The 104405-nt window shown below is 49.1% G+C and overlaps 3 protein-coding genes across 16 annotated transcripts in view; all 3 read right to left on the bottom strand.

Moving 5' to 3' along the window:
• Window positions 1–2325: 2325 nt before the first annotated feature.
• On the bottom strand, window positions 2326–39541 carry CTCF (CCCTC-binding factor). Of its 6 annotated transcripts, none has more exons than XM_062586508.1 (13): window positions 18885–19040; window positions 18590–18700; window positions 17868–18215; window positions 15366–16158; window positions 14494–14664; window positions 13470–13603; window positions 11094–11214; window positions 10150–10299; window positions 8346–8506; window positions 7715–7897; window positions 7158–7293; window positions 4987–5154; window positions 2326–3889 (listed from the first exon to the last, which is right to left on the bottom strand). In XM_062586508.1, the coding sequence occupies exons 3-13, from the start codon at window positions 17949–17951 to the stop codon at window positions 3708–3710; spliced, it is 2283 nt and encodes a 760-aa protein (XP_062442492.1). In that variant the 5' UTR covers window positions 17952–18215; window positions 18590–18700; window positions 18885–19040; the 3' UTR covers window positions 2326–3707. The 6 variants fall into 6 exon arrangements, with proteins under 6 accessions (XP_062442492.1, XP_062442490.1, XP_062442493.1 ...); XM_062586506.1 differs by having other exon boundaries at window positions 18590–18687; XM_062586509.1 differs by lacking the exons at window positions 18590–18700; window positions 18885–19040 and adding an exon at window positions 18327–18544.
• Window positions 39542–49826: 10285 nt separating this feature from the next.
• Window positions 49827–87345, bottom strand: RIPOR1 (RHO family interacting cell polarization regulator 1). Of its 9 annotated transcripts, none has more exons than XM_062586890.1 (23): window positions 80828–80960; window positions 64041–64167; window positions 61172–61321; window positions 60575–60653; window positions 60185–60208; window positions 59565–59618; window positions 59023–59175; window positions 58873–58936; window positions 58740–58783; window positions 58385–58510; window positions 57818–57966; window positions 57440–57629; window positions 55235–56053; window positions 54871–55010; window positions 54270–54444; window positions 53920–54055; window positions 53582–53743; window positions 53275–53433; window positions 52623–52819; window positions 52429–52512; window positions 51911–52001; window positions 51592–51655; window positions 49827–50434 (listed from the first exon to the last, which is right to left on the bottom strand). In XM_062586890.1, exons 1-22 carry the CDS (start codon window positions 80904–80906, stop codon window positions 51633–51635), a joined length of 3225 nt encoding a protein of 1074 aa, XP_062442874.1. In that variant the 5' UTR covers window positions 80907–80960; the 3' UTR covers window positions 49827–50434; window positions 51592–51632. The 9 variants fall into 9 exon arrangements, with proteins under 9 accessions (XP_062442874.1, XP_062442877.1, XP_062442872.1 ...); XM_062586891.1 differs by lacking the exon at window positions 49827–50434 and adding an exon at window positions 50719–50803; XM_062586893.1 differs by lacking the exons at window positions 51592–51655; window positions 80828–80960 and adding an exon at window positions 87301–87345 and having other exon boundaries at window positions 49827–50803.
• A 12349-nt stretch (window positions 87346–99694) lies between these two features.
• Window positions 99695–104405, bottom strand: part of LOC134146099 (C-signal-like) — a 7854-nt gene continuing 3143 nt past the window's right edge. Inside the window, exons 2-6 of the mRNA XM_062586298.1 lie at window positions 103662–103713; window positions 101974–102161; window positions 101244–101402; window positions 100804–100914; window positions 99695–99994 (exon numbers count right to left, since the gene is read on the bottom strand). Of these exons, the coding sequence (XP_062442282.1) occupies window positions 99881–99994; window positions 100804–100914; window positions 101244–101402; window positions 101974–102161; window positions 103662–103713 (624 nt within the window). The 3' untranslated portion in view covers window positions 99695–99880. The remainder of the gene's footprint in view (window positions 99995–100803; window positions 100915–101243; window positions 101403–101973; window positions 102162–103661; window positions 103714–104405) is intronic.

The following is a 104405-nucleotide window of genomic DNA, read 5'->3' as shown; positions in this document are numbered from 1 at the left end:
TCATGCGCTGTCCAGGACACAGCTTTTCCAGTGAGGATAATAATGGTGGGAGCAGACTGTGCTTTTTATACTTTTCTAGGGCAGAGATGTGCTGCCTGCATTCAGACTTGGCTACATCACTTGGAGATGCTGGCACTTACCACCCTGGCCACCCATATTCAAGGGCTTGCTGGAACATTGCATTGGATTTCTCCAGAGCGGCTCAACCAAGGGCAAACCAGAAGCCTGTGGGAGGAACATAAATGGAGACACCTGCTCCTTATAAAAGCCAGAGCTCAAGTCACATCAAAAATGGGCTGCATAACAGTACTATTTACTGAGCAAGTATGCAGAAACCAGGTCAGCTGATTTATCAAGTGAAAGAGTAGTGACAGACCTGTCTGAGCAAAAAGGAAAATGGCCACAGGGCGACTGCTCCCATCCCTACTAAACCCTTGTATGGGCTTCTGGGAGAATCAAAAAGCAGCCTACAATACACGTAGAGTGAATCTGATAATTTAAGAATACTATGCATATCTATTTTGTTAAGTAATGTTGCTTAGAAATCATTTCCCCAGAAAAGCACAATAGGAGTTGAGTCCCTGATAAATGAGCTTCATCTTCCCACGTGCTGCTGCAGTGGGTTGTGACTAGCAGGGCAAGAACTGCCAAGAAACATGACAGCCTGCCAGTAGATAGAAGACAAAGACAATTTGGAAGCAGTCATTTCTGTACTTTTTAGACAGATACACCTCGCAGCTTCTCCTCTTCCAGCCTACCAGCAAGCTATTTACACAGCAAGCAATTTCTCCTAGTTCCTCTGAACACTGGGGCAGCTGGCAGCATATGCCTTGGGCTTTGCTGTCACCTGGGAACAGCACAAACTACTGCTTATGGGAGCTTGTACAGTAGTGCTGGTGTGGACCAAGGCAGGTCTCTGCTAGAACGCATGTAAGACCTCTTCGGGGCACCATTACAGACCACTACTTAAAACAAAGCAGCATTGCAACATTTTTCATGCTCCCCTTTTCAGTAGTGGGTTAAATCACAGGTTTTAAGAGATCACGGTACTCCTCTTTTCCCATATTTGTAACATGAGGACATAGGGACAGCGCTCACTGCAACCCACCTGGCACATGGTGGTGCTACAGCACAAGTCCTGGACTGTGCACAGACAGGAGGGGACCGAGACAGTCATTGCAACAGCAGTTGTTACCACACTTTTTATTCCATCAGTACTGACACATACTGTAGAAAAGCACAGTGCCTGAAGACAGCTTAGTTCCCTTCCACAAAGCCTCTCTTGCTCTAGGCTCATGCAAATGGTGTTTCCTTCAGAGCAGTGTCTCCATCTGAAGCATCTCTTACGATTTCTGATGACACAAACTCCTTGTCCAGCTGAGAAACCACCCTCCTCTGCAGCCAGATCTGGCTCATCCTTGCCAGAAAGGCCTTGTATTTTCATCTTCCACCTGCTGAAGCAACCTTCCATCCTGCTCAGGATTTCACAAACTGACCTCTAGACATATTTTTTTTTCTCCCCTCTCCAAGTTCAAAGGAACCAGAGACACCTAGCCAACCTAACATACTGATAATTATGTCTAGCAACTGATTTTTTGTGCTTTTAAGGAATTTCTTTCTAATGAGTAGTATTATGTCATTTGCAGTGACTTCCATTCCGAAGTTAGTAAATAACCAGAACTTACACAGTTTGAAATTATCCAACTGCTTTACTCTATCAGCTCTTTAGCTTCTTTCTGAAGCTACTTTCAGAATTCATTCTAAGTAGAGGAACATACACTATGGCAAGTCCAAGTTTTATCTTCATTGTATTCTGAGAGATGAGACTAATATTCTCACTGTTTAGATGACGAAGTCACAGACAATGTCAACAAAAGCAACTGCTACTCCCACTTCTTGCTCAAGCAAGAAAACACTTATTTAAACAAGTGAGTGGCTAGTCAAGCACACTTTATGTCATTATCTCATCTGGGCATGTTCCTCCGTTCAGGCCCAGCTGAGCAAGCAGCTTAGATCCATGGCATACAAAAAAAGCTGCTAGAAGACAAGTCAGATTGTACTAGCAGTGTATTGGCTTGACCACAGTAACCACATTTGATTATGTGCCTATATTCACCTGTGCCTGGCAAAACCAGTACACCATGATTTAATATGTAGGTACCTTGCATTTAGCACAGGTAGAGGAAAAGACCCACCATGAGAGGCACAGACACACTAAGTTCAGGCCTGAAGCATCCTTCTATAAGGAGGAGAGACTACAGTCTGGAAATCACTGCCAGGACAAACAGTTAATAAATACAAAGAATCAGCCAGTGAGCACACATGTTAATCCATTATTATTTATTAGCTGTACAGCAGTATATTCTCCTTCCCAGCTTTCAAACCCCATTACATATTTTATAACAGTTTTTCCCATGTTGGCTTCCTAAAATAATGAAAAATATCACACAGTACAGCTAAGTACAAAAATGCATCAACCTAGGGTCTGATAGCTAAACTGATAGCTCTCTTAAAAGCGATACATAGAAGAAAAATTTGTTTGAAATCAGCAAGACTGAGGCTCTATAAAAAGCTTACATATTTTAACATGTGACAGTTCATATACAGGCATCATTTGTATTTCACATTATTCCTTTTGTCTCTATTAGAAATCCAAAATTGTGTAATTACTGACCTATTAATATTTCCTGGCCCAGGTTTTGAGGGCTGCAGTGACCCACTTATAAATCACCACTTCTGCCTTAACATAGGATTCATAAACACAAAATACAACTACAAGATAGAGCAAAGAAAATGTAGTCGTAAAATTATAACTCAAAAAGAAGGTTAATCATACATGTTTCAAATGCCAGTTGTGTGCTTCAAAACCAGATTTCACATGTGGGTATCTGTTGATCTTCAAGGAGTAGTCTGGGTACCTTTCTCTACATGATTGGTTATCAACAGCTTTTCCAACATTTACACTCTATAAAAGTCTCTTGTCACTTGGTTTGAAAGGAATTAAAATACCAGGGTTTATTTAAACTGTGTTTTTGCATACCTCTTAATTAATGGAAAAAGATTAAAATGTAAAAAAAAAAAAAAAAAAAAAAAGTTATTTACAAGCTTGACCATTACAGAAATGCTTTGCAGAAAACAAAGCATATTAAGGACAGAAACCAGTTGGAGCATGCCAAAACTACCGTGTGCAGCCGACTCGGAGAACCAGAACTAGTCGGTGGGGAAAAGCAAAAACATTTTAAAAGTCTAGAACCCTCTCAAGTCTGCATTTACAGTTAAAAACACTACTGAGAAAAGGAGGCTCAAAGACTCTGGGAACTGGAAGGGCAAGTCCGGAGTGGTTTACCATGTACTCTAGTCAAGGCTTCCACTTTTGTATATTAAAACTTGTTGCATGTAAACACTGTCCTTGGACCAGCTTTACAATGCAGCTCAGAGCAAAACTAATCAAGCATCTCATAGGAAACCCTGAAGGACTCCAAAATATTTCCTAATGTTCCATGATCCTGTAATGCTAACATAAAACAGCAAGTTCTAGTTAAATCACATTCTAACATCATTTTAAGTTTTATTTCCCAGTAAGTTTGGTAAAATGGTCTAAAATGATGCATTTCCCAAAGCCAAGAAAAAAGGTAAAAGGAAAAATAGATTTGAGCCGCTTAAACACAGCCCAGGCCAGTTCAGTCAGCCAGTATAGTCGTCTTCCATCACCGGTCCATCATGCTGAGTATCATCTCAGGAGTGAGGTCTCCATTGGGAGCTTCCACTACAGCAGGTTGAGCTTCTTCTTCTTCCTCTACTGTTTCTGCATCAGGTTCTTTCTTTACTTCAACTATAATATTTTCAATTTCACCTGTGTTCTGGTCTTCAACCTGAATGATTGCTGCAGCTAGAAGGGCAGAAAAAAAAGGGGATGGGGAGGAGGAGGAAAATGACAGATTTTTACTGGTTCCAGGGCTGGCCTGCACCTCCCTCAGATGCCTTTTTCAGTAGATACTTAGACTTTTGCATAGAAAGGAAAGGAGGGGCTCCCAATAAGGACACATTCCCACCTCAGGGCAGAATAATTCAGCCTGCCTCTCATTCATCCAAATATCAAGCCCCTACCTCCCTGGCTCCTGTGTGAAGATGTTTTAGCAGCAAATTTCAAAAGATATATAGGAATATATGAGACAGTATTTAAGCAATTTTTACAGAGTAATCAAGTAAGACTATCAATATACAGGTGCACCTCAAATCAGCTCCTCTGCACTTAGAGTAAGGCAAAGTTTCAGTCAGATTCAGAATCCACAGTGACATTAGTGAATGTAGTCAATGTAAAATGCTTCTGCAGGCTGTAAGCCTAGGAAGGACACGTGCTGTATTTGGAGCACTGATCAAACAGCCAAGCCGCCAGGCAGCATTCACCCCTTGAAGGAAGAACTGCTTCCTGCACTTTCTAAAATTTTACTTAGACTTTGTATAGCTATTGATTTCTATGCTTAAGAAGAAACCTCTGTGGAGTTGCAACTACGCAATATTTATGCTATGCTCCAAACTACAGGTCTGAAGCATGTTTGCTTGTAGTAATATTTGCAAAAGTCTACATGCATAAAATACTATGGTGGTTCTTGTAACAGTTTCTTTAACAGCAAGTGCAACATGAGCAGACACCCAGCAACTGGGACAAAAAAAAAAAAAAAAAAAAAAAAAAAAAAAAAGAAAGTTTGCACACACACTTATTAACTGGAATGTTATCAAAGAAAAAAATAAATCCTGTCATCTCCTTTTTGCATGATCTGAAACAGGCACGTTCCCTAACAACCAGGAAATGCTTGCAACAAGCATCATGCACAAGGAAGATCATAGCAAGCTAGAGAAAAGTGCAGCTATTTACTTTTTAAATAAGCTCACTTGAGGGGAGGAGTTCTCTTACGAGAGCTGCCAAATCCAAGGAAGATGCAGTTCTAACAAGCATTGTAACGTAAGCTTCAAGTAGTGACTTACGCTGGGATTGTTTTGGTTGGGTGGCAGCTTTGCCTGGTGGTCTTCCTCTTCGTTTCTTACTAGGAGGTGGTGCAGGAGCCTCTTGCTCAACTTCTGGTTCAGCCTCAATTTCTACTGCAGTCTCCTCTTCATCTTCATTATCATCCAAATCTGGTTCAGCATTTTCCTCTAGAAAAAAAAAACAAACAAAAAAATCCTCGAAGAAGTGCATTAAGCAAGTCTTTAGTTTAAAGAGGTTAAACATATTCACCTACAAAGAGCCATTACTTAATCCTCAACTGAAGGGAGCTGGCTCTGGTAACAGAGAAAGCAAATGAGGCCTTTGCTAAGAACCTAGTGGCACAGACTCAGTTTGTTACTCCTACATTAAAGGGAACAAACTGCCATTCAGAAATAGAAAGAAAACATGATTTCACTTGGTGACAGTGACTTCAATACCTCTATGAAACACTCCAGAAGTCAAGAGTGATCCAATAGTAAGTCTCCTAGCCCTCAAGAAACAGCAGCACTGTACTTATCTTTTTCTGTAACGTAGATCAGCAACTGGGGTAGCAGTTCCTGAACACCGCAACTAGTGTTCAGGACCTCAATGTCAAGTTGAAAATAGTAAAGTCACATGGAACTGGGGACGTCTTAAGCATCACAGTTGAACACAGCTTTGCAGACACCTTGCCATGCTTTCTAGGATCATCAACATACCATAGATCAATCAGTGACCAAGAGCATCTTTTCCAAGACCTCTCTTTATGAGGTAGAACAGCCTATTTTATGAGGCCCTGTCCACCAACTGATTTATGATAGTACCTCCCCTCCATGCCAACTAACTGCATTTCTTAGAAACTGATTCCAGTCCAATGGTGCTCATGACAAGTTTTAACTTCTTGCAATTTTTTTGTGGTTTACTGAGCTAATGGCTCAAAATTTTATACTTCAGGACATCCCTGAAATTACCAGTTAGTACCATCAATGTGCCCAGAATACTCCATGCAAAACCAAATCAGACAAAAAGCAATAAAAGATGTCAAGGGGAACAGACTGTCAGAAGGGTAAAATGACTGCCCCAGAACGTCTAAGCATGTCCACTGCACAGAAGAGTAGCTTATCTTCCTAATGAAGAGTTGAGCCATTGCATGAGGCATACTTCTGGCATGAACTGTAGAAATTTCATTTTCTTAGAAGCAGCAATAATGGATCTAATACTTATCAGTTAAGAGAGACACCCAAAAAGTATCCAAACTACACAACTGTTGACCAGGGTGTGATAAAAATGATTACTATCAAGTGAAAAATACCTTCAAAAAGGTGGCCATTGGTCTTTGGGATTCCACAAAGATGAGGCGTCATAACACATACCAGGCCTCAACTTCAAATCTCACAAGTAAATTAAAACAGAAAACAGAAAGCAGCCAAACATACCAGGGTTAAATATACACTGTCATCTTATGGGTGCATTTCTGGCTTGAAAAAAGATCAGTTCAACATCCCAGAAAGACTGTAAATACTCTGGATATGATGTGCTTTCATCCCCCTCAGTCAGATTATGCTGAATGGATTGATGTTACTGCCACAAGATCTCACATTAGCATCTATTTGTTCTGTGCATTACTGCTTTCCAGACATTTCCTCATGTCTGTAAGCACCTACTTTCTTATGTACAAGGAGGTATGCATGTGCTGCGCTATTGTACACAGTCATTCAAAGACAAATTTCTTTTATTGCATTTTTCAGGTCCTACCTTTTTAGAGCTTCTTCATATTTTCCTCAAATCTCAATTTTTATCAACTAACAGTCTGTCTACTTCAGCAGCTGACAGGCCAAAGCAGGGGACAACATGACTTTAGTACTGGAAAAATGTATCAGACAGTGTACTAACACACAGAAGAGCATGCAAGACAGACAACTGCAGTCTAGGCAAAGGGTAATAGACACAGCACTTTTTTCCCCAACTACTGAGTCTCGGAAGAGGTCCAGGACAGCCGAATTCACACCATCCTTCCTAAACACACACAGTCCTCCATGTACATACATACACGATCATTTTTTTCCCCCCTTATCGAGTACATAAAAGCCTTTCAGGTACCAAACCAAACCTGCAGAACTGGCAAACAGCTAACAAAGAAATAATGAATCACAAGCCTGTAATGCTAAGAAGGTACTGAGCTGTATCTTACCACTATCAGAGGAATCTTCTTTCTTAGAGCGCATTTTTCTCTTTCTGCCACGTTTGCCCTTCTTTGTCTCTCCTCCATTCTCTCCTTCCCCACCATCTGGGCCAGAACAATTATCAGCATGTCTGGCCATTGTGTTCTGTTCAGAATGGGGAAAAAAAAACAAAACAAAAAAAAACCAACACACATTGAAATCAAGATCAGATATTCTGGCCCTGTGTTTACACAGACATTTCTGACTGCTTGTCTCTTTTTCCTCTTTGTAATGGAAAAATATTTACCAAATATAGGTAAATTTCACTAACTTCTACTTATAAAGTTGAGTTTTCCTACTGCTCATTATGCCACTGCTAGCTCATGCCAGTATCAGTATCAATACCAGAGCCTCCTCTCAGAGAGCAGCAAGTGCCACCTTTCAAAAGATCAGTGTTGTGCCTTGTGCCCCAGCCACCCTTTTCTGTGAGTAACAGGGTTCCTCCTTTCCAAAACCCCCATTCAACCAAAAAGCACAACTCAAAATGTATTTACACACACACACACACACACACACACACCCTTACCCTGCGAGTGAAAGTTTTACCACACTTGGAACAGACAAATGCAGCAGGGACAAAGTTGGGATCATGGTATCGTTTGAAGTGCATATCAAGGAGCTGTTTTTGACGGAAGGTTTTATCACAATGGCTACAGGCATAAGGCTTTTCTCCAGTATGGGTCCGTTTATGCATGATCATGTGCCGCTCCTGGTAGGGACAAACCAAAGAGAAAGAATAACTTGAAAACTTTCAGATGTAGACACTGAGAAATTTATTTCTGCAGGCCAGACGAGGTCAAACGCTTTAGCCCAAGAAAAACACCCAGGAGAAGATGGTCCTGCCTGAGTGCAACCACACTCTGACTGATGGTATATTCGGTCCTACCTACTTCCATCCTGCAAGCAACTCTAGCTCTTTGTCAACAGATATGTCAAGGTTGTGACTTAACTCCCTTAAAAGATACTCTCCACAGGGGAGCACTTCAGCAGAAAGCAAAAGCCACTGAACTCTCCCATGCCCTTAAAATAAATAAATAAAAATCAGAGAGCTAACACTGATTTTGAAAGTTGGTCAAACTTAACAGATAAGATTTCTTAGCTTACGTGTTTAGCTCCTGTTCTAATGCTCTTAAGGGGTCTCAGTCCCACCAGCTTACCTGCCTGCATGCATAATCACACTGGTCACACTTGAAGCGCTTCTCATTCTTGTGAGACTTTTGATGCTGTATGAGGGCATATCGCTCATGAAACACAGCATCACAGTATCGACACTTCTTGCCTTGCTCAATGTAGGAATGCTGCTTTCGCAAATGGACACCTAGGAATGCAAGAACCAGAGCCTTTAATCACATCATGGCTATCCAAGGGTGAAAGCGCCTGGTATACAATCTCTCAGTGTCTTTCCCTCTGTATACTCTTGAGTTCAGATGAGAAAAGTAAATTGTTAATTTGAGATTCTATCAAAAAATTAATAGGCTTATAATTAACAGCAATCAGCATAATTTCTTGACAGAACTGTCTAGTCAAAAGCTTAGTAAGGTTTTTTAAAGGATTCTAGATTTGGTTAGTATCAGCAATCTGTGCTGATACACTTGCATTTGATAAAGTGTTTGATGATATACCACATAACTTATATTCAAAATTCACTACCTGCAAAATACAGCAGGATTCTTAGACTGTTAGTGTGTAGACTATTTCAAAAATCCATCTCAAAAACATAGCAGCCAGATCACTGATGCCCAGGACTGCTTCAGACAATCTGTAAGGATTCTCTTGGAAGACAGAGCAACATAAATTTTTGCTATTGAAGTTCATGCAACAGATGAAGTAAAGTCAAGGTAAAACACAGCACTGTCCTCAAGACACTTAAGACCACTCTGAATTGCCTGAATACAGTCAAAAGCCAGGTAATACATTGGGAAACAGGATTTTTTGCAGGATTAGAAGTCAAAGTGACAGGACTAGAGGGTAACAGGGGTACCAACAGCTAATCCCTCTCAGAGGTTTTAATCACTTTTAAATCCTCCAAATATGAGCATATTGCACCTGCACAAGGCAGCCTGCTGTAGCTTGAACAATCATTATGAAAAAAATCTTCACAGCTATTCTGTTTTTTCCTGTTATAGATCAGTACTTGTTTGCTTCATAGACCCTTGGTGTCATCGTCTCAACGCGTCCTTCATTGTAGCACTTTACATCTGTTTATTATGAAGGAGAACCTACCTTCCCATTATTTGGTTGATATTTTGCTTATAGACAGATTTATGCCAAATCTCAGCCTTTTCTTCACTGAGAAAGATTATCTTCAATTGCTCTGGGAGTAGCACTATTTTTCACCTTCTTGTATATCATAAAAGAGAGCTTGCCTGCTAGAATCATGGGGAACTGCTCACCAGGTCAACACTCTCCTACTGCAAGGACTCAAGGCTTTTGTGACAACTCAGTCTCTCCTATTCTGTCTGTGGCACACAGCTCCACTTCCTGAAAAATGAAATTGTTTAGGCTAATTCAAGCCTTTCAGCTTGATGAAGATATATCTGGGTGATAATTAATGGCCTCCAATACATAGGAGGTCACGCCAAATGACCTTCCGATTTCTCGGACCTTAAGTCATACAGAGTTAAAATATTAGTCTAAGTTCAATAAATGCCTCGCACCTATGGACATGAAAATAACTTGCCTTGGATGCTTGAAAAACATGCTGCATTTTCAAATAATGAAAAGAAATTGAAAGTTCTGTTCCCATAGCATGCAGCAGTTACTGTAAGCTAAAAGGCTAGAAGTATGTATTACCAGCCACACATCTAAGCCTGTGCTTCATTTTGTGCAGTTACTGGATTTACTAGGTTAAAGCGGGGGGAAGACAGCTGATGGGTTACATGAACTCTAATTTTGGGAAGGCATGTTTTGTGTAGCCTATTGCAGTAACTTTGCTAATGGCCACGTTGCCAAGATACATACCCAAGTCACTCTTTCTTGCTATAACAGTATCACAGTGAGGACAGTGAAATTTGGCCACATTCTCCGTATGTTTCTGTAAAATGTGCATCTTCATGGTACCACTCTGAGTGAAGCGAGCATGGCAGATGTAACATTCATATGGCTTCTCTCCTACAGTAACAGAAGGAAAAAGAGTAGCACAAGCACTTTTATTAACAAGAAATCTAATCAAAAAGCCCTAAAATAAAATGACTCCCCAGAAACCAGCAAACAGCTCAACGATGTTTCTTTTTCTAGAAGTTTTAGTTCCTGTAAATATCCTTCTACAACACAAAGACAAAACAAATTCACTCTTGAGCAAATGAGTTAATTATTAGTCCTTACAATGAGAAACACATTCAAGACTTACATGCAAGATGCTGGAACACTGTGAACATCAAATTTGAGATTCTTTTGAATGCTCATACATACAAGCACATTTCTGTCATTAAATTTTAGCAACCTCATTAGTTTAGCACTCCAGCAGTGTTCCATGTTAGAAAAAAAAAAGTCCTATTTCTATCACAGAAAAGACTAAGGATCTTCACAAACCGCATCCAGACACTGTTGCGATTACACTCAAGAATGAAACTAAAAATGGCTATAACCTTCAGTGGGAAGTAAAACATCAATAAAGAAGAAATTGCTCATCTTCATACTAAAAAAGGGCCTGTATTTTGTCACCTCACAGTGAAGGCAAAAATCAGAATCCTCCAGCACATTTCTCAGTGCAATTACTAGTGTCAATTTATGAATTTATTAATGTTGATAAACAGTGCATTCTCTTCAGCTACAGACTTCATGATAATTTTACATTAAACTTGAATACTTCATTTTGCTGACTCCGAGCATGAGCACCATTACGCACTGTCCCAGCACTCAGACACCAGCACACAGACAGCGTGCTAAAAGCATGACATCAGTACCAGAGTGGGTCCTCATGTGCCTCTTCAGCTTGTAAGTATCCCTGCTGGCATAGCTGCACAAGCTGCACTGGAACGGACGCTCTCCAGTGTGAGAGCGAATGTGGCGTTTCAATTTGCTAACCTGAAAGCCAAGAGCAAGACTAGAGTTAGTGAGCATGAATAGGTAAGATTTCCAAAGTAAAAGAAATTAGTCAAAAATTTTGTTACAGTAACATTTTGTTTCAGTAGCAAGGTTAAAAATAATACAACCAACCAACCTGTTTCAGTGCCAGTCTTGCACTGCCATGTAACCACTCATACTCCCTTCCCGACTCTGTTCCACCTCCCAGCTTTATTCCCAGTCTTGCTCCTACATTCAAAGTAGCCAGATTTTGTCTTTTGCGCTCACCTTACTGGCATTAACCATCTCAACGTCCGAGGATAAGCTAAAATTTGAAAGCATCCTGGACAGACACAGAGAAAAAGCATTCCAGGAAAGCATGCACCCAGGAACACTGCAGATGTTCTTCCACAGGGTGCCTCCTGGGATGCCCTCCAGTTACTTTGAGGAAGAAGATTAATCAGTAACTCAGTAAAAAAGCCCTAGTCCTACAATCAAGGTGACTTAATCCCTTTACGCTCCTGCCATTACCTAGGAGGCATGAACATAGCTTAAGAATTAGCAGACATGAACGGAAAGCATTTTCTGCTTCGGTAAGAGCAAGCTGCACCAACTGCTGTCTATAAAACCCTGCAACCACCTCATATAGGACCAACTTGCTTATTCTTTCCTAATTCGTGCACTGCAACACAATGCATTCAGCACTTCAAACCTCAGGGCCTGGAATTACAACACCGCAGTCACAGCTCAAAGTTTTGTTTGTTCATTTGTTTTTTTAATAAATAAATAAATAAATAGATAAAACTTAGAAGACCCACAAAACCCCCCAGCATTCCCTCCCCACAAAAAACCCCAAAACATACACACACAAACTGAAACACCCACGCCCAGAAAACCCAATAAATAAATAAATAAATAGAAGATTAAGCACCCAATTCAACATCTCCACTGTAACCTTCCTCCACTGCACAGATCAGTTTTTAAAAATTTTGTTCATGACCTTGCTCAGATTTCCTATCCCCATCTTGCAATGTAGTTTTTATTACATTTTAAAAGCTGTCCTGCAGCACAAGCAACAGTGCTGCTTAGGACACAGGGTAGAACATTCAAGTAAGCTTTATTTGCTCAAGCAAATTAGATAACCTCTTAGAATTAGCAAAGTTGTTTTTCACTAATTTGGGAAAGCACCATTCATTTTGGCAACAGTCACTTTATCAACAGATATGTAAGATGCAAAGTGCACATTTTAAAATTGGAGAGCATCTCTAGTCTTAAAGTACATTCTACTCAGCAGATACCTGCCTCCTTCAACTCCTTTACTCATCTTAAAGGACTGCTGTTTTTAAAAACAATGAAAACTACAGTCTCCAAAGAGGAAATGGAAATGATCTAGGGTTTTGGTGCACAAACATCCCCAAATAGGTTTCTCATCAACTGAGGAAACCCTATCACTTGCTTCCAAACAGACCTAATTCATTTAGAAAGCAGCTGTGCAGACAATCTCGGAGTGCTAGTGGACAAGTTGACCATGAGCCAACGTGCCCTGGTGGCCAGGAAGGCCAGTGGTCTCCTGGGGTGCATTAGAAACAGTGTTGCCAGCAGGTCAAGGGAGGTGATTTTGGCCCTCTGCTCAGCCCTGGTGAGGCCTCCTCTCGAGTACTGCGTCCAGTTCTGGGCTCCCCAGTACAGGAGAGACATGGAGCTACTGGAGAGAGTGCAGTGTAGGGCTATGAGGATGATCAGAGGGCTGGAGCACCTGCTCTCTGAGGAAGGGCTGTGAGAGCTGGGCCTGTTTAGCCTGGGGAAGAGAAGCCTGAGAGGGGATCTTATCAATGTGTGTAAGTACCTGAAGGGAGGGTGTCAAGGGGATGGGGACAAACTCTTCTCAGTTGTCCCATGCGACAGGACAAGAGGCAATGGGCAAAAACTGAACCACAGGAAGTTCTGCCTGAACGTGAGGAGGAATTTCTTCACTGTGACAGTGATGGCGCAGTGGAAGAGGTTACCCAGAGAGGTTGTGGAGTCTCCTTCTCTGGAGATATTCAAAGCCCTCCTGGATGCAATCCTGTCTAACATGCTTTAGGTGACCCTGCTTGAGCAGGGGGGTTGGACTAGATGATCTCCAGAGGTCCCTTCCAACCTTACTGATTCTGTAATTCATAACCTGTTTACTCAGAGGCCTTTTCAAAAATGGTCAAGGAGGAAAGTTTGTAACAGATGATGAGTAAGTCTTGAAGCATACAAGCATGTACTTGGTACTGTGACAATTAACATACCTCCACACTAGCATAATCACACATTGAACATTTGAATGGTTTCTCATGGGTGTGTTTGTAGCGGCGATGCCGAACCAACTCTCCACTGGTCACAAAGGCCATGTCGCAATCTGGGCACTTGTGAGGGCGAGTACCTAATCATTTGCAGGAAAACAGGAAGATGGTGACATTCAGATTTAGTGGCAAAAAATATGACACAGCTTCTCCCTCTCCACCCCCCCCCACCATAAATTAGCAATGTTCCTTTTGTTCTGAAAGATTAGATTACAGCAGCAAATGGCACACAGGAGTCATAGCCTTTGTATAAACAGCCAATGGACAGAAGATACTGCTAGAGAGTGTACATCCCCTCAATGAGAGAAACAAACTCCCTTATTTTCTTATCACTTGGCTATTTGCAAATTTCAAACCATTCAGTTAGATAATACAGAGGTATGAAAAGAAAGCTAAGAACATGAATTACACTTTTTTGGCAGAAGGGTCGGAAGAACATTGTTTTAAGTTGATGACAGTTCCAAAATTACTCCTACATTAAGTTTTATAACAGAAACTTAAGTGAGGAGCAATGGAAACATGCTTTCATTCCTACATGTTTTACTGGTCCAGTTTATAACCTATTCCCTGTTTTGTTTTTCTCCATCTGCCTTCTGTTTAGCTCCAGTCTCACCTTATTTTTCCATAGGAAGCAATGGCAGCACAAATCTCAGAACACAGCAAACTGAGGGCCCTAATAACACCCAAGACAAACAGAATGTTTTCTACAGCTTTAAGTAACTTCGAATCAACCCCAGAGTTAGTTTTTGTATCTTTGTACAGAATGAGCTTTGCACCTAACATGGTCAGGTGAAAAATTCCTCTCACAGAGGAAGAAAAAGAAAGAAAGAAAGAGAGCAACATTGCATAGTTTCTTCCTTTCCAGTTTGTCCCATAGAGGAAATCTGACAGATTCCGATAGACCCAACCTGCCTATAGAATAAAGACAGAGTAGATTCTACTAGAAGAATGTACACAAAGGTCCGAGTACCTGTGTGAGTGTTGAGGTGGTTCCTCAGTAATGTGACTGTCCGAAAAGCCCTGCCACAGAGATGGCACTTATGTGGTCGTTCATCAGTGTGGCTTTTCATATGGCGGTCCAAGTTAGAACGACGTGGACAAGTGTAACTGCACAGCTCGCACTGGAATGTCTTCTTTACACCTAGCCATGAAGGAAGTCACTTTTATTTTTGGCAGTACCATGGTCCACTGTATTACATTAGAGGTCAGCAGGGAAAAAGAAAAATTCCTGGAGGTTAAACTACTACAAGGAACCCCTTTTTTTTTTTTTTTTTTTTAATATATCATTAAATACAACTGTATTTCCTGTTAGGAATACAGGCAGTCATTAGCTTGTCTTGAATTTTCATTAGTATGCCAGCAATTAATGTTCTTGTTCCACTCCACTCTAGAAAGGGTTTCTTAATTTACAGTTTTAAGTTTCTGGAAAGGAAGAGTCAAACATACACATTGTTGGATTTTGTGCTATCCACTCTACCCAATACTTAGCTAGGAACTCCGCCCCCCAAAAACTAATTATACCACTGGTTCCTGATGTAAAACTTTATTGTATACAATAATCTCTTGAATATGCATTACAGCAAAAAGCAGAACCTTTTCAACTGTAGTGATATGGGAATACTAATACCACAGCATCACACAAGGCAAATGAGCTCCTTTGCAAGCCTATAGACAGGGGAGAGTAGGTTTGCCCAGAAAACAGAGCTAAGAGCTCTTATATAAAACGGTAAGTGACACTGAGCATGCCTGCTTTACTCCCATTTGCATCTACTCAATCACTTCAACTGTATTGCAAGGTGCAGTCATAACCAGTGCAGTTTAGAAATCCACTTACAAACCTACCTTTCTTTTTGATTTTTGTTGGTTTAGGTGGCTTCATGTTACCCACTACTTTTTCTGCATTGACCTCAGACAACAAACCCTCCTGTTGCTCCTCTTCAAAGTCATACACAGAGACATCCACATCTTTGCCTTCCTCAGTGTAGCGTAGCTTACTCTTTTTGTTTTTCTTTGTTTTTTTGGCTGGTGGCTGGTAGTCTGGATCTTTTTGCCAATTAGGATCTTCTTGGGGCTGAAGTTCACCTTGTTCCAGCGTCTCCACCTCACCATTTGCACCCACTTTCACTACCTGGAAGCCTTCTGGTAAAGGGAGAGTGTGACAGATCATGGGCTCTCCCTCTTGCAGGCCTCCTTTGGAAACCTCATTTTCATATGCTCCCTGAAGTTCTTCCACAGAAGTGGTGGCAACAGGTACAGTCACTGGAACTGGTACTTGGACCAGCTGAAGCTCACCAAGATTTATAGGCTGCTCTTCCATATTAACAACCTGAAGTGTTATGATCTGTGTGTCATCCACTGTAGCCTCCGTTTCTTGAGGCACTGCACCTTCCATTACTTCAGTCTTCATCTGAAGAAGTGTTGGATCCAACTGTTCCATCATAACCATCTGCACACCACTGTTGACATCCTGAACTACTTCACCCCCATCTGCTTGGTTTGGTGGTATATGACAAGCATCGTCCTCCTGCCCAGCTTCACGGCGTCTTTGATAGGTTTTTCTCTCTTTTCCCTTAATAAAAGTTTCTGATTCTTCCACAATAGCTTCAACTGCCTCACCTTCCATTTCACCTTCTTGCTGTTAAAAAAAAGGAAAAAAAAAGCAAAAGAGAGAATATTGCACATCATCTAATGTAATAATGTGCCATAATAATGGCACACACCCCACAGAGGGACAAGTGGCCTAACCGAAAACCATCAGCTCAACAGCAGCAGCATATTGTAGCCAGTTTTAAGAAAACAAATCCAAAACTGTAAGTATTAGTCTCTGTTATCATATTGTTGCTGTAAATCAAGGTGATCACAGAATCCTGCCTGGAGTGAAACAGCCGCTGTACCAGTTTCATGGAAAGGAAGGAAAGCAAGGAAGAGAGATTAAGAGATATGTATGTTTCTCTTTCTCAAGGACTGCAAATCGCTAAGGCAAGTGATACGGCACGATTACTCCTTATTACTAATCTATGTAAAATAAATAAGCTGAATATCAGAAGCAGTCCTGTGCTATAATCACATTATTTTTATGTCATTAGAAATCTTACATGTAAAAAAGCTGATTTTGTAAAGCACAATATAAATCTGGACCCCCCCCCCAAAAAAAACAACCTCCCCCAACAACTGCACTCAAACAAAAAAAACCCTTAGTCTGAGAATAGTGATTTTTTCCCCCCTAAGAAAAAGCTTTGAGAATGCAAAGCAAGAATTTAAGTCTTCAAAGTTACTCTAAATTAAGTTCATATTTCATGTAAAACTCCAGCTCCAAACAACTATTTCCTCTATGTTTAGACTTCTCTGAACAACACTTTATTGGCATCTTCTCTTAAAAAAAAATAAAAAAAGAAGAAAAAAAAAGAAAAGAAAGAAAAAAGAAAGAAAAAAACCAAGGATAAGTAAATTTCTTGGGAGTATCCTGAGCTTCATTCCTGTTTCCATTTATGGGCACTGCCTTGCCTCAGAAGGCAGAACACAGGATGAACTTGAGCACAGTGCCCTCTTTGGGTCGAAGGAGCCCCAGGATGCAGACAAGGCTCAGTTAAAATTTTAGTTCAATCTAAATGGTCTGGACTCAGAGCTACATGACTCTAGTGATTTCTCATGAAAACTAGGCTAAATCTAGCCAGGTCATCAACAGCATGTAATCATTCTAAAGCTCCATATTTTAGCAGGTAGGTCTTAATTTTAACTCTCAGAACTTTTGTATAAAAGCATTATTTCCTTTTTGACAAATTTCTCCTCTCTTCTCTCTTGCCCCAACAACCCAGCATTATTCTCTACACAGGATTGTTTCAAAACCCCTCAAAACACTCCAAGACACCCCCAAACACCTACCACCTTCAAAAAAAAAAAACCCATTCCTACCCCCCCCCCAAAAAAATCACACAGAACTAACTCCACCCAATCATCTTATGAAGCTTGTGATCAAATTCTAATTCCAATCCCAGGTTTGATAGGAGACATCCACATTTTCTGATTTTATCTGTTGACCTCTCAGACCAACTAATAGAACCTCTTAAAGCTATCTTTCAAACTCTGTACATCTTGTATCATGTCACTATCAGCTGTCTAAACATAGCCTTGCGTATTCGTTTCTGAAATACATGGGCATATATACATAACATGAAACGTAGCTATCAGTCTTTATTAGACTTCAGAAATACAAGACATGTAATTATTATTATTTTAGAGAATACTCGCTTTTACTGTTACGGCCTTTTCTAGTATCCTGCACTACTTCTTTGAGAAAAAGATGTTCTTCTCTTTTTTCAGTCTGCTTGGACTAGGGTCACTTACTAATGTGCAGCCTTGATATTCTCTATGTTTCTTGTGGGCAGCAGCAGTCTCCAGGGGGCACCAGATACCCAGAAATACTGACATACGGCTTCATGTGCACTCCCTGCAGGGATCCTGCTTCTCCTTTTTCTTAACACTTATCAGCTTTTCAAGCCACAGCAAATCCATATGGACAAACAGCTGAAGAACACGAGATGATGCAAGTACTTTACACTAGCCAGCAGGCGATCAGAACGGAGCTTTGGTCTTTAGCCTGCAGCAATTGTGAAACAATCAGAGCAAACTGTCTTCCGATTATCTCAAATATTTGTAGGGAAAGAGAAGAAGCCTTTTTAGGTGACCGGAAGCCTATGAACAAGGAAAGAAAGGACAGACATAAACAAAGTAACAGTGTGACAAATGACTAGAGATCAAACAACAAAAATTTAAGATGGAGGAAAAAGAATGGTAAAAGTCCACCTGCAGGGCTAACACCATTTCATTTTGGTGCCCTGTAATGGGACAGGGCAGCAATCAGCAACCTTGATTCATTTACACATAGCTCCAAGCAATTCAGGTGGTCCTCTCCTAAGGGCCTTCACATTAGTTGTCAACATCAAACAAGACAGCAGGCCTGCTGAGCCACCTGAAAGCAAGCCAACAGGCAAGATTTGCCAGGGTGCTCTGATATCTGCAGAAGCAGGTTATCCAGTGAAGTGGTAGAAAGGTATCATCTCTCTTACTTGCACACTAGGAAAACCTTGTATATGCCAAGGAACACATCATTCACATCCGTGATGATTTTGGCATGCAGCTTATGGGGTCAAGAAGGTCAGCCAGCCTAGGAACACAGACTTGCATTAAGATCAGGTAAATGTATGCAAGCAATATATTGCTCAATAGGATCTTACAAATAGAAAGATTCTGCCTATAACCATTCAGTAAAGAAATTAAAACCTTCCTGTTGTTTTTGTTTGGTTGGTTGGTTCCCCCTCCCTTCCCCCAGCTCCTTGTCTTATCATAGGACATTAGAGTTACCTGACTACCTACAGCATCCTTCTGCAAAAGCCAGACCCTGAAGCAGCATGCCTGGCAGGGCAGGCAGGGAACCACAAAGCACGACTGTCCTCCAGCGGTGAGCCACATGCACTGCAACAGCACAGCCAGTAAGATCTCCTCCTGCCACCTCCTCATCGCCTCACCTTCAGTAAAAATATATTAATCCAAAAACCATTGTTTTTAAGCCAGGCTCTTGCTGTCAGGGAAAAATATTCTGAAAAAAAATACAGTATACAATATTGTATATACTATACAAAATACTACAGTATTTTAAAGAAAATTATGAACTACTCCAGGTTATAGTGATAGCATACCACCAAAATACAGAATTGCACAGAAAAAAAAAGTACCAGATGATGCCTTGGTCAGCTCAAAAAAACCTTGCTAAGCTGCCAAGATTTGTTCCCAGAAAGGCATGAATTTTACAAGTACTTCTCCAGTTTGGGGAAGATGGAGAGAAAAACTACTGCTGAACATGAGAGAAAAGGAGGCTAGCCAAAACATAGGCGCTCTCTCCTATATCTGGGGAGACTCTGTCTCTGAGGTCTTTGTGGTGAGCTTTGTACTGCCTGTCCAGTTTTGCTTTTCAGTCAGTTGTTTCTTCAAGTGTTTGCTGGGGGACTGAGCATGAGATTGAGATTTATTTTCAAATGAGTTCTCCTTTTCACAAAGGGGATTTTGGATGAAAGTTTTGAACTAATGGGAAGAGTTACTAGAAAATACTGGTTCACTGGACATGATCCTGCAACTTGCTGAGGATTTTCCATTTCTATTAAAAGACACTGATTTTCCTTAAAAGAATAAAAAAACCCCACGACACATTTACTCTCCTAAAAATACTGTTTGTTCGTCATCCCCAAATTCTGAGCAAAAACCAAAAGTTCCAAATAGTTCAGAGAATGTGTGTAATATGCTACAAATGAGTCTGTTACGAGGAAACGATAGGAACAAACATTACTAAGTGTATTTCTTATCATTTCTGGCTTTTATCCTAAGCTCTGTTCCTATCAGTTACTGTACATTAGTACCACTAATATAGTTGGCTTTTTAAATTTGGTCAATCCTGAAACAAAACCCAAGTGATTCAGTGAGTCAAGATGGAAAAGACTGAAAGAGGAGAACTTCTATAGAAGGGTAGTGATCAAAGAGCAAAGAACATCTGAAAATCAACAAATAAAGCAATTTCCATGTAAGAGCACAAGGTAGTCTTCCCACACAGGCTCATGCTACAGATTCTAAGAACTCAAACGAAGAGATGCAGCATCACTAAGTAGTTCAATCCACTGTCAGAATTGAATTAACCAGATAAAAGACTAGGATATTTGAACAACAGACCTAAGATTATTCATATAATTGACAGGCAGCTAATCTGAAAAGGCATTTGCCTGCCTCCCAATAAGCCTTAAAAACAAACAAATAACACCCCCTGGACTGCATCAAGATCCAGGACTGAAAAAATCGCAAAGCATGTGCCAAACAAGGCACAGTCTCATTAAAAACATACAAAGCAATTGAGAAGCAGTTTTAAAGCTGTAATACACAGTTCATTTAAGAAAAGCTCAAAAAAGAAAACTTAATAGAAACAACAAAACGAAGCGTTAGTTGCTAAGAAGAATCTTCAGTATTTATACAAATAATGAAAATCTCTGAAATTACATTAGTGTAATGAAAAAAAAGAATGACACATTCAGACACTGATGTCAATTCACACACACATCTCAAACTTGTCACAGCTCTGACACTGACATATTAGCCACTTACAAAAACTGATATGGGAGTGGAAATAAGCAGCATGCTGAAGCATAGAACCCCTGTGTTTCTCCTATATATCCTATAAACTTCTGAAGCAGAAGGGGAAGAATAAACAAAATCTACACCTAGTATCCCACACCTGCATCGTATTTTTGCTATCTAAAAACAAGAAAAGTATTAAGTGTATGCATCCAGTGAAGTTTATGGTCAAACCTAATTTTTCTTCCCCCCCCACCCTTGTTCGTGCCTGCAGTCAATATATATATATCCTTGTAAGCAAAGACATTATCAGATGCAAAATAACCGTAGAAGTATTCAGCCACTCTCCTTCCCCATCATGAAGTTTCCATGGCTCTCCTCCATCTTCTGAAAAGCCTTCCACTAAGCATAGTCAAAAATAATACAACTAAATAGAAAGGATGCCTTCACATTTGCTCCAACAGGGTACTCCTGATAACGAGATGAACATGACACGAATGTAACTTTCTTTTAAAAACAAATTTGTAGAATACAAAGCATTAAGTTCAGGCCTTTCTAGCATTGCTTTTACACGACGATATTTAAGCTGACATTAACTGTGCTTCTATCAATCATTGTTCACTACAATTGATTTCAGTCTCCTGGACATACCAGTAGTACCTCTACATGGACAACAAAACTGAAATATAAACTTCATGTCCATGCAAACTTTTCTCAAAGTTGTGCTCCAACTTAGAGACACAGCAATTCTTTTTCTCCACACATTGCTGCAGTAAAAGCAAGAAAACCTCTACAAAGATACCTGGAGAGCTTTGTACAGGGCCACACACATCCAAGCAAATCTTGTTAGCTTGTGCTCAGCACTTTACAAAAATGGCTATAGAACTTTTCAACCCAAGACTGATCTAGAAGCAGTTCTGCCCTATCTGCAGGGTACTACACTCAAACTGAGTGCCTCAGCTTAGCCCAAACAGGCTGCACATAAAACTAAAGACTAAGAGTTTATCCAGAACTTGGATTATACATGTAAAGACTGAAATTTGGCAATAGACTCTTGTTCATGTCTGTTGCTAATTGCACGCAGAAATAAGTTAACAAGGGTGGAGTTGCTTAAGCATTCAATTATAAGTACAAGCTATATAAAAGCTTAAAAATCTTGTGTTCAGCTCCCTAGGAAAAAGGAGAAAAGGGGAACCAAGTTTTTCTTTTAAGGTAGGCTTGCCCTACCTGACAAGGCTCACAAAGCTTTAAGCAAAAAGTAACATCACACAAACAACTTGGAATAGTTGCATAGTGCTACCACAGGCAAAAACATGCCAGATGTACTATCAACAAAATAAACTAAGAAAGCAAATTAATCGATTTTCTTCCAACTGATGTTCTTTTCTTACTGTAATGGACAAATTTTCAAACAAAGTATTACATGAAAATAAAACTCAGACTATCCTGTTACAATGCAAGGCCTAGTAACTGCAGGCTTCAACCTGTTACCTGGTTAAAAATTGCAATTGCACATTTTTGCAATTTTTTTGCAAAGATACAATCAAAAAAAAAAAAAAAAAAAAAAGCAGTAGTCATAAGGCCAACTTAACAGAAAAGCCTTAAGAAAGCATCACCATTTGCAATGTTACAACAACCAGCCTGTTAACTGTAGGGCGTTCTAAGAGTAGTATTTGTCAATATATAAATATTAAGAGAGTGCTGTTACAATTAAATCAAACTCTTGGAAAGCCAAGGCTGCACACTGAAAAAGGGAGCACAGTCCAGCTGCAGTTTCCCTGAGTGATGATGCCTATTCTGCAACCTGAGAAATCCACCAGTCTGAACACACTGCAAAAGCTCCAAGAATGTATTGTAGTAACAGCTAACTAGAAAGCAAGGGTTGTTTCACATTGGAAACTTGAAGCTTTTGTTTAACTACTGCATTCAATTCTATATCCAGTGGTTAGGACTGCTACTCCCATCTCCTCTCCCTAGCTGCTTTCTTGTTACTTGTTTCTTGCTTTCTCCTTCACTTATGACACTAAGTGCAGAAGTGCACGCACACTCACACAGAAAATCAAATATACTACTTGACAAACACTGATTTCAGCTTTTTATGTAATACATACCTAAATATCTTAAAGGTAGTCTCATTAATTCACTGACTAGTAAAAAAATTTCAAGAGCTAGGTGGACCAAGCTAGGGTAAACATTTAAAGGTCCTCAGTTTTAAAATCAATCAACATTCAACTATTTAACTGGTAGTTATTTAAGCAGTTAAATAGTTAACATTTAACTATTCAACAATTTCTTGCTAATCAGTAGGTACCAAGAAACTGACAGTACTATCAGCATTTTGTTTTGACCTGTTTCACCCTGCAATTGCATGTTATCAGCTTATGAAGGTAGCGTGTACTTCCCACAGGTGCATTAATAGAAGATGCAGCACTGCCTGGTCTCTTTTTTATCCGCACATCGCCCTATCAAACTAAATATGTCTTCTAGAGTCTCTTCCAGCATCTTCCATTAGAAGAGCAGCACGTGGAAGTCACCAGTGCATAGACGGCTACTTTCATTTTACATAAAGCTAACCCAGCCACCAGACAGGCACCCCCCGTTCTGCTGTTGCCAGTCCACTTAAGAGCAAGTCATCTGCCCAGAACTAATCTCTTATAAAGAAGGTGCTGCCTTACATGAAATTAATGAGAGAAATAGTTTACCATCTCAGATGGAGTCAGAGAACAAAAACTGCAATCTGCATCTATTTTTGGCAGAAGCTGAGTGGCTAACACTGAGCTGTGCTGCTCTAGGTTGTCCCATCCTGCCACCTACAGAGGACATACAACAATGAAACTGATTTTACTCAAGCATCACATAACCCTTTCGGTTACAGTACCCACTAGTCTGCGGTCACCTTCCTGTTTAAGGCCGATATTATTTATGATCAAAAACACGCTATGCCATTCAGTTAGTTTTTAAATTGAGAAACAAGATTACCTGTTACTTATGCTTACATGCAGGTAGCACGTTTTAGGTCAGATGGTATCAAAATTGATTTGGTTAGAATCATCTCAAAATCTATTTACCCCTTCCCCTTCATTGTGAACTCTTCGAGAGTACTGCCAATTCATTTCCCTGGCTAAAGGGCATTCATTACCCACAGCTGCCTTCGTGCTGAAGCAGAATTATGGTGCATCCCAATGAACAGGAACAAGATAATTCAGTGATGAGAAACTTTAGCCAACACTGATACATATTTTTCAGTCATGAGTAGCACATACCAGTTATTTTCTGCCATTACTTAGAAAAATCTGACCTGCTCATCTGAACCAAGAACTTGGGGGGGGAAAGGCTTTGTAAGACATAGAGTATATATTGGATCTCCCAGTAAGACAGAAATTTTAATTCCACATCTTTCCTCAGCAATTTGTAGAAGCCGCCTTCTTTTATTCTGTTCAACCGGAGGCAAAAGAACCCAGAATCACAGGCCTTCCAGAAAAGATACTGGCAATTCTGCTGTAATAAGCACTAGCATACAACTGACAAGAAAGCATAACACAGTAAGGTGAATCGCTTGAAACCCCTGTTCCAAAAACTTGCTGCAGTTATTGGTAACAAATCTCACATACTTAATATATGTATAGAAGAACTTTGGGGGGAAAAAAAAAGTAAATTTAAATTATACCAAAAAAGGTAAATTTAAGTTATATAAGAATGTTAAGTAGACAGAAAAGGAATGAAAAATTAAGGTAGAACTGAACCAGCTTTAAGAACAGAAATGTTTACTAAAATTCTATTTCTTTCAACAATTGATACTGCAGTCTCCTTATACCAAATTAGTTCTTCAGTAATACACATGTATCTGTAATGAGGATGAGGAAATAGGAGCTAAACATTTCCCTATCACCTATTTTTAGGATTTCTCCCCACTTTTTAATGTATTAAGAATATCTTTCAAAAATGAACTGCAAGGTTGGGAAAATAAATATGGAACTTTAATGCAGGAAATATAGAAGGCTTTTAAATTTTAAAAGTAGTAGGCAGAGAGGAATTCATTTTCAGTTGATTAATAACAAAAGCTAGAACATAAACCTGCTCAAAGCCTCTTTATGATAAGCCTCCATAATATAAGAGTGACAGGGGAAGCTCACAGAAGACCACTGGAAATCTGGCCTGTGAAAGCCATTGCCACAAAAGGCCAAGCCTAATGTTGCACACAGATTGTGAAAAAGGCTAATAGCTTTATGAACAAGTACTTGTGCTCATTGTTCCTTGCACGTTAATTCAGACTTGCATTCAGGACATTAGCAAACTGTTAAAAGCAAATAAAAAAAATCCTCATCTTCAAAATAAATGTGATAGAGTAGGATTCACTGGCCATCTGATGCAGCAATGCATGATATGAAAATGGCAGACATTACCACACTTGGAGAAAAGAAAAAAAGTGTAGCAAGTTTCATGGCATTCTGTAAACTCCGTAATAGGATAAAAGTATGTGGATTTTTTTCCTCTAAGGTTTCATCTAGATGAACAAATACTCTAGTATAAACTGTTCGGGAACAACTATTCCTTTTATCTTTGCACAGACACTTATTTAGTAATGATACTTCATCTTAACGAGGAATTTCAGGCTTCCAATCACAGAGCAGGAAGTGCTAATCCCTGGGATGGTAGCATGGATCCTGCCCCTAGCTGCTCATACAGTAACTACTAATTATCCCACAAATTATACCTTGATGCAATAAGGGAAACCAAATTCAGTGTCAGTTGATTTAATGTTAGGCTGCCAACTGCAGAGATGTAGTTTACTGTCCTTGGAGCAGGGGCAGGAAATTCCAGGAGAGTTTTGGAAATACCTATGGCAGGAGGGTGATGGACAAAATGGAAACTCCTGAAGTCTAAGTCATCCTTGCTCTCGAGTCATAGATCTCAGGAAACTCAATCTGAATTCCACATGAATCCTGCATCGTAGCACTCATGCTGAAGTTTTAAGTGCATAAAATGGATTCAACTACCTAATCCATTTGGACTCACGTTCCAAATATTCTTCTAAAACCAAGCCCTAGGAGTGCCATTACAATCAACCTTCAAAACTTATGAAGTAAAAGTTGCACAAAGACACTCAACTTGGAAGAAAACCCTTTCTACCAGGAATGAGGCCTTACTTTCAAAGGCACTGAACTTAGTCTGGCAAAGAAGTCATCCTCTGCCTTTGCACTGCTCACTTGTTCCCACTTGTACCGCCCCAACTATTCTTTATATTAACAGAAATATGTATAACACTGCAGCTAACTGGTCAGGAAACTAATCCAGGTCAGAACTCACCCAGCCAAAAGACATTTATTTCCATCCAGATCAAGTCTCCTGTGTGGCCACTTAGGCCAGTCAAAAGAAAGGCAAGGCAGGGCAGCTTCTTCCAGCCCAGTGCTAGCCTTAAGTGTCTGCAAAACTGCTGCCTCAGCATAGAACGTACATCACACTTTAAAACCCCTTAATTTACATTTGTGTTCCTGAAGCTTCTGCACTTCTGCCTGGACTGATTTGTTCTCTTCATGCTGGCTAGTCTTCATACAGCTCGATGTCAGAACACACTCTGGAACAAAACAGATAAGTAGTACTAGTAAAACTATATTAAAAAGAGAGAGAGAGAGAAAAGAGGAAGAAAAAAAGGTTTGAACATTTAATTGAAAATGTGCAGTTCCAGATCTCTAGGATGATTATCATAGCAATTGCTTGAGGGGTCCTTCAATTATTAAACGAGCCTTAAATCAAAATTGATGCGTATTTTAAGTTAGCTTTCATGCTTTTTACCAGGAAGAATGAACTCAAGTGTTGCAAACTCCTCTACTTTTTTTCAAAGTCTTCAGCACCTACAGCTCTTGGGACCCTGAATTCTCTACGCCTAATGCCAAGTCAAGATTGTAATGCGACTTCTTAGAGATGGTTATGCCTATTTCGGGTGTCCCTTTTCTCCTATGCCATTGAATATCAAATCACAACAAAGTAGTTTTTATTCTCAAGGAGCATAAATTAAAGCAAGTATAACCTGTCACACACTGCCAGTGTAAGCAAGTAATAACACTAAAGTAACAAAATAATCTCTAACACACTTCTAACCTTGTTACTGGGAGGAGAAACCACCTCAGCTAATTGAAGAGTTGCAAAGTTAACTTCAATTGCTTCCAGTAATGAAGACTTAAAATATTCAGATGTACAGAACTAAATTACTTACAAAGCAGCCCATTATTTCTCATCATTAATCCTGCTCAGTCCTCAGTGTGCATACACACTAAAAACCCCGAGAACATTAAGCAGCTTGACAGGATTAATTCTGAAGTGAGGCACGTATTCTTGCTCCACTCAGCAAAGCCGGTCAAACAGCATGGAATTTCACACTTGCTCTATGCTGTTTGAATGCAAGTATATTTTCCCTGGTTCTTCTGTCCTTTGTTTAACTTTATTTAACACAAAGCACTTAAGTCTGGGTTCTGGCTGCAATTTTTCATTGTCAAATCTATTTTTAATTGATCATCTGTTTCAAAGTGCACTACTGAAATCAAACTTGGTAGAGCTGCAAATGCTGAGTGCTAATGTAGTAGTAATGCTTAAAAAAAATTTCTGACATTGATCTCTCTTTAGTCAACACTTGCACAGTAAAAATCGCATGTGCTATATGTATTCAGTCACCACGAAAGGAGACACTTAGGATATGTGGAAAGCTCAACTGCTATTAGCACAGTACAAATACTATGCAGAGCTGCATCCTTGCCAGGTTCTGTGCTCAAAAGCCTGCAGGCAGTGACAGGCATATAAAAGTTACTGTTACTAGCTGAGTTTTTATTTCTGAACCTTAACCCTGGCAAAAATCATTTCCTAAAACTTAAAAGTCTGAAAATTAACACAGGAAAGGCTCATACCGAGCGACTTACCCATTCAGAAGACAGGTGAGACAAAGCTACCACCTCCTGCATAGACTGTGTTGTCTTAAAGCTTTCATCAACAGGTTTACTGCCAGGACTCTCTTAAATAGAATACATTTAACTGACTACAAGCATCCTTATATCTATCATTATTCTTTTATCCTAAATTTTATTTTTCTTAAAATTTTCAATTAAAAATTTTGTTTAAAATTTTTTAAAACCAAACCTTCAGCTTGGCTTGACTTAATAGTGGAGAAATCTCTATTTTGAATAAATACGGTATCCACTGTAGCCTCTCAGTAGGAGGAAAGAATAAAAACAGTTCATTGTAGTTACTTTCTACACTGTAGACATTACAAATTTGGAACAGCATTTTACAGGGATATTTGCACATATAGGACTGTTTACTAGATGCAAAACAATCACCACCCTTCTCCTTCCACAACGGACACACTCTCCTTAAGGAGACTGGAGTTTTTGAGAGAAATATTTGCACTAAGCAGCTCAGATGCCACTCTCAGAACCTCGAACTACTAAAGCACAATCTGAGGATCAACATTTCCCAGAAGTATAAAGGTACGCATTTTAAAAATGCAAGGCATACTTGCTTTCATCTGCTTCATGATAATATCCAAGGAGGAGGTGAACCTCACAAACCTCTCTTACTCTTCTTTACCCGAAAGTAAGCCTACTTCCATCACAGCAACCAGTATTCCCACACACACCCCCATAGAATACTTTCCATAAATTTAATTTTCCCATTCAGATTTTTCATGAATCAGGTATAAGCCTGCATGCAAATAGGGATAAGTTGGAAATAAAACTGTTCCATGTGCCCACTTTTGGGCTCCTTAGTACAAGACAGACATTGACATACACTGGACAGAACCCAGCAGAGGGTTCTAAGACGAAAGGGAGCTAAAGCACATGATGTACAAGAGGGCATTGGCATGTTAACTTTAAGAAGGCTGAGGGGAAGATCTTACCACTGCCTTCAGCTAGCTAATGGAAAGATACAGAGAAGATGAAATCAGACTCTTGGAGATGTACAGTGAAAGAAAAAGATGCAACAGGCAAGTTACATCAAGCGAAATTCTGATTAGCTATCAGGAAAAAACATTTCTTTTCCACAGAGAGTGGTCAAACATTGGAAGAGGTTGCTTAGAGAGGCAGTAGGAACTCTAGTCTTGTAGATGTTAAAAAAAAAAAAAAAAAAAAAAAAAAAAAAGGCTGCATACAACCCCTAAACAATCTTACCTAATTTCAACGCTGGCCCTGCCTTGAACTCAAGGCTGAAACTGAAGTACCACAAGAGGTCTCTCGCAACACAAATTATTATACGATCTCCGGCATGAGACTTCACAAAATTAAGGATATACTTCAAACATATGATTATTTAAACAAATAAAGATCTGTTGTTCTAACTACTACACTCTCAAGGCAGACAAATTTCTTTGTCTCAACACTTACTCCCAAACAAGTTCAGAGGACCTGGAACGCTTCTGCAGGATCTCAAACACTGATCAGTTCTTTACTGTGTTGTTAATGTACATATGGACAGTCACCCTTGGCAATTTACGTAGTGCCTTGCACTTTCAGAAAGATGAATGTAAGCCTTCTGGTATTTAACCTAAGAGAGCAGTACTACAAGACCAGAGGCTTAGTATGTCACTGCTTATAAGATACAAAACCATGTGTGATATGAGGTCAAAGAAAGGCTGCCCAAAGATCAACACCAGACAAAAACCTCCCATACGAACTAAAGATAGAAGTGGCAGAAGCAATATCGACCAGTGACCTCACTTTGTTTAGATATGGAGAAAACCACCAAAAACTACAATAATTCCAAGTTGATATAAAGAAAAATTTGTTTAAAGAACCAAATACTAAGGTGTGCTCTTTTCTTCAAAACCATATTACGAACTGACATCTTGAAAGCCAGCAGGCAGCTGAAAATACTACTGGTACATTGGCAAAAGGTAGCTTTTTTTGAAGGGTCATCTTAGATTAGAACGTAGGTAACACATCATGCCAATCAACAACTTCACTGGATCAAGTACCTCTAACCAAGGAGAACTACACAAATATCACCACATGACAACATCTTTTAACCCAGTGGAGTTTGAGAAGAAAATACGTTCTGTGATGATTTGTTTGCATAAGCCACTCAGAGTAGACGTGGCCAAAAGCATTGTAAGTGTCATCTCAGGCATGTCAGCCACCTTAATATTTGATAGTCTGTTCCATCATACTGTCACTGAAGCTGCCAAATTCCTTTTCTCATAGGTTAAGACACTGACAAAGCAGACAGAGAAAAAACTGCTTCAGGAGGACAAACAATTATTTAAATACACACAATAGACCAGAGAATAAACTACGCTGGGCTCATACACGCTCTAATAGCTCAAAGAGCTAACAGAGCAGAAAGGAGTCAATTTTAGCTATTCTTGAGCAGGAAGGAGAGGAGAACATTAATGTGGAAGGTAGAGAAGGATCAAATAATCAAGGAGTATCTTTTGAATATTCAGTATTACTACAGGAAGCTGTAAGTCTCTCTTCAGAGACCACTAATTGTAGTAAGTTGGCAGGAACGTTGGACAACACTAACTTTTCATCCTTCAAAAAAGGATGTTTTAATGATCTGATAAACTTTGACTCAAACTACAGCCTTCAAAAAACTGATCCTTTTCCAACCTGTTATCTGAAAACTCCTTGAGTACCTATAACAGGTTCCTGTGTAATAATTAGGGAAGGTAGATCTAAAGTTTGTATTCATATTTGCACCTCCACAAAGAGGTGCAAAAAAAGTTAAAAGCTACTGTTTCAAAGTGTAGAATTATCACACTTAAGTACATAATGCAAAAGAGCAAATATTTTAATACAGTAATATTTACTGTTCTCATTTTTAAATCCCTGGATGTTAGAAGTGGCTACAAGGAGTCAGCTTTGCAAACTGAACACAACAAGATAGGGAAACTAGACATGAAGGTTAAGTTATTTGCCCCAAATCACTAAAGGTCCATAGCAATACAAAGCACTTATAGAAAACAGGCCAGGGCCCTTTTTATTGGACTGCAACATCATCCAAAAAACCAAAGATCTTTCTTTCAAGAAAAAAAAAATACAAACTGAAGAAATGGAAGAATTTAATTCATTTGAAGATTGACACAGTCAAATTCATTGCTTTATTTCAAATACGATAACACACATACAAATACTCAAAACACTGACTAGCATTTGTAGTGTAACTACCTTCTCAGAGTCTCTACATCACCCAAAATTATTTGCGGCACAGCTCCACAAAAGATTCAACTACATACTCAGAGCTGCTATATTTCCACTCCCCACTTGCATTATATGGGGGGATAGGGTTAGGGGGACAGGGAAGGTGGAGGTGGAGCAGACAGCAAAGTGAGGACCCTGACCCAGCTCTTGGCATGGCTATGTAAGTGTCAGTGCCAGCAGTGGAAGGAGATGGGGTTACAACAGTCCCAAAGTCAGTCAACCTAATTTACCATGGAAACCAGGACTTTCACTTCCCTAAATGCATGACTATTATTCCTGATACAGCAAGTACCTTAAGTTCATTCCTATAACCTTCATCAATAGGTTGCAAAATTCCTTCTCCAACAAGAAGGTAAAAAAAAAAGTTATGTTCTTGGATTAGCCGCCCATCCAGTCCAAATAGACCGTCTCCAACAGCAGGAGTAGGAAATGCTATGAGGGGAGGGCAATCAGGACTGTAAGTTCTACAGTCTACTGCCCTCATCCCAGCATCCACAGTAATGGGATGTTAGACAGGATATCTCTACCTATTCCCTTTAGTCTCTCTGGGCCTTCAAGTCTCCACAATCTCTTGCAGAAAGTGGTTTGCCATTAATTGTGATAGAGAACTCTGTTTCTTCCTCCCACAAGCTACAGGTTCACCACATAATTCACTGCATCTATCTAAAAAGTTGGTCTGGTATAAGTGCTAGCAACTACAGTGTAAAATAGCAGTCACGCTGGACACAAACTAAGTTTCTCCAAAGAACACAAGTGGAGGCAACAGAGCCATCCTATTTGCCCTCTTCGAACAGCCAGGAGAAACTAGAATTGCCAAACTTAAAGACACTTGTGTTGAAAAAAATTCAATTTGAAAGAGCATTTGGGTTACACAGAAGTTCTCTACAGCTTAGGCTTTCCCATTCCCATCTTTTTGACATATGCAGTTCTTGGAAAGTACTTTTAGGTTTCAGCAATCTCCACCTAGAGCTGCTTAGTCCTCTGTCAGGCTGCTAGTCTCGCTGTAAAATTCTGGAAAATTCAGAAGTGTCAAAAACCTAGTCAGACCTTGAGGCACAGTGTATTATCACAACCTGGTGTTAAGTGTTGTTTACTCCACAGATACTCTCCCTAGTTTCACTCTTCAGTATTCAGTATTTTACCAAATATGCACTTTAATACAAAGAGTCATGATACATAAAATAAAAGACTTTACAAAGCTACATTTTCTGAATTACATTCAATTAAAAACAAAAAGAAAAAAAAAACCACACTTTGTATTGTTGGAAATGCTCAGGCTAAGTAAAGCATTCTGGAAAGAACCCCTGCAACAATACAGCCTTGAGATTGACTGGCTGTGCAGCAGCTCTGCTGAAAAGGCCACAGGGTTACTGGGAGACAGCAAGCTGAATGTGAGCCTCATGTTCACAAGGTCAGACTGGCTTGATCACATTCTAGATTTCCAATGAAAAGTCCTAAACCTATCTCTGCTCAAAAAGATGGGAGGTGCTAGAAGGACATGAGGAGCTCCTCCACAATTTTTTTTCTTTCCTTTTCTTTTTAGCATGATCATCCTCCATCTGACCACCTAGTCTGATCTCTTGGGAGCGACAGCTCTCAAAATGACAGCAAAGCATACCAAGTATACAAAGCATAAGCAGTCAGTCCAGCACCTTCCAACTGCCTGAAGCAATTTTCTGAAGTGTTGGCACACTCTTGATTCAAAAGATATTAAGAAATAGAAAAATCCACCACTGCTCATCATATCACATTCCATTGGTTAATTATCTTCACTGTTGAAAAACTGAGGTCTTCATTTGAAATTGTCTAGCTACAAATTCTTGTTATGTCTGTCACCAAAATTAAAACCTCTTTAATATCCAGTTTTATCTTGCCAAAGAGATATCCAAGGATGCTCACCAAATCATCCCTCAATTTTGCTGCTAAATTGCATAGCAAACTCCTAAAATTTCATTGCATGACATTATCTCTAGCTCTTTGATCATTTTAGAGGTTAGGCAGTCTTGCTGCTGGCATTTCTCTCTTCCCCCACCCTTTTGAGCGCTGACACCAGAACTTGCATAATATTTTGGTAATGACTTCATCCCATACCACAGAAGTAAGAACACTATCTCTACTCATTCCATTAATGAGTCTGAGAATCACATTAGCTTCTTTGTCACAGTATCACCTTGGAAACCCAAGTTTAAACCATTTATCCACTCTGACTCCATAATATTCTTCAGTCACTGCTTCCTAGGGTACCATTTGCCATGATTTACTTTCAAGTGAATTTCCTTGTCCCCAGATGTACAGATTGACATTTGGCAGCCTTAACACACATGAGTGGATCTACTTCACCTCACAATCATGACAGCTGTCTTATTTCCCATTCCATGAATCACAATTTTATCATCTAGAAGGTTTAAATCAGAGATTTTGCACTATAATGAAAACACATTATGACAAGTACCAGTTTCTGCTTAACATCCTTGAAACTATTCAGTCCTGTACTTCCATGGACTATTCATGAACCAATCAACTGGATGGCATTTGCTGATTTTGTGCACTAATTTTTATTTCTGTAAAGGTATCTCACTTTATAAGTTGAGTTTGATAAAGTCTTCAATATAAAGGTTACAAGATCTAGTTTCCTTAAAGCCATGTGGAGTAGGATTAACTATGTACTTTTATCTTCTTGTTAACTAAATCCTGTACTAAGTCTAACGAGAGCTGGTATCAACCTCAACTACATACACATGTAGTAACATCATATAACACTAGTCAGATACCCAAGGTAGCTCAAGTGTCTTTCTCTGCACAGCACTACATCACTGACTGTTCACCCATCTCTAATACCGATACAACACTTCTCCCATTTCCTGGGATTTCCTTAGTATTCCAAATAGTGTTCATATTAAATACATGCTACTACTTTCTACACACTGGAACATGCCTAGCTATGGTAAGAAGTAAAAAAAGAAACACACCAACCCACTAGCAAATGCAAACATATCTTCTCCCTCCCAACAAAAATGAAGTACTTTTTAGAGAAACAGGAATTTCAGAGGCTTTCAGTGCTAAAGTCTAATTCTAAATACCTGCAGAGGGAATATAATATAGTATCTAATTACAGTGAACAATAGTCTTTACATGATTAGAAAAAAGCTACTTTCCCCTTCTCTATTTTATGGATGGTTACTTTACCTGCTGATGTTTGAGAGATATACAAGATCCTTATGATGATTCATATTAATACAGACAAAGGTATATTTCATGCTCCAAAACCATGTGTTTTGGGTTCAGTTTTGTTGACAAGTTCAATGAGGTCAACACAAATTTTTAGACTTCAGGGAAAAAGAAAATAAGATTTTCAGTATAAACAGAATTTAGTTCACACAGTCTCCCTAACCTGCCTCTACATTATAACAGTTCTAGAAACTTCATAGGTTTGATTTTATGGAAGACAAATAAGATTATGTTGTAAGGAGCAAATGCAGATAGCTGAATGACAGAACAATAGGTGTCTGGGCATAGTACCTGCACTACAGGTTGCAAAGAAAACACCACAGTGTGTTGAATTGCTACCAGTAAGGCAGCCTTTGACTGCATTACCCAGTCAGCACATCCTACCTGATCATTGTACCTCTTGTGCTTTTAAGCACATCTGGCCTCTTAATATCAATGACATATAATTATAATACAGTATACTGAAATCCTCAGTTGTTCGACAGTGAGAATTTGGACAGCTGAAACTGAAGGGATCATAAAAACAGAACTTAGCTAAGAAGTACAATTGTAAAGACCTATGAACCACAACTTTTTAATCACATGTTCACCTGTACAGAAAGAACAGAACAATTCTTCAGAAATCTGTTCTATCACAGATATCACTGTGACACATTTACTGCACTATTTTGAGAACAGCCACTTTGTTATTTCTATGTTGTCATCAGTTAAGGACCATACTAGAAAAACATTCCAAAACGTGATTGTTTCCAAGTTTATAATAAATAAATTGAAGGAAACATCAACTTTGCTTTCTGCTAGGCACTGAAACCGAGTTGTTCAGTGTACAATTACTTAAAGGTTAACACAACCTGAAAAATAAAAATCCTTACACCAGTTTGTGAGTCTTCTACTCTTCTTTTGGAGTTTGTTTTGTTAAGTCAAAAATACCAGGATCAATCAGCTAAGCATCTATTTAATTTTCCACATTAAGTATGTGGCTAGAATACATCTGCTGTATTTAATTTCTGATGAATAATGGATTAAGACAGAGAAGTGGGAGAAGCAGCAGAACTATTTCAAATGAAATTCAAACAACCCTCAGTACAAAAAAGAGCAACATTTTGAGTTACAGTCAAAGTACAGGAAAAGGTTTCCCTCTATTTTTCATCAAAAAGTCTGGAAAACATAAGGCAACATTCTGAAACAACTTTATGAATGGTAAATATGATCTTAAAAAAAAGGGGGGGGAGGGATCTGTGTGTTTCTCCAGGATCATGTAGTACTGTGGTACAGGAGAGTGAAATTTCATTGAACCAGTTCAACAAAGACTGAACTGGGTATCTGAACTAGAGCCAAATGGATGAACAGAGCTTTAAAGTCAAGCAAACAAGTCAGTGTAGTTCAGTAAGTTAATACAAACAAAATAACCACTAAGTCAAACCTTTAGTTTTTTAGCTCCACTATGGAAGCTGGAGACCAGCAGCAATTCAGGCAGCATATGAGATCCTGTGCGCAGATAGCACTGGTGGCTGTTCTTTATTAGATATATTTCTAAAGCACATATAATCATAGGAAGAAGAAAGCATTATGATCTAAAGCTCAACTACTCCCTCAAACATTCTCTCTCTGATGGAAAAGAGGTAGTAGAAGCAGGAGTTACCAGGAAAAGAAGTTTTAACGTGAATTTTCTGCAAATACAATCAATGGGTAGGAGAAAACCCCTGAAACCAACAGTGAGGTAGTGCCAAAGTCAGAATTTTTACTTCCGCAGCTTTGACTTCTTTACCATCTGCAAATTTGATTTCTAAGATGCCTTAAATGCTGGAGACGTCATCTTACACGACATCCTGCATCTTTCCTACAGCCAATCCCCAGTTGTAGCAAGCTATAAAACACACACTTGTGTTCTCAGTTGCCAGCAGGCTCCTGGTTACACCAAATGTCACATCTAAGGCCATGGAAGAATTTCCCCATTGGCACATGGATGGGAACTGTGACATCAGGTAAGGAATTTGTTTTTCTTTCCTCTACAGAAGGGGACAAGACTCACTTTGTGATACCTGCTTGTGACATGCCATGTCCCTGCAACAACAACTTTAGTCTTGGTTCTTCTCTCCCCAAACAAAAATTTTTTTTAAGCTATAGCTTTTACCTTGATTATAAGTTGCTCAAAAGCATTTCCAAGCCTCAAGTAGTTATAAGACTGGCTTACAGAATGGATGCTATATAGACCCTTTAGGCTAAAGCATCTGTGTGCCTGCCTGCAAGACAGGAGCCAGAAAAGGTTCTCTCTAGAACCAGAAGGGATCTATGGACACACTTATGAGCTAGGCTGCTAGGAATCAGAAAGAGCACAAGACATCCAAAACCCTACATAAACAACAAAACCAAAAACCATTATATAATTCTCTGTGTAGGTCTTGCCCTTTTTGCTCTATCCTCTATGCCCCAGTGTTGTGAACATCAGTAGCTTTTTCTAGATAGGGTGTGCCAGCATGGATGGTCTAAAAGGCATCAGTCCAACTTTACAGCATCATACGTTCAGAGGAGATCAACATAGTTAGGACAATGATGGCAAGCAGTAGCAGATCACCTACATTAGGGTTCCTGACACACATCTGCGCCTCACCAGATTTTCTTCACAAGATAAACCTTCAGAAATGTCAAAAGATGCTACATATAGAATGTGCATGGATTAAAACACAGAACAGCCTGCAGTTTGAAATATCACTATATCTTTCTGGAAAGTAAGCCTGTACAAGCAATACACACACTTACAAAATTCTCTGAAATAGCTAGTGTACAGAACACTGTTTAGACAGAGCAGGAAGTACTACTAAAAGATCAGAGCTCAAGAACACTTACTATTATAGGTGATGAAAGACCTGCCTAAGCATGAATCTTAAGGGCAAGGAATACTCTGGCTCTTGTCAGAGAGCAAATAAGCTTAATGTTCAACCAGACTTCAAAAAAATCTTATTATATCCAAGAACTCTTGCTTCTCTAAAGTACTAAAGGGAAGAGAAGAAAGCAAAGTTAAGTTCTGGAACAGACTCTATGCAGAAGAAATTCCATAGCACCTAGATTTTTAGGCAAATGCAGAACAAATACAAAAACAGTGTGTCAGCTTCTGGCATTTCCAAGAAAGTTATAACGGTACTATCAGGCAGACATCAAGCTGCAGCGACAAAAACTGGTAACCATACACATAACCCAACCATCATTCTGATTCAAGATACGCCTGCTAATACTAAAAGCAGTTCTTGAAGTAGTCCTTTCCCTCAATAACACTGTAAGCATGAGTTGCCAATAAACCTGCATTGCAACGACAACTCTCCAAGCTCTCTCCAAAATACTACAGCCAGTTTTGTCCAATTCTATTGTACAGTCACTTGAGGGTGTAAGGAACTCACATTTTGAGGAACAGTGTCCGAGTAAAAGGCACAGAAACATCCCACAAAGTTCTGTAAGTGTTAATGAAACCGTTCTGTGCATCCTAACAACCTTTCTCAGGTACGTTTTAAGTACAGACTATGCAGAAATTTGAAACAGAACAGAAAATTGAATTAGTTCCATATACCCAGAAAATAAAAAGGCAAAGCAAAAATAAAAAAATCCAGAATCACCTTTAGAAAAAGCACTGTTTTGCCCTTATGCTTAAATCACTCCTTTCTTCATTCCTAATGGTATCTTCTGTACTTAAGTAAAAGGTTAGGAACATTTAAAATAAGAACCTCAGCTTAAATACAATTTGGAGCTATTTCTGACACTCAAAGTACTTCTGTGAGTTGAACAGGCTCTGCACAAGCAGAATAAATTGCAGAATTTGAGAAAATGTTTACAGTTCCTACACTGAAACAAAAAACACACATGTATTGGAAGTGGTAGATACAGTATTTCAGGTATTTTTAGTAACATCTCTGAAGTTCATTAATAGAATATAATAACCATGGCATGAGGTGAAGCACAGCCATGCATGAAAAAGACTTTTTTTTTTTTTTTTTTTTTAAAGGAAGTCAATCAGGAAAGCCAGCTGGTTTTCACCAGCAAACAAGTCCTAAGAAAGGATTACATTGACTAGAAAAGGATGCATACAACATGGCAAAACCCCGTATCAAAGCAATTTAACAGAGCCAAGAATAAATCAGATACTGTACTAATATATTTACCGAAAACATTAAAAATTGACGTAAAGAACAAAAAGCATACGGTGTCTAAGCAAAACACGTGTGATATACTCCTTTGCATCACAAAAAGAATTAGGTTGTGTGCCAGCTCCCCACCCCCAAACAACCTCGTGTTAAGATATGCAATAAAAACGTATTTAGCAACGTGCGCTAAGATCTTCATCTCCACAAAAGCAGTCTCTTAAAAAGGCACGAAAGCAAAAGCCAAGTTGTGGAGGGGAAACGGCTTGGAAATGTATCTTTGCAGGCCTGCAGCTCGGCCAAGTTTAAGCAAGCGACAAAACTTAACGCGAGGCCGGCGGCAGCCCAGGTGCGCCGCACCACCGCGTGTTGCCGGTCCCAGGCGAGCCCCGCGCGAGCCGGTCCCGTGGGACTGCGTGAGCCCTCCCCCCCCCCGGCGGCATGAAGCCCCGCGGGCGCCCCGGGCCCCGAGCGCCACGCGGGGACGGGGACGGCGGCCCTGTGGCAGGGCACTCGCTCGCCTGGAGCGACGGGAGGGCGGCGGCGGGGCAGCGCGGCGAGAGCGGGCGCCCCCCAGCCGCACCCGCGTCCCGGTGCTGCATGGCGCTGCTCAGCCTGCCTTGCAGAGGGAGCTCGAGTCCCGCTCTGCGCCTTGCAGCGCCTCTCACTCCGCAGCACACGCCAGCGCAGCAAGGCGGCGGCCGGCAGGAGCGGGACACGCAGCCGCCGCCACCGCGTCCGCCCTGCGGCCAGGCGCCGGCCGGACACCAAGCGAGGCCAGGGGCACCGGGCAGAGCGCGCCGGGCCGAGCCCCGCAGAGGTTCGCGTGGGGAAGGCGGGAGGGGAAGCAGCCGCGCTCGGGCGGGTGGGGAGCGGGCCAGGCCCGGCGGGGCGGGGAAGGCGGGGGAGGGGAAAGGAAGAGAAGGGAAGGGAAGAGAAGGGAAGGGAAAGGAAGGAAGGTGCCGGTGGTTCGCGCGGCGGGGAGGGGGCGGTAATTAGCCCCAGCGGTTCGGCGGAGGAGACAAAGGAAAGAAAATGGAGTCGCGGCCGGTGGTTCGGCGGCGGCCTGCCCGGGCGGGGGCGGCGGCGGGAAGGGAGGCCCAGGCAGGCCGCAGCCCAGCGCCGCGCTGTGGGGAATGGCGGCGGTAGCAGGCAGGCGCCGGCCGCGCTGGGGACGATAGAGGGAGACAAAGCCCCCTGCTTCCCCGGCGGCGGCCGCTGCGGGGCCCCAGCCGAACCGGAGCCCCATCGTGACACCTAGAGGCCGGAGAAAGCGACTGCAAACCCCCCGCCACCGCTTACCTGCGCCCGCACCCCGCCGAGCTCGCTCGGGCCGCCGGGCCCCGCCGCCGCCCCGCGCCGCCCCGGGCCCCGCGGAGCCGCCACACCCCGCACGCCCTGCCGCGGCCACCGCTAGCGCCCAGCACCAGCTCGCGGTTTAATCGCTCCACAGTCGCTTCGGACACAAAATGGCGGCGAGCGGGCGGAGTGCGCCTGCGCGAGCGCGGCTGCCGCGGCTGCCGGCCGGAGCGGGGAGGGGTGGGAGGGGGAGGCGGGCCGGCCGCGCGGGGAAGCGGCCGCGCAGGGCAGGCTGGGAGGGCGGATAGGAGGGAAGAAGAGGGCGCGAATCGCGCGCCAACTTCAAACGTGAGCCGTGGCCGCGGCGTCACCCGGCCGCGCGCGAGCACGCACAGACGCCTTGGGCGTGCGTGCGTGCGTGCGTGCGTGCGTCACGCGCCGCTGAGGGCGGGCTGTCGGCTGCGGCGGCGGCGGCGGCGGTGGCGGTGGCGGGAGGCAGCGGTCGACCCGGGCTCGCCGCGTCCGCTTTGCTCGGGGTGTCCACCTGTGGAGCTCGGCTGGCTGTTCCGCACTGACGGACAGCTGGGCAGGGTGGGTGGCGTGGCCTCGCTGTGTGGAGCTGCGCGTGGCCCTGCCCAGGACGAACTTGGCAGGTGCCGGGAGCCCTGTGAAGACTGGAGGCTGTCGCCCACTTCCCCTTTGCTGCCTGCAACCTGGTGGCCCTCGTGACCTGCATGCTGAGCACCTGAGATATGAAGGGGCTTGGGCATGCTACCGTCACTTGCAACCCCAAAACCTTAACCATGCCCACCTCTGCACACCTGCTTTAACCTATACTGAAATTTGCAGGTCTGTTAGAGCAGGAAATGTGCTAGAGTTCCTGAGATTACCAAGTGATTGGAAAAGGAGCACTTAAGGTAGATAAGCTGTAGCAAAAGGTTAGACTGAAATTACTGCATTGGTCCACGCTGTGGAAGACTTGACAAGCTGAAAGACCAAAGCTTTTCATATACTGGGAGAGGATTCAATACTGTCCCAAATTAGGGTGTCATTAGGAAAGTTAAAGGACACCTTCTTAAACAGCAAGTTATGGGAGTTAGGTGGTATTTCTCTGGTGGTTATAAAAGAGCTCAGACTTGCCAAACTAGCAGTTGAGTGGAGTATAACTTACTGCTCAAATTAACTTAAATACTGAAGGACCTGAAGATGGCAAATACACAGTTAGTTCCCAATAGGGAACTTCTAGAAAATTTATTGATAAGTTTGATCCCTGCCCATCAAAGCTTAGACAAAACTATCTGTCTACGATTTGCCTTGCCCTGCCTTTCTGAAACAGCCACACCTTTAGTAGTGAGATGTATGAATTTATACTACATAACATACACGAGTGTGGTGTACTGTTCCTTGCTGAAAGTGGCCTGTGGGTTGTGCATTGGGATGGTTCTTAATTTTTACATCTTAGGTGGTTCTGAAGTGTAGTGGTGAATACCTTGCAGTGAAAAAGGAAAGTGAAATAAAGAAGGCTTCCATAAGTATGTAACCAACAAAAGAAAGGCTAGGGAAAATGTGGGCTGGCTACAAAATGGGTCAAGGACCCTAGTGACAAAGGGCACTGAAAAGACAGAGGTACTGAGTGCCTTCTTTACCTCAGACAACCTGGGTGGAGGAGGATCAGGTTAGGGATCACTGAAACCAAATGGTTGTATGTTCAGAGATCCTGATGGGATGCACCTGTGAGTGCTGAGGGAGTTGGCTGGTATTATTGCAAAGCTACTCTCAATTGTCTTTGAAGGGTCATGGTGATCGTGAGAGATTCCTGGGGACTGGAAGAGAGCAAATGTCACTCTTGTCATCAAGGGCAAGAATGAGGATCTGGGGAACTACAGACCAATCAGCCTCACTTCAGTCTCTTGGAAGTTGAAGCAACTAATGCTAGCAACTAATACTCTTTCTAGACACGTGAAGGACTGAAGGGTGATTGAGAGTAGTCAGCATAGATTTACAAAGATGAAATTTTACTCAGCCAACCTGATCGCCTTCTATGATGAGATGACTGCCTTGGTGAATGAGAGGAAAGCAGTCGATGTTGTTTTTCTTGACTTCAGTAAGGCTTTTGACACTGTCTCCCATACTATCCACCCAGACAGGCTGATGAAGTGCAGGCTAGATAAGTGGTTAATGAGGTGGACGGAAAACTGGCTGAACTGATGGACTCAGAGGGTTGTGATCAGTGGCATAAAGTCTAGCTAGAGGCTTGTCACTAGACGTCACTAGGAGTCAATCCTCAGGCCAGTACAATTTAACATCTTCATTAATGACCTGGATGATGGTAGCAAATGCACCCTCAGCAAAGTTGCAGATGTCACAAAACTGGGAGGAGTGGCTGATACATGAGGTGTTTTGGTGCCATTCAGAGGGTCCTGAGGGCTGGAGAGAGAGGCAGAGAGAAACCTCATGAAGTTCAACAAGGGGAAGTGCAGAGAGAATGCATCCAGGGAGAAATAACCCCATGTGCCAGTACAGGTTGGGGGCTGACCTGCTGAAGAGCAGCTTTGCAGAGAAGGCCCTGTGAGTCATGGTGGCAATGTACCTTTGTGGCAACAGAAGGCTATCAGGCCTGCATTAGGAATAGCATTGCCAGCAGGCCAAGGGAGGTGATCCTTCCCCTCTACTCAGCCCCAGAGAGGCCACATCTGGAGAATTCTGTCCAATACTGTACTTGCAGTACCAGAAAGATGGCTTTACTGGAGTGAGTCCAGCTACACAGCTACAAAGATGAAGGGACTGGAGCATCTCTTACATGAGGAAAGACTGATAGAGCTGGGGCTGTTCAGCCTGGAGAAGAGAAGACTCTAGGGGATATTATCAATGTGTATAAATAGCTGGGAAAGTATAAAGAAGATAGGTCCAGACTCTTTTCAGTGGTGCCCAGTGACAGGTCAAGAGGCAATGGGCACGAATTTGAACATATGAAATTCTATTTGAACACAAGAAAACACTTTATTGTGAGGATGGTTGAATGTTGGAACAGATTGCCCAGTGAGGTTGTGGAGTCTCCATCGGAGATATTCAAAACCTGACTGAATGATGTCTTGGGCAATGTGCTTTAACTCACCCTTGCTTGAGCAGGAGGGTTGGATCAGATGGTCTCCAGAGGTCTTTCCAACCTCAGCTATTCTGTGGTTCTAAGAAACCTAAATAAAGTTCCTGTGAATAAATGAAGATCACTTTCACAAGGGGGAGTTGTGAGCAAAGACACATTCTTAGAAAGCATATGGGCTCTTGTGTTCTTCATGGTGTGATACTTTCTGCATCTTCCTCTGTTGCAGAATCTTCTAGGTTTGACATATTTTTTTATCCCCAGTAACACTGTTGAAGACTTAGTAGCTGATTGACAGGCAAGCTGAGAGGAAGAGAAATTTCCATGAGCTCATGCTACATCCTCTTTGCATTCTCTTACCATGAAAACATGTGAAATGAAGCTAGGAGAATGAGTAAAAATATTAATAATTTTAAATTCAGATGCATTGGCAGGAAGTTAAATTTCTTCCTCTTTTTACTAACCTATCCTTCCCAGGAGGCAGGGAACAAAAGCAGGGAATTCAGAGAGAAGACTAAATGTAAAGTAACCTCGGCATAAACCAATGCTCATAGGACTAAGGAGTTATAAGGATGTTACAGCTGAAACTGATTTTAAAAATCTTGCCCCAGATTTTTGTCTCTTGAGATGTCATTGCAGGGCACAGTTAAAGCTGTTCAGCAGCCTAGACTTTACCTCAACCTGCTTAGCAACTGACAAAAATAACAAACATAAGTAGCATATATTAGCATATATAAATTGTGTCCTTAAATCATAGTCTGAGTAATGGTTACAGGAAGGGAGAAGGGTCTGGCAGACTGCTATTTCGTGAAGAGGTAGTTAAGATGAGAGGTGGTGGTGAGAGAGGATTAGGTCATGAGTCTTACTGTGTCCCTGCTTTAAGGGTTTTCCTTGCCTGAGTTGTCCCAGGCCTTGCAAAGCAGGGCATTGGTGATGGTGCCATGGAGAGCTTTATGAGCACTGATGTTCCTTTCCTCTTGACAATTCGCTTCTGAGGATTAGGACACAAGACTGAGTCCATTAATTCATTACAACAGCGGAACTGTAGCATAGCAAACAGAGAGGACAAACTGACTGGTTGAATCACTAGAATGCAGTTCCCTTTCTTCAACTTCTGCTGAAGGAGGGAAATTTTAGTTACAATACAGTGTCAAAAAGTGGCCATTAACTGTAAGCAGTGATAGGGTTTAGCCCACAACCATGGCCTAATTGCATGAAAAGTTTGAAGAATCTGTTATTCTGTTAAGATGATTTCTGAGGAAAAGAGATCCTTAGTATGAATTTCTTAAAAGAGTCATTTGCATTTATGGAAAGATGTCAATCAATTTGCATGCTGTAATTTTGTGGAGAATGGCGTATCTTTCAGGTATAGATGTAAATCCTGCTTTAAGCTCAACTTAGTTCAGGCACTAATTAAAATGGAGGAGCTGTAGCTACACGCTAAGATAACTTTTTATAATCCTTTAAATACTCAGACCCAGAAATAAAGGAATTTTAATGACCCATCTACCTTCTGTTTGTAGTTGTCCTGTGACAAACCAATGTTTGTCTTTTGTATCAGGAATCTACCTCACTGCTTAGGAAATAGAAATTGTTCTTGCACACATCTGTTCCTGAATTTCTCTAAGTCAAAAGTCTATCAAACTATCTATAAGCATGTGCTGGGGGTGTGGCTGACCTTTTAATTATGAATTCCTCGCTCAGGCATGCCTTTGAGTTGATATGCAGAGTATTCAAGCCTTTACAATGCTCCCAGCTTCAGTAACAGTTGAGAATAGTCAGTATCCCTGAAAATCAGCCTCCTAGCATGTTCAAATTAGGCACCAGCAGCAGAGGTGGCTTCTTTAAAGTTGAGTGCAGCCTTTCCTAAATACGCCTTGCCCTGGAGCAGAACAGCAAGGACTAAACTGAGGAAATCCCAGCTCTTTAATGAGGCCCCCAGTTGAGCTCACTCCCCTTGTTTCCTGCTGTTAGTAACTCTGTGCTTCAAGGGCCCTCAAACAAGACTTCGGGACTAAGGCTTTCTTTGACACATTTTAAGGAGGATAACAGTCAGATTTCAGAGCTGACATAAAACTGAGTTTTGAACAGTGCCTAGAGCAGGCTTTGGTCTCTATCTGAGATCAGGCTTCAGCTGTCTCCCTAGGAATGCAACACTAGACTTCAGGAGAGCAGACTTTAGCCTCCCCTGGGTACTGCTTCAAGGGATCCAATGAGTTAAGGGCTTAGAAGGAAGGGGGGTCCAGGAGAGCCAGCTAGTATTCAAACATCACTTCCTCCAAGCTCAAGAGCGGTGCATCCCAAGGAGAAAGAAGTCCAGCAAAGGGAGCAGGAGACCTGCACAGATGAGCAAGGAGCTCCTGACAAAGCTCCAACAGAAGAAGAAAGTACACAGAATGTGGAAGAGGGGACAGGCTACTTGGGAGAATTATAAGAATGTTGTCAGAGCGTGCAGAGATGTGATGAGGAACACTAAGGCTCATTTAGAATTACGTTTGGTGATGGATGTAAAGGACAACAAGATGGGACTCTTCAAATACATCAGTAGCAAGAGGAAGACTGGGGAAAATGTGGGCCCACTACTGAGTGGGGTGGGGGCCCTGGTAATGAAGAATACAGAGAGAGCAGAATTACTGAATGCTTTCTTTGCTTCAGTCTTCACTGCTAAGGGCAGCCCTCAAGAATCCCAAAGCCTGGAGACGTGAGAGAAAGTCTGGAGAAAAGAAGCCTAACCTTTGGTTGAGGAGGATAGGATTAGAGATCTTCTGGGCAAACCTGACATCCACAAATCCATGGGCCCTGATGGGATGGACCCACGGGTACTGAGGGAGTTGGCAGATGTTGCCAGGCTGCTCTCCATCATCTTTGAAAAGTCATGGAGAACTGGAGAGGTACCTGAGGACTGGTAGGAAGGCAGTGTCACTCCAGTCTTCAGAAAGGGCAAGAAGGAGGACCCAGGCAACTACAAGCCAGTCAGACTCACCTCCATCCCTGGAAAGGTGATGGAACAGCTCATTCTGGATGTCATGTGTAAGCATATGGAGGAAAAGAAGGTGATCAGGAGTAGTCAGCATGGATTCACCAAAGGGAAATCCTGCTACACCAACCTGATAGCCTTCTATGATGGAATGCCTGGCTTGGTAGATGAGGGGAGAGCAGTGGACGTTGTGTACCTTGACTTGAGCAAGGCTTTCAACACTGTCTCCCGTAACATCCTCCTAGGCTCAGGAAGTGTGCATTAAATGAGTGGACAGTGAGGTGGATTGAGAACTGGCTGAATGTCAGAGCTCAGAGGGTTGTGCTTAGTGACACAGAGTCTAGTTGGAGGCCTGTGGCTAGTGGCGTTCCCCAGGGCTCCGTACTGGGTCCCATCCTGTTCAACTTGTTCATCAATGACCTGGATGAAAGGACAGAGTGCCTCCTCAGCAGGTTTGCTGATAATACCAAGCTGGGAGGAGTGGCTGATACACCTGAGGGCTGTGCTGCCCTTCAGAGAGACCTGGACAGGGTGGAGAGCTGGGCAGAGAGGAACCTCATGAGGTTCAACAAGGGCAAGTGCAGAGTCCTGCACCTAGGGAGGAATAACCCTAGGCATAACCTAGTATGAGCTGGGAGCTGGCCTGCTGGAAAGTAGCTCTGCAGAGAAAGACCAGGGAGTGCAGGTAGATGACAAGTTGACTATGAGCCAGCAATTTGCCCTTGTGGCCAAGAAGGCCAATGGTCTCCTGGGATGCATTAGGAAGAGTGTTGCCAGCAGGTCAAGGGAGGTGGTCCTGCCTCTCTGCTCAGTACTGGTGAGGCCTCCTCTCGAGTACTGTGTCCAGTTTTGGGCTCCCCAGTACAAGAGAGACATGGAGCTACTGGAGAGAGCGCAGTGTAGGGCTATGAGGATGATCAGAGGGCTGGAGCACCTGCTCTCTGAGGAACGGCTGCGAGAGCTGGGCCTGTTTAGCCTGGGGAAGAGAAGCCTGAGAGGGGATCTTATCAATGTGTGTAAGTACCTGAAAGGAGGGTGTCAAAGGGATGGTGCCATACTCTTCTCAGTGGTGTCATGTGTTGGGACAAGAGGCAATGGGCAAAAACTGAACCACAGGAAGTTCTGCCTGAACGTGAGCAGGAATTTCTTCACTGTGAGAGTGATGGAGCAGTGGAAGAGGTTGTCCAGAGAAGTTGTGGAGTCTCCTTCTCTGGAGATCTTCAAAGCCCGCCTGGATGCAACCCTGTCTAACATGCTTTAGGTGACCCACTTGAGCAGGGAGGTAGGATTAGGTGATCTCCAGAAGTCCTTTCCAACCTTACCGATTCTATGATTCTGTGGAGAACGAGGCCCATGGTGTACGTACTTGACATACCCCACACAAAACAAGTCATTGGTCTTGACAAGGCTATTGCTCTACTGTGGCTAAGCAGAGACTACTTTGCTGTGTGAATCATTTATTGCTGACCACTCTGAAGTCCACATATGTAATGAATGTCTTGAAAATGTAGTTTCATATAAGCCTAGAATACAGGTTCATATTTGAGACTGCTCAAACATGAGTTTCTCCAAATGGGTAACACTGTTCTGGGGGTTTGCTTCAGGCCACCTGATCAGGAAGAAGAATTAGATGAGGCCTTCTACAGACAGCTGGAAGTAGACTCACATTCATGTTGGAGGGACAGCACAGCAAGGTTCAGGCAATCCCAAAGGTTCCTGGACAGCATTGGCAATTACTTTCTGATAAAGGTGATAGACACTCTGTTCAGTTCCAGGAAGAGAGTCATTTTGTCCTGAGGATCCTGACAGCACCCTGCCTGCCTTGACAGAAAGCTACTTTCTTGCTCAGACCTCTGCAATCAAGGTATAGATTATCTTGGAAGTTGGTATTGTGTTGCAGGGATGGGGCTAGGTTTTGGCAGAGCAAGGAGAACACCCACTTAGATGAGTGGATTGAAGTCATGGCTCTGGCTGCTGGAGTGATGGGTTGTTTTTATTTCCAGGATTCATTTTGAGGGAAAAGAAACCAAAACAAAAACATAGGATGTGTGGGCCACTTTCCACCTCTGGAGTGCTTTTGCCCCAGAGTTGTTTTCCCACTGTAGTATATGCTAATTGTGGCTAACAGTGCAGTACCCAATACTTTGGCAGAATCACTATACTTTCCTCTTAGGGCTCCTCCAACCCTCGTCAGCAGATGAAATAAGGCTAAGCTAGCAGTGACACAACAAAGTATCCTCTGGTTATACCTCCTACTGTCCCCTCTACAGATAAAACCACCTCCAAAAGTGCTTCCTCTGCTTTCAGACTCAGATGATCATGGGCACCAGGTTTGGCTAATACGGCACTGTCTGCCTGGTTCTGCCCTGTGCCATGCACCTCTTTGCCATAGACATCGCAAAGACGTGGGCAGAAGCTGTCTTGTGCCATTACTTTGCCAGGCTACCCAACCTCTGCCCACAGATCCACTTTGTTCCACCACAGCTCCCAACATAGGGAAAGTGCCTGGGTGCTGTCCCTCGCTCCCAACAAGGTACTTTCAGACATCTTAACTCTAATGATTTGTCCTGTCTGGGACATTCTATACACCAAGACATGCTATCATCCTTTCTGCAGAACCTCCTCCCCCAACAGGGGGATGTGCAGCTGTACTAGCAGCCCCTCATCATGCAAAGCAGAAAGCAGAACTCAAGAACCAGATGCCCCTGTACTGCTAGACCACATTTTTGGCAGTGTGGGCCATGGCAGGACCTTGTCTGGAGCTAGCAGGGAGGCTTCCCAGCACTGACGAGCTGTCCCTTGTCCCCAGGCCAGCCCTCACCGTGGAACAAACAGCACATGAAGGGCAGAAATAGATCACCCAGAGAGGTGTTGTAGTCTCCACCCTTGGAGATACTCAGAACTCGACTGGATACAGTTTTTGGCAACCTGCTCTAGTTGACTCGGGTTTGAGCAGGGGGAATGGACAGTCATCTGCAGAGGTCCCTTTCAACCTTTATTATTGTGTGATTCTATGAGCCTTTGCAGCTCAATGCCACTGCAGCCAGATTTACTGTTCTTACCATTGAGAGGAAACCCAAAAGGTGCCAAATCCCTGAGGAGGATGTTTTGAAAACAATTTCAGCTCAGCAAGCTCTGGCCTTGGTTCCACTACTGCCTGGGATCAGGCACCATGGTGCATTCCCATCATAGGCATGAACCAGAGTAGAAACTAGGGTTGCCCTGGAAATAGCAGGGGAACATCCTGATTTCCAGGGTTTGGGGACATCCTTAAGCCTGCCTGCCCAGCCCACTGTGCAGGCAGTGATCACCTCTAAGGACAAACTGTATACCCTTTGTTAGACACCAGCTCCACTGGGACCTTGCTATATCTGGCAGCAGCCCCATGGCATGGCCTCAGCATGCACAACACATGCCAGCTTGAGCGAGGTTTCCCACTCCCAGCAGGCAAGGGTTTGCCTAAGTTTTTGCAACATCTTAGGCACTCTTGCAAAGCTCAGAGAAGGTGGAAACACCTTCCACTGCTTAAAAAGGTTCCTGCTCTCCTTTTGGTGACACCAAAGCCACTGTGGAAGCAAGCTGGTGAGGACCTGCTCCTCTGCTGCATTTACCACACATGGCTACGGGCAGTTCCCACCATGTCAGATCCTGGCTTTCCAAGCACCTGAGACACACCTAGTTGGGTCTAACTTTGTCACTCTGTCCACAAACATTTATTTGTGGACCACTGAATCAAGGCACTTTGAAAAAGACACCACAGGCAATGGCATTTAAATCATCACCGTGTCAATATTCCTGGAGGGCAGGACAGCAAAGCCACACCACAGACCTAGGCAGTGCTAAGCAGTGCTGGGGCAATCCTCTCTGCCCAGCTGTGTTGTGCCAAGAAGACTGAAACTCCTGCTTGGCCCGCACATCACCTCTGTGCCAGGGAGCAACCTGGTCTCTTCTTCCCTTGCACAGCTGGCTGCAAAAAGGTGCCTGCCAGCTCTGAAAGCTGGCTCAGGCTAGGGCTGGCTGCTGCCTGCCTGGGCTGGCAGCCCCATGGCACACCTTGTGTTGCCCCAGCTGTAGCATGGGAATGGCTGGCAGCTGAGGTGTGGGCGAGGACTGCCAGCTGCCTAGCACAGTTCAGTGCACCCAACTGCAGCTAGGCCATGCTGTTGCATCCTGTGACAACCCTCCAGCCCACCAGTCAGCCATGCTAACCACTAGCTACACTGCCCCAAGGCAAGGGAGCTCAAGAAACACCCACACAATGACACCATCACTCATTAAAGGTTTGTTTTTATTTCTGCTTTAAAATCAAAATTAGTCATTCTCTGTAATTACATTATATATAGATTTATAGAGACATTATAGAAAAGAATTTTTTGCTTTTGTTTTTCTGCAAAAATCTGTAAATAAAAAATAAAATAAAACCAAAAAAAAAGGTGGCAGCTTCTGTCCATCCATCTGTCCATCCCTCTCTCTGTTGCTCCTCCTGCCCCTGCCCTCCACAGTGCTTCCCAAAAGACTGGGAAAGATTCTGGGGTATGGTCATATCTCACTGCACTCCCTACAGCCAGGCCTGGGGAGGGACAGGAGCACGTGGAGCTGGAAAGAAGAAATGCCAGCAGAATATATTAATATCTCATATATCATTTTATTTAAGTCCTGGAGACTCCAGGTGTCAAAGGGTGATAGTCCCCACAGCCCAGGAAACTCCTGGAAGGAAACAGCATCATTTCCAAAGTGCAGATCCTTCGGGGGAATGGCATGTGACCTCGAGCAACAGGAAGGGAAGTGGTGGAGAAGTCTGGTACATCTCTGCCCTGCTCCAGTAGGCATCTGTAGCCCCAGCTGTAGCCAATGATGGGGCAGGTAGGGCAAGCTCCCTGGCAATTTAAATAGCAATCAAAGGGTGAGAGGTGCAGCGAGCCCCCCTGCCCAGGGGTGCATACAGGGCACCCCAAATGGCCAGTGTCAGGGGCAGGGAAAGCAGTGCTCTGTAAGGCAGTGAGCGGCTGCGGCAAGCTGCTGGTAGGGGTAATACTGCAGTGTGCTGCTGAGGGTGGGAGACTCTGGGTGCTGGCTTGGTCCATGCAAGCCCAGGCAGCCTAGCAGTGCCTTTGCCCTGAGGGATGGCAGGCAGGTGTGTGTGGTGTCTCAAAAAGCTGTACTGGCCATGCTGGCTGGTGCAAAGATCCTCGGGAGGCTGTCCAGGGTCTCCTCCAGCCGCCTGTGAGCTGATTTACCATCCTCACCTGCAAGTACAGACTGTGGTCAGCGAACCAAAATTCTGGCACTCTGGCCCCTGCTCATCCCCAGCCACCTTCCTTTGCCTGGAAGGGGGAATGTGGCTAATGCCTGATGGAGCTGAGCCTGGGTGACACAGCCACAGAGCACAGAAATAGCTCATGCTTCACTTGGTACACATTTGGACAAGGTCCCGGCTGGAATCAGGCTCATGAAGTCCCCAAGGCTCTTGTATTTGATTCATGCATTGTAAATTCTGTTCTCCAGCTGCCTGCTGCACCATGCCCATGCATGGAAGGGATCGCTCACATCTCAGCTTCAGGAGCACTGGCTGCTGACCCTACTCACCTGTGGAGAGCCCAGGCAGGGCAAACAGGCCAGGGCTTGGGCTGTACCAGAGGCAGGAGGCAGGGGAGGCATGTCTCAAACAGCTGTGCATGTCTGTGTGTGCTCGCTCCAGTATCAAGAAGGCTCCCCCAAACCCTGCATACATGCAGGGACAAAGATGTCCATGCTGCAAACTGGCCCAGAGATCTCTGCCCTGGTCCCCCCTCCACCAACACAGATCTGCACACAGCAGCCACCTCCCAGTGAGAAGTTGTGACATGGACAACCTGCTGCAAAATGGACACAATGGACACCCATGTGCTGGGTGTGCCATGGGCATGGGCTCTACAAACAGCCAAGACATACAGACTCCAAAACATGACATGGTTGACAGGCTCTAAGACGACACACTTGTGAGCAAAGCAACAGGAGCAGAGACCAGGGACGAGGATGGCTCACATGTCCCAACCTGTGTAGCAGCTGTCACGACCCGGAGGCCTAGTAACCCACTCAGATGGTTCTCTCAGTGCCATCTAGCAAATAATAAATAACAACCATGCTTAGCACTCTTTGGCTGGGGGCACTTCCAGCCCTTAATGCCCACTGCCAACCTGCTCTTCCCTGGTCAGAGCTGGCACGAGGGAAGATATGACCCTTCCACATAGGGCTAGGCAGCAATGAACCCAGGACACCCTTTTCCCACTGGCAATGCCAGTGAATGGCACTGAGAGATGTCCCTCGGGAGCCCAGAGTGGGGAGGGAGCAAAGCAATACAGCAGGACACTCACCACACAGCATCAGACTCTGCTTGGCTGCCTCCCGTACGGGTTCCTTGTCGGTTTGGCACAGGTAAACCAGCTGCTCGATGCTCTCCTTGGCCTGCAGGAATGAGGGCAAAGGTCTAAGGGCAGCTAACTGGCAACATGGGCACAGCCCAGAAGAGAAGGTAGTATGGATTGCTACAGCCCCATGGCAGGTACCAGGCTGGCATGGGTAGGTCCCAAAGCTCCCATTGAGCTCTCCTTTCTCCTCCTGCCCAGTTTTGGACAAGAAAATCCCTTGGCTCTGTCCCTTCCCTCTCTACTTCCCTTCAGGGCCTGTTCCTGCCTGGTTCTCTGCTGCATTTGGGTCCCCTCCAGCTACATTATCTCAGGAGCAGTGGGATGTGCAGCAACCACTGGGGCACCACCAGGCAGCCCTTGGCCACATCCAATTCCTCTTCATCCACCCTGCAGCCATGCCAGTCCTGGGACTGAACTACCACAAGCATCTGGGCACCACTAGTATCTCCCTGTAGCCCTTTTACCTTGAGACAGCCCAATGCTGCGCACCCTGCCACACGTATCTGCATCTCTTCATCCTCCAGCTGGTCCAGGTAACACACAAGGGCCTGGGGGAGACTGGGTGTCAGCACTTGCCCTTGGCTGTAGCAAATGTGGGAGGCAGCACCCCTTGGCAGCACCACCAGCCCATCTCACCCCAGATCTGCCTGCAACATACCCGTTGGCGGAAGCGGGGGTTTTCAGCCAGGCTGCGGAGCTGGGCCGACACAGCGCTCACCACCTTGCTGTTGCCCTCTATGAGGAGCAGGCTCAGTGCCTTCAGTCCCTCCTTCTTGAGGCGGCCCTCAGGCATGCGCTTCAGGGCCCGTAGCACCACATCCTGGTCGTCTGAGTTCAGGTTTTGCGCCAGCAGCACTGCAGGGAATGGCCTGCTAAGCCGGGGTGCCAAGACCTTGGCAGTATTGCCCGTATGCCCTTGCCTCCTCCCAGGGCTGTTCAAGTGCAGGGAGCTCAGCCCTGGGCACACTGCTACCACACTGGGCAGAAGGAGCTTCCATGCAGTGTATTCACAGGTGTACTACCCTGTGTGGGGCTGTAGGGGCACCCAAGCTGAGGTGCCAGGGGATGTGTGGAGAACACAGACCCAAGGGAGCCTGAGAAGGCAGCAAGGGAGTGTACTGCACACTAGGGCTGGATCAGGCCTGATTGCCCACTTCAAGGATGGCTGAGCCCCTGGATGATGCCCCACAGCAGGCTGTGGAGTTGCTACAAGTTGATACTCCAAGGCATGGGTGCAAGAATCTTGGGCACCCCTGCTCAGGGCTGGGCACTGCCATGCCAGGGCCCTGCAAGAGCAGATGAGCACCCACCTTCTTCTGCCAGCTCCATCACATAGGCATCCAGCACCAGGGCACCGAGTGACTCAAAATGGCTCCAGTACTGGAAGATGGTGACCTGCTCACTCTGGGCACTGCCAGGTCGCCGGGGTAGCCGTCGATTCAGCACATCCTCCACCAGCTTCACACACACTACAGAGAAGGGCTCAAGTCAGTGTTCATGGCATCCCTGGACACCCTGTTGGTCTTTCCAGGGCTCTTGACACCCATAATGCCCCAGCTGGGGTCAGTGAGAGGTACTGGCAATTCACTTCCTGAACACCCTTGGGTGCCTACTTACCTGCGTCAGCCAGGCCAGGGTGCCGCTCGTTGATAAGCGCTGCATACTGGGTGCTCAGCACCTGCAGGAACTGCTCCACAGGGCAGGTATAGACATTGGGTACCTTCACGCAGAGGTCCCAAAGGGGCAGTACTCCCTCCTTCTGTGTTGAGAACTGCACCACTGTGGGGATACATGTTGTCAAGCCTTTTCTGGGCCCAAGCAGCTGACAGGCACCTCCTGCCTTCCTGCTGGCACAGCCCCCTTCTGCCAAGCGAGGCCCACAAGAGGGGCCCAGGCCCCAAGCAGCCCTGAAGAGGGAGGTGGCATAGATGGGTCCCTCTGCCACATGCCTTTACCTTCAGCAGCAGAGCTGGCTGCTCCCAATCGCTCTTCTGTTAGCTGACACACGATCTCCAGCACCTGCGCTTCCCGCAACAACCTGTCCAGGGCGTACATCTCCTGGCACCGCAGGGGCCCAAAGGTGCCCAGCTTCTGCAAGGCACAGGCAAACCACTGACCATAAGGACAGAGCCTGGCACTCAGATCACAGCATTGGCATGGCCCTCGAGGCTGTGATGAGAGCAATCTCAAAGAGAGTTATTGGAGCTACCCAGCTTGTCAGGCTCTGCCGGGGTCCCACAGCCCACCCTAGTGCCTGCCAGCCTCAGGACATGCCCCACTGCCATGCTCTGGCCCCTGCTCTCACCAGCAGCAGGCAGTTGCAGTTGTTGAGATGAAGCACCAGGGACTTATCCAAGAACTCGTTGCCAGTACTCATGGGATCTGTGCTGCCCTCAGAGCAGCTGCACAAGCCAGCGTCGTCTGCCCCCATCTCACCAGCGCTGGGGGCCCCACTCCCATGCCGGGGTTTGCCAGCCCTCCTGCAAGCCAGGAAGAGACCAAGCCATCAGGTCAGTGCAGAAAACCCAGATCCAGCCCTTCCCCTCCCATTGCTGCAGGAGAAACACTGGGCAGAGTTTCTATAGGACCTTCAATATTACTTCATTTGGACTGCTTAGGGCTGAGCAAAGGAGCAGATCCCAGTAGTGCAGGGACATGGGCTGTCTCTCAACCCAGCCCCATGAAGATGAAACCCCAGAGAGGTACGAGGTGGCACTACGCTCCCCAGATGGACTGGATCCCACCACTCTTCAAACTAGGCCTGCCCTGAGGTGAGACAGGCTAGTCTAACCATGCTGGGTCCCCCAGCGCAGAGAGGCACTGCACCAGAGGTGGACACCCCTGTCCCAACTGCCCCAGGGATGCATCTTGCCCTGCACCCTGTCCTGAGCCCCACTGCTGCACACCTCTCATCCCGGATGACCTCCTCCTCAGAGCCCTCTGAGTCATCCATGTCAGAGGTGTTGAGGAAGCTGAAGCTCTCTAGTGCATGCTCCACTGTGAGGCTGATGCTGGAGGCCCGGCTGAGGAACACACCTTGCTTGTGCTGTGGAGGAGGGCATGACTTCATTAGACATTGGCATGCAAGCCAAGATGGCCTGGACCCTCATCCCTGTGTACTGCCAGCCAGGATGGCTCTGCCATCCTCGTCCCCAAGCTCTGCCTGCTGGGATGGCCCCAGCACCCTCATCTCTGCACCCTGCCAACTGGGATGGCCTCACCGCCCTCATCCCCAGGTACTGCTGTGGACTCCCTCTGAGGCCCCCTCACCAGCAGGATCTCTTCCAGGTGTTTGAGCTCCCGTTCAAGGGGCTGCAGCTCTGGAAATTGTCCCCGATAGTCATCCAGGGCTGAGCCCAGGAGGCTGATGGCCTCCTCCAAGCCTGAGTCCACAGCCTTCACTCGTGGGACCTCAGGGGGACTGGCAGGCAGGAGTGAGGTGTGGATGGACATCTTCTCCACGGAGGTGTGTGCTGGGCCTGTGGCTTGTGTGGGGGCCTTGGTGTTACAGCCACTCTGCACCAGCTCTTGGCTCACCACTGGCTCTACCTGTGTGGCCTCCATCTCACAGGCCTCAGACCATGACACCATGGTGCGGGGCTTGGCCTCAAAGCCTCTGTCCTGCCCTGGCCATGCTGCCGACATCACGTTTGAGGCACAAGGGAGGGAGTCTGTGTCTGGCTCGCCTGGGCCAGAGTCCTCTGGGCTTGGAGAGGGCTCCCACATGCTCTCCAGAGCTTTGGCCTCCATTGTGGTGTCCAGACTGGCTTCACTGATGTGGCTCAGAGTCCGGGAGTAGGGCACGTGCCCATTGGCCACCACATCCTTCTTGGAGCTGCCTTGCTCCTCTAATTGGTCGGGCAGCCTTGGTCCGGCAGGCATGCTGGCTCCAGCCCCTGCCTCCTGCTGCTGGGAGAAGGAGATCTCGATGGCAGGGGCTGAAGCCTGCACCTCTGGCTGCACGATAGGCTTGTGTACAGTGTGGCGGGTATTGCCTGACAGCTGGGGACTCGAGGAATCATCTGATGACTCCGAGGAGATGGACCAGGCTGTACCATTTTCCAGCTCCTCCTGGCGCCGCAGCATGTTCTAGGAAGGGAGAGGACACGGTGCATCAGCTGGGTACCTCCTGTGGCCGCCCATTTCCTCAGGGGCATTGCCCTCACCTGGGCTGCCTTCCTCTCCCTTTGAGGGGGGCAGATTATACCAGAAAGCACTAAGGCTGCTGTAACCCTCAGGGATGATGCTCTGGGGATCTTATGGGGCCAGAGCAGAGATCAGCCCCCTCCAGCTGCAGGAGCCTGGGCCCCAGGAGCTGCTGGCTCATCCCTCTTGGCTAGCCTGGCTCCACGGCCCAGCAAGGAGGAAGGCAAAGGCCTGGCATACCATGGCCATATTGCCCATGTGCTGCTTCCCCTTCAAGTCTCAGATCCCACACCACACTGAGGAGGGACCCAGGAGTCTTGCTGCACAGACCCCACCGCACACGTTCCCGGTTTGCTGGGCGCCATTCCAGGATGCTGGCAGCTCCCAGGTGCTACAGAGAGGTCTGGCACAGAGAAGGTGCAACACGCAGAATGCAGCCATGCTCTGCAGTGAACAGGAGGGGTACTGGGACGTCACAGCTACAAGGACAGGTATGGCCCCACCACCAGCCTGCAGGGGGCAGCACCAGCCAGCACGTCACATCACACCAATGCCAGGCCAATGCCACCAGTGCGGGAACATGGACACGCCTTCTACTCACTACTGCCTTGCTCTCACATGAAGGCTTATAGATGGAGGAGCAGGGCCAGCTCACACAGCCAATGCTCCCTGAGCTTGTGGCTGGGCTTCAGTGTGACCCGAGGACACGAGTGCTCACTATACACCAGCATCCCTGGTGGTTCTATCCCCTCACGGCAGCCAAGGCCCTGGCTGGCAGGTTCAGGGCCTCGGCTGGCAGGATCAGGATCTCGGCCTTCAGAAAGGGCTAGTGAGTAGAAGGCAAGGAGCGGCTATCACTACTGCAGAACAGCCAAGTCATTGGGCTAAGCTACAGGCCGGCTCCAGCCCTCGCACTTACACAGCCCTGCTGCGGCCATCTCCCAAGCTCGACCGAGGAGACGTCGCCGCAGGAGCAGCCTTGAGACAGCTTTTTGAAGAGTGTCTCTCGAAAGATGTCCAACAAGGACCAGCCGTGCTTGTCGGCTGCCCGCGCCGGGCTCTTGGGCAGAGAGAAAAGGAGCCATGAACATGGGAGGAATAGGGGCTTACAGGCTAGTGTAGAGAGGCCGTGGCCAGATGGATAGAGCAAGGGGTGTGAAGGGATAAGAGGCTATCCCATTTCATCTCCTCTGAGCTGTGCGACCTGGTGGGACCTAACAGGGCACACATTAAGTTGACGAAGTGGCTGGGCGTATGCATCCCCACACGCTCCCCTGTGCATGACAGATCACCCGCAGGGTAAGCAGCTCTGCCTCGTGCTACACTTACATAGAAAGCCTGTTCCCGCAGGGATGGTGTATCTGGTGGGCTCTGGTTGTACGTGGAGAACCTCTTGTTCACTGTGGAGGCCTTGTTGACGGTGCTTGCTGCTGACGGCTGGTCATCCTTGTCGAAGGGGCTGGTGAGCAGAGCAGGGAGATGAAGGGTGCAGGTAAAATGATGGGGTCTCAACCCTGCTCTGCAGTGAACAGGAGGGATACCGGGACACACAGGGCCCTGCAGCCCTATTCAGTCCACCTCTGACACCCCATAACTGCAACCCAGGTTTGGGATGAGGGAGAACCCAGGGCAGGCCAGCTCTCTCCATGCCATGCCAGGCATCCCAGCCCTCTGTGCCCTGCTAGGGATGCCTGCTGAGGTACTCACTTCCAGGTCACCTCCAGGCTGAGTTTGATGGTACCCAAGTCATTGATATCCACAGCCACTACTTGGGGTAGAGCTGCAAAGAGGTCCTTAGTCTCACATGACACATTGCCCACCACAACATGGTTAGCCAGGCTCTTAAGCTCTGTCACCTGCAGAAGGAAGGAGAAGAGATGATGAGATGAAGGCACTGAATGCTAAGCACGCAACATGCCTGCTCTTACCAGGATGCCACCACCACAGGACAGCATCTCCTCCACCCTCCCCAGCGAGGATTAGCTTTAGGTCCTGGAGGCAATCCTTGAAGAGATGAAATGTGGTAATTGGATTGCAGCAAGCAGGGAACCCCCAACTGGCTCCCAGTGCTATGTCTGGTGTGCTCTCCTCCCACAAGTAGCCTATGGCTTTTTCTATGTGTTTAGAGCACAGCTTTCCCTCAAGGCATGGCACAACCTCTGCTGCTGTTCCCAACACAGCCCCCAGGGCAGCTCTGGATGGGAAAGGTGGTGCAGTGCCTATCAGGCCACATTGTCCCTGCTTCCTCTCTGCTCTATCCATAGAGCCCTGTACCTTGATGGAAAGGAACTCGGTGATGAGGGGCAAGAAAACCATCTCCTCGCTGTCCCACACCTGCTTGCTGTTCACCTCAATGCGTCCCCGCAACTTCCACCGTTGCCGTCCGTACTTCATGAAGATCTGAGGAGAAAGCAGAGGCATGAGGGTAGGGAGGCAGGATGGTGGGTGTTCTCCACACCTCCCAGGGCGCCTCCAGGGCTCCATGCCACCCATCACAGACCCACAGCACGCCAGCCCACCCAGCACCGGTACTCCAGGTCAAGGCCTCTCTGTACAGCTCCAGGCACAGTAAAGACCACAGGGATGGAGGACAGCAGAGCCTGATCCATGTCCCAGAGGTCCCACAAACCTCATACTGGTCACCAGCGCACAGCCGGGCAAAACCTGCCAGTCCTGCAAGAGAAGACAGAGGGGCATGGCTAGTCCATGGTCCATGGTGGCATGAAGCAGTCAATGGCCCAGGCTGGAGGGGGATGTGTTACCTTTCATCCGCACATGGAACTCGCCCAGCTGACTCTCCAGCTCGCTCTCCAATAGGCACATGTTCTGGGGGCAGACAGATGGAAAGCACCTGTCAGCAGCAGCCCCCAGGCTCAGCACCCTCTTAACCTACCCCATGCCAGGCCCCTTACCTCTGTGTATTCCTTGTAGCCCTTGCTGGCCTCAGCCAGGCTCTCACGTGCCTCTCGGCTGCCTGGTGATCCTGTGCTGTAAGCCTTGACCATGTTGTGGGCCCCATCACGGAGTCGTCGCTGGATGCAATAGGCCTCGTAGAGCTCATCTATCTGCAAGGACAGGCCCAGACTGGCAGTGAGGGGCAGGGTGCTATGCTGGGAGGGCCAAACAGCAGGCAGGAACCAGCACCAACCTCCTGGCTCCTGCCGAGCTCCGGCAGCTATGCCTTAAGACATTCTTCAGCCAGTCTCCGGGGCACCCTGCTCATGCAGGACTATGTGCCTGGTGGGACGGCACATGGCTGCATTTGTGCCAAGACATGGGTGCAGAGCAGGCTAAGTGGGGCCAAGCACCAGAGGTCTGCCTTGGCATTGCTGAAGTATGACTGATGTGAGGAACAAGCCAGGAGCCAGGCGGGGAAGAGTCCCACATTGCCAATGCTGCAAGGAAGCTGGAAGCTCAGAGGACCACAAAGTTGACCCTAACCCCCAGCTCTTACCTTGCTAGCATGAAATTCCAGGCGACGCAGGAAGCGCTCAATTGACTTGACTTGCTGGAAAAGCAGAGGAGACAGTGTCAGAGGCAAAAGGAGCCCTTCTGAGATGGACAACAGGCCAGGATATGCTCAGGACAGAAACCCTGCTGCATGCCCATGCCATGGGTCAGCACATGCCCTGGTCATTGGCCCTACTGTGTGCAGGGCACTGCAGAAGGGTAGCTGATGGTGAGCAGAGCAGAAGCCAAGCTTGCACCCATGAGCTGGCAGTATCCTACAGCCTTCCCTGTTCTGCAGGGTCTCTCAGGAAAACAGGCCAAGTTCCAGGGTGCTGTTCTCCCATGTTCATCCAGGCTCAGAGCTAACCCACGATGAGCACTCACCAAACATAGCTTTTGCTTGCAAGAAGCTGGCTACAAGTCCCTGCTGGTCCCTGCTTCATCCCCTGTCCACTCTGCCCAGAGAGCCCCAATCCCATGCTGCAGGCACTCTGACATGCAAGGGAGGGAGGGCAGGTACTGGACAATGAGACACTGCTAGCAGACAAGGGACTTGCAGCAGCATATCCCTCCCTGCTCCTAGGATAGGGAAGGCAATGGTGATGGGACACTGCTCCAACTTACCTTATCCAGGTCGTAGAGAAAGCCCTGGAGGAGAGAGGAGAGGGATAAGATGCAGCACAAAGCCAGCTCTGCCCAAAGAGACCCAGCACATCGCACAACCACCACCCATAGCATGTCAGCACAGACATGCAGCACCCAGCCAGGACCAGAGTGATGTGCCCGACAGTAGAATAGGAACCCTGAGCAGCCCAACATCATAGCCCAGCAGGGCCCTGAATTCTATCATAGGAAGAGGCTCTGCCTCAGGGCACAGATAGACAATGAGTTGCCCTAGTCACAACCATGAAGCAAAGTGCTGCTCCCCATAAAGCCCTTCTCTCCTGTGTACTCAGACTGGGCCAAATGGAACCAGCTTGCCCAGTCAGGCTCTTGAGGGGCTGTGACACTCACCAGGCGTGAATTCCTCTTGGACTCACGGATCTGGGTGCTGAGCTTCTCCAGTTCCAGCTGGTGCACCTCCAGGTAGGCTCTGGGGCAACAGCACCACAGTAGTCAGTCTCAGATGTCCTGCCAAGCCTGTTATGCATGGCATGGCCCCTGCCAGCCACTGTCCACACTATGCCCAGCAAGCCAGATTGGGCCCTGCACTCCCATGTTACACTCCCCATATATCACAGCAGCTGTCAGCACCCAAGCAAGGAGCCCACGGGCATCTCTGTGTAGGATGCAGAGGGGTGGACCAGGGCCAACCCTGCAGCACCAGATATGTCCCAAATGGGGACAGTCTCAGGGAGGTGGTACAATCTTGGCCCTCCTATCGTCCTGTGGAACCTCAGGAACTTGCACCTCTTCTCCTGCACTGCTCCAGGATTCCGAGGCACTATCTGAAGCAGGATTTACCCAGGATACCTGGCACATGCCTGTCCATTGAGAGGAGAGAGCTCATAATCCTGTCCCAGGTCCACCCCAACCCATGCCAAGCTGTTCCCATGCCCTCTGGACCTCCCTGACTTCAACCACCCAGCCACAAGGAGCCCCAGCACTTACGTCAGGCCCTTCTTTAGTGCTTCATACACCTCATCCAGGCGGTTGGGCTGAGGCACCTTGGGTGGTGGGGATTTGTGGGACATTGAGAACATCCTACTGACCCTGGAGCCAGCCTTGCGGGAGACAGCAGGGGTGAAGGGTGAGAGGTTCCTACAAAGAGAGGCAAGCAAACCCAGCATGACCAGGGTGAACCCATAGTTGGGGCCTCCCAGCCTACCAAGTCACCCCAGCTTAAGTAAAGAGGGAGCACCAGAAAGGCGGCCAGGTCCAGGGAGTACTCCATCCAGACCTGCCTGCCTCTCCCATGACTCCCTGCCAGCCAGTCTAACTGGCCAGTAGGGCTGGGCGAGATGGAGTCACGAGCAGCTGTAGGGCTGGGCAGCACTGCCTGGCCCACATGTTTGCACCCCTGCTGTTGTTAGCTATGATCCCAAGTCAGTGGGAGCAGTGCCTTCACCAGTCCTGCTGGCTCTCACTGCCTCTGGGCAAAGAAAGCCTACTGCCCCAGGCCCCATGGTGCATCCCATGCTCCACACATGGCAGAAGCAGCTGGAGATTGCTTTGCAGCCTCCTGCATGCCACAGGGGGTGGGAAGGACAATGCATGAGGTCCAAAGTGACTGATATGAAAATTCAACAATTGGTGCAAATACCCTGCATGCAGGGAAGAGAAGCAACACATGCACCCGGCAAGGCAAGGTAGGGCTTGCAAGAACGCACAATCCACAGGCACTGTGGCCGCTTATCCCACCGCTGGCCCTCCTGGTGAAACCTCAGTCCCAGGTCAGTCTTGGACCCTGGGTGTCAAGGTTGATGGGTCCATAGGACAGCAGAGAGCATGGCAAAGGTCCGTGAAACCTCTACAGAGAGGTAGAAAACACTGCTTAGTTTAGGAAAGAAAGCAAAGGGGAATGAGAACAGCCCCTAAGATGCCTATGGCTGCCCTAAAGCCATGGCTGGCATGAGAAGGGCAGAGAGCAACCTGCTGAGCTCACAGTGGAAAACAGCAGGGAAGCTGGCCTCATCTCAGAGGGGTTGGAGAGACAGGCTGTGGCATACCCTCTGTGGAGGTGTGAGGGCCCCATGCTTCTTATGGGGGTGCAAGGGCAAACTGACCTTACATCAGCCGCAGCCAGCCCATGCTCCTGGAATTCCCATAGGAATGTCTCCAGCCCTGACCACCCTTTGAAGGATCACCATGCTCTGCTCCATTCCAGTGTCCCAGTTGCCAGGAGCATAGAGGTGCTCCCTGTAGTCCAGGCACGGGGGTGGTAGCGCAATGAATGCACCACCAGCCTGTTGGTCTGCCTCCATACAACCCCCAGGACAGGAAGGGATCCCAGCTAGCATCAGCATGGGTGCCTCCTGAGGATGGAGAGCCCTGTCATCCCATCTCAAAGTACAGCAACACAGGGCAGGGACACAGCACTGATGCTACATCTCTCTGGGTATCATCAAGCCTGCAGTATGGGTATCTACTGCCTTAAGGAGCTGTGGGACGGCTGCGTACCCAAATGCCAACCCAACTGCCAGGACCCAAATACCACCCCTCCTGCCTTGTGCAATGGACTCACTACCCAGCCCAACCTGCAACTCCCTATTCAGACTGGGCTTTTCCCTTCCTCTTCTAATGCACTGCCATGCTACCAGCATCTAAGAGATGCTCTGCACTCACCAGTTCCCAGCAGGGACCTTCTCAGGTCAGACCTCCTATACTGTGTGGCTCCTTGGAGAAGTGCTGAAAAGACTTCCCTAAATCTTTGTTGGGGGGAGAGGGGAGGAGTGAACATCTTGGCCTCATTCCAAGCTAGAGTGATGGGCAAGTGCTTGCTCTTCACAGCCATCCCTCCTCATCCTTATCCTCCAGGGCCCTGGAGGCCACAAGCATCTCTCCACCAGCTGCTTGGCTGCAGGAGTCCATCCAGCACCACTCATATTCCCTTCTCTGAACGACTGCGAGCTACACTGGCACCCTCAGATCTGTGGGCAGCTGGAGCATGTGGAGCAGGACTTGAGTCTGGTCCTAGGCATTGGAAAGGTCTATCTGGACTTGTGTCCACACAGCTGACGTGTCCAGTGTGGCAAGGCAGCTAGAGGCACTCCTGAGGCCAGGCTCGTTCATAACACTGCTTTCCCTATCTTCTTGGCTGAGATGTCTCTCCTGCTTGGGAGATGCTGGGTGCATCAGGAGGTAAGGAGCCTGGCTAAACGCTACGAAAAAGGATTGAAAGCATTACAATGCCATGACCCAACAGTCCAAACCTATGGCATGCCCATGTCTCAAAGGACACCTGCAACTCCTTGGGAGAGGGGAATCACATGCTAGGCAGAGATGAGCAGTGTATGGAAGGGCCCCTGTCAACGTGAGTTTCAGTACAGAGGAGGAGAGGGATGTGATGAGGCCCACAACATTGCCAGCAGCTGGAAAGAATGGGTAAGGAATGACTGCTCACTGTTCCTTGCAACACAACTAACGGGCAGCCAAAAAACCTTGCAGCAACAGGCTTAAAATGACCCAAAGGAAACCCTGATTCACACTAGCACTGAATTAAACTGAGAAACTTGCTGCCACAGGATGTCACAGCAAGCAAGACATAAAGCTTCAAAGCCCCTTCAGCCCCCTTCACTGACAGTCATTAAATGTGATGAGCTGGACTTTGGGAAGCCCTCAAGATCTGGCCGGAGCAGGAGAACAATTGCTCCATATCTGCTCCTCCATACTTTGGAAGGGCTGGGCTGCATGACCCTCGTCCAGCCTAGGATGGCCCTTCCTCCTGGCTGGGACATGGCATGATTGAGTTTTGGGCTGACAGACCCCCCGTCTCTGTCCTCATCCTTTGCAACAGGCAGCATGAACACCCATCTCTTACCTGAAGTGCCGATCCACTGTTGAATTCACTCCAGCAAATGACTGGCTCCTATTGATCTTGGCAACAAGGACTCGGCGCTGCGGCCGCACAGACAGTGACATTGTTGAGTGTGACCTCGAGGGCCTCCCTGAAGGGCACAAGACAGCAGGGTCACCTGTGGCAAGGGTTGGCACACACAGACAGGGCTGGGAGCTTCCTGCCCCCCTCCACTTGGTGACCCACCAGTGCTACCCACCTCTGGTAGCACTGGGGCCATGACTGCAGGGCTCCCATACTGACCCCAGTGGTGGTGTCAGTGCCCTACCCAGGGTGAAACAAGGTCCATAATACAGCTCTGGACATTGTGAGTGCTCAGGGGGAACAGAGAGATGGATGTGTCCCAGTGCAGCTCCACGGGAGCCACAGAAAGAAGCTGAACTCCAAGGCCCACCACGGCCCTTCCAGAACATAGCCCATGGCAAATCCTTCATCGTGCCCTGGCCTGGCCATCTCCTCCCCAACCTCATCCCTGTCCAGGTCCCACTGCAGGACAGGAAGGGCACAGGGCTGGACCTGGCTGTCCAGCCCTTTGCTGTCTCCATGCTCACTTCCGTTTGCTCCAGCAGCCAGGATAGAAACACACAGACAACAAAGCACTCTGGAAAGTCCCCAGCCGTAGCCAAGAGCTCTATGTTGAGGAAGGAAAGGCAGAGCCATCCCCAGCAGGACCCTGGAAAGTCCACATGGGCAGGATGTGTGTGCAGGATGGAAATAGCAAGCAAGCACATACCCAAACCCACTCCTCTCACAGCCCCTCTGCTCCCAACAGAGCAGTGCCGAAGAGACAGTGCCAGGAGCCCCGAAACTGCCCATCCCCAAAACAGCCACTGTGGTCAATGCCAGCCACTCACCCTGTGAAGGACAGCCCAGATTTCAGAGTCTCACTGCCCTGACCTGGCTGCCACCCCATATTGCAAAGAGCAATTACTGCATCCTCAGAAACGGCCAGGGGCTCAGAGGGCATCCAAAACTACCAGCAAGGAGCAGAGGAGTTTGTGGCCCCTTCTGGCCCTGCCACCCCCAGCAATGGCACGTGGTCATAAAGAGGAGCCAAGCCCACTCCTGCTGTTCCCCACCAGCTCCTGCTTCCAAGGCTGGCCCTGCTGCTGTGCACAGGGCCTAGGCAGCCACAAGAGGGGAGCAGGAGCCACAGCACTGCCCGCTTGATGCACGATGCGGGCCCCAGGGCATGATGTGGGCCATTTTATCTCAGCTACTGCTGATACCAACTCCGTCCCTCTGCCCTGCTGACCCCAAGAGCTGAGCTACAGGTTAGAAAGCTGATTGCTCCCAGGGGTGAGCCCATGTGGTGCCTGACAGACGCACAACCCACAGCAGAAGGCTGTGCATGGCCACAGAGACACACAGCCTCCTCAGCCTGGCAGACCGGGCCAAGCTAACATCAGCCAGAGCTGGCTCCCCACTTCTTGCATTGCTTTTCCTCCTCTCCAGCATGGCTGACAGTGAGCCCTGAGGTACTGGTGGCAACATAGGGATACGGGGCACAGAGATGTGCACAGCACCCTCAGGCTCAAAGGGTCACCTCCTCTTGCTGGGTTCACTCCTGACAGAGTGGCAGCCATGCTCGGGAGCTGGGCTTACCAGCCTGCTTTCACAGCCTGTCCATGGTGTCCAAGCAAACCCCCAGGCACCGACAGCCACTTCCTCAGTAAGCCCACTCCTTCCCCCAGGGTGGCAGCACCCCAGAGCCTACCACCCAAATTGCTCACCGCATAGCACGCACCTGCCTGACTGTTGGTGGGGATGTGAGCTGTGCTGTGCTCCCTGCTGCCTCAAAGCCATGCCACAGCTTTCTCCTCTCTGAATACCCACCTGAGGCCTGGGCATTTGTAGCCCAGCTCCAGTGACCCTGACACAGCGCCTGCGATGAGCCAGGGCCACTACACCAAGGTAGCCACAATTAGAAGGCTGCCACTGCAGACAAACTCCTGCTGAGTGGAATGGGGGCACAGCAGGCACAGTGCAAAAGTCCTGCTGCCCATCTGTCCCTTCTCCTTGGCGCCTGTTTCCTAGCCTGGGACCACATAACCAAACTGTACTGCAGGTCCCAAAGCCTTAGAGTTAGCTCAGTGCCAGCCCCTCCAGTTTCCAGGACAACACTGTCCCAATTAAGCTCATTACCAGGAGCTGTAATCCCCAGTAGCCTGGCTGACCTGCAGGGCTTGGACAGATTACCTTCTGCAGGGCTGTCTAATCAGCTCCCTGCCAAGCGAGTAAGGCCTATGGAGCAGGGCTTGCTGCCCCAGCTGGGTGTTATTGTGCCTAATCTGCAGAGAAAGCACCTGCCAGTGCTGCAGTAGGATCTGCACATGTGGGGCAGGTCACTTGGAGCTGCACAGCTCCTCACGATAGAGTACAACCCTCCCAGCCCATCCTTCCCCAGCCCCTATTGCTGCCTAAGGGCATAAGAAGGCTCTAAGAAGGGCCATTCAGCCAGGAGCCAGCACTGAGGAGAAGGATGCTATGGGCATCACAACAGAAAAGAATGCTGAGGGCATTGCAGGTGAAAAGGATGCTGAGGACGTTGCAGGGGCATAAGGATGCTAAGGGAAAGAAACAGGAAAGAAACGCTGAGGGCACTGGTGAGAGTAAGAATGAGGGCATCTCAAGGGCAGAAGGATGCTGAGGCATCACCGCGAGAGCAGTTTGCCTCCCCTGCCCAACTCCCTGGAAAGTCAGAATGAGCCCCAGGCTCTTTCTCAAGACCTCTTGTATACTCCAGCAGCTAGGTGGGCCAAGTTGGGACATGTTCCTGGCCTGCCTGAGGCCACGGCATCAAGACAAGGAGCACTCTGATGAGCTGTGATTCCCAGAGGACCGCGTCCTCCTGTCCCAGCCCAGAGATCAGCAGCCTCCCCCTGTTAGGCTCTCTCCCAAATGCACCTCAAGTTGCACTGTGTTGTGGGGCCATGATTCCTGTAAGAACAAGTACAGACTGTGGGGCCATGATTCCTGTAAGAACAAGTACGGACAGGCTCTAGCCAGAACCAAGGGACCACTCAGCCATGGCATTTGCTGCCAGCAAGCCCAGTGACTGGCCTAGAGGAATGACCACTCGCTGCCAGCTTTTGCCCAAGGCTGCCAGTGCCAGCTAATGCCCTCTGCAGCGCCCCTCCCCCCCACACCATTAGCACCCTTTAGCCCCTCCAGTGTCAGCTCCTGGGGCCACAGTACCCTGCAGCCCAGCTCTATGCCAGGACTCCAAATTCTTTCAATGCTCTCAAGAGTGCCGTGCAGGCCATACCTTCCTGCCAAACACTGAGGGATGCTCTAGCTTGGCATACATTGGGCAGCAACCAGGGGAACGGAGGAGCAGCAGGTGGGAAGCTGCACATGCACAGCACGGGGTCTCTCATTCCTGGTAGGAGGCTAGGCAGGAACCACACAGGGTCTCCTGTTCCAGGCATGCTCTGCTCTTGGCGGAGGGAAAGTCCCGACATAGCGCATTCCAGACATTACTGAGATAAGAGGTACCTGGTACCACTCTGGCTGGCTATGGCGGTGAGCGGAGCCCAACATGCACTCCCAGAGGGGCAGTCAGCAGTGGCTTCTCACCCAAGGCTCCAAAGAGGAGCCCCTCAGCAGGCTTACAGGGAGGCCAGAGCTGGACAGAGCGCTGACACACGTGCCTGCCACCAGCTGAACCTAGGGGATATGCCTCCCTCTCCTTGTGGTCAGCTGAGTCCCAGAGGTCTGGGACAGCTGGGAGTCGTGTCCCTGTGCCCCAAAGGTCCTCTCCCTGCCAACACCACAAAACCACCACCTCCCACCCCCAATTAGTTTAGCATTAATGAAGCTACCTTCTAACGAAACTTTGCTGTCACAGTACCTTTCTGAGCCTTGGTCACAGTCTGCCTGCAGCCCTCCAGGGACACAGCAGGGGGAACACAGCCCTGGAGCCTGCTCGTCTGATTGTCTGTCTGTCTGCCCTGCTCCTGCCAATCCTGCCCACAACAGCAGCCAAGAGAAACCAGATGTTACCAGCTGAGCAGACGTCTTCACAGGGAGTGCTGAAGTTCACCCTGTGGGCTCTCCAGCCTGGATGCCAGGTTCTTCTCTCCCGTGCTTGGTGCTCTCAAGATGATTCGAATACCAAGAATGCTGTTACCAGCTTCCTTTACACACACACACACACACACACACACACAGTATGGGAGGGGGGACAGTCCAACCGGCTGGGATTGGTCCCAACTGATTTCTGTTTAACACTCAGACACCAGCCTCAGGTCGCTCTTTCGGGTTTATCAACACTGCAGGAGCCGGAGACGCCCCGAGAGCCCAAACAGGCTCCTTCTATACCCCCAGCCCTGCAGCCATGAGAGCTGTGCTCTGATCAGCATGTCCAGAAATGTCACAGGTGCATTTGAGGCCAGAAACACCCAGGGGTACCCAACAAGGACCCTCCAGCACCCTATGCCCTGATCCCCAAGGAACAGAAAAGAGCAGCAACAAGAGGTGCTACAGGCAGCCACATGAGGGGTTTCTCCAAAAGGGGCTGGCAGAGCTCAGCCGTAGTCTCCATGCTGATGGCAGATGGTGACTTGCTTGCAGTCACCTCCCTGAGCACAAATTTGTCCCCTCCTGAGGGCACAATGGCGCTGGCACTGTACCTGGGGCGAGCCAGTCCTGCTCAAGGCTCAGTCATGTGTGAGGTATTAGGCCAGGTCAGGTGGCTGTAGCAAACAAGAAATCCTCTTGCCCTGAGCCAGCAGTGCTACCCTCTGCACCTTTTGGTGAGTTTGCCTTTGCTACCAGGCTGAACCACATTGAAAACCTTTCGAGGAAGAGCTGTCCGGCTCAAGCATTTGGCACTCTTCCTCCTACCCGAGCTGCAGCATCCTTGTTTGTACAGCTGTATCTCTGCTGGCTTAACCCACATGCACGCCCCAGCCCCCCGCCAGCCTCTTCCGGCCCCAGGACAACGCTTGGCTGGTGCTGTGCATGGGCTGGAGCAGTTCTCCCTCCTCCTCCTCTCCCCAGCTCAGCCGGCACACAGGATGGGAGCATCCAAGGATTAGCACTGAGCTGCCTGTTCACAGAGGGCCTGGGAGCTGCCTCTTCCCTGACCTCCTCCACGCTCTGCCTCTCCTCCGGGAAGCAAGGCCCCTTCCCTGCCTGCTCCCAGCTGAGCCATGATACAAGTCAAGGACAGGATAATTTTTGGAGTGGGATGAGTCAAAAACCTTGAACCTCATCACAGCCCCCCATGACTCCCTAGGGAAAGAAACTCCCAGCGACAAGGCCTGTAACCCCCCTCTGAGATCAGCAGATGCTGGTCTGGCTGCTCTGTGATGAGGGCTGGTGACATTGATACCTGCAGGGCAGCCCAAAGCCACAGTCCTAAGGAGCTGGCCAACCTGTACTGCCAGACAGCCCCTGCCAGGCTCCCTCAGCCTCTCAGCCTCACATCAGCCTGTGAAGTACTGGCAGTGCCAGGAGGCATGGCGGAGGTGTCCACCCTCACACCCGCAAGATGCCGGCTGGCTCCTTGCACTGAGTGGGAGGGCGGCAGGAAAGGGAAGGAGCTCCAAGTGGGAAGAATTGGAGGAAGTGCTTATTTACCCCTTGGAGTATCCCCGAGGAAGGGCAGGGCAGGACAACACACAAGGAGACAGTCATAGCACACTCTGCAGAGGGGCTTGCAAGCTCCCACCCAGCTGCCCAGCCTCACATGCCTGTTGGCTCCCACCCCATCACCCAGCCCAGGCTGTCCACTGGATATCACCCTGCAGCCTGGCCCAGGGTACCCAGGGGCTCCCAGCCTGCTACCAGCAGGGAATGCAAGCCTCAAACTGCTAGCTAGGGAGGAGGCCACTGTGGAGGGCTGGGGTAGTTCCTCTATGCCCAGCTGAGTTGAGTATGACATATTTTCTAGGACAGCTCATAAGAACTGGCCCAGGACCATTGTGGCCACAGTGAAGGTGGCTGCATTCAGTAGGCTGGATCCCTCAGAGAAAGACTGGTAACCCACTGACAGGGGCACAGACCAAGCATCCGGCCAGGAATCCCAGCCCCTTGGGGGCCTATAGGCTGTAGTTCACCTTCCCACCCTACTGGAGGGGACTCTTACTCCTGCAGAGACTGAGAATCTCCGCAGGGGTGTCCAGCAGACCACTTGTGGCTCTGGTTCCCAAGTGTCTCTGGAAGTATCCCAGTGGGGTTAGCCTAACTCTGAGAAGGTTCCAAATGCCACCCCCCACCAACCTGCTTGTCTCCAGGGTGCTCTGTCAGGTATCAGCAGCTCCCCTGAAAATCCTGCCAGTGGAATTTGGTTCTCACGTGTAGGAGAGCAGCCCTAGGACACCCCAACCCTGCCCACTTTCCCTGGAGCCGCACTGCCAGGGACACTTGATGCAGCATCTGGGCTCGGTTTATTCTCATTATCAGTATGGAACGGTTTGTAGCAGAAGAATCTTGGAGTGTGAGAGGGAGAAAAATAATTTGTCAAGGAAAGATGTATTGCTATGGTATCCAAGGGTACGTTGCCCTGGAGCCCCAGGGTGTCACGTGCCCCTGTCCTAGCTCAAAATGCAGAGCCTGTGTCCCAATGTTTGTGACGGCAAGGCTGGGCAGGTGTCAGGCCCTAGACTGCCCCGGAGGTCTGCTACCCTCGCCAGAGAGGGAAGGCTGTCCCAGTGCTCATGAGGAGCTAATGTGTCTGTGCCAGGCTGTGTAGCCTGGCACAGAGCTCTTGCTGGAAATCCACTCTATGCTCAGTCCTAGCCAGTATCCACTTCCACCTATGGGTACAAATTCCAGCACCTCTCTAGTAGGTACGTGCGCACCCTCCTGGCACCACATCTCTGCATGCCACAGTGACAACCTCCTCTCAATGCCACTTGCAGGCCACAGATGCCCATCCCTGGTGCCTCTGATAGGGAGACCTCTTCTCCCTGGAACACAGCAAGTGAAGTCACGCACCCAAAGAACACCCCCCAGTGAAAAACTGAGTGCCCAGCCTCCTGCTCCTTGCCCAAGACAGCCTGCATCACCCTGTAAATCTCAAACAGTCGGAGTTTCCCAAAATATCATTGTCTCTTCTAGCCAAGCAGTGGGGACACACATGTTCCCAAGCACATCTCTACACATCAGCATCGATTTACAAAATTGAGAGTCTGAATTTGCCAGGGCCCTGGGGAAGGAACCTGTGTCCCCACAGACTCCCATTTCCTCCCTGGGATGTGGATCAGCTCATGCTGGTGCTCTGCACTCCCTGAGCCCGTTCCCAGCGTCTCCTGGCCAGGAAGAAAAACAGAAAACAAGCCCTGAGTCATGTCCCTCTCACCTCTTTCAGGCTCTGCAGCTAAAGTCCCAAGCCTCTGGGCTCTGAGCCACATCTCAGTGTGCAGAAGGACCGTACACGACCTCCCAGACCCCACCAGGTGACTTTTCAGCTAGGAGAAAACGCCGCAAAGTGGAAGGAGCAGCAGAGGAATGTGAGCAGAGGGGCCCGCACTGCTGGCGCTCAGTACCTTTGTGTTTGCTGTTCATAGTGGGCTGTGTGTTCCCCTCTGGCTGGGGCTGGTGTCCTGGGCACGGTGGGCAGCTGCCGCCGTCTCTCTCTCATGCCGTCTCATGTGCAGCAGGCCAGGCCAGGGTAGGGAGTCTCCTCCCACACTTCCCCTGCCTGAAGGCTGACATCACTGCCCAGAGCCACATCCTCAGCCCTGAGTCAAAGCCTGAGGAAGGGAGGACAGCTGTCCCTTCTGGAGGGAAGGGGCCCCAGCAGCACTGACTACACCAGGAACAGGGCGGGCCCCTGCCACTCCTGGCAGCTCTCCTCCAATTGCCCCTTCCTATAAGGCTATGGTGTGTTTTCCACCTCAGCACAGCTTCCTCCAGCCAGGCTCACGGCATGGCTCAGAGCATTCTGTCTTCTGCCCTTCCCTCCAGGCACCTCCACCCCACTGCCTAAACATGGAAACTGAGGCTCACCTGCAGGGAGCCAGGGATCCTACCCACATGTAGTACAGGAGCACAAATGTCCAAATCATGGGAAAAAAAATACTGCAGAGCCAAGCGTGCCAGGTGCTTCACTCGGGCTCCGAGCTGCAGCATGGCACAGCAAGTCCTAAATCCCACCAGCGCCACTACTGCCAGCCCTGCTGCTCCTACTGGCCTTGAACGTAACCCATGTTGTGATCTACAGACTGTGACAGGCCCCACAGCCTTCCCCCATCAGCTCTGACCAGGGCTGCGTCATGCCAACGTGAACAGCCAATATGCCGCCAGCCCATCATGCCAGCCTCGTGCCAGACTCCTGTGAGACTGCTCTCCCCAGTGGAGCCCTTGTCTGTAGCAACCAGAGCAGGCCAGGAGCAAGAAAGAGCAAACATTGCCCTCTAAACAAGCCATCAGCCTACAGCTGGAGCCAGTCCCTGTTGGGGTGGGTGGGGGGGGGTGGAGATGTTCCAGTCATGGCCCCGCACTCCTGGCTCCATGGACTCAGCTCCATACCAGGTAAGCACCAACCCATGGGGCAGAGCAGACTTCTGCCCAGGCAGTCAGGGCTCACAACCATTGCTGGAGATGGAGAGCAGTCTGAACAGACCTCTCTACTCTCTCTTCTGGACTGCCTTTTTCTCTTTTTTTCCTTTTTTAATGTATAAAAAAGAACACTCTGCTTTGCTACAGGCTGCACAACAGGTGTTGGCATTGGGAATCCCACAGCATGCCCATGGAGCATCCCATTATTTCACTATTGTATCTAGCAGCCACTTAGGAAAAAGGACTTCCTTGTTCAGATCTTCCTAGCTCATGTCATCCCTCCAGAGTCCTTGGGAGGCTGGTTTCAGTGCAGAATTTCTTGCAGGACTCTGAAAAGATGATGGGTGTGATTCTCATGTGGGAAGCAAAAGGGATGGTTGTTGAATCTTTAACAAAGAGGGTTTTCTTTCCCGCCTGTTCAGTAGGCGTAGGAGTCTGGCCTTAACAAAACCAGCAGGGCATGACTGATGAGCCAGTCAGACCATGACCAGCTTTCCACGGAAGATGCCCCATTCCCCATGGGTGTCCAGCTTCCAAGGGGCAGGCAAGGCCTAAGGACAGGGAAAACTCCCTTGCACAGCTTTTCAGTGTTACTGAACTGAAGGGGAAGATAAACCTGAGTCCCTGTCCCTGTTTGGGACACAGGCAGATAGCAACAGTGCAACTTTGTGTGAAGTGTCCACAGGACCTCCAGCAGAGGAGCAGTCAGTTCCAGGAACCCCAGCCAGCAGCATTTGGGGCAGGAGATATCTATGGGGTAGATCCTCCAGAGGAGGGCTGGGGCTGAGGCCTGGGCCTGTCACGACAGAGGTGGGGAACAAGCTGGAGAGGGGTCCCAGGGAGAGTGAGACAGACACCTTCCCACACTAGGCAGAGTGCCCAATCCCCACACACTGACCCTGCAGCAGGGCCGCTGCAGACAGGCGATTGTGCCCTACATGCTAATCCCGGTGGCAACTGTCATCTCCCAGCCCTATGCTTGGCAGAAAGTACAGAGAGTCCCAAAGCAACAGGGAGCCTCTGCAGCCAGAGATGACTCTGTGACAGAGATGTGGCTCCTGCACTGCAGGTCCCTGTGCAGGCCCAGGCCCCCAAGTGCCCAGGTATGGCTATCCCCACAGCCTCAGCTTTCTTTAGGCCTTAGCCCTGGCTCCAAAAGAAAAAGCTGGAGCAGCCTAGCCCTCTCTAGCCTGGGAATGGCTGCCGTCACCACAGCAGGAAGAGACACCTCCCTCTCAGGCTCCTTTCCTGTTTGCTGCTGCTTTTAAGTGAGGTAGTGCAAGGTCTAGGAGGAAAAACATTGGGGCACAGTATTAACGGTCTACCTCCAGAGATGAGGTTCTCCGGGGCACAGTTAACCTCCTTCCTTGAAGATGAGCCAATTGCATGGCTGCCTGTTCAGGCTAGAACTGGCCCACTCCCTGCTAATCTGTGGGCAGAAGGGCACCAGCATAATGCAGAATGCCAGAATCTTGCGCAGTGGCATGGCTCCCCAAGCACACACATGTACATGCACAGCCACGTACCCTGCCTCAACTGGGTTTGGTGAGCCCGGGGCAGCGCTGCTGCCACCAAAGAGTGCCAAGCCCAATGGCATCCTCCTGGCCCAGAGCAGCAGCTGGCAGCCTGGGAAAAGTCACAGCACTTGCTATGGAGGGTGCCTGGCTGAGGGCTTCATCTTTGGAAGCCCCTTTCCTTCCTTGCAAGGATACCTGAGGGTATAGACTGGCAAGTCCATCTTTGGAAGACCTGAGGGAAACTTGCCAGGAGGGTGCGACTGAGTGCTGGGATGGGAATGGGGAAGCCACAGCTGTGATGTGGCTTGCAGCCTGCCTGCCTGCAGCATCTACTCCAGTGGCAGGCCAGTGTTGGACACATAGCACATAGCCAGCAGCCCAGCATGGCCCAAAAAGAACTGCTCCATCTCCTCCTCATTGTCAAAGCCATGCACAGGCAGTAGGCCCCCCCAACCTTGCCTGGAGGGGACGTATCCCAGGAGCTCTCCTGCCTGATGGGTAGAGTCACATCCTCTTTGCTGCTGTGGATGAGTTTTACCAGTCAGCTCTCCACACCCTGCAGCCTGTCCCCCAAAAGCTGCAAGACTGCTTACCCAGCTCTTTGAATTGGGGCTCCCCCTCTTCAGCTGCAGCATTCTCAACCCTGCCAGTCTGCTAATGGACCTCCTTCTGCCCCCAGCTCTTGCGATTGAGGACAGACCCAGTATGCGGAGCAGAGCTCACCCAAGGCCTGCATCACTGGCCGAAGTAGCCCTTCTTGCACTGCCCCAGCTTTGCTTCACTCTGGGTGCAAGATGGGGACATGCAATGGTACCTGCACCCCTTTCCCTTAGCGCTGTGTAACCCAGCCTTTTGCAAATGCATAGGCTGTGGCTCATCACATCAGGCACAACTGATGGAGCAGCACACAGTGGCACTGGGAAGCAAAACAGCACTCTTCATGCTGGCATTTGCTGGCTGCAGAGCTGGCACCAGAGAAGCCTGTGCCACTCCAGCATCAGCACCAGTTCTGGGAACAGGGAAACCATGGTTCTGCTGAGGCTGTAGATGCAAGTGAAACCAGCCAGCGTTCTGGAATGCCCCACCACACCAGAGCTGCTGTCAGTGATGTGGAGCCAGTGCCCAGTTCGTGTCCAGGCAGCATGTCTGCAGTTATGTCCCATGCCAGCTTGTTTGTTCTCATTAAAATTTAACAAGAATTCTACACTAAAGCTGCTGGGCACACAGGCAGAGGTGCTCCCCAGTGCCACGCAGAGTGAAAAGAGGTCCAGGCCTTACAGATGAGAAGCTGGCAGTGGCAGCCATGCTGCAGTGTTTGCAGAGACCCTGCCTCTCCTTGCCCTAGAGCCCTGAAAAGGCTCTGCTTAGGGCTGTGGGGTAGCTCATACCCCGAGCACAGAAGGCAAGGTCTTTTGCACAGCACTGTACCATCCTGGGCATCACTCACTGGCGAATGTGGGGATGTGCATTCAAAAGCCCTCAGAGGACCCCTGAGCACGTAGCCTCAGAGCGCTGCTCAGCGTATCTTGAGATGCCTTGCCTGGCACAAGACACAGTGGGCAGTAGGACTTGCCAGCAGCAGGGACACTTTGCCAGAAGAGCACAAGCAAATGGCATGAGCTGAGCCAGCAGCACTGCTGGGAAAGCCTGCAGAGTAATTGAATTAAAAGAATATGTGCCTGCAGAGCCTGCCTTGCCCACCCGGATGTGGAGAGCAGGTGCTGGTAAGGGGGCAGCCATGCATGCAGGGAGGGTGAAGACCATCCTCTTTAAGCTCAGGAAGCTTCCCTAGATGCCCACCACCCCGGGTCTGAGCCAGTCAGAACAATTGCCTCCACCACTCCAACACAGCAGGGATTTGAGTCTAATGCCTGAAAAACACTTTCTACAAGGTTTCTCTATCATGTGCTCCTTTCCCCAGGGAGAGCTACCCCAAGTCTCCCCCATTCCCAAAAAGCTAAGCCTGGCATCACTCTGATAGCAAAGGCATGCCTGGCACTGCCTATCCACAGACTCAGGCAGACAGTCCTGCCATGTTCCAGCCCTGCTGCAGGGTGAAGATTCCCTCTCAGCTATAGAGGACAGGTGCTTCACTTCCAAAACCCTGACCAAGTAACAATGCCCTGAAACAAGGGAGCAGAGCCCTTCCAAACTCTGTCCTTCTCCAGGCAAGCTAGGTAGGGCCAAGCAAATGGATAGACCTGGGAGTCCCCAGAAATGGCCTTTCATTCCCCCTGGAATTGAAGGAGAGCTGAGAACCCCCAAAATGGTCCTGTAGCTGAACTGAGGAGCTATTTAGACACTGGCTCATGCCTAAACACAGTGGGGAAAGCTGCTGGGCTCTGCAACATTCTCCCCATCCTGCTCTGCCACATGCTTTGAAGCAGAGGCCATAGCAAGAGTCACAAGCAAATTTATTCTTCTTATCTCTGATAAGATTTTTTTCCTTAAAACATCATGTTCTCTACAGCTAAACCTGTATTTGGGATGGCAGAGGGGTAGCTTTGGCCAGGATCCCTCTGAAAACCTTTTTCCAAACATTACTCTTCTACACCAAATCACTTCTCATCCCAGATGCAAAGTTAAGTTGCAGTGGAAAAATCCCAATAGCTGAACACTCAAACAAACTCCTTTGTGGGCAGCCATGTTCGGATATATGCGTCACTGGTGAAAGTACAGCCATGGCCAGTCAATTCGAGCAGACAGAAGGAATATCAAGATGCCACAGAATACATTCCCACTTTCCTGTCCCCTGTGGGAAACAGGAGTAGCTGCCCAGAGACCTCATGCTCTGGCAGCACTGAATACCAGAGAGGTTCCCTTACTGCCCTGATTCCTCCCTGCTGGCCCTGGGACCCTTGTGGCATGCCAAGGAGGAGCCAAGCTCTGAGGCTGTGCCCAGCCTTCATCATTCAGCCACTTGGGAAGCCACCTGCCCCAGGAATGTGTTCCGCAGGGGCACAAGCACTAATTAGACAAAGATCAAGGTGATCAAATAGCTATTTTAGCATGCTCCTTGCTAAGCACTCCTCAGATGCAGATACCCACCTGCCTGTCTGCCCTCACATGGTTGGAAGCATCACCACAGCTGGAAACTCAGCAATAAAGGGCACACACTAGTCTGAACTGTCCTACAGCGGGCACCCCACAGCCTGGTCTATGCACAGTAAGGCTGGGACAGAAGTCACTGATGTCCAAAAGAGGACAGGGAGATGAGTGTTAGTGCTTAGGCACTGGCCTGTTGAGGGGCAAAAGAGCTAATGGTCATAGGGGTGACCCAGAGGTGAACAGGAGGTGACATTTCTGCCACAAAAAGCATTGCCATGACTCAAAGGGGAGCCATGTCAAATGAGGGAGTGACAGTTGTGGGCAGGCAACAGTCTCTGTATAGGGTAGGAAAGGCCAGTCCTGGCCTGGGAGAGCCTGGTCCCAGCCCCTGGGGTTGCAGACTGCCTTCCTAACCACAGTGCAAGGCAATTAACACCTCTAACTTAATGCAGAAACAGCAACCAGAGTCCAATGTCAAGATATCACAGCAGCCTGACACCACAGATCATACGCAGAGTCACGTGTCACATATCTACAGCTCTATGCCCCAGGGGCTGGAGAAGAATTAGTCCTTGTGTCAAGTGAGGCTCTACCCGTGGTGAGATTGACATTCACACCAAAGGGAGCCTCCTTTCAGTGAGGGAGGACACTTCATGTCTGCTGGACTCTCCTCTTGTCCCACTCCAGGCTCAGCCACCAGCATGTGGGTGCTGCCCAGCACTGCGGGGCAGCTGCCAAGTCCAATGCCAGTCTTTTTCTGATGTGGGCTGCTGGTCTCCCTGAGCTGCTCAGGGAGGAGTGGTGCTGGCAGGACCTGGCAGATGCCACTCCTCTGCCCACAGCACAAGGCTTTGGCAGGAGGAAGGTGGGCTAGGAACTGGCACAGCTGTTGTGGCTCAGGAGGCCAGGCAGCCCAGCTGGGCACTGAGGCTGCAGCAGACTCAAGACCTTCCCCGTCACTTCCTTGCATCTTCCTGATACGACAGCAGGGCAGAAATAGAACAGATATAAATGGCAGCCCTATAAATAGCCCCAAAGCACAAGCCAGGGAGGCAGGGGCAGTGGAAGCAGCCCTGTACTGCCTTGCTCCAGGCTGGTGATGGTTTTGACTCACATAAAGCCTAACCTGGCTCTGCAGCCTGTGTCTTCTTTGGGAGCGCAGGTACTTTGCGCAGCTGCCCTGCCTCTAAAGCACCAGCTCCTGCCTGTGACTGTTCTCTGATGTCCCTGGCCTCATTCTCCAAGTCAGAGCAACCTCAGACCACAGCTAGAGCTCCAATATGCCCACCATAGCTTCTGCTGACAGTACAGACTGGAGCCCCCCACATGGACATCTCTGAGGACATCAGAGAGCACTTCTCTTGCCCATGCACTCCTGGACACAAAGCTTTCCTACAGCCCCTATGGGTGCTCACCAGCAGCTGAGGGCCCATCTAAGCCTCCAGCCTCCCCTACAGATACCAGGAAGAAAAGGGTCCCTGGACCCCTATCAGGAGCACAGCAAGGACAAATGACCCAGGAGCCACATGTCACTGCTTGCAAGTCCTCAGGTCCTTGCTCAACTCCTTGTAGGGTAACAGCAGGTATTGGACAACTGCCAGCCTGAATTGGGATGCAGCCTGGGGCTCCTCTCCCTGGGCATCCCAGGAGCCTTGCCATGGCCACTGAAGCCACAAATTCCTGGGCAGAGCAAGAACACTGGCCAGGGTTTGGAAAGAAGTAACTGCATTCCCAGGGCTGCTTCCAGCCTCCTAAGACCTATCATAGGTCAGCACTCAGCTGCTGGCTGTATCTGGACACAGTGGATGGGTACCTTCCTGGTTCAAGAAGGGAGTAGCACCAACACACCCCAGCAGCTGCCTGACAGGCCTGGATACCCCTGGGAGAAAGGCTACCCATCAGAGCAACACCGAATGTGCGGAAGAGGCAAGCCTACTCTCTAGCACCCATCCATCCTGAAGAATATGGTTAGTAACTTGCCCCCCTCCCCACAATGGCATGCCCTGCACTGCCACAACCTGGGGCTGACTCTCATAGTGCTCGCTGCTCTGTCAGCCCCATTGAGTCATGTCCTCTAAGCAGGCTATCCCTCTGCAGAGCTCCTCCGAATGCAGGGGACACAGCAAACCATCAGGATACTCACTGAGCTGAGACCAGCCAACACAGCCAGCGACAACCCCTGTGCTGCACAATTTTGTGCAGTGCTGTTGTCATAACCCGTGTTATCCCCCAGCCATTCCCAGGGAACATGCCAGGGGACCAATGCAGCAAGGCTGTCTCTCAGCCACTAGCTAGGTAATAGGTCCTCAGCTAGCAGGGGATTTATAAGAATGTCAGGATTTCTACCTTGAGCAGTCTCTAGTAGGGGCTCTGACAAGGGTAAAATTCACTAGGCCTGTTTGCTGGTATTGGGGGTGTCATGGACTGGTCTCCTGGACTAGGATAGGGCACAGCTAGGCCCCAAAGTGCAGCAGAGAAAGAGTTAATCGTGCTTTTAAATGATTTCTTGGCAGGCTCTAAAGGGCTGGGAGATAGGAGGATCAGGCCAGCAACAAAGCAAGATCTGTCCCATTAATTCCTCCAAGCATTTTTTCCTCCACTGCCCTGTAGCCAAGCAGAAGGAAGTACCCAGCTGATGTGGCTGTGCACCTAGGACCCTCAGGAGCCTACTCCCACCCCAGGCGTCCTGCTCTAAAGCAGTGGATAGCAGCTGTGGCAGTGGAGGCAGATGGGTGCAGCCCCTGCTCTGGGGCAGGCACAGGGCTGATTGCTCCTGCCTCAGCAATACCTCTCAGAGTTTGAGGGCAGCTGGGGTTGGAGCTGCTGACTCCTGCAAACACTTGGGGAGAGCCCTATATGGACACACTCGGCTTCCCATTTGTCTTCTGTCGTCCTAGAGCAAGGCTGGGAGATCTCAGCACCTCTGCCCAACACAGGTAGGATTTCCCTGACCCAAAAGGGACAGGGTTGGGCATTGATAGGTTAAAATCGTCAGGCTCTCTGTAGAAGAAAACAAGTACCACCATCACCCAAAACACAGGGGGCTGACATGCAAAGTGGCCTCCAGCCCAGCAATCAAGGGACCCACACCCAGCTCAGCCTAGGCACCCCAGACACCAGCTCCAGAAAGGGCTAGAATTGATGGAATAGCGGCAGGGGGCCAACCCCTATCCTGCAGCCAGACAGATCCTGTCTAGGTATCTCTGTCCGCAGCCTCAGCTGATTGCAATGTCCAGCAGCACCCGTCCGAACTGCAGAACAATAGGATGGAGGAGCGCCCCCCCCCCCCAGCCCTGTCCCTGTCCCCACCCATCGGGCAGCATAGACAGCACAACTGGCCTGGGGACAGGCTTACAGCATACCCCTGCTCCCCGGCGTGGCTGGGTTTTGCCACAACTGAGCTGCCCAACCATAGCTTTAAGTGCCCTTGCTAGGAACGGCAAAGAGCCCACCCTGTCAGTGGGCTGAAGATCAAGCAGCTGCAGGCTTGCAGAGGACATTGTCTGAGGCCCAGGACACTGCCTTGCGAGGTACACACCCTCCTGGGCCCTCCAGAAAGGGAATGCAGGGCAACCATGCTGAGCCAGCAGCCCCTCTTCCCTCTCTTCCCCATGACCAGCAGCTTCCCAGGGCAGGCAGGGCTGTCCAGTACGTAAAAGGGCTGGGGGCACTCACATGTCCTGGGAGACGTGGGAGATGGCGTGCACAGCGAAAGCGGGCCTGGTTTGGTGCATCCCCTTTGTTCCACTCCCATGGACGGAAGCAAACAGGGAATTCTTACAGGCACTCGGCAGCGCCCACCCTGGCCCTCTCCATGGAAACAGCGAGAGCCATGTGATTTCATCAGGAAACCACGGGCAGAGTGAGCACAAATCGCCAGGAGCGCCTCCCCCGCCAGCCCTCTCCAGGAGGAGACTGTCACAGCCACAGCTATTGGTCTATTACTGCTGGGGCTACAGCCACCCTGGGCCAGGGTCTGGGTGCCCCTGCCTGCTCTGCAGGCTGCCAGTGTGTCAAGCACCTGGGGGTTTGGATGTGCATCCCTGGGGGTTTGGATGGGCATTTGCCACTCCTTTGCTCCTGTCAGTCTCACTAGCCTCTTCCCCAGGAGGCACAATACAGCTGAGCCCAGGGACAGCTGCGAGCAGGACAATCAAGTCCCTTTCCCAGTCCTGCCTGCTGTGTGCAGATGTGTGGATGCAGTTTGTGCTCCCCTTGTCCTGAGTCTGATGGGACCAGCCCCTCAAGATCAGGGACCTGGACCTGCTTGTCCTCCTGACTGTGCACACCTCCTGCAGGGACACAGCATACTCATGCCCAGTCTCTCCTGCCTCTCCCTCAGGTCACAGAATGAAATGTATAGCAGGAATGTCGCCCCACGCTTTTCCTCAGGCTACCACAAGCCCCTGGGCTTTGGCTCTACCCAAGGACTCCAGACATGTTGTACAGCACTCACCTACGTACAGATGAGTAGGGGGTCTACCACCTGTAGACCTCAGGAAGATGAGGAAAGCGTCTCTGGGAAGCGAAGTGACATACCCAAGGTTGTGGGGTCAGTCGGTGGCACAAACAGAACCAGAACTCAGGCATCCTTGCTTCCAGCCCAATGTTCTAACCATGGGCCAAGCTACCTTCCCTCCCACTTCCAGATCCTGGCTGTGGAAGGCAGGAGCCACACACAGAGCATGCTCTCTCCACTCCTGAACAGGAAAACCACAGGAGCAAAGTGTAGGATCAGACCTGCCACCTTCATCTCTACCAGCTTCCAGCCTCACCAGAGAAGGAGTCTCCTAACATACCCAACTACAGGGACAGACAGTCCTGGTGTGAATCCAGACTGCCATCTTAATGGATGACACAGCTAAAATCCTGTGCATTCTGTGTTGACTTCCTCATGGAGGATCATGTCTCCTGATGGCTCTGCCACAGAATGGATCCTGCCCTGACAGCCCAGGCCCTAAACATTGGCACCTCGGACCAACCCCAGAGCTCAGGGTCCAGGGTAGGGAGAAAGTCTCACATCTTGAGCACCAGGTCTGCCTGCTGATAGGATTCATCCTGCTCCTCCCCTTATTCCCAAGCCTGTTTTTCTCCTACTTGTCCTAAATCATATTGAATTGACCCAGATTTAAATGGGGTTGATGCCTTTCCAGCCCCAGTGAGATGTCCTCAATGCAAGGACAAGACAACACAGAGCTCTAGCAATGGAAGAGCACTAATTAGACCACTGCCACATCCTGGAGGTCAGCAGAGTAGGGCAATACTGGTGACACTGCACTGCTGCTTCTGTCCTGGGGCCACACCAAGAAATGGAGTGCTGCTGCAGAGCAGAGACACTGAGGCACAGGGACTCTGCCAAGGACGCTCTGAGAGGGCTCAGGTGTCTTTCTCCTAGGCCTTCTCTCCAAACTGGCCTGGTTATGTGGAAAGAGCAGCAGTGCAAAGACAGGACAGAAGACAGCAAGCCCCTTGGCTACCAGAGAAGAGCCAGCCCAGTAGGCCAGCATGGACATGCATGGACAGAGGGCTGAATGGAAGTGTGTGGATAGGCCGACCCACTTGTAGACCCCAGGAACATATGCCCCTATCTCACTAAGATGTGTGGTGAAGTCAGCACCACTATGCCAGCTGCTGTCACTGAAGCAGTGCCAGAGGGAGGGCACAGCTGTGACAGCACCTTGTATAGATATAGCGGGACTGGATTCCATCCAGAAGTCTGGATGGTGTCACCACCTCACCCTCCCTTGAAAGCTCTTCAAGGGCAACTGGGTCTTGCCATGTGGGCAGGGGAACAGAGTTACCCAGGAGAAGACAGGATGCTGCACTCTGCTAACACACCTGGTTTGCATGGGTGCATCCAAGTCTCCTCTTGCCCCTAGCTTGCAATTTAGCACCAGCTCAATATGCTGACTACTACACACCACAGTATGTCTGGGTCCCCTCTGCCAATCAAGACCCCTGAGTTGGCCATGCCAGCATTCAGCCTTACCAACTTCCCTCCAGCGAGATAGGTCTTTAGGCACCGAACATTTCGAGTGTCTTGAGGCAGCATATCCAACACAGTCTGTTGTCCCATCCCACAATGCCCTGGTCTCCACTTCTCTATGTACCACCATTATAAGGTGAAATACCAGTCTTGGCCTCCCAGGGTGGGGCACAGCCAAATGGCCCATCATGGCTCTGAGCCCTGCAGCTCAGTGAAGGGGCTTGCACCAAGGCTGTGGCAAACAAGGCTGCCTTTAGCACTCCCCTCTCAGCTGCCACAAGTCTGCCCTGCCAGACAGGGTATATTGAGCTAAACATTCCCTCTGCCAAGGCTCTGGCTGGTGCACAGTATAGGCTATTCCAGGTCACATGGAGTTTGCTCGACACAGGCAAGCTTTGTAAACAAAGCAAGGGCAGGCTAACCACCTGAGTCTCCACAGCAACCCCTCTCCTTGCACCCAACTCCCCGGCCAGACTGCTCTCCAAAGCAACATTTCTGTTTTTAAGGAGGCATGACACTCACACCCGCCCACACTCAGGGGTTAACCTTCACAGCCACATCCAGTACATGTGGTGCTGCATATGGTCTGGATACTCGCCAAAGGAGGAGGCTTCTCAGCAGACGCTGTTGCTGAGCTGGGAAGCTGGGTGCTCATGCAGGCAGGAGTCCCTGACTGCAGGGCAAAGAGATGTGGCAGGCACCCTGCCCCAGTGTCAGTCCCAGGTCACCCATTCCCTCTCCAGCATGGAGTGTTGGGACATACCAATACCTTGCAATGACCTGAGGCTACCCTAAGTAAAGCAGCCTCAGTGACTGGCTGTCAGTCTGGGCCACCAGCATTTGACTGCCTCTGTGCAGAGAGGAAAAAGGCCTGAGTCAGCTGGGGATCTGCTGCACATCACAGACATCACTGTTCCCTTTACATAGCCTCCTCTTCACATCGTGTCTCTTCCCAAATCTATGTTCTTCTCACTCAAGACTGGGCCTTCAGCCATTTCAGTTCTTCCTCTCCCCTCTCTCCAGAGGGCACGAGTCCAGACCTTGGCTCCAGGCCTGCCTCCCTCCACGTACATCCTGCAGCAGTCGCATGCTCAGCATTCCTGCTCAGCATCGGAGCAGCACAGCAAGTGCAGGCCATGGTCTGGCCTGCTGTGCTCTCGGCCTCAGGCCTCCCAAGCCTTGCACCAGGACAGCGCGCTGCCATGCATGCTGAGCACTCTGCCCATTCAGACAGAGTCTAAATTTAGTCCCATTTAGTAATTCATTTAGTTCTCGACACAGTCTGCCAGCCCTCCAGATCACAGCTGAACCTGCAGCTCAGCAGGCCTGGCACTAAGCTCCGTGGCCCCTCTTGGTGTGTGTTGGAGGGAACACAGCCTGGGAAAGAGTTAACAGAACTGAGGCAGCATTGGTGCAGTGTAAGCAACAAGACCCGCAGCTTCAGCTGACTCACTGAGGCCACGGCTGCTCTCAGAACTGGCCTGCAGCAGCAAAAGATTGTGCCAGCAGGTCCTCCAACCCACGCTGGAAACCCTTCCCCAGAGTGTTCAGGGACAGCTCACATCAGCAGCAGTCTGAGGCACAGTTCCATCAGCTCATTCCTTCTTGGCCATCCACAGCCCTCTCTGTAGGGCACTGAGATCTGCCTGCTCCTGTGACATGCCTGGTAAGCCAGAAGAGTGAAGCCAAAGATATCCCCACTACCAGCCCTGCCTGCTCTCCATCACAGGTTGCTGGCTCTCCTCTTGTTCTTTAAGCCAGTACAAAACCCTGTCAAAGACCAGAGATGCCAGTTCTGCTCCTCCCTGCCTCCAAAGGGGAAGCAACCTCCCAGCTACAGCTTCCAACTCTCCTTGGAGGCAGGCAGACAGCTGCCCAAGAGCAATCACAAGGCCCAGGCTTCCACTGTATCCTCACAGACACAAGCCCCTTTTCTACCCCTGCCACCATGCTTCTGCAAGCACACAGGCCCAGGTGACCAGCTAGGCCACTACTATGCTTGTCCCTGCTTTGTAGCCACCTTGTACAGTTGCCTGCCAGTCCCAGAAATAAATCACCAATGCCAGCAAAACCAGAGCAGCCACAAACTCGCATCGTGTTTGCTGGCACATGGTGCTGGTCAGCTCAACCAGACTTTCTGGCTGGCAAGCAGGCATCCAATCCTGTACTTTGCAGCAAATTCAGAAAGCCTAGAGCTGGCAGATTGCAACTGCATCACATTCAGCCCCCAGAGTGGGCAGAGGGGAGCAATGAGCTACAGAGGGACACTGTGGGCTAGACAGGATTCTCCAGCAGTAGACTGCAAGCCAATAGCACCCCACTTTCCCCTCTCTTACCTTCCTCCTCCACACTGGGAAGGCAGTCTTTTGAACCTCAGCTCCAGCACAGCCTGGGAGGTTAAACATGGAGCTGACCATACTCCAGGACAATGCTGTCTTCTGCAACCAGGCACTCATCCCCGCTCCAGCACAATAGGAAATGTCTCATGCACACCCTGGAGTAATCATTCCAAAAGTATTCATGATTCATAAGATTCCCATGGCCCCTAAGGGACCATCTGACACCAAGCAGGGAAGCTGAGGTAATGAACAAGCCCAGCAATGAGTCCAGAACACGGCTCAGCCACACACAACTAGAGCCAGTGATGTGGAAGCTGGCAGAGATGGACAGCAGGGCAGGCTCGCTCTCCTAGACATGCAGGGCATAGGCTGCATTGCAAGCCAGGACACTCAGCATCACACTAGATAAGACTCAACTCACTGCATCAGCTGCTACACGAACACCTTGGATCCTCAGCCTGGATCCCACAACAAGGTACATAAAAACCCAGGGGGGAATCACACGCTCAGGAGTATGCAGCAGAACAAAGAGGTTCCTGAGTGATCCCAAGTGCGTGTGGGGAGCAGGTGCCCAGCGATCCTCAGGTGCACTGGCACATGGACTTGGCCACTTCCTACCTCACCCCAGCTCTGTGGAAACCAAGACGCAGGGAGGCCCCTCCTGACACCACAAAACGACCCTTGGCAAGCTGCCCCATTCTCCCTGAACCTGGTACCACCGGACACATCGGGCATCTCAGGAGCTCTGTCTTCATACTCCATTCTTCTCTGTGAAGGAGGCAGATGCACTGGCTGCTACCGCGGTGTCTAGCACCCACAGACAAAGGGGAGCCAAGTATTCCACACCCCATGCTCCAGCATGCTGCAGCTGCTTGGTGGCTTTGATTACATGATGCCCTGCCTTCTCCTCCTTGGAGGCTAGTCACCAGCACAGCGCAGACAACGGGCTGCCAGCTCAAAACAGAGCGGCACTCTGCTGTGGCACTCGTGCTTGCACCAGCCTAGTGGGCCCTGCCACCACCCCAGCTCTGTAAGGTCTTTCCTACACCCTGACAGGCAGACTTTCACACAGCCCATCAGAGCTCCCACCAGTATACTGGTTCCTGACCACAGCAGAGGGACAAAGTGTGTGGAGAGGAGGGAACAGCACTGCAAGCGCCTGGAGCTGGTAGAGGGAGTTTGCCTCATCCCCAGGGGCCAGCGCTTCACTGGGACATGGCAGGGACAAGGAAGGAACAGCAATGGGGGCTGATCTTAAAACACAGCCAGATCCCAAGGCATGCTGCCCAGTGCTGTGGCTTCGTGCCCTCACCAGGGTGCTGGACGAAAGGGCTGGAGGAGAGCAAACCCAGCCAGCTTCACTATGCTCGCTGGCTACTGCCAGGACTGTCCAGAAACATGCAGCCCAAAGCATCAGCTCCCCAGGCAATTCTCAAAGGGGCTATTCATACACCAAAGAGGAAGGAGCGTAGAAGGCTGGCTAACTGGCTCCATACTTGCTCCAGCCCTGTGGCTGCAGCAACCCCCCTGTGGGAGGAAGCGGCACAGCCCAGGGCCGGGTCCCGGTTGCCAGCCTTTGCCGGCTCCCACTGCGTGTACGGCAGAGGGCCCGACCTCCCGGGGCCCCGCTCAATCCACGGCCCCAAGCCGGGCGAGGGCCCGGCGATGCCCCGCGCGCTGCCAGACCCTGGCCTGCGAGACGCCGCTGGGCCCAGCGTCCACCCGGGAAGCCCGCAGAGCGCCGCCGTGGGGGCCTCAGCGACTCACGGCGCCGCGGGCCCGCAGCCGGCCCGGCCCGGCCCCCCGCCGCCGCCCGCACTCACATGGCCGCAGGGTCCCACCGCCGCCACACGAACCGGCCGCGCTCCCCAGGCCGGCGGGGAGCGAAGGAGGAGCCGGCAGCCACCGCCCGCCCCGGGGTGGGGCCCTGCCCGGCTCGCCTGGCCCTGCTGCTCGCCGCGGTCCCCGGCGCCGCCCCGCGCCGCCCGTGGCCTCCCGGCTCCAGGCCTGGACCCCCACCGCCCCCAGCCAGGCCCTCAGCTCGGACAAACATCCTGGTGCTCGCAGCCTTGCACGCCCCGGGCTGGCAGGGTTGCCAGAGCTGCGCTCTAATGGGAGAAGTCATCTTGCACACTTCAAATCCATGCGCAAACATACACACTGGAATGCACTCGGCCCCAAGAAATAGCTTTCCCAGCTTCCTGGGGCAGCACAACACGTGGGACATGTGAGAACACAGACCTGTGCAGCTGCTATGGGTGGGCTCTCCAAAAGTTTTTATTGTGATTCCCACCAGCTAAAAAGCACAAGAACAACCCTGACCACGGGCAGCACCCATTAGGGCTAGCACTGGCCTGTGTCACCCGCAGGGACGGCCTGCAGCACCTTCATGTTAGCAACAGGGACATATATCTAGCTAGAGCACATCACTGTGCAGTGCTCTCTGGTATCCACTATCACCATCCTTCTCCCTTATTTCCATCCTTCTCTGGATTTTTTTTTGTCTTCGGATGCATCTCCCAGCCCCTCTCAGTCCTAATCCTTGAAGTGATGGTAAGATCTTAGGATAATTCAGGTTGGAAGGGACTTCCTGCTCAAAAAATGATCTTCTCTGAGGTGAGGTTGGGTTCCTCCAGGCTATATCTAGTCTGGACTTGAAAATATCCAAGGAAGGAGACAGCCCAGCCTCTCCAGGTCTCATTGCTTGATCATCCTACTGACATAGCATGCTGTCCTGTCCTGTCCTGTGGCCTGTGGCCCAAGACCTCAGGGCCCAGTGAGCTCCCCAATAACACTCCCCTGAGCTGATCTGACACTGAATCATCCAGCGATATGCCCTGCCAGGTCCCAGTGGTTCCCACTGGGAAGGGCTTCCCTGGAAGAAAGTGGCATCATCCAGGCACACACAGACCAGGGACAAAATCATTTGCTGAAAGCCGCTGGTGAAACATGGGTAACACAGGGAACATGTGCCAGTAGCATGTCCTCCCTCCAAATTGCTGCTCCCCTGGGCCCTAGGATGGGGCAGGAACAGGCTGATTCTTGCTCTCCGTAGGTCTAACACGTTCTGCCCCTTCTCACATGCCTCTGACACATGTGTCAATGCCACCAGGCCAGGGCTGTGGCTCCAATTCCCTTTAACCATCACATACTCTGGTATGCTGGAGCCAGCTCTCTGTTTACATGTGTAATTATAATATTCTCCTGCCAGGTATGACTCATGCTTCCCTCTGTCACCCCGCTGAGGTTTAAGCATCAGGGGACTGGTGCTACATAGCCAGCTGGCATTTTCCTTCCAGAGCTGCCAGGCAGCATAGGATGCCACATGGCAGGTGGATGTGGGCTTGGGGAATTCACATAGTGACAGCTGTAAATGGATTGCACAGGCCTCTGTTTTCCATCCTGCTCAGAGACATCTGCAGCAGCACAAAAGACACTGGAGCTTGGAGCTCCCCACCAGGAAGCTTTCCCTGGCTCAGCTCCATTGGGCTGGCTTCCTTCCCCTCCACCCCAGAGACACGTCATTCCTGAGCATAGAGGTGTCAAGCCCTGAGCAAGCACTGCAAGCCCTCATCCCCTTTCAGAGGGTCCAGAGCAGCCAGGGTTGCCAGGGCACTGCCAAGGAATTCCCGTGTCTGCTAAGTCCAAGGATGGTGAGGCACCTCCTCTTCGCACAGCCATGCATCAAGCAGGTCAGGGCTCACTGACACTGGTGGAGGTCTAAGCCAATGCAGAGCATTCCTGCTAACCACATGTAAAGCGATCTTGCTGGCAGGCCGGCGGGGTGCCTAGAGCTTGCTGCTGCCAGCACACCGATCTGGTGGAAAGCTTTTGCAGCTGATGAGTGCAAGCCTCTGACAGCAGTGAGGCTGAGACCCTGTCAGGTCGCTGGAAAATAAGGTCTCCTGGATTTGGACCACTAAGGATGGGGACCACAGCTCTAAAGGGGAAACCATCCCTCTTTTTGGCCTCATATTGAAAGGAAATGTTCTGACTGTGTTCCAGGAGCTAGCTCTGTGTGGTGAGCTGATGCCAGACTACAGTCCCCTGCTTGGTAGCCAGGGTGGTGGGATGGGTGCTAGTGGTATGCTGCTACCCAGCCTATGCACAGCAATTTCTCTGGTGGAAACCAGCAGTTTACTCCCTTGAAATCCCTCAGCTGAATCCCAGTGAGGGCAGTATCCCCAGCCATTCTCCTGGGGGACAGCAAAATCCTCCAGCTGGCACAGCCAGTTCCCTCTGCCATTCCATAGCTCCTAGCTCTTTTTGTTTGTTTGTTTGTTTCGTTGTTCCTTCTCTGTGTGCCTCAGGCTAGGAGAGCTGTCCTTCTCTGGAGAAAGGTCTTCTGCTTCTGATTTCAGCTTTTCCATGAGAGGAAAAAAGCCTCTAAACATCATTTTAGATCCCCCCAATCTGTGTCTCCCTTGCTGAGCCAATGTCTGGGAGTGTGACGGCACTGAGCAAGCACAATAACAAAGAGTGTATGGGAGCTGTTGGGAACAGTGATATTCACAGATGGTATGCAGCCCTGACAGAACTGGCTCCACTTTAAAGGGTAACTTTATCCTGTAATAACAAACAGGAGAAGCCAAGTTCCTCCCCAGCGGCACTTCCCTGGCTCCAAGCAGAGTGACACTGGAGAGAAAGCTGATCTGAGCTCCTGAAATGCTGTGCTGCTAGTTGGAATGAAAACCTGGCCAAGCAACTCTTAAACTCAAGAAAGTGCCCCTTTGAAGCCCTGCTCTGGGCTGCAGAGCAGAGAGGTCAGCCTGGGACCTTGATCAGCCTTGTACAGAGAGGGCTTAAGTTCGTGGATTCATGGGGACAAGGAAGGAGAGGATGTCCTTTTGCCAGTATGCCCGCTCTGCAGGGTCCTCTGCAGACAGAGAAAAGAAGGACTCTAGGATGGAAGATGCTGACTTGGGTGAAGTGACATTAGGACATCCTGGAAGTGCTTACGCCATTCCTTGCATATCTCTCCTTGCCACCACTGTATCTCAGTCCTTTTCTGAGTGCTAACAAGCCAAGAAGGTGTGCACAAGTGCTCTAGGGTGTAGCAGTGCCATACACAGAGTGGGGTCAGAAGGGCACAAGCAGCACCGCTGGGCCCATGTCCTGGACAAAACAATCTGGCTGGCTTCCTGACCGCCTTGCTATGCTGCTCCATGGCCCCAGAAAGGGCTATGACAGAAACCATCACAGAATCACAGAATGGGTAGGTTTGGAAGGGATCTCTGGTGATCATCTAGTCCAACCCCCCTGCTCAAGCAGGGTCACCTAAAGCACGTTAGACAGGGTTGCATCCAGGCGGGCTTTGAAGATCTCCAGAGAAGGAGACTCCACAACCTCCCTGGGCAACCTCTTCCACTGCTCCATCACTCTCACAGTGAAGAAATTCCTGCTCACATTCAGGCGGAACTTCCTGTGGATCAGTTTTTGCCCCATTGCCTCTTGTTCTGTTGCATGGGACAACTGAGAAGAGTTTGTCCCCATCCCCTTGACACCCTCCCTTCAGGTACTTACACACATTGATAAGATCCCCTCTCAGGCTTCTCTTCCCCAGGCTAAACAGGCCCAGCTCTCGCAGCCGTTCCTCAGAGAGCAGGTGCTCTAGCCCTCTGATCATCCTCATAGCCCTGCGCTGCACTCTCTCCAGTAGCTCCATGTCTCTCTTGTACTGGGAAACCCAAAACTGGATGCAGTACTCGAGAGGAGGCCTCACCAGTGCTGAGCAGAGAGGCAGGACCATCTCCCTTGACCTCCTGGCAACACTCTTCCTAATGCACCCCTGGAGACCATTGGCCTTCCTGGCCACCAGGGCACATTGCTGGCTCATGGTCAACTTGTCATCCACCAGCACCCCCAGATCCTTCTCTGCAGAGTTGCTCTCCAGCAGATCAGCCCCCAACTTGTACTGGTGCATGGGATTATTCCTCCCTAGGTGCAGGACTCTGCACTTGCCCTTGTTGAACCTCATGAGATTTCTCTCCACCCAGCTCTCCAGCCTGTCCAGGTCTCTCCGAATGGCAGCACAGCCCTCAGGTGTATCAGCCACTCCTCCCAGCTTGGTATCATTAGAAAACTTGCTGAGGAGGCACTGTGTCCCTTCATCCAGGTCATGAGAATCTGGTCCACACATCTAGGTCCATGCATGTGGAGAAGTGCCGGGCTGCATGGATGAATACCCTGGTCTCTGGGAACATCTGTGCAGTCCTCAGGTTTGCAGGGGGATCACACAGAGGCATTTGGGTGGTGATGTCCTAGGGATCAAGGGATGTGTAGGGGGGGACAACCACCCTGATGTCACGGGCCATACCCTGCTTTGGGGCTGAGCCCTGGCAGGTGAGAGGCCTGGGGGCTGTCCCAGCCTGTGGCATGCTCTGGACAATTTAACTCTATCTGCTGTCCAGATGGCCTCCAGTGCACACACATGGCTCAGGACAGGCCTCCTGGCAGCTTGGCACAGCGCCAACTCAGGGTGCAGCCACCTGGAAACTCATCCTGCAACAGCAGGAAATTCAGGCCTGGCAGGTGCTAGGGGGAAAGCAGCACCAGTGATCACAGGAGAGATCTGCACTGCTGTGCCCTGTATGGGTCTCTGCTCCCACAGGGAAGGGCTGACTTGCAACTGACAGAACAGCAGGACCCTACAGAGCCGAGCTGACCTGTGTGGCAGGGCTCTCCCAAGCAGGAGTCCCCTATGTGGGCCAAGGCCAGAGCCTGGATCATTTCCTTGGGCTGCTTGCACCTCTCCCCTGAGCTGCCCAGCCCCAAGACTTCCTCATGTCCCAGCTCGGACTGCTGAGGGCTCTTAGCCGCAGGATGCAGGGTGGCTCAGCTAGGTGGGCCAGCAAGTGTGGGTCACCAAGGTTGAACTGGCAGGTCCCAGCCCTGGAGTCAGGCAATTTCTCAGCCCTGGCAGAGAGCAAGTGCTGGAAGCAGAGGCCCATGGTTGTGTCAGCAGTGACTCAGCCAGCCTGTCTGCCAGTGCTAGTCTGCATCCTGTGATGCTGGGTGAAGAGGGGTACCAAAGGCCTGGTCTAGCAGCACCATCCCCTTTGTGGCACTATGGGCTGTGCTAGCATGCTGGTGGCAAAGGCATGGCTCTTCCAGCTGTGCTAGCCTCCCTCTGGCTGCAAAAGGAGGTGTGAGGGAGGACAAACATCCTGCTGCAACCCACATATGCTAGATTCAGATTCAGTGATGCTGCTTTGGCACATCACTGGGGAGGCAGTGGCCCAGAGCAGCTCCATGACAACCCTCACAGGCCCAGGTAACATACCTCTGCTTCTGCTTGGCCTCAGCCACATGGACACCGATGCTTAAGAAATGCAGCTCCACAGTGGCCAGCACTGGGACTATACAGCCACAGTGTAGAAGGTAAGCTGTGCTCATGGGGTCACCGAGCCTTCTTCCCCAGCAGACAAGAAAGGGGAAACAAATCTGGCACTATTCAGTTGCAGGAGGATGAGGTGGCTTAGAGAAAGTTCCTCAAATGGTATCTGATCTTTGTTTATCCAAGAAGTGGTAGGTAGTAAAGGCCGGTACAGTCCAGGTATGTCCTGTCTCTTTAAATGAAGCAGGTGAAGTGTTACAATTTTCTTCCTCAAAAGAGCTTTTCTCCAAACTGTTTGTGAAATATTAAATTAAATCTGTGCAAAGTTGGGCATGCTCAATGTAAAGCTGTCGCCACTGTGGTGCCTCTCCAGCTGGCCAGGGAGGCTTCCAGATGAAGCAGCAGGCAGGATTCAACTAGCTACGATAGAGAGAAAAACAAGGCGAGAAACACACACAAGTAAATCCTTCAGGAACTCCTCTCCCTACAGAAAGAAAAAAGCACAAGCATCTTTCCTTGCAAGGGTACCTGGGGGATAGACTAACAAGCCCACCCTTGGAAGACTTGGGGGAGACCTGCCATGAGGGTGCTACTGGGCCCCAGGGAGGTAAGGCCCGAAGTAAGCTTCTGCTACTGATCCAGCAACAGGCTTTGTAGCGACCTGCCAGGGTAGCTGGGAACCCTTCCCAGCTCTGGATAAATGGAGCAGAGAGCAGCAGGCTGGGCAGCAGTGGGTTAAACCTGAGGTGGGATTTGGTGAGCTGCTTCCTCCCAGCTAACAATAATACCGTGAGAGGAAGAGGGGATGCACATGTGCCTTGCAGAGCCTGATAGTGGCTGAGTAACCCTGGCCCCAGCTGCAGCAGTGCAGGAGGAAGCCTCAGCATGTTATCTGCTGGCCTCACTCAACCTCTTTGGCAGCTCTTTTACCGCAGGGACCAAGATGTGCTTCCTCCCATCAGCATGCAGTATGCATCTGGGCCAGGTCCTAGTGCTCTCATGGTAGCCCTGTGCCCTAGCACCCTTCTCTGCTTTTCCCAGCCTTGCTGCCACATCAGGCACCAGGGCCCAGGTCATGCCCACATTTCAAGCAATGTAGAAAGTCTACTTTTCTGCTGGACCCCAGGATTGCAGCTCTGGGAATGATTACCTGGGACTCTGAGCCACACACATGAGGTGCTTCCCAGTGCAGAGTCATCCGCACTGTGCGTATCCTGCTAGCCCATGCTATGGACAATGTCCACACCTTGGCAGAATGAAGAGCCGTTCCAGCTGGAAGAAGGCGCAACCTCACATGAGTGGGATTCCAGGTCCTGGCTGAGGTTCCTGCAGTTATGTCTGCCCATATTCCTTGTCCTTACCCTCCTGGCTGAGGTCTGCTGCATCCAGAGCTGCTCAGACCAGCTGCCTTGGTTACACTGGTCATCGCTCCTCTTGCCTGCTGGGCTGCATCTCCCAGCACTTCCTCATGTACTGGCCATTTCTGACCTTCCTCCTGTCTGCTGTTCCACCTCCCACACAGCCATGGCAGTCAGATCCATGTCATAGGAACAGCCTTTTTTCCTTCCCAGTCTCTTTCACTCATCTCTTCCTGGAACTGGCTTTGCTTTCACAAGGGTTCTGCCATGTACTGTTCTCCCCACTCTTATATGGGATGCCATCTCTCTAAGATAGTCTTGTGCTGATCCAGAGCCCCAGATCTCTGCCCTGGATGTTTGCTCTGGGGCTCCCTATGTCCTTCCCACTGCAGTCCCAACCCCATGGGCATTTCTGACCACAGCTCCTAGAGCAACAATCTTTGCCAGTGGCTCCTGGGCTACAGCTGATGGAAGGCCTGGAAAATGGTCTTTCCTGATAGTAAGGTGTTCCCTGAAGTCAGTCCCTGGGTCTTCGATCAGCACTGGGCTCACCAGAGCAGATAGACATGATTGCTCCCAGACAATCTTGCAGCCCACAGGGCTTGACAGGACAGCCAGAACTGCTCTGCCTTGTGGGGGATGATGGAGGGGCTTGCTTAATTCAGGATGCCAGTGGGGCTGGGGGAGACAGGCCCTGTATAGCCCCCATATAAAGGACCCCTCCAGATTGTGGTCCAGATTTCCCCACATTCCCATCATTCCCTAGCATCTGCCTGCGATGGTGACCAAGCTCCTCAGTGTCATCCCCACTGTCTGTCTCTTCCAACAGGTTGTTTTTCTTGGGACCTTGGTTTCAGCTTCAGGATGCTCTGCAAACCTGTCAACTTCTCCTGTGACTGCAGCCCCTCTAGATCTAGGACCTGGCTGTGAGGAGGCTGGACTCTCACCATCATCTCTTTGCTGTTCCCCATTAGGAACAGGAAGAGGTGCTTTGGAGGTGTGTACTCCCGGCTACTTTGGGGAACTCTGCAGCATCGTTTCTTCTTTTTATTTCTGCACTGCAGGTGCAACCATCAGCTGGGAGGAGAAATTCTTTGATTACTTTGGAGCTGGGTCCTCAGTGCTGATGTGCCTGTTAGAGGCAGGGCAAAACTCTTGATCTAATCTGCTCCCAACCAACAACTTCAAATTAGAGACATGCTAGGGAAACCCTGCTTTTAGCTGCTAAAAGCAGATGGATCTTGAGTCATCCTTGCTCTCTCCCAGCTTACTTCTACAGAGTACTTGATGGCCTGAAAGAGCTTATCCTTCATGTGCCTACTCTGAGTCCTGTTAAAGGATGGTGCATGAGGTGGCACACGGCAGTGGGTTTTCCAAGAATGCTCAGCCACAGCCCTTGCTGTCTCTCACTGCCACTAAAGTACTGGTACTGCCAGTCATCCTTCCACAACACAACAGGGTCCAGAAAGGGCAGACACAGATGAAGGATGAAACTGTGGGCATACTGAGTAAGAAATCTGTTCACAGAATCACAGAATGGGTAGGTTTGGAAGGGATCTCTGGAGATCATCTAGTCCAACCCCCCTGCTCAAGCAGGGTCACCTAAAGCATGTTAGACAGGGTTGCATCCAGGCGGGCTTTGAAGATCTCCAGAGAAGGAGACTCCACAACCTCCCTGGGCAACCTCTTCCACTGCTCCATCACTCTCACAGTGAAGAAATTCCTGCTCACATTCAGGCGGAACTTCCTGTCGTTCAGTTTTTGCCCCATTGCCTCTTGTTCTGTTGCATGGGACAACTGAGAAGAGTTTGTCCCCATCCCCTTGACACCCTCCCTTCAGGTACTTACACACATTGATAAGATCCCCTCTCAGGCTTCTCTTCCCCAGGCTAAACAGGCCCAGCTCTCGCAGCCGTTCCTCAGAGAGCAGGTGCTCTAGCCCTCTGATCATCCTCATAGCCCTGCGCTGCACTCTCTCCAGTAGCTCCATGTCTCTCTTGTACTGGGGAACCCAAAACTGGATGCAGTACTCGAGAGGAGGCCTCACCAGTGCTGAGCAGAGAGGCAGGACCACCTCCCTTGACCTGCTGGCAACACTCTTCCTAATGCACCCCTGGAGACCATTGGCCTTCCTGGCCACCAGGGCACATTGCTGGCTCATGGTCAACTTGTCATCCACCAGCACCCCCAGATCCTTCTCTGCAGAGTTGCTCTCCAGCAGATCAGCCCCCAACTTGTACTGGTGCATGGGATTATTCCTCCCTAGGTGCAGGACTCTGCACTTGCCCTTGTTGAACCTCATGAGGTTCCTCTCCACCCAGCTCTCCAGCCTGTCCAGGTCTCTCTGAATGGCAGCACAGCCCTCAGGTGTATTGGCCACTCCTCCCAGCTGGGTAACCCATGGGATTACTTCAACTAGGACCCTGAAGAGGCCAAAGTCCGCTCTCCTGAAGTCCAGGGTTGCAATCCTGCTTATTGCCTTACTTCTTCCATGCATGATCCTGTGTGAAAGACCATCATGTCTGGTCACCAACTCCACCATCTCATGGTCACTGCAGCCAAGGCTGCCCCCAACCTTCAAATTTCTAACCTGTTCTTCTTTACTGGTTAGGACAAGGTCCAGCAGGACATCCTTCCTCATAAGCTCTGTTCCTGTCCTGGAGAGGGAGTGTAGCTGAGTGGAGAGGCCATGAGTATGTGACCAGCCTCAGTGCCCCTTGCCCATCACTGTGGGCCAGGGGACCACCAAGATCTGACACCGCCCAGAGCTGGGAGAAAAGCCCAAACACAAAGGGAAAGCGAGCAAAAGGGATTAAAGGCAGGAAACATCAGGCAGGAGAGGAAATGGGGATATAATCAGCTGCATAAAGCACAAACACTCAGAACAAGAGCAAAGGAAAAGTCAACACCACTTGGTAAGCATTTGAGCAGAAGATCTAGCCTCTTTCTGGTCTTTCCAGTGAACATGCATCCCAGAGCAAAGTATTTGGGCATCCCTGGTCTCTGAGGTACCATGACTGGCATAGCCTTTGGAAACTCAGCTCTGGACAAGTCCCAGCTCCCTGGGATGAACCGAGTGTAAGACTTGGGGAGCAGCTGGCCTACCTTGGTATGACAAAGCACCCAGAGGTGACTCCTTGTTGGGAGAAGAGGTTTCTGGTTTCCCTGGAAGACATGATGGGGGACAGAGTCTGAGTAGCACTCGCCCTAGTCTCCTGTTTACTTGAAAACTGGGGCCAATGGGACTGGCAATTCACCTGCTGCACAGGGGATGTCCAAGTGCCAGAATGGAAGACTCTGCTGGGCTGGGCTTCCTACAGGCAATTGCTCAGGGTACTTCAACACGTAACACTGCCTTGAGGCTTGTTCTCATCCCCAGCAGCCAAGCTTCTAGAAGTGCAAGAATAGGCTTCATCTACACAGCTTCCCATACCTCCTACTCCTGGCTTGGGCTCTCCTGGAGCACACAGGGCTGCCAACTTCCCAGAAGACCTGCCTGTGCTGGGATGTCTCCATTCCCAGTGGGGATGATGACAGAGGTGCTCATCAATTTGCCAGCCTCTAGCATTTTGCCCAGGCTTAGCCAAAACCCCACTGCCATGGCTCATGGGCAGCCATTTTATGCCCTAGTGCTCACCATCACCATCATTGCAGACAGTCCCAGCAGTGGAGCTGATGGAGCCTGTCCCACCTTCTATCAATCCCATTTCTCCATGTTTGGCCAGGAGAGAAGCTGCATCTGTCTCCTGGGGCTGGCAATGATGTTGGGTATCAGAGTGGGGTCACAGGTGATAAAATGCCTGCAAGCAGTGGTGGAATCCCTAGCATAGCCCTCCCTACCAGTGCTTAGCACATGATGTGAGGCAAGAGGGAGAAAATTCACAGGATGAGATAAACATGGGGAAGATAGGCATGGAGCCAGCCCACAGCAGCTGGCTGGGCTCCAGCTAGCTTGTGTGGATCAACTAGGACAGGAGTGCTTCTGTACTTCTGTAGGAGTTGGCATTAGCCCCATGATAGGGATAGAGAAGTAGAGCCCCAGTTCTGGGAAAGAACAGGGCTGGAATCCAGGCCTCCTGGCTCCTGTTTTCTGGAAAGAAAGCATCCTTTTGCCTGAGAAAGTGCCTGCAAAATAAGGGATTCCTTCTCCATCCAGAGGTGGTCCTAACACCCCTGAACTTGGTAGGGGCAGTTTGCCTCTCCTTCCATGCCTGGCTGGGCACCATGACTGCCTGGGACTGCTGGAAACACAGTACATGGAGCCATGGACACAAGCCCACGAGATCTGGCAGCATTGCTACCTGCAGCCATAGGAACTTCATCCCTGTAGCAAAGCAAGGATAGCCCATGTGATGCACAGCACCAGATTCCCAGGCATGGGCTGTGGCTCAGGCTGCAAGTCGTCCCTGCTGTCCCCCTTCCCAACCGTTAGGCTGCCAAATTGCCAGTGGCTTGGGAGGATCCAAACCAAGTGAGGAAAACCTCTTCACCGCCTGTGACTCACCTGGGAGGGAGGGGCAAGCCTGTTCCAGAGCTTGTCAGCTCACCTCAGCAGGGCAGAGCCAAGGCCTCAGCCCAGCAATCTGCCCCTCATGCTCTGTGTGCCTGTGAGGGGAGTCCGCATCCCTTCTGCAGAGAAGGTATGACCCCAGAGAAGCCCAGGACCAGAGGGAGAGCAATGCTTCAGCCACATCTCAAGATTAGCCAGATGTGGTAGCCTCTGGAAGAAGCAGCAGTAGAGAACTCTGGGCTTTCCTCTCCTGCAATCCAGGTAGTTCTATGTACCTGAAACTTGGCCTGGTTTTGAAGGAGTCCCCAGCTCTTTTTCCCCAAGATCCTCCCCAGGAAAAAGCTCTTCCCAGAAGTTGCAGGCAGGGGAAGGGCTCTCCAGCTTTCTGAAGCTGGGAAAATCAAGTATTGCCCCCCAAATCCTTTTCTTTGGGGGTGGTACCACATCCTGGGCAAATTCATGATGTCCAGGGCTGTACAACTCATGGAGAAGCCCTATCTGCTGCAGAAAGTCAGTTTTTAAGGTAGATGCTATTAAGGTAGATGGCAGAAGCCATTTCCATGCTGTACTTCCCAATAGGACTGAACTTCCTTCAGCCAGGGGTACTGCACCCAGTTGTGGCTCTGATACTGGAATGAATGGTAGCCTGAAACTGCAAAACGGGAGCATGGTGATATAACATGCTTCTCATTCTAGCCCCAAAGCCGTTCTCAAGGACCTTGAGTCTAACTCAAAGACCCTCCAAGAAGTCTGCAGCAAAGAGCCTGTGCTGGTGGCAGGCTTTGGTGGAGGCATGGAGAAACCAGGCTGAGCCATATGCACTCAGTGGCCGTGGAAGGTAATAGGGCTTTGTGCTAGTTAAATTGCTCCTGGACCTTTCTTGTGTTCAGAGCACCCCAAGGCAAGGCAGACAGACTGCTATAATGCCAGATTATTTTTTGCAGGGGCCAGCTTCAGGCTAGGGTAGAGACAGCCTTGGCAGGGACACTGCAGGTGAGAGAAGGCACAGGTACTATTGGTTGCACTATGTTTATTAGTAACTCCAACACAGGGATCACAGACTGTCCCACGTGCCTGGGGTGGGGTGGTCCATCCCAGGCAGCTTACTTGAAGGCCACAGAGGGCTGAGCAGGAGATTCAGTATACCTAGAGTCTCCTGGCATTGTGTGGTCTCTTGCAGGGGCAGGCTGTGCTGCCTCTCACCAAGGAATAGCTTTGCCTTCCCAGTTGAGCAGGCTCCCGCTGTGCTTCTCAGACAGAATCGGCAGTACAGACAGCAGCCCCCGCACACTTTTGTCCACTGTCAGGTCAGCCTGCAATGATCCAGCAAAAGGCATGGGTGAGGAGCAGGACTGAGATGCTATAGCCATCGCTGGCCATCCACCAGCACTCACTCAGCTTATGCACATCCACAGCAAGGCTCCTTCTGCCCCAACTCAGTGTGAGAACCGCAGAAGGTGGGACAGGTCAGTTATGTGAGAGGGTAGCAGGTACCACACACTCACTGGCAGCTCAGAGAGGTGGCCTGGGCTAGGAAACTAGCTGCAGACTTTGTGAGCAGGGACCATGTACAACAGCTTAGTCAAGCAGGCCATCTAAGCAGGCCATCCTGCTGCAAGTGTGATGCTACATGCAGGCTTCTCAAACCTCCAGGGCTGCAGTGACAGCCCTCCCCAAAACACGAATCCTGCAGTGTGAACAGGATAACTGGAGACCTCCTGGGCCTGCAGCTCTCAGAGGAAGGTGGTGCAGGGTAGGAAAGTGCTGCTCTGTTCACCCCTGCTCCACTGAATCCAGGTTCTCTGCTCTGCTGTCCAAAGCCTCTACCCTCCTAAACAGATCTTCTACTAGCCCTGGATGTGCCACCTTGGCACAGGACATGTGCTGATGTTATTTCCTGCCGTGCCCTTACAGTGAAATATTTCTTGGTTAGTGCATACAGGCTCTACAGAGCCCTAGCACAGACCCAGGCAATTTGTGGCCTAGCAGGCAGCTCCTTCTCACATGCATCCCTCCTCCCAATAGCAGTCTTGGCAACCTGAGACAGCTCAAGCATGAATGTGAGTTTCCTGGGCTGGATCCTGTATGTGGGCCCCCTCACCCCTGCCCAGTCAGAACCTACCTCCTGGGTGCCCATGTCGGTTTTCACCCAGCCAGGGTGAAGCGCCACGCAGAGGATTCCGGTTTCCCCATAGGTCAGAGCCTGGCACTTGGTAAGCATGTTGAGGGCAGCCTGGAAAAGGAAGGGAGCATAAGCAGCAAGCAGTGCTTAGCAGTAGAAAGTGCCACACACCAGGCTCCACTCCAATTTTTGCCTCAAAGTAAAGGAGAAAATCCAATGCCAGGTCTCCAAGAGACAAGGCAGAGCATGTGTCTTCCTTTAGTGAGCAGTGGCCAGGTGGGGGCTGCGCACAGAGATGCCCAGAGAGCTCAGGTTGCAATTGGTGCAGTTAAGCCCCTCCATGTCACAAACTCAGGTGCTGCCAAGAGACCAGGCCTGGCAAGAGCTAGCTCTTGCTCCTGCTGAGCCTCTGAGGGCAGGCAGGTTGCTGGTCTCCATACCTTGCTGCAGCGATAGGAGATGACAGGCTTGCAGAAGGACTCAGATGTTTTCTGGATGGACCCCATAATGGTGGAGATGTTGATGATGGCTGCCTTGCTGCAACTCAGTCCCTTCTCTGTGCTGTCCTGGGCAGCCTTCTTCAGCAGGGGAAGGAATGCCTGAGGAGAAGCAGCATCATGGGGTTCCTTTGCCTTGAACTAGCCCCACTTCTGGCAACTGCAGCTCAGCTTCTCTGTAGCAGGGAGGATGAGGAGGAACAGTGGGAGCCAGGGTGTTCTGCTGCAGTGGCCCTGCCCCCTCCATCCCAGGGCCCTTTGCAGAGTAGTCTGGGATCTCTACCATGACCACAGCAAAGAGGTGTGTGGCCAAAGACATAGGAAATGGAAGCCAGGCCCAGACTCCCTGCCAAATGGCTCCAGTACCAAGGGGGAAGCTCCTGCACCACAGAAGCTGCTGTCAGGGTGAAGCACAAAGATGCAGTTTAGCTCCCTGCCCTGGCTTTGATTTCACCACAGAGAAATGGTGCATAATATTCTGACTCTGTAGCACCAGAGAAACAAAGGCAGTTTGTCCTGCAGGGTCTGTGCTGTCCCTCTCCAGGTCTCAATCAGCTGCACGCTCCTCCAGAGATGTGCATGCAGCCATGCTCTCTGTATCTCAGGCTACAGACCCAGCTACGCTCAGCTGGGCCAAATTCCCCCTCTGTGGTGACTTCTGCCCCAGTGTTACCTGGGCCATCAGCAGTGGCCCCACTGCATTGGTCTTGTATGCCCTTATCATCTCTTCAGAGTCCACTGTCTCCAGCGTCACTGGGGCATAAATGCCAGCATTGTTTATCAGCAGATTCAGGCCTGCGCCATTCAGCTTCCCCTCCACGATCTTCACTGCATTGATAATGGCTGAGGGATCTGCAACATCTGCAGAGACAGAGGACAGCGTTTGAGAGCCATGGCTGACCTGATATTCCACCACCACAGGCGGGGATGTCTCCATTTCCTTGTAGAGCCAGAGGAGTCTTGGGGCTGACTGCGGACCAACAATGCTCAGTGATGGATGCTCCTGTGGAAACCGCAGACTGGAGTTTTTTGGGCAGAGGAACCAGCCTGGCCCTTACTCAAGTCATGGTGGATGGCCAGACCATGGCACACTCAGACTGCCCTGGGTCTGCTGCACAGGCTGCAATCCTAAAGCAGTGCCTGTCCTACAGCAACACCTGCTCTCCTGGGAGAGCCAATCACAGAGGCCAAAGATGCTAACAGGCTTGTCCAGTGCTGGTTGCACCCTTCCATACAGGGGAGGGCTTCAAACTGGGCTCCTGGTGCAGAGGAATGAATCCCCAGGACTGCCCACTCTCACACATGTGACAGCACAACCTGACAAAAAGAGCTGCTCCTGGCACCACTTACAGCTGGTCATCAACAGGTTCATCTTGACTGGGCTTAGCAGGAGTGCTTGAGAAAAAGGCTTGACCAGCCACCACCCCTGCTAGAGGGACATCTGATTTTTGAATGCTAGGTATTTTTGTAACCTCTGCATCCAGGGTCCATCCAAGGCGCCCAGCAGGAGACAACACTGAACAACTCTGCGTCCTGACCGTTGTGATCTCCCATCTGTGGACACCAGATGGTGCTGTGCAGCCATCTCAGAACATTCTCAAACCCACAGGCTCCAACAAGTCCGACAGCTGTCTCCTTCATCCCATAGAATGAGTTCAGGGTGCCCCACCACCATCAGCCCAAGGGCCCCCTCAAGGGCATCTCACAGGGCAAAGCCACCCTGGAGACAAGCCTGTGGTGGCACAGTGCTGCTGTGCCTTCCCTGCTGTGTCAGGATAGGCACTAGCAGCCCTGGCCTCCCATTAGTGGACAAAGTTTCTCCTTACATAATTTCTGAAGAGCCGTCAGACAAAGTGGAAGGAGGAACAGTCCCCACATGGGCCGTGTCAGGTCCTACCGGACCTGTCAGGTCTGCTCTGCAGGACCTATAGCCCCATGCAGGGTCTGGGACAGCCACACAACTTTTCAAGGGAGCTGCCTTTCTCCTAAAGCCCCCCTAGTCTTGCAGGCATATCTGAGACTTGGGGTCGACATGACTCAGTTGCATCAAAGTGCAAGGAAGCAACAATTCTGCTAGTGGAATTGCAAGTGCCAAGGACTAGTCTCAAGTGTCTCCCAGTCCCGTGGCCACATGACAAAGGGTCTCCATGGAGAATGGAGGGGGCAGGGAGACGCAGAGGCTGAGGCAGGTCCAGAGGAACTAGGCTTTTGGCAGTGGCACTTGAAGCCTAAGTGTTGGGCAGCTCTTAAGAACTGGAGCCCAATACAGAGCTGGCAGGTGGGGAGGAAGGGAGAGAAGGGAAAAAATGGGGCCTCTGTGGCTAGCAGTGATGTGTCCACTCAGAGGCAGAGTGCACCTACCCAGCTTCACAAGAACCAGATTTGGATGCCTAGATGTCAGATCTCTCAGCTCCTACAAAAGGAAACACAGAAACAATCAGGGTACCAATCATCATCCACCCTAAGAGAAACATCTTGCAGAGGGCCTTGCCTTCCTCCCAGGCCAGAGGGAGTAGATTAGTCAACACTTGTAAGTGGCTGCACATGGGGCTTGTCTAGGTGCTCAGGGATTTCCTAGGCTCCATGACACAATAGCCACATGCGCAGAGCAAATTGCAGTCACAACTGCAAGGTGCTGTGGCCACTCTTTCAAAGGCTGCTTGGGTCTACATGCACAACACAGCCAGATTCACAGCAAAGGATGGGCACAAATTATTAAGGACCAGCTTACCTGGGAAATGACGCAAGCCAACCGGCAATAAGACCAGAAGAGTCTCCCAGAGGCTGCTGGAAGTGTTACAGGTCTGGGAATGAGCAGGAGTACATTCCTGCCATTCCTGATGCTGTGCATCATTCTTGCTGCTGCAGGTGACTAGCCCCTGTATTGTCCTGTTCCTGGCTTTCCAATTTGTTCAACATTTCTCACCACAAGCATCGTAGTCACCTCCAGCAACTCACTGTCCCTGCATTTTCATTCAGGTATTTTTAGCTAAAGAGCAGTGGGTTATGCAAATCCATGCCTGTTCCAATCTCTGCTGTCACCTGCTGAACAGCTGGGCCTGGATGATGAACGTGAAGGCAGCAATGGAAGGAAGCAGTGGGGTC

Source organism: Rhea pennata, chromosome 13, assembly GCF_028389875.1.
Source record: "Rhea pennata isolate bPtePen1 chromosome 13, bPtePen1.pri, whole genome shotgun sequence".
Lineage (NCBI taxonomy): Eukaryota > Metazoa > Chordata > Aves > Rheiformes > Rheidae > Rhea > Rhea pennata.
The sequence above is the reverse complement of the archived record's forward strand: the minus strand, read 5'-3'. Positions and strand labels throughout refer to the sequence as shown.

Bases quoted from the DNA above. Each gene is read 5' to 3' on its own strand.
- CTCF (XM_062586508.1), bottom strand. From the start codon at position 17,951: ATGTCAGTATTTCTGGGTATCTGGTGCCCCCTGGAGACTGCTGCTGCC. The intron at 14,665-15,365 runs GTAGGTTTGTAA...CTTCATGGCTAG, and splicing joins AACAAAAATCAAAAAGAAAG to GTGTAAAGAAGACATTCCAG. The intron at 11,215-13,469 runs GTATGTTAATTG...CTTGGCTTTCAG, and splicing joins GTGATTATGCTAGTGTGGAG to GTTAGCAAATTGAAACGCCA.
- RIPOR1 (XM_062586888.1), bottom strand. From the start codon at position 80,906: ATGGGAGTGGAACAAAGGGGATGCACCAAACCAGGCCCGCTTTCGCTG. The intron at 53,744-53,919 runs GTAAAGGCATGT...GTATCCCCACAG, and splicing joins AGCCAGCTCTGCTGCTGAAG to TGGTGCAGTTCTCAACACAG. The intron at 50,804-51,910 runs GTGAGTGTCCTG...CTGTACTTGCAG, and splicing joins GCAGAGTCTGATGCTGTGTG to GTGAGGATGGTAAATCAGCT.